Genomic DNA, 101,140 nt, shown 5'->3' with positions numbered 1-101,140 from the left:
AAATTGCAGCCCATGGTGCTCCATATTGTACCAGAAGCTCTTCCAAAAAAAAAAAAAAAACCATCCTCCAACGTGACCAGAGGGCTAGGAAGGGGGAGGGGCGGGGAGAGAATGGGGAGGAGGAGGGGAAAGGGCCGGCCGGGCTGGAGCCGGTCAGGGCGAGCTGGAGAGGGGCCAGCATGCGTGCGCCGACTGCTTGGGACCTGGTCGCCGAGAGAATGCGCCCCGGGGTGCACGCCGGGACCCTGGGGCGAGTGGGCCGCAGCTGTCCCGGACTTGGATTGTCAGACAAACTTTTTTTTCTTTTTCTTTTTTTCTGGTGGTGGTGACTTCCAAAACTGGGAATAATTCTGAAAAAAAGCTTGGCTGTGGAGCTGCTGCTCTGCTCTACCCTCCGCTCTTCGCTCCTCCGTTTCTGCTTTTCTTCCCTTTGGACCTGTTTTTCCCCCCTTGGTTCTAAACAGCTTTCCCCGCCCTGAACTTTAATGCGTTTAATTTGGTCCGCGCTGTGGGGAGCATTTCCTAGGGAGATACATTTAATTTCGGAATTTCTAATCCCCTCCCTCAGAGCCCCGGCCCTGGCTCCCCTTGCCACTCCCCGGGAGGTGGAAGGAGTGGAAGGAGGAAGGCTGGCCCAGGCCACCAAGGAGGGGCTTGGCTGGGATGCTCCCCGGGCCCCCACCAGGCGCCCCCCTCCCCCGCCCCCTCGCGGCCCAGCCGCCTTCCTCAACTGCTCCAGGTCGGGCGCCTGGGGCCCCAGGTCAGGGCCCTGCCTGCAGAGGGTAGGCAGCCAAGCCTCAGCTTTTCCTCGCCAGGGTAGAAAGCACTGGGCCAGGGAATGGGAAAACGGAAAAGGAGCAGAAGGGTCGGGCAGGGAGAGGGTGCAATCGGGGGCACCGGAAAGGGTTTACCGAGCACTTCATGCACAGTCTGCCCAGAAATGCATTTGGGAGCTCAGGGTGCTAGTCGCTCTTGGCTTGGCTTGGGGTGCCTTTGTGTGTGTATACTGTGGGGGAGGAGAGAGAAGCTCAATGGCGACCAAGGCCTCCCGGACACCTACACCCGACAAAGCAGACGGGAGACAACTGGAGAGCCTGGCGGCCGGAGCTCGTCAGAGAGGAAGGAGGCAAGGGCGGGGGTGCCCGGCGCCAGGCAAGCCTGGCAGGGAAGGGAGCGGAGAAGGTGAAGGAGCGGAGATCCACAAGAAAGATTTATTGGGCAGATCAGATGCACAGAGGCGGCTAATGAAGCAAATCCCGAGATGGGTATCAGAGCAACTCCCCAAAAGTTTATTTGCCTTTAAATTTCCGCAGCGAGGCGGGCGCCTTGTTTGAAGTGTAAATGCCCCTAGGTTGGGGGGTGGAAGGGCTGCTTTGAAAACACCAGAGAGAAAAGGTTCATTTAGAGGCAGACGGGAAAAGCAACCAACCCTGACAGGTCGGAGCCCGGGTTGTGTTTGGGGTTGGGTTGTTTTCTTTCTTTCTCTTTCTTTTCCTCTTTCCTCTTTCCTCTTCTTTCTTCTTTCCTTTTTTCCTTTCTGGCTTTTTTCTCCTCTACTAAGACTATAGGAGAAAAAAGGGAAGAACAGGAAAGGGAGCATCAGAGGGAGAGGCCAACACCTCTGGAGAGAAATCTGTAGGCCAGCCCTTCAGCCTGGAGCCCTGGGAGAAGGCTGAGTCTTGGCTAAAAGGGCTTCTAATCATCAGGGAGTATTGCTCTTTGATTTTCTAGACACTTGAACAGGCTGGAGCCAAGGAGGAAGCTGCCAGGGGCTGGCTGTGTGGGAGGGTGGATGTCCAGCTAATGCAGTGCTGAGGAAAGTGTCCCAGGAGCAGGGGGAGTGGGGTTCTGGAATCTCAGGGGCTACCTGGGAATTGGACTATCAATAGAAGTGTCTTCAATCCTCAGGGGGTACATGTGTAGTATAGGTGTGTGAGTGCAACTTCCAGCACACTTTGTGCACTAAGTCCTCTTCTTTACAAAACATGAAAATCCCTCTTGCTTAGTATGTAAAAAACGCCTGTTGTCTGCACCCACACTTCTTCGTAGTATGTGTAACCTAGGGACATGTCTAGCTGATTCTAGAAAAATCTGAGTCTGTGTGTGGAGAGGGGTCCTGCCCACAGTCCAGTTTTTTCAAGAGTTCAGACTCCCTAAGACAACTTCCTAGACCAACATAGGGAGACCTGGGGCAAAGGGCTCTTTCGGTTCTGAGCTCCTCTCAGTAAGGACCCTTCCTCGATGGGGCCCCCTCATCCCAATTCTGGGTTAATTACCTCCCTGAAAGAAGCCCAAGGCTGAACCAGCTAATAACACCTGAGAGCCCTTTGCTTCCAGGCCCAGGAGCCTTTTCCTTTAGGCTGCCCGGAACTGTTTTCCTTTTTCGCTCCCCACACCAAGTTAGTGCGTGTTCGTGGGGTTGTGAGGCCAAAGCAAACCCGGGAGCGCCATCTGCAGGTCTCGAGAGGAAGAGACTGACCTTTGGGGCTGGACCCTGCGCCTTCCACCTCCAGCCCGAGGGAACCAGCTTGGCCGCCCAAAGGAAGTGGGGGTGAGGGCTGGGAGGGAGGGGGCGGGGGGGGAGGGGATTTTTCCTCCCAGAAATTACTTCGCAGGTGGATTAAGCGGATTGGGCTCCGGAGGATCCAGGAAGGAGAGCAAATGACAGGATCCCAGCGGATCCGGCCTCCTAAAGGGTGGGAAGCTCGGAACCCTGTCGGGCTGAACCTGGCCCGAACCCCGCCCGAGGATGAAGGGCGCTCTGAAAACCCAGGTGCAAGAGGCCCTGTAGGAGTTTCCTCCTGCCTGAGTTGGGCGGGTTCCGCCCCCCAACCTAGCTGCCGCCTGGGCGCCGGCCAGAGGGACAGCGGCGGGAGTCCGCGGCGCTTCTGCGGGCGCCAGGGTCGGCAGGCAGGGGCTAGAGTCGCCTCGAGTATTGGCTGCAAGAGCGCAGCGCCGGCTTCCCCGAGCCGCCCTTTCGCAGACCCAGAAAGGGGAGGGGGAGGGAGCGAAGGAGGGAGAGTTAAAACATCAGCTGAAGTGCCAAGATGATTTATGAGACGAGGGAAAATATTTCATAAAGATCTCCCGGATATTCTGTACTTAACCAGTTAGGAGACAAAGGGCTTCTCCTGCCTGGTGCGTGCGAGCGGACCTGAGCGAGCGAGGGAGCGAGTGCGGAGGAGGGCTGCGGAGGCTGGACCAGCGGCTCCGGCAGGAGCGGGTCCTGGCCGAGCGCGCTGCGCCTCCTGCGCTTGCTCTGGATCCGCCGAGCTGGCAGCGGGCGGCGCTCAGCCTCGTTCGCAGCCTCTTCTCCCCAGCCGGGGAGAGCGAGCCGAGCCTCGGTCTCCCGCGTCCTCTGCCGCCAGCGACCAGTCGTTCTGCACTGTCTCCCCAAGCCCCCTCCCCGGCCACCCGAGGGTCCAGGAGCCAAGTCCCCGGGCTCTCGCACCGTCCGTTGGGTCCCACTGAGGCAGGTGGGTCCCCGCTGGAGGTCTCCAGCTCGATTCTAAACCGAGCGTTCTGGGCTGTCCAGACCCCGTTAGGCAAGGGGACGAGGGAAGCCCTGCGCGCAGCCGTGCGTGGGACGAGAGAGGAAAAACTGCCGGACACTTTGCCCCGGAATGAGAATTGGGGGTATGTGGGTGGGGAGTTACCTCAGGAGGGACAGGCGAAAGGGAAGGACCAGAGAGAGGAAGGAAGAACCAGGAGGAACGGAAGGGAACTGAGAGCTGAGAGTAGGGGAGATAGCAGTAGGGTTGCGGACCGAGCTCGGGGCCCCGTGGCTCATGCGGGCACTGGCCAGTGGATGGCAGGGCTGGGTGAGTTGGGACTTCGAGCCGGCTTCCAAGCGTGGCGCGTTCTGCGACCCTCTGTTGTGGCCTGAATATTCATTAGACTGGCCGCTCTTTATCCTTATCTAACGTTTATCTTATCTGCGAGTTTCGTTTCTCAATGTAGTTTTAATCCCAGGCTCCCCTCCCCCCGGCCCGCTCCCCTCCCCTGCCCTCCCCCTGCCTCCCTCCCCTCCCCTCCCCTCCCCTCCCTCTCCCTTCCCCTCCCCCTCCCCCTCCCTCCCCCTCCCCCTCCCTCCCCCTCCCCCTTCACCCGCTCCTCCCTCCCTCCCTCTCTCCCTCCCTCCCGTTTCCCCCTCCCCTGCCCTCCCCTCGCCGGCACCGGAGTGACAGGCGCGGGGCCCTCCTCGCCGAAGCTCGGGGCTCCGGCGCTGGCGAATCACAGAGTGGTGGAATCTATTGCCTTTGTCTGACAAGTCATCCATCTCCCAGCGCGGGGAGAGGGAGGGGGTCTGGAGGGGGCTTTGCAGCTTTTAGAGAGACACACACCGGGAGCCGAGGCTCCAGTCTCCGGCCGAGTCTTCTCGCAAACGCAACCCACCTGGGGCCAGTCCAGTGCTGCCGGCGTCCCTCGGCTCCCTCCCTTCTTCCCTCCCTCCCGGCCCTTCGGCCGCGGCGGAGCGCGCCAGCCTTTTCCGGGGGCGGGGGCCCGGTTCGCGCTCTCCCCTCCCGAAGGCGCCCGCTCGGACATCCCGAGGATTGCTACTTCTTTGCCAACTTCGCCAACTCACCGGCACTTGGAGCGGCCCGGCTCCCCGCCCGGCGCCCTCGGGCCGCCCCTGCTCCACGGCTACTCCGCCTGCCGCCTCTGGATGAACGGGTTCCAGAGGAGCTGAGCGAGCCGTCTCCCCCGCCCAGCCTCAGCCCTGGCCGCAGCTGCCGCGCGCGCCATGCGCCCCCAGGTCCTCCCGGCCCGGCCTGCCGCCCCGGGGCCGTTCTGCTGACCGCCCAGCCCCGCGCCCCGACAGTGGGAAGTTCCGGGCGCTGCGGTTGCAAGCTCCGGCAGGCCCGGGAGGAGTCCCCGCGGGGAGCGCAGCGCGGCGCCCCCCGCCCCCGAGCGCTCCGCCGCAGCCGGGAGCCCGCTCACCCCCCCCCCACCGTCCCTCCTTTTTTTCCTCAAGTCCTGAAGTTGAGTTTGAGAGGCGACACGGCGGCGGCGGCCGCGCTGCTCCCGCTCCTCTGTCTCCCCATGGATATGCACTGCAAAGCAGACCCCTTCTCCGCGATGCACCGTGAGTACCGGGGCCCTGCTCCTGCCCCAGCTCGCGGCACCCCGTCCCACCCTGTCCCATCCTGGCGCGGCCCTGGCTCCCTAGGCGCTCAGGTCCCATCTTGGAGGCCACCCTGGCTTCTCCTGGTCACCTCTTTCGTTCTTCCTCATTTCCCGGTGTTTCTAAAGCCCCCAGTTTCTCTCCCTTCTGCCTTATGTCACTCATACTTCTTCTACCTGCCTTCCTACCTCCCTGGTGCCCATCACCTTCCTTCCTTCCACCTGCTTTTTCTTAGGTAGTGGATCCACAGCCCCTGACCCTGGCTCCAACCACCCTACTCCCTGGCCACCCTCTTGACTGGAGCTGGGGGACTAATGGACAGGCAGTTTTCAGGGTTTTGTGTTGTGTTGTGTTTTCTTTATCTTCTCTCTTTCTCTCTCTCTGCCTCCCCTTCCTCCCTCCCCTCATCTCTACCTTTCTGGAACTTAGAGTGTGGTGGTCCAGGAGGAGACTCCCAGCAAGGGCAGCCTCAGTGTCAGGACAATCAGGCTGAAGAGTGTGGGGGTGGGGTGCCCCCTTCTGACCCTCAGCTCCCAGCACCTCCTGGCCCTGCCAGCCCAGCCAAGGCTTCTTGTGGGCTGGTTTGAAATACTTCCTTCCTCTTCTTTTTTTTTCCTACCTTCCATCCTACTCCTTCCCCTCTTGTCCTGGAGTTGGGAGTCTGAGATTGGCAGGACGTGGTGGTCATCTTTCTCTGCCTCTCCCTGGGAAATGCTCTAAAAACAAAGAGGGATTCCAAGGAGGAATCGAAGTCTGTGAGAGATCACGTAGAAGAGCCTTCCAGGCGATCCCTGGGTAGAGCAAAGCTCAGCTTCTAGTTCTGGAGGCTCCTTGCTGGGCTCCCACTCTGTGGTAAGGATGGGCCAGCCAGTAACCTGGCCAGGGGATAGGAAAAGAGGGAGAAGAGGGGGGAAGAACAAAAGGAAGGCAAATGCCAAAGCTGGGGAGAAAGGAGAGAGAAATCAAAACAAGGGGGAGGAAAGAAGAGCAAGAAAACAGAAAAAAATGTTACAGGAAAAAGGAGAAGGGGAGAAAAAAAATTTAAACTAGGAAAAGAGAATTATTTTAATGAAATTTGAATTTATCTAATTCTTGTCATATGTATTTAGCTTGGAAAACAATTCAGAGGTATTTTTTGTTTGTTTTGTTTCGTTTTGCCAGCTTTTTTTTTTAAAGATAAATAGATTCTAAATAGAAAACTTCCCCTCCTCTGTAGATTAATAATCAAGGATGATTTGTAACTTTTCACAGGGAAACTTTTTAGACCTGGCTTGGATCTGTGCTTCGGACAAGAGAGCCTAGGAGGGAGAGCTGTATTTTTCTCTAAGCATATATTTAGCGCATATATATATAGGGGAGCTTTAAAAAATACTCCTGTGACAAAATACATTTCCCTAAATAATTTCCAAGCACAGGAAATCCGAGCCAGGGGCCACCGGCTGCCGCGGGTTTCTGGGAGCCCAGCCTGAAATCCTGACTCCTTTTCGGAGGGAGTGGAACGGGGTACCACGCTGTCTTCGCCCAGCCCGCCGGCCTCCTGGCCTCGCTGCCTCTCCTCTCTTGCCGATTCCGCGGGGGATCTGCCGAGTCCTGGCCGCCCACTGGGTGCCACTTTGAAACCGAAAGGGTAGCAAGGCGAGCCGAAGGTGGTCGGAGGAAGGGAGAGACCGCGGCGCGGGCGGGCGGGCGGGCTGGCCGGCCAGCAGCGTCAGCCCGAGTCGGCGCCGGCGGCAGTGGCGCATTCCAGGCCCGACTCAGCGCAGGTTCTCGGCCCCAGCCCTGGACTCCCGCCGTGCCCCTTTCCCTTACCCACCCCTTAGATTGGGGTCGAGGGGCCGGGCCCGGAGCCCGGGGAGGCTGAATTATTCATCTTTAATCTGCCCGCAGCTGCCGCCTTTTCATACCGGTAACGCGAGTTCTCCCGGGGCCTAAATTATTGATGGTCGGGTTTGGAGGGAGGGGAGGGGTGAGGAGAGGGGCTAGAGGTAGGGAGCCTAGCATGGATGAGGGGTAGAATAAGAGGCTCCGGCCTCCCCCAGCCTCTAGATCAGAGGCCTCTCCCCAGGGGTTTCGCCGGCCCCTATTCTCGGTCCCCCAGAAGGGAACCGGAGAGAAGCGAGTCGGGTGCAGATGTCCCCGCTTTCTCCGAAAGTCGCCTGAGGCTAGCAGGACAGGGACTGCAGGTTGCTGGCCCGGTCAGGTCGGACTCTGCCGCTAGAACTCTCTGCGGTTGGATTGCTCAGTAACTGCGGCTGCGGGTTGATAGCTTTGGGTGCAGGATTTCTAGACTGCTGTCAGCCAGGGAGAATGGGGCGCCAGGCAGCGTCCTCAGGCCTGGCATCCGGCGACCACCTCGGCTCAGAGGTTGGGAGCCTGCGCTGGAGTCAGGTTGGAGACCCAGCACCCTCCTCTTGCCCAGGAGAGCAAACGCCGTTGCTGCCCGGTTTCCTGAGTGGCTGCGGAGGTCTAAAAGGTCAGATGGACACGAGCTGGCTCGGGCTGGCTGCACACGGTGCCCCGTGCGCCTTCAGCCTGCCTGGGCGACCTGTACCGTGCGTCCTGAGCGAGGCCGTGGGCCAGAAGCCTAGCGCAACGCGGCAGGCGAACGAACCCAAGCAGTCTGCGTTCTGTGGCTGCTACCCCGGCACCTTGCGGCTCTCCACTGCCTCCCCATCTCCGAGCGCAGCAGATTCTGGGCCCCTGCCTCTTCAACCTTCCCTCCTTCACTTGGCTTTCTTTGAACTTTAAGCACCACAGAGGCGAAGGGGAAATATGGCTCCCCAAATATCTAAAGATAGAAAACATAAAGGAAAGAAAAACTCCCCATCAGAAAACAAAACAAAACAAAAACACAGGGAAAGAGGCAGGAAAACTCTAACTCCAATTAAAAATAAATACAAGGAAAGAGGTAGGGAGCAAAAGGGGGGGATGTCAGGGACTTAGGCCCTCTCTGTGCTTGGAGTCCTTATGTACAGAGTCAACCGGACCCAAACACCCCAGAATCATCCGCCTCCAAGCAGGCTCCTACAACTCCCTCTTGCCTGCGGCTCAGGCGGGATTCCGCACAGCTCCGGGTTCCGTCCTCCGCCCGGCCCTTCCTGTCCTGTCTTCCCTACATTCTTTCCTGCTGGCATTAATTCCCACTGTGCTGTTTTTCTCCCCCTCTTCCCTTTTTTTCCCTCTCGCCCCGCTTCCCCATTCCTTCCCTCACTTTCTCCCTGGCGTCGCGCCGGTCTTAGAGCCGCGTTCTTTCCCAGCCCTCCGCCCAGCATCTGCGCTTCCGCGTTTCTGCAGCTCCGCAGATTCCAGTCCCTAATCCTCTGCATTGTGGTCGGCGGCCTTCGTTCTCCCGCGAGTCCGGGAACATGCCCTTCCGCCCTGCCTGCTCCCTTTGCACGTCCTGGGTCGCGGACCCTGACTAATGGCCGGTCCCTGCTGTGTGTGGGGTGTTGTTTTTTTTTCTTGTCTCTCCCCAGCAGGGCACGGGGGTGTGAACCAGCTTGGGGGGGTGTTTGTGAATGGCAGGCCCCTGCCCGACGTGGTGAGGCAGCGCATCGTGGAGCTGGCCCACCAGGGTGTGCGGCCCTGTGACATCTCCCGGCAGCTGCGGGTCAGCCACGGCTGTGTCAGCAAAATCCTGGGCAGGTGAGAGCCTCGGAGCTGCCCCTGGGAGATGCCCTGTCTCCTTCCGCATTTGGATAGCCCTGGGTCTCCAGCCGAGGGCTTGGCTAAAAGTCGAGGTCGCCAGTGGGAGAGGGAGGTCCCTGACTGGGGCTATCTGGAGAGCTGCTCCTTTTGGAGAGGGCACTCAGGTGGTGACTGTGGCCCCAGAAGTGAGGGTGGAGCAGGGCCATCCAGCACCTGCCCTGCTCCTGGGAGATAGCCTGATTCCAGTCTTCAGAAACGGAAGGACAGCTCTTCCCTTTGGAAGGGAGGGTTGGAGGAATAGGGTGGAAGGTAAAAATGGGTCCCCGAGAAGAGAAAAATCAGCTTGAGGAGGTAGAAGTTTGGTCCTGGTTCCCATAGGGTCCCTGTGCTCTGTGGGAAAGGTCTGGAGGCCTCCAAGTGCTGTTCCTCCTGCTCTTCCCAAATGAGGGGCCGGGCTTCCACTCCCAGGGGCATGGATTCCAGCTGTTGTGCGTGCAGCCTTTGGTATGGCCACCTCCAGGGAGGGAGCGTCCCTGGTGTCCCTCCCCTCATCCTCCACTGTGTCCCTGCCCTAGCCAAGTGGACTCTGGAAGCCGGTTCAGACACTCTGGGCCTTTTCCCTCCGTGCCACTGCCTCAGGCAGGAGAGTGGCTCAGCGGCTCCAGCGCCTGCAGCCCCCTGTCCCTGCCACCACCCGCTTCTCGCTGACCCCGCCGGTCTTCCCGGCGCAGGTACTACGAGACCGGCAGCATCAAGCCCGGAGTGATCGGCGGCTCCAAGCCCAAAGTGGCAACACCCAAAGTTGTGGACAAGATTGCTGAATACAAGCGACAGAACCCGACTATGTTCGCCTGGGAGATCCGGGACCGGCTCCTGGCGGAGGGCATCTGTGACAACGACACAGTGCCCAGCGTCTCTTCCATCAACAGGTGAGCAAGCCACGCCGGGCTGCAAGGTGGGGCTCCAGCTCCCAGCTCCTGCCCACCAGGGCTTCCCCCAGCACCGGTCTCCGTTCTTTCTTCGGCCTCTGCCTGCCCTTGCTCCTGCTCCCAGCTCCCAGGTCCTTTGGGCAGGGAGAGGGGACCTGGGAGGCAGAGAGATAGACAGACAGACAAGGCTGTCTCCAGCTCAGGGCTGGGTATTCCCTGCCAGGCTTCTCCCGCTGGCGTCCTGGAAATGAATCCAAGTGTTTGTGGTAATTAAGACTCCAAGATTACGCGCCTCGGTATCTAGAGACAATCACAGCCACAACGGAAGCCTTTAAAATGACCAGTGTGTATTCATCGCCTCCAAACAGACTTCCCTTTCTAAAGGCATGCTCCCTTCGGCAGGGGCAGCCGCCTGTCCTGGCTCCCCCGCCATCCCTGCTGACTCCCACAAAGCTGGCCTCCCGGGAGCCCAGGCCTTGCTAGCCAGCTCCTCACAAATTTCCGGCCTATTACCACCAGTATCCAGGCCTGCAGAGCAAACACCAACCACCAGCCAGCCATTGGCAGGGAGTAGAGGAGCTAGACCAGGAGTGGGATGCCAGGTCAGGAAGGAGAACTCTGGACCCTGAGACTGAACCTTAGGAGATGCCTCCAACCACCTAGAGTACCTGTGTCCAGGCCTAAGCCTGCACTGATGACGGGCTCAGGCACAGGGGGACAACTCAGGCTGGATTCAGCTCGACATATAGTAGCACAAGATAGTCAGTCTCCCAATCTCCGAGCCACTCCAGTGTGCTCTCTGGGACCCGTGCACACTCCATATATGTACCCCCCACCCCCGGCCAGTGTACACATGTGGCAGGTACAGCACATAACAAGAGCACTTGGACATGGGAACCCAAGATGGCTTTCCCATCACAGAACTGTACAACCTGATGTCAGCGGAGACCCTGTGCAAATTCCAGACAGCCTTGGCCAGCTTTTCTACCCCCGCCCCGCGCATTGTAGGGCAACACCCCAAATGAGAAGAAGGCTGAGGGTTTCATACCCTTGTTTTTCTTTACACTCTGCATAGGCTCATTATCAGGACAACTAATAATTCAGCTGGTGCCTTTTTCTGAAACTGGCATTACGTATCAAGGGTTTTTTTTTTTTTAATATTTTGCAAATGAAATGGAATTATCCCAAATCATCCTGAAAACGGCAGGTAAAATTAACTGGTAGAATGTACCTTGGCTAAAGAAGATTCCCTCTGCCACACTCGTGCTGTAACGTACTGCGAGGCGACCCCAGAAATTATCCCAGTGTGTGCCATCTGTATTAAAATGGTTATTCAGTTATGAACAGGGTAACATAATACTGATCAGCTAATTATACACCCTCTGAAAATTCTCCAGCTCCCTGGGCCTGGCTCAGCTAGGTATTGAGAGCATAGCGGTTTGACATTCAGATACCTTCCAAAGGAGCTGGAGAAATTCTCCTGGTGGTTTGGGAGAGGAGTGAGTCTTTTGCATTTAAAAGCCAGAGGAGGAGGCTGGGGAAGCTTTGGGGCTGGGGCAGGAGTGGCGGTGAGGGATGGGAAGGGGACAAAGCATTGTCTCCTCTCAGCCTCTAGGCTGGCTACTGGTCTTGGGAGTGAGTTGGAACTGAGGTCTTGGGAGGAGAGCAGCCCTGCTGAGGAGCAATGTTGCTGGGACTGGGTGCTGGTGTTCTGGAGAACATTTGGTAGAAATCTTGTTGTTGTGATAGGATTTGCAAGCCCGTGGAGGAACCCAAGATATGTTCGGTCAAGGCAATGTGCTTCTCTTGATGTGTGGAGGATTGGAGCAATCAAGGCAGGTGTGGTGGCAGCACCCCTTGCCTAGCACCCTGTCTAGCACCCCTTCTCCCCCCTCTCCCCAACATATACCCATTACTGGCTGAGATGTTTTGGGAAGCTGGCTTATACAAAATTTGGGAATACTCTCATCCTGAAAAGCCACGGAGAGCAGGGGACATGTGACCCCAGGATCAAGCTCCAGAGGCCTTGAGGTGCAATCACCAGAACTGGGAGAAAGTAGAAGAGTGAGCTGCTAGTGGGATGAGAGTGGGAGAAAGAACGGCTTCAGCTTGACAGCTCTGACAGCAGCAGAATTTTCTCAACACGGAGCCCTATCACCTGAGGGGCACGGAGGCTACCTTTGGGTGTGGGAAAATAGCCATCTGTGGACAGGTGTTGCTGGAGATGGCAAGGGTGTGGGAGGAGAAGAACGGGGAAGCCACCGGCAGCATGGGCAGCCAGCCCTGGGTCTGCAGCTAGGCTTCCTGGCTTGCTTTGTCAACAAGGCACAGTCAGGGTATTCTTGATTTTGCTTTGGGACAGAATCCTACCGTGACTCATACTTTGGAAAGAATTCTGGGGGCTTCCCAGTGTGCTGCCGAGTCAGGACTGGAGGGATGCATCTGGGCCCATGCCCTTAGCGTCATCCCTCTAGGTGCTTTGCTCTGAAGGGGAGGGTTTTTCTGAGATGCATTACTTCAACCCTAAAACCTGCTAAAAGCGGGATTTCTGCTGGCGCTGCTGATGCCAGGAACTTTGTGAAAGCTCACTTGCTGTAGGAAGAGCCTACAGATTTTCCTCTGTGTAGAAAGTGTGATGCATTGGGGACCGGGTGGTTCTTGAGTTTAGCGCTTTACTGTTGGTGAGGTGCCCACTTGTGTTGGGTACTTTATAACCCTCATGGTAAGAATGTGCCTGTGCTGGCTGTTGGCAAGAAAGGAAATCCACACATGCTTATCCACCTGAGCCAAATCATGAGGGTTTTCATCTTCTCCTCCCCAAAACAGATGCTGTTGCCACACTTGAAATATACTGTTATGGTTATAAACTAAATTGCTTTTCATGCTCTAAAAATGGTTTGGGCTTTTTCTGATCCTGTCGCGATAAAGGCTTGGACATCCAGCCCCCATTCTCCATTGGCAAATCCTCATAGAAGTACCTCTCTGAGCCAATGGAGTAGGTCAGAGAGGCCTCCCAACCTCACCCTCACCCCCAGAGACCACCGTCAAAAATCCGGAGGGTTGACTAGATTGCTTAGCATGTGGAATTTATTTGAATAACTCTCAATATTGGGTTACTGATCGCTGAGCGTGAAGTTGCCAGCTCTTCAGCTTGTACACCACTGCTGTAGAGGGCGGGTGTTTATAAACAGGTGACTTGAGATTGAAACCTGGTGTGGGAAATGGCCCGGAGGGGGGAGGAGATGGAGGGAGATCCAAGCTGCTGAAAGGGAAACAGCCACCTAGTTACGTTGCTGAGCAATTGGCTGAGCAGGAAGGATTTTCCTGATTATATGCCAGAGTCTTCAGGTTTGGCTGTTGCTCTGAGTAGGGAATATAGCTCCTTTGAAGGCACAGGCGCAAACTCCAGATAGAGTCTAGGGTTACTGAAGATCCCCTGAGGGCACTGTCTTGGACTGAGCTGACAAGGAGGCCCTCGCTCTCTTAACTTTTTCAGCCTGCCCTATACTCTTTGGGATCAAGGCACTCTCAGCTCCTAGATCCTTGGAGTGGACCCTCCCAGAGTCAATTTCCCCCCCCCCCCGATCACCTGCTACCCACACTCTCTCTTAGCCTGTTGGGCTCTAAGTGAGCATATTTACTCTCCTAGCAGTGGCAGCACTGGCTTCAAGAGGGGCCAGCCCCAGGGCTGTTAAACAGTTCCGTCTCGTGTCATCTGCAGATCTTCGTTGGAAATCTGGCACTGGGGTGACAGTGGCCTAGCTGTTCATTCAAAGGCCTTTCCAAGTAAGCTGGGAGCCACTCATCCCAGCCAAGGGAATGCTGAAGACATGTTCAGGGCGGGGGTCTGTGTCTCTTTCTCAGACACAGGTTCTAGAACATTGCACATTTGACTCTTGGACCTGGCTTGGCACAAAGCTGGGCCAGAGAGGCAGCATTGCCTGCCCATCTCCATACCCTTGCAGTTGTTTGGTGGTCAGGGCTGTTGGTCTAGTGGCAAAGAGCCAAGGCAAGTTGTTGGGTTAAGAAGAAGACTTCTCCCCACAGAGGAAAGGGAAAAGTAAGGATAGAGAACTTGCTTTCTGTGGCCCTGGGCCTACTGGATCGGACCACCTATCGTGGACAGACATGCCAGTTTCTGTCTGAAAAGCCTTGCTCACCTGTCCTTCCCCAGAGAGCATCTCCTGCTGCTGAGGCTGCCCATCGTTAGAATAATGTGTGAAATAGTCATGACTGCTGGCCTTCTTATTTCTTAAAATGAGCTGGAGTTGTCCCCCTGAAAAGCCATTTTTGTTCCCTTAGTTATTTTAGACTTCTTGGCCAACAATTGTATTGGTCTGTTTCCCTGCGGGCAGGCTCCGAGTGGGTGGGCAGGCCACAAAATGGCTTTCAGGTGAGAGCAATGGCTGGTTGCCCTGAGTTCTTACCTCCACTGGCAACTCTAGGAAAGAGGAAGGCAGGAGGGGTTGTCCCTAACGAAAGCTCCAGGTGGGTTTTGGAGGGTGTTGCAAAGAGGAAACGAGAGGGGAAAACCCTAAATAAATAAATAGTGTCCAACTATTCTGAGAACTCAATAAAACAATCACATCAAATATGAAGAGGCATAAATCTTGTATCTGCACAGGTAACCTACTCAATTCCTTTTATTATCGCTCAGGCTGCCTCCATTTATTACCGTCCACAGTCTGGGCAAAGGAGGTTGCGTGGAGGGTGGTCTCCAGTGCAATCCTACACCCCGAGAGGTAACAATCAGCCCATACAGCCAGGGATTTCGATGGGAGCTCGGGAAGGGCCCATTTGTCTGCATGAAAACCAATCAATAACTCTGTAACCAGAGCCCTTGTCACAGGGAAATGGACAACACAACAGTTCAATACAGGGGCCACGGGGGGAATTAACCAAGTGGAGATGGGGCCAGGCAGGAGCAGCCCCTAGAGAAGGGAAACGGGGTGCCTGGAGAAGAGAATATTGGGGAGGGGGGGAGATGGGGCAATGGCTTTGTGTACATATTGGCACAAGGTGGGAATTATTGTGCAAAGTAGATCCAGGGGACCAGAGGTACCGTTGGAAGTTGGGGTGGTAGGGAGCAGTTGGGAAGTGGGCTTGTTCCAGTACCCACGGGATAGTGTGGCTGTATATGTGATGGTGTGTGTCGTGGACAAGAATATTATGCTTCCATAGAAAGAATAGCAATAGTAGTAACTGGTGCAGAAGATGAACCAAACCCCCCTACACCAGAGCCTGCACGCTGAAAAGGGGACTCCCTCTGAGCCCACAAAGGAGCGCCTTAAACCAGGGGCTCCATTGTCTGCCCCCAGCTCCCTAGATCTTCAGCTCCAGCTACTCTGCAACTTTGCCTCTTAAAGTTCAGGTCCGTCCTTGGCCCTTCCTTGTTGCTGCCTGGAGTTGGAATTCTTATATTAAGAGGAAACTGTATGCTGGAAAGAATTCCTTTCTCACTTCCTGTTCTTTAAAAGAATGCAGTAAAGGGTGTGAACGTGCGTGGCCTGCCACTTCTCTGAATCTCTGCTGTTTCATCTCAGCCCCCCCACCCTCAGGTCAGATTCTCGCAGGGCAAGTTTCTTGCATTCAGAGTTCAGGTTCAGGCAGGGGAAGCTATGCCCAGTGCTGCTCACCCAGCCATGTGGGTGAGCCTAGAGAAGAGAGAAGGGCCCCTGATAAATCTGAAGAGTGGGAAACAGTGTCTCACAACCAATGCCCTAATAACAAGTAAAATATTAAACGGGTGGAAAATTAAATCGCTGTGGGTTTATCTGTCTACCACTAAACTACTGGGTTGAAATGTTTTTCTCCTGTTGAGCAAGTTATTTGTTTTGGTGCTCTAAAGGTGCAGCTTGAATGTATTCATGATGGTTTGTGGGCACAGAGATTGATATCTTCAGGGTGTGTGGATTTGTGTGTGTTTGTGCCTACCTGTGTCTGCTCTTAGGTAAATGGGCTCTGAGGCCAAGAGGAGGAAAAAGAGGAAGACCTGCAGTCACAGACAAAGGCTGGACACCTTGTCCTTGGGACCATCAGGTCAATCAGTGAGGCAGTCATTGGACCCTTGGACAGCAATAATAGGGCTGGGTTGAAGATTTCTCATTTCATAATTTGGGAAAATTGGGGCCAAATTTTTCTTCAATTTTTATTTGCACTGTAACACTCCATAGTCTAGTTAGGCCCCAATAAGTGGGGCTTTGCTGCAGCGATGCTGCCTTTGTGATAGAGAGCTGTGTGATCCACTGTCCATCTTCAGTTCGACACTTGAGTCCCAGCCCCGTTGGCAGAACTAGTTAGGGACCAACTGCATAAGCAGCCAAGAAGATGCCCTTCCTGGTGCACCCCCTTCCTGCAGAGTTACGGTGCAGTGGCCCACCAAGGGACCTGCGGGTCCCCCAGCAGGAGGCATGTCAACAGCACTGGGACACGGTCATTTTCAGAGCTCTCCCAACGGCCCCAGGCCCAGCCTCCAAATCTTTCCCCAGTAATCCAGGTGCCAGGGAAATAAGGAAGAAGCTGGGTGCAAGGAACACATAACTGGGAACTAGAGAAGGCTTGGACACCAGACCAAGTAGAACATTATGGCGGAGGCAGATGCCTGCGGTCTCCTGGGGAGGGCTGGGCATAGGGGAGCTGTTGAGGGTGTAGGAAACCAGAAGAGGATGACCTGGGACTGCAAAAGAAGAAGCAAGGCCCTGTGTAGACCTGGGAACTCTCAGGTAGGAGGGGAAGTCATGTAGGAGGGAGATGGGAGAGGCCATGGAGCCAGGCTCCTCTTGTAGCTCATCCTCACCAACCACAAAAATAACTGGACTCTTTCTTTCAGTTTTTGAGAGATAATATGATAAGAAGATATTTTGTGTTTTTCATGTGAGAGAGAGAGAGGCAGAGTCGTTGGCATTCTAGAGAGGTTCGGGTTTGTTGTAGGCTGTAGGGGGAGGAAAGTAGTGCCGCAAAGTCCAGACTGGCGAGAATGTGTTAGTGGAGCTGCCGTGTGGCTGCAGGGGTCGTGAGCACAGAGGCCTCTAGGACCCTGGCAGGGAAGGTCAGCAGGAGAACCTACAATGCTGAGACAGAGGTGGTGAGAACTGAACAAACAGGAGCTGGAGTGCGCAGGCCCAGCCTAGAGGCACTGAGATTTCGTTTTTTAAAACTCTGTGCTGGTTAAATAAAACACATCTCCGGGCCTGTTTCAGTTCATGGGCCAGCGGTCTGCAGCCCCTGGTCTGTGTAACTGCCCATAACTTATCTCTCTGCTTCAGACCAGAGCAGTAATCTCAGTGCAGGTACAGGGGATGTGACATTTCCGGAGCCCCTGAGTCCAGAAGCCCCCGAGGAAGGGAAGTGGGGGTGAGGTGTAACTCCCCACAGCTAGAGGAGGGGAGGGGGAGATGCACATGCAAAGGGAAGGACAAAAGTAAGGATGAGGAGGAAGAGTGGGGAAGGAGGTGATGAGGCTGAGAGGTGAAAGGCAGAGGCCTGGGAGCTGGGACGGGCTTGCCTGGGAACGGAGCATGTGAAAAAGTTGCAGGGAGCCAGAGCTCTGGGCGGCTGGTAGAGCAGGCTGGTGGGGCTGCCTCTCGGAAGGTTATTAAGGAGAAAAGGGGAGGCCAGCCAGGGAGGAGAAAGGTGGCAGAGCAAAGGAAGTGGCATGGGAGGTCAAGTCGCAAGACCTGGAGCTCACGGTCACCCGTACCACGCAGCACACCGCAAGGCAGGCCGGCAGTGGATGTGGTGCTGCTGCAGTGCAGTCGCTCAAGCCTGGTGCCTGGCAGAAGGGAGAGTGGGAGAGAGGCCAAGAGGAAGGGAGGGAGGGCCCCGCTTCCTGGGTGTTCCAGGTTAGAGCCCCCTCCACCCAGGAGCCTCTGGCCACTTTGCTCTGGACTTCCTCCTCTGCCTGCCTTCAGCCTGCCATGCACTCCTCTGCAGTGAGCTCCCTCTGCAGCCATCCAGAAACAGAGGAAACCAGAGGACGTGCCGGGTGGCTCCTGGCAGCTCCTGGCAGGAGGAGGAGAAAGGGCTGTGAGGGCAGCAGGCTGCAAGAGGAATTGTAGCCACTTTGTAGACACAGTCAGGTCAGGAAATAGAAGGACTCAGAGGACTTGGAGAGGGCAGGAGGGCGAGAAGGGAGAGCAGCAGGGGCCCTGGAGCTTGAACAAATGGGAGTGAGCACTGGGGCAGCTCCCCCTGGCCCACATGCTCCCTTGTGGCCCCGGGGTATTTGCTGGGCTGGTGAAGGAAGCCAAAGGCAACCAGGAGCCTCGTGGACAGCATCTAGCCTGACAGGCCACAGAGATGGTCAGGGAGGAGGCCCTCATTCTGCCCTTTATCCTGTGACCTTTTGTTCTAATTCTAGAGGACAAGATGGTGCCCGCCCCTCATGTGTGGTACCGAGAGGGGTTGGTGCCTCTGTGTTTGGAGCCTCCGTGTGGCTGTGTTTTGGGAAGAGTGTGTGGGCTCATGGTATCTGGCTGAGCCTGGCATTCAGGCCCTAGGAAGCTGTCTAAATGGCCCTGGCATCACAGGGAGCTCTTAAAAGTTGTCCGTCTTGTCCAGCGAACAACGGCAAACTGGTAGTTTGCCATTCAGAGGGCTGAAGGCATCTTTTGGTCCCAGGATGAAAGCCTCTGCCATCACTGGGATGGCCCGCCTGTTTGGGGTGCTAGCAAATGTTATCTGGAAAGCCTGGGGTTGAATGGATGGTCAGTGTCCCAATGGGTGGATGAGTGGGGGTCCTGTCAGGTGCACAGAGGGTCCCAATTCATTTAGTCTGTGTGCAGGCACGTGTGCACTTGCTCAGCTAGAGGCGAGGGTGTAGAGCTGTGTGCGATGCCGCAGTGGTGCGTGTGTGTGACATGCTACTAGGAAAACTGGCAGCAGCTGCTTGGCTTGTGTCTGCGGAGGTCCTCATAGGGAGTGTGCATTTAGGTAGGGACAAATGTCAAGCTATTTATCTCCTCTTATCATCTGCAGAGTGCATACCTCCCCTCCCTCCCCACATCCCTTATTCTTTCTTTTCTCTCTCTCCTCCTCATCATTACTCAGATTAGCTGGTTTGGGTTAGGAGGCCAATTAAGGAAGAGTGAAGAGAATTTAAGATAAGGAAGGCCATCCTTCCTCTAGGGACCAAAAGAGGTATTGTGTTCCCCCCACTCCGCTCTGCTTCCCTGAGGAGCTGACACCAGGACAGGCGGCCTTCCCACGGGCTGGGACTGGGAGAGCCAGAGAAAAGGAGGTATCTCTAGACTTGGGACTTGGGCTGCTTTCCCTGGTCACCACGGGCCTGAGAAGGAAAGTCTAAGAGAGCCCAGGATGAGGGAGAAAAAAGAGTAGAAAAGAGATGGCCAAAGACAGAAGGTGAGAAGCAAGAACCAGCTGTGGTTGACACCGACCAGCCCCAGCTAAAGCCTGGTTTTTGGCCACAGAAATGGACTGGCTGTGTGTGTTGGGAAGGTGGGGGGAGGGGTGTCTTTTTTTTTTTTCTTTAGGGAAGAGGCTCTGAAGTCTTTCAGCCAGTCTGCTGGGCTCACCACTCAGCTCTTTGCAGAGGGTACAGCCCTCCTAGAAATCGTGTTCACCCTCACTCTCACACCCTCTGACCTCCCATCCCAGCACACATTTGTCTCTTCAAAGCCAAGTTAAAGGGAAGTGAGGGTGGGGGAAGAGGCCCCAGGAAGACAGCTGGGAGGGCAGTGCAGACTCCTCAGGAGATGACCTCCCGGGTTGGGTACAAAAAAAGTTGAGAGAAATTCATTTCATGGCCAGTGGCTGCTTTAAAAAGGCGATTCCAGCATACGAATGTGATAAATGTTAACTGAGCATTAATCGCATTAAAGAGGGCCCTATAAACTTTTCATTTCTAATTAAATTCGTCCAGTGATGCTGCCCAAGCGAGTACTCTGGGCCTTTGTTTATGTGGAAAATTAAAATGCAAATACAATGGGATTTATTTCCAGGAGTGGAGTGATGGGCTGGCCCCCTGGCTACTGGTCTCCAGGCCTGTCAGGCCAGGTAACTGCTTCTTTGGAGGTTCTGTCCCCCTTGGGACACATTCTGGTGTGAAAGGAAAGGCCAGAGTTCAAGGTCAAATAGAGTTAGAAATAGAGGAGAAGGTGTGGAAAGAATTGAAAAGAAGTAGAAGAAGACAATAGATGGCCCAGAAATAGAGAGAGAGACATTGTCCTGGCTTCCTACCCTCCTCCTCCAACTCCCACCTCTAGGAGAAGGGACCCCAGACCTTGCTTGTGAGTAATGTCATCACAAGCCTCCCCTGCAGTTCAGGGAAGAAGGGTGGATGTGGGAGGGAGAGTTTGGAGAAGCAGCCCTGCCAGGCATATGTGGGCTTGCTCCTCAAAGAACCGAATGGTCATCAGCACAGAGGACCCAGGGCCTGGATTTATCTCCAGCAGTTTGAGGGTCGGCTGCTGGCCACATAATGGTTTCACTGGGCTCTTCCTGCCAGTGCCAAGCAGCATTGACACAGGGCAGTGGAGCATAGATGCTCAAACTGAGGACGCTGTGCATGCACGCCTGCACGCACGCAGCCTTCTCGAACGTAGAGAGAGCCGATCGCTCATGAGAATAAACAAATGTCCCTTGCAGGGAGTCCTTTAGTGCCGTGATCCCTCTGATAAAAGTGGTAACTCTAAATGCTATTGAAGGGAACGATCTAAAGTTCCTATTTACCAAAACGTAAATTAAGCTGAGTGGAGAGAAAACCTGGGCAAGAAAAATCATTTGGGTTTATCAGTAGAGACACTGAAAGATCGCTGTGCTGCACTATGGCTAGGGAAGTTGTAAATAGCATTAAAAAGTAGAGAGGGAAAGAAAATGGAGGTAGGAGAGATGATAAAAGGCAGAGCACTAAATCACAAACAGGGGTACATGGACAAAGGCACAAACCAGATTTATGCCAAGCTTTGCAAAATCTACGGCTTGGACTGACAATGCGTAGACATACTACGCACACAGGCGTGAGGCATCCGGAGAGTGGATAAGGCCATGTGGGTATGAAGGTGGATTGACCACAATGTGAGCTGTCTGTGCCGGGTGCTGGGACTGATCCAACAGCTCTGCCACACTGCAATCTGATGGGGTAGCGTTCTGTAGACAGCCAAGGATACAGCCTTATGCGGTTTTTAAAGGTCTTTGAGCACATGAGTCTCTTGTGAGCTGGATCCATGTTCTAATGAATCTCCAAGGCAGCAACCCATTCCCAGAACAGAGTCTGCTTGACTAGTTTTGTCGAATAGCTGCTACCCCTGTCCTCTTTAGTCTGTTTTATTCTGGGTTATTCTTTTCCTCTTTAGTGTTCACTTAGGTCTCTTGGAGATGCATGAGCACTTGCTGACAAACAGGTTAATGACTGTGGCAACTCCCAAACATCTGGATGAAAACCCAAACCTTCAGTCAATCATCTCTAAAGATTATCAATATGATGCCAAATATCTGGGGATTTAGAGATGTCCACATTATTGATTGAATTTCTTAGTTTTTATCCAGGCACAAAACCAACTCCTGTTTTCATTTCATTGGTGTTTCATTTCATTGGGAGACACCCGTTTTCAGAGGGAAATATTCTAGGGAACAAAATATTGTGGTTAGAAAGCATCTTTGATGTATTTGGGTCTCATTTCTGGTTTGAAGGGTGGCTGGGCTTGGCCTGAAAGTCAAGTGGAGAGCTGGTGGTTGGGAGCACTTAGTATCTGAGCAAGCATGGCTGATAGACTCTTTCCCCAGAAAGTTGGTTGGGAGGGCAAATCACTTTGTCCAAAGAAAGCTTAAGCTATCCCATAGGCCTGGCTTCATAAGGGAACCCACTTCGCTATCTTAAGGAAATATCAGTGTTCTTAATAGATATGGTCTGTCCTTCATTTATTCTTTCATTCATCCATTCAGAAAACCTTTGCTGAGCACCTACTATGTGCCAGACATAAACCTGTGTGGCATAGAAAACATAAGAAAGTGGGCTCTGGGAAGTGATTGCCAGAGTTTGAATCTAGCTTCCCCACTCACTGGCTATGTGGTTGTGGGTAAATCTCATATCTTCTCTGGACCTCAGTTTCCTTACTCTAATCTAATATGGGGATAATCATGTAGCTAGAGCTCTGTCATAGGTTCTCATGAAGGTTGAATGAGTTATTCCGCATAAACCTGGCAGATATCAAGTGCTCAATAAATGTTAGTTATTATTATGGCGGTAATAATAATCAAGTTATGTGTCTGCCAGTGTACGTGAGTTCTGGCTTGTGCGTACATAAACACTGAAATCTTTTAAATAAGAAAGCTCGAGGAGCCAAAAGGATACTCTGTGAACAGAACTGTGTATCATGAATGCCAGTGAGAATTATGGTCCACTGTGAGCCCAGCTGGATTTAGGAAGGGTGCCCGCCCTTTGTACTTCCAGAAAAAAAAAAGGAACCTTTATGACTCAGTTATATGACCATTGAACAGAATTAGATAATTGCCCCCTTTGTCCACTTTTTTTGAGAGCCCAGCCTGTGTGTGTGTGTGTGTGTGTGTGCGTGTGTGCGTGTATGCGTTTATACTTCTTATGACCGCACACTCCTTCTCTGGGATAAGGCTATGATTGCTTGAGGAGTTGAAGGTTGGCATTTTCTGGGCTTCATGGCATTTTCATGGGTTGTGGTGCTTTGCATTTTGTAGTTTTTTAAAAGATAAAATGAAATGGTAATGGGAAAAAAATCCTTATTTGATGGGTTTGAAGGGTTCCTCTGATGCTTAAATGTCATAGAGGGGAGAGGACAGGGAGGTAAACAGAAAGAGGAAGGGAAAAGAGGAGAGAAAATGGAGATAGAATAAAGGATGAAGAAAGAGGAGAGGAGGAAGTGAGCAAATATTTGACAGATTCAAACTAAATCTGTCTACTGTGGCCCAGCATATCTGGATATTCCAGGGAAGCATGGGAGATTGATCGTCATTGCAGTTATTCCATTGCTAAAGGATAAAAGATTTTTTAAAAATTCAGGAGAAAAATTCACTTCTTCAGTGTAATGACTCAAAGTAACTGGGCTCTGTGAATTCTCCTATTTAATCTGTGCCCATGAGCAAAGATGAAAATGGACGTTTCCTAAACTGACAATATATTCTGGTTCACCATCTTTATGGGAAAGCCTGTGGAATAAGGCTGAGGCCCCAAGTTCTCCCTGCCCCTTGGGCCTAGTTAGGTAACCAAGTCCAGCCCAATGGACTTCTGTAAGGTCCACACCAAATGCCTTAACATTCACTCCTATTCCTTTCTTATCTCTTCCTCAGTTCTCAATTTAATGCCTAGATTCTGTTACTCCTCATTGACACCTATTAGCTGGTAAAGGTCCTGATTTTTAAAATTAGAAAGTAAATGTTTTTAATGAGTTAAATTTGAATCCTGAGAGCTCAATCATCCTTAAATATTTTTTTTTATAATTGCAAATGTATAAGGGCCACCATCTTTCTTTCTGCCTATTCATTACCACAGTGCTGGGTATAGCCCTCTGTATGGAGATGGGTAGTGGTGGATTCTTATCAACCCCCAACCCCCCCCACACTGTCCACATGGACAGAAGCCCAAGGAGAAAACTAACCCCTGCCTTCATGCTACCTGACTGAAATTTTTGCACTTCTCTGCTTAAATTACACACATACACACACACAACTTGATTTATCTTAGATTTTATTCACATTAACACATGTGGTTATACACACACATAGGCCAATCTTACGGCCACTTTACTTGGTAAGTCCTTATGTTCATAACAATAATAGCTAATAAGTGCTTACTGCAGTAGGAACTGTTATAAGCATGTTAAGTGTATTAATTGATTTAAGCCTCATAAACAACCCCATAGGGCTTTATAGGATTGTTTATAGATAAGGTAACTGGAGTACAGAGAAGTTGAATAACTCATTCAGGTCACAGACTAAGTAGCGCAACTAGTATTTGAACTCCTGCAGTACTGGCTCTAAAACCCATGTGCTTTTCCACTACTCCATACTTCATATCAACTTTGGATCAAAGGAAGCGCAGGCATGTGTGATCTCTTGAGCAACTTTGTATGTTTTGAAGTCTCATGCCAGGGAGTACATGTATTTATACGTGCACTTACAAGCTCAGAACAGAGACACTGCACCTAGTAGAAAGTCATGCCTAGTACGAGTTTCTGTACTCTTCCTGGTGTGTGTGTGTGGCCCTGTGAGTACAAGCCACAGCTGAGCCACATCATCTGGGGATGCTGGGAAGGAAGAAGATGCTGATGGCCAGAGTCACAGAGTAGAGTGAACTGGGGATTCTCAGAACTAGAGTTCATGTTATTCCCATTGGGATTGGGGAGTTTAGTCCCATCCATCCTCCCGTAGTCCCACCAGGGAGCTAGACTTTTGACAGGCACTGGGTTTGGCCCTGGGGCTTAACTCTCCAAATTAGGCAGATGTAGGGAGGGTGGCACCAGAACCTGTGTCACTGTGGTAAGGTCAGATCTGTTCTGTAGAGCAGGGGCAGCTTGCTTCCAAGAACAACAGAACTGTGCGAGTGGTCATCAAGGAGAGATTTGTCCTCCATCTCTAGAATCCTCCTGGAAAGAAGCAGTGCAAACGACCAAGCCAGAGTAAGCTAAAAAAGCTAAAGGATGGGTCTTCTCACACACAGCCACATCAAGAAAGCAATTACCGAATCATACACCACCACCCAGATCCAACATCATTGCTCAACCCACATCACCAAGGAGACACCCATTAACCTAATCTCTGAGACATACATTACGAAAAAAAAAGATGCTGATATGATCAACGAACACAATAATTCAAAGCAGAAACACAGACATTGCCACCAAACAATACTCAAATTCCTCCAACTCAGTGTTACACAAAGTGCAGTCACCTTGATACAATACCACAAAACATCAGGTAACAGACCTTAAGCCAGCTGCCAGAATGTGTTAGCAATACATGGTACCACACAACACAATTCAAGTGCTCCATCCCACAGGCACACCCATGCCCAAAGGCTGAAATCATGTGGCCACCTGAGCGATAGTAAACACTGGTCAGACATCCACAGAGATGGAGCCAGCAGTGCAACACCCAGCCCTCCTGCATACCCAGCAGAAAAGGATCACTGCCACAGCCTCCCCAAACCCAGCACTCTCCTGGTCCCCAGCACAGTGCAGCCTGCCAGAAAGCAGCAGCGCCATCCCATCTCTCCAGCAGGTGGATGTGTCCAGACCATCACCTCCAATAAAGCCTCTGGGCTCTCGTTGCTAGTGAGAGAGTAAACTGTCCCCTGAGCCTGCTTCCTGAGACAGGACAAATCAGCCCTTTCCTGCTTGGGGTTTAGTAAGACTTCACCGTTACTGAAAATGACAGCGCTCCAGGGATAGAGGGCAAGGCGGGGGTGGCCTGGGAGGGGGCTCACCAAGCTGGGTGCAGGAACTCCCCTTCCTCCACCAAGCACTGCCTTCTGTGGCCATTCCAGAGCTGAAGCCCTCTTGCTGGGTGTTCACTGAGTATCGATTCAGTCTGCAAGCAATTTTAATATTTCTTCAGGGACTTTCCAGCAACAGCACAAGTCATTAATTCACCCTCCCAAATTGCTTATTCAATAGCAGGAACATGGCTCCTGAATAAAGTCCCAGAATTTATGTGACTCGCACGAGTCAGGAGGTCAAACAACTGTTATGGAGCGAAGTTAAAAATCCAAATAAAATATTGACACTTTTTTGGGGAGGGGGAGTAAAGGTATTTAAAATAGGTTTTTGTTGCAATGCCCCCAGGATAAAGAATGGAAGGAGACTGAAGACAAGTTGGAGTTTATAAAATCAATGGAATTTATCGCACATCTACTTGGCATTTAATAATTCTCTCATTTCCACAGTCCCCCACCTCCACCCCATCCTGGCCATAGACAGAAAGATACACAGGTATACAAATGCACATTTATGTACATCAGTATTGGTGCACGGACCAATATAGAAATGCAGTTGTGATGTGAACCTCTGAAACACCTTGGGAAGGGAACAGTGATGAGTGTGGAGTCATGTATGACTGTGGCTTACAGATTTGAAAGGCATAACTGGGCAGAAATTCATGAGGGGACTTTTGATAAATATATCCAGTATTATAAATCTTGAATCAATGCATTAGAGCAGACATGAATATAAAGATACACTAATCATATAAATAGTTTCTAGAAACTGAGAAACACGTCTGTATTCAGTATTGCCACACAATCGTGTACACGATTTGGAAAGTAGATAGATAGATAGATATAGAGAATTTAGAAAATCTATCCCCCAAACCTACCAATGTATATAAAATACAGTGAAACCATAGCCACTTAACCTAAAATTGAGGTTAACACAGACATGATGCTTATCAAATACAGCTACGGCACGTGCACAGGAGAGGGTAGGCATGTTTAGAATCACAGCTACGTGCAGTCTCTGTTCATTGTCTACATATACATTTGCACAGTTGTCCAGATCATGGATGTGAAAAGACTGAAAGAAAAAAATTGTTTATGCCCGAATAGTTAATAAACACAAAGAAATATTAATATAGAAATTTCCAGAAGAGGTAACATGGTTCAGCCTACAGACATTGGAGTCACAGACCCAAAGTCTGGCTCCACTGCTATTAAGCACATGACCTTGGACAAGTTGCTTAGCCTCTCTGTTGTCTCCTTAGTAAAATAGAGAACACCCCTATCTGATAGAGTTGTAGTTAGGATCTGGATGAGAAAATGCATTTGTTATAACGCCTGTCATAGAATGAATATGAAATAAATGATAGTTATTACTTTTACTATTTTTACATGCAGCTCTTCTATTCAGACCCAGTTTCTCATAGATTCTACCATCTGTTCTTGTTACGACTGACTTATTCTACCCAGTGGTTAGCAACATGGGTTCTGGAGTCAGGCTCCCAGGTTTAAATCCTGGTTCTGATACTTAACAGCTGTGTGACCTTGGGCAAGTTACTCAACTTCTCTGAGCCTCAGCTTCCACTTCTGTAGAACAGGGATAATAGTCTTCATAAGAAGTTGTGAAAAATAAATAATCCATGTAAAGTACTTTGCAGAGTGCCTTGGCACATAGTGAACATATATTAGTTCACTATGTCCCTTAAGATTGTTATTGTTATTATTAATAGTAATAACATTGATTTGCTATTCAACAATTAGTTTTTAAGTACTTATATTATGCCAGGCACTGTTGCTAGGTGCAGGAAATACAATGGTGAGAAAAATAACCGTGACATGTGCACTTGCAGAGCTCAGAGTCCAGGGGAGGACTCACTGTGAATTGAGTAAGCAAGAAAACAGGTTTCAGCTCTGTGCTGGACCGTAAGTGGAAGAGGGAAACAGAGAGAAATAGATTGGAAAACCAGGGCGGAGCCAGATTGGGAAAGATTCTGAAGGCCAGGCTGAGGAATTTTGAATTTATCCTGTAGGTAATAGGAAGCAATTGTAGGCTTTAGCCACGTCGCATTCTTTCAGGAACAGACACAGAGAGACGGATGGATTGTTTTTGAATACTGAGCAAGAAGGTGGGAGGTGGGAGGGGCCAGAGGCAGGGAGGCCAGGCAGCCGCTAGCAGACCCCAGCTTGGCTGCTGCCGAGGATCCCTTCCCTCCGGGCTCCCTTCTGCTTGCAGAGGGAGATGTGCCTGTGGAGGGAAGGGGAGGATGGACAGGGAGGACTTGTCCCAGCAATGAGTCTATAGCAGCACCCCTTTCCCCATCATATTAGGCAGTCTTCTAGCCTCTGGACCATGGGGTGGACAGCTGGTAGACCCCAGGTCTAGCCCAGAAGCCCTGACAGATGAGGGCAGGGCTGGTGGCGAGAGGAGCTAGTCCGGTCACGCTCTGGGCTTGGCATGCACCGCAGACTGGTTTCCAAATGGTTAGTTAAACACATTGCCCCTTAATTTTTAAACCTATGCATATCTTGAAGTTAAATCAATCCATATGCTTACCATTCATCATATAAACCATCGCTATTGCCCCCTTGGGCCAGCCCCATGGCCCATCTAGCCTGGTAAATTGTATCTGGCCTGGGCTCCCAGGGACACATGGTAGAAGGATTATCATCCTCAGTGCCAGTCTTAGAAGGCTAAATTGATGCAGTAAGTATTCCTGGTATCTAAGGAACCCACTGGAAATCTGTCAGCCTGGAAGGTACCAAAAACTATTTTGAAATTATTTTTATTTGTGGCTTATAGTTTAGTTTCCACAGAGGAACTGAGAGCCTCTTGAATTTTGGTAACTGTGTCAGATGGAGTCAGGATTAGCAGAGGGGGGATGTGGGTTGATAGAATATGAGGAAGGAACCTTCTGTAACTCACTAAGACATTCTCCCAACTCTCTCAAGGATGGTTTTCTTACCCCCTGGCTTAAGCTAGTTTTCTCAAATATTAGAGAGTTTAAGAGTAATCTGTAGAGTTTGCTTAACTACAGATTCCTGGGCCCCACCACCATTAAAAATTCTAATGCAGAAGGTCTGAAGGGGGCTCCAGGGCTTTGCATGTTAGCATGCACCCCAGGGGATTCTAATGCAAGTGGCTCAAGGACAGTAGTTTGAGGACACCTTTCTGTAAGCTTTTAGGTAGGACTGTCATCTCTTAGAGCTCAGTTATGACCTCTGAGAAGCAACAAAAGAGACAGAAACTCTTGACATGTTTGGGGGGAACCCTGGTAACCTCGGAACCCGTGTATTCCAGTTATATCCTGCTGCAGCCAGAATGGAAGGTCCTGCCCATAGCCTCCCCTCATCAGCAGCCATTCTCACGCACAGAACCCTGCCTACCATATGGTCAGTTGTCCAAACTGAAACCCGTGAGTGGGCGTGGGCAAACAACTCTAAACTTTGCACAAAACAGAGCCGGGACCTAGGAAAACAGAGTGCATGTGAATCACTTCCGGGCTGCCAGGGGGGAAGGCTGGGTGGCTGCTGCTTCCTTTTGGTTCCTGTGAGGAGGAGGTGGTAAATTTCAGTTCTTCAGTCCTTGGGATGTACAGAGGGGAGATTTCAGTTCCTTAGAGTTCTCAGGAGTAGGGAGAGGTAGGAACCATTTTGGGAAGAAGGAAAATTTTCCTGAATAATCTATGAGATCTCACTTGAGGTTCTGCCATGAAAAGTCTCCAGCTGTTTTTGTAGCTCTGATTTGCCTCAGGGCAGAGCCAGGGACACGTGCCTGACAAGGCAGCTCTCAAAGGCCTGAGTTAAAGCAATTACCTGCATTCTTGTGTAAAATATCCTTTGCTGAGGCAAATATCATTTTGTCCTCTTGAATGATCCAGCCTATAATACCCAGGCAGCCTGAAGTCACTGGCAGAGGCCCCTCCCACCATCATCTTGTTTAATGGGCAGTGGGGCCAGCTAGTCTGAAACATTCTCCACCTTGGAGTTCCTTTGATTTACTCAATCAAGAAAGACTGTCCTGGACTTCCCCGGTGGTGCAGTGGTTAAGAATCCGCCTGCCAATGCAGGGGACACGGGTTTGAGCCCTGGCCCGGGAAGATCCCACATGCCTCGGAGCAACTAAGCCTGTGCACCACGACTTCCGCAACAAGAAGCCACCGCAATGAGAAGCCCAAGCACCGCAATGAAGAGTAGCCCCCCGCCCCCGCTCGCCTCAACTAGAGAAAGCCCTTGCGCAACAATGAAGACCCAATGCAGCCAAAAGTAAATAAATTTTTTTAAAAAAGTCTTTCCCCATACCAGAGATTAAGTATTTTCTGCAAAAACTCTAGAAGTAGGCAATTTAAACTGATTTATACATGTATACAACACATGTATGTTAATACTTGACTTCTTGCCCCAAAGACTCTTTGAGCAAACCAGTGATATGACTGGGCCTGAGGCCAACCTGCTAGGAAGTAATTCCAAAGTGGAGAAGACAGTCTGTTCTAGGCAGCTGGACAGGATTTCATGGGGACATGCTTGGCGATCCCATGTGGATATCATGCTGTCAGCAGCTGGTTCCAGCAGGTGGTATACTCCCATTTTATAGAGGGGAATGCTGAAGCTCAGGGAGCCTCTTATCCTTTGTTTCTCAGAACACAATAGAGCAAGAGAATAGAACCATAGAATCCTGGAGTTTGGATTCTGGGCTTTTGGGTGTCTCTCTCCTGGAGGCAGTGTGGTTTCCTGGTTAAGGGTATGGGCCCTAGGATTAGTCTGCCTGAATTCAAACCCCAGATTGTCCGTTTCTTAGATGGGTGACTTTAGGCAATTTATCATATGTTTTATCTGTAAAATGTGTCATTGGGAGGATTAAATGAACTATTTGTTTGAAGCACTTAGGACATTGCCTAGCTCATAGTAAGTACTCAGTAGATAATAGTTTGTTATTACTGGAGCCTCCGCTAAGGAAGCACTGCTTCTAGAAATCCTGACCAGCCTAGGTCTGGAAATGCTGCCACCTGACTGCCTCCAAGGTGAGCTGTCTGAGGTCACCTCAGTGCTCATAAGACCTCTTCTTGTCTCCACCTCAGGGGGAGTTTTTGCACACCATTTATTATCATATAATATAATGCAATATAATATCATACATAACATAACATAATATGATGGGTAGGTTAACCTGGAAACCCTGAGGCGGACAGTGGATGGATGGATAGATGAATAGATACATTTGTACTAAGTATACATACATTATATCATTCTATTGATTTGTAAAAAGTTCCCGGTCTGCCTGGCTGTAATGAGATTTTTGAACTTTGCGTGGCGATCAATGAGAGGAATATTATTGGCCTGGAGAATTGATATACCTGCTCTCAGTGGCTTGTTCTGCTCCCAGGCTGCCCCGGCCCCCCAGGTGTACGATTCCAGCAGACACTTAACCTTTTTTACAGTGTCATCAGGCTAAAAGGAATCTAATAGTGACACAGGACTTGTGCTCAGCACTCTGCCACTATTGCTTTCCTGTCACAAATAATTTATAGCCTTCTATTTCTATCCCTGAGCCTGCACCCCAGCCCTGCCTCCCACTTTCCCCCAGCTCCCAGGAATCAATAAGCTCACACAGCCACAGTGGGACTTCAGGGTGCAAAGAGACAGACAGACAGACAAAGGGAAGGGAGACAGAGAGAGGGGCAGAGACAGACAAGAAGGGGAGAGAGAGAATGAAACACAGAGGAAGGATGAGAGGAGGAGGAGGAGGAAGGAGAGGAGGAGGGGGGGAGGAGGTGGGGGAAAACCAGAAGAGGAGTGAAGACTCACCCCAGCGCTTTCTTAGAATTGAGAGTGTCTCAGTTTGTTCATGAGTTTAACAAATTGTTAATAGGAGACTCATTACATGCTTTCATGCTAACTCACAGAGCTGATGAGACTATTTTGATCTCCAGCATGGTGGGGAGTGGAGACCTCCGGGGAATTTAACCAAAGAGGGGGTGACTTCACCTGCCTTGTCATCCTTTACTCTAAAGCTCTGCCACAGCCCCCTGGCATCTCTTGGGTCCTGAGGGAGCTGCTGCTCATACTGTCTATGGATCCTTCCCAGTGCCCCCAGGCAGGGGTCCCCAGTCTGTCTTCCCGAGAGTCTCTGATGCATCTCTTTTGGGGTCAGGTTATGGCACCTGCTGGCTGCTGTTTCCTGTCTTCTCAGTGTTCTTCCCAGGGTCCCTGAAGCAGCTGCATTGACCAGGCTGGGGCATATTGGCCTGAGAGGCCTCCTTGTCTGCACCTGGCTCAGCCCCTCCATAGAATGCAGCCAGTCTTGGGGATCACCCATAGGAATAATAATACTAGTAGTTATTATTATAGCTAGCATTTATTGAGCCAAGCATCATACTAATCATTTTACATGAATTATCCTATTTAATCCTCACAACAGTCCTACAAAGTAGATAGTATTATTATCTTATTTTACAGATGAGGGAATAAGAAACTGCCAGGGATTCCACAGGCAATGAGTATCAGATGAGAAAGAGAAAAACAAATACCGTATGCTAACACATATATATGGAATCTAAAAAAAAAAAAATTTGGTCACGAAGAACCTAGGGGCAAGACGGCAATAAAGACGCAGACCTACTAGAGAATGGACTTGAGGATAGGGGGAGGGGGAAGGGTAAACTGAGACAAAGTGAGAGAGTGGCATGGACAAATATACACTACCAAATGTAAAATAGATAGCTAGTGGGAAGCAGCCACATAGCACAGGGAGATCAGCTCGGTGCTTTGTGACCACCTAGAGGGGTGGGATAGGGAGGGTGGGAGGGAGGGAGACGCAAGAGGGAAGAGATATGGGAACATATGTATATGTATAACTGATTCACTTTGTTATAAAGCAGAAACTAACACACCATTGTAAAGCAATTATACTCCAATAAAGACGTTAAAAAAAAAAAAAATAGGATCAGAGCTGGGACTCAGACTCAGGCAGACTGAGCCCAGAGCCCATCCCCTTCTTCCCTTTGCTCTGCTCATACTCCTGTGAGTGTGAGATGCTAAGTGCCTGCAAGGCAAAGCCTAGGAGGTTCTCTGGAAAGGTGGGGGGGAGAAAGAGCATCCCTGTCAAGGAAAGCATGCTGGAAGGAGAAGTTGGGAGCAAGCACCCTCGCAGGGCAGTCTTTCTGTGGAAATGGGATATGGCACCTCCCAACCCCCGGTAAATGGGCCCAGGGCTCCTGACTGTAGCCCCGCAAGGATGCATGTGCGGGAACTTGACTCTCCAGGCCAAACCTGGCGGGGCCCATGGTGGCCACAGATGTGTCTGGCTGTCTTGTGCGGCCAAGAATGAAAAAGAGTTAGAGAAAGAGGAGGAGGAACAGGGGGCAATAGGATCAGGCAGTCACACAAAGCAACCTCTTTATCCTTTTAACCCTTAGTGATATTCCTATTAGTCATTGGGTTTGTGTATGGGATGCAGGAGGGCAACGGATGACCATAAGTTTTCCACAATCCCGGTTCTTAAATTCCCTGAGATCAGCTTTGGGGACTGGTGAGTGTCCACCTCCTGGGGGGCATGGATGGACACCAAGAGCATTAGTAACTCACAGCAGGCACCCTGCCCAGCTCCTCTCCCATGCACCACCAAGCCGCTGTCAGGGTGTAGTGATTTTCCATCACTTGCTGCCTCAGCTAAAACTGCACCAGCGCCCCAGGGGTCAGAGGCTCTGGGTAACAAAGACAGCAGCTCCACAAGGCCATCCAGTTGTCTGTCTCACCCAGCCTCAGTCTTGGGGTTCCCTCAGTCCAGAGCCCAGAGTCCACCAGCCCTCAAGTCAGAGCCACCCACAGGCCCACTGAGATCCCAGAAGCCTTTTGCTGCAGTGAATTAGGAGCAGCTGCTCTGAGCTGCTCAGCCTCCTTCTAGACTTTTCGTGTAGACCAGTCTACACTGCCCTTAGCGACTGTCGGGTCTTTCCCATTGTAATCATGCTCCAGACCCAGAAGCTTTGGGCCACCTCACCACGTGCCATCTCTTGCTGCCTCGTCCCCATGGCCGCCATTCCGTTCTCCCCTTGTTCTGCCTTGTCTGGCAATCATCCACATTCTCTCAGGCAACTCCAGCCTCTCCCTCTTCACCAGTTCTTTCTCCTCAGCCTACAGACTTATCCAGGTCCTTCCTCCCCTAAACAGCCTTCCCTCCACTTAGCTGCCACTTCCATCCTCAGCTTCCACACTTTTCTCTCCTTTTCTACACACTGCTGAAGCAATAGTCTATGTTCACTGCCTCCCTCTCCTGCTGTCCACTCCCTAACCTCTTTTTATCTGGCTCCTGCCTCAGTTGCTTTGTTGAGGCCGCTCTCCCAAGGTCACTAGTGGTCACCAAAATTCCCAAATCTGTGCCTCTTCTTATTCCCAATTCCCTTTAATCTTTATGTCACCATGGATGCTGTGGATTACGTTCTCCTTCTGGAAATGTTCTTCTCTGTTGACCTAGCTAAAACTGCCTGATCCTGGTTCTGTCATTTCCTGTGTGACCAACTCTGACCCCTGTGTAAGGTCAGGTTCTTTTCCTCAGCCTCTGATAGTAGATGTCCTCCAGGGTCTACTCTTCAGTTCTCTCATCCCAACCAACACTTCCTTCCTTGACAGTCTCCTAAATCCACATCTGCTCTGCCGGCTGGTGCATGGCCATCCACCTGGACACTCACCTACCTCCTCAAATGCTCATGTCGAGGACCAACCAGTCACCTCCCTGCATCCCTCTTCCTGACAGTGGGACAAACCACCAGCCTTCCAGTTACACAGAACTGGGGTTTTAGAGCCGTGGTTGACTCCATTTAGTTGTCAAATCCATCTTACAAATTCTTCCTTCTCTCTTTTTTTTTTTTCTTTTGGCCGCGACGCGAGGCTTGTTGGACGTTAGTTCCCCGAGCAGGGATCAAACCTGGGCCCTTGGTAGTGAAAGCATGGAGTCCTAACCACTGGACTGTCAGGGAATTCCCTTTTTTTTTTCTTCCTTCTCTTTTCTGGGGCCAGCTACTTATGGCCTTGTGCCTGTCTATTGCTTTACCTGCATCGGTTTGTACATGTCTCCTTTAGTTTAAAAATCACTCATGGCTTGAGACTCTGTAAACCTGGTTCCTATATACTGGGGGAAGTCTGACAAAGTAACAAAAAGCACACATTTTAAATACTGAATTCCAACTCTGCCCTAGCTGGCAATGTGATCTTGAGTAAGCTCTGTAACCTCTGTCAGCTTTGGTTTTCAGTCTGCAAAACAAGGATAATAGTATTGCTTTGGAGGTTGTTGTGAGAATTAACAGTAGTATATATACAGTAATATAAATTGCATATAATGTTGGCATATAATAGATGCTTGATAAGTGGAAAATCGCTAGTATCATCATTGCTTCCAAGTTTTCAGCCTTATTTCCTCTTACTCCCTTACACCGTTCCTGGCCTAGGCATTAGCCCCTAACCCAGTGTGACCACTCGGCTCCTGTGCTTTGCTTGTACCCTCCTCCAGCATCTGCTTCTAATGCCCTCCTCTCCACTTCTTTGTTCATCTTAGAATCATATTGGTTTTTTTTTACTGGGGAAAGAGACCTTAGAGATTCTGTAGTCTAACCTCTTTACTTTATAGCTGAAGAAACTGAGGCCCAGAAAAGGAGAACGATGAGGCCAAGGCTATGTGGCCACTTAATGGAAGACTCGGGGCCTCAGCCACGAAGCTCAGTGACTTTTCCACTATCCTCTGTGCCTCTGGCTCCTATACATGTGTGTGTATATATATTCAGCCTTACTCTGCTTTGAGGATCTACATCAAGTTCCACCTCCTCAGTGACTTCTTTCCCATTTCCCACACCTGCAAGGGGCATGACTTCTCCCCCGCATCCTCCTGGCACTTACTGCCTGGCCCCCTCGGGGTTACTTAGCTTTCTCGGGGTGTGTGTCCTCCCTGCCCAACTTCATTCCCGGCCCTGGGAGGCCCCGGGGTGTGTGTCCTCCCTGCCCAACTTCATTCCCGGCCCTGGGAGGCAGGGGCCTTGTTTCGGTTGCCTGCAAGTAAGTGTTCCAGTCCACGCACGGCTTGTGACTCACCTGGCTGGTTGAGATGAACTTGTCTCACACTCCTCTCTGCAGGGAGAGCAGCGCCTTCAGAAAAGTGGCCTCCAAGGGCACCTGACTGACCAGTGGGTGGAGGAGAGTGTCCCTTGGTCCTGGCCCTAGGGTTGGTCTTCTGTGTCGCTGAGCCCTGCGTCCTTGGGTCACCAACAATCCCCAGCCCTGGGATGTTTGATCTGGATTCCCCCCGCCTCCACCCCAACGGAGTGCATAGGGAAGGTACTAGGCTTTTCACCTAGTCTGGTAAAGAAGGTGTGATCCAAGTAAGGCCTCTGAGAAGGAGGCCAGCGGGCCAGCGAGCTGGGCAGGGGCAGGGCTTAGACAGGTTTGAGAGCCCTAAGTGGGCTCAAGGAGCTGCTCAGGGCCTGACACCTGGCAGAGGGACCAGGTACTGTGTTGGAATCCTGGAGATGAAAGGATTACCTGTGTGACCCAGCCCCTTCCCTGGCTACTTCTCTTTAGCTCAGGAAATGGGGAAATCTCACCCCCTCCCTCGACTCTGGAGGACTGTGATACAGTCCCAATAGGAAAGCCAGCTCCCAAATGATCTCCAGACTCCTCTCGGGAGGAGATGTGTGTGGTTGAGGAGGGAAGGATGGACAGCATGTCACCAGGGCAGCCCCCACTCCCAGAAATGGGAAGGATGCTGTGCTCCACTCGCTCTGCTGCCCGATCCTTGCTACCAAACATCACGCTGCAATTCACGAAGCACACAACAGGACAGAATGCAGACTGTCTCTGCCCAGGGCTGTGCTAGGCTGGATCGCAGAGCCAACAGGAGGGCAAGCTCCTGCCTTGCAGCAGTCAGAGAGGGCAGGGGTGCAGAGAGCAGATGGGTGAGGAGGGCGCTGAGGAGCTTGGGGGAGTGCCTCTGCAGGACTGGGCTGCAGGTGACCAGGGCAGGAGAGGGCATGTGATGTGCGATGCTGTTGTGATGCTGTTGCAGGATCATCCGGACCAAAGTTCAGCAGCCTTTCCACCCAACAACGGATGGAGCCGGGACCGGAGTGACTGCCCCTGGCCACACCATCGGTAAGAGGGCTCAGGGAAGGGGGGAAGCTGAGCCCCCTGAGAGCTGGGAAAAGCAGCTCTGCCCGTGGGAAATGCCCACCTGTCTGAGGTCCAAGGCCCGTGCTCTCCCTGGGCTCCTAGAGGCTCAGGATCTTCCTGGGAGACTAGCTCACGAGGACTGCTCTCTGCCTCCTGTGAGCATCTCCTCAGAGCTGCCTTGCCTTTATCAGTCTGTGTGTCTGTCTTTCTCCCTCTATTCCCTCTAACTTTCCTTCTCTTTCCCATCCTCCTTCTTCTCCATCTTTTGTTCCCTGTTCCTCTGTCATATCTACTTGCTTACTCCATTTTTTGTTTTTTTAATTTTTAAGATTCTCCTCCTCTCTTCTCCCCTCCTCTGCCTTCTTCTCTCCTCTTCCTTCCTCTGCTCTCTGTCCATATGGCCCTGGACCTGTTCCTCTGTCTCTCTCCCTCCCTCCTCATGGCTTCTCTCCTCTTGACCTGTCTCTCTTGATCTGTTTGTCTCTCTCATCCGCTCAGTAACTGTCTGCCCCTCTCCAACCTCCTCATTTATTGACCCTCGCTCACAGCCTCACAGAGACCTGACCCAGGTCCACCAGAACACCTGCTAACAGCCCCCATCCCCGCCCCCCACACTATCTTCCCTTTGGCCCAAGGGCGCTTGGTGCTGCTGAAGCCATAGATGAGGTCTGGGGCTTTAGGGGCTGGGATGTGGTTAAACTTCTCCTGCTGCCCCTCTTGGCAGCTGTCCCCTCTCTCTTGACCAGCAGGAAGTAGAAAGCGCTGGTCCCAGCCCCCCTGGAGTTGGCAGGAGTGCTGTTTACTAGGCCTGTGTTACAGCATGTGCTGGGAGGGAGGGTTGGGCCAGGCTGTACCTGAGCTGATCACCGCGGAGTGAATGTGTTCACTACTCTGTGCCCTGAAGGGGAAATTAGGAACTTCTCAAGTGATTTCAAGACCAGAAGCAACTGAGGGAGAGGAGCTTCACACTCTCGGGGAATATCAGGACCATTCTTGTGTCTCTAGACCTTAGAAAGCCACACTCTAAATCAGGACTGGGAAAGACTCCGCCCAGGAGACTAGAAACAATGGGCTGGGGTTTGTTTAGAAGGATTTGTCGGCAGGGGATCAGATAGGATGAGCTGTGCAAGGAGGCATCCTAGGAGCTGTGCTCTCTGCACGACCGCTGAGTCGCTTTCTAGGTTGAGTCAGCTTTTGCTGTTTGCTGAACCCACGTTCTCAGGGAGTGGGTTCAATCTATAGTGAGTGAAAACTCTAGGTCTGCAGAGAAGGCCTGGGGTTGACTGGTCCCCACTCAACCCGGGGGGACAGCAGTGAATAGCCTAAATTTTATGTAGCAATGCGTTCCCCCTTAAACCTCAGAGGAAGGAGGGGACTATGGGCTCCCCATCCCTTCTCATTTCCTCTGCTTCTCTCTGCCCCCAGCCTTGGGGCTTTGGCCTGCGATCACAACTGCTATCCTGACGGCATTTCCTCCTTACTCTCATCCAGTTCCCAGTACGGCCTCCCCTCCTGTTTCCAGCACCTCCAATGATCCAGTGGGATCCTACTCCATCAATGGGATCCTGGGGATCCCTCGCTCCAATGGCGAGAAGAGGAAACGTGATGAAGGTAGGGAGGAGGGAAGAGGCTTGGCTTCCCCTGTGCATGCTTTGTCCTTGGACTCAGAGCTCCGGTTTCGGCCTAGCCTTGCAGCTGCTCTGCTGTGAGATCAGTTTTAGTAGCAAAGCCCGGGTCCCCCCACTACCCTGCTGGCTCCTGGAGAGAGGGAGGCAGGCTGCTGGTGGGGCCATCAGCTTCACCATCTGCTCAGCAGCCCCGACTGCCTCACCTTCCGCTGGGATTCATCCCGAACATCCCGGTGGGATGCCAGGAGGGAAAGCATGAGCCATGGACCATGGGAAGGTTTTGGAGGTTGGGGGACAGCTGGTCTCTGACCTGCGGATGAAAAGCCAACCTGACTTGTCCTCCTCTGATCTCAACCCATCAGGAGATGGGGGTGTGATGTCATGCGCAGCTGACCCTGGTGTCCTTTCTCTGTAACACGTGGACCCTGCGCCCATTCAGACCACTTGGGGAGCTGGGCATGGGCCCTCTCTGCTCTTCTCTATGGGAGGAGACACCCCCCACGCTCCTCTCTGGCCCTTCCCCTCATTCCCTGTAATTCCTCAGGTGCAGCTAGCTATTAGGCAGGGAGTTAAAGGGTGAGGAGATGAAGAGGAGGAGCAGGGAAAGGAAATCAGAAGAGAGAGTGGTGGAGATGAACTTGGAAGAAGGTGTTTTTCAAATATTGTGACATTAAGGGTCCCTTGGTGACCATCTGGTTCTCTTTTGATGCATGAGGCCAGGGCGCAGGGCTGGCAGGCCCAGACAAAGGGAGACACCAGTGTCTGGAGCCTGCTTCCTGCCTTGATCTTATGGTCCCTGCTGGGGAGGCAGTAACTTCCTGGTCTAGGAAGGGCATATGATTTTAAGGGTATCTCCCATGAAATAGACAGAACCCTCTAAATATGAACATAGACGGGTGACCATATATCCCATTAGTCCAGACAGTCCCAATTTATGCCTTTGTCTCTGCATCTTGGCCAGTCAGCATCTCCTTTTTCTCTCAAAAATGTCCTGTTTGGACAGTAAATCATGTGGTCATCCCAAGCGCAGACAAGCCCTTGATTGGGGCAGCTCTAGAGGGTAAGGAACAGAGAAAAGAGACAAAGCTGAGATTCCCTAGACCCAGGCTGAGGGAAAAGAGAGTGTGAGAGCCCCGGCCTCCAGCAGAAAGGACAACATGTAGGAGAGGCCTGGGCCTGGCAAGACAGTGATGACCTGGGGCTGGCCTCCTTCCAGAAGCCCTAATGGCCTCGTTTCACAGGAAAACAGCTTGTCTGGCTCTATTTCTCCTTCTTCCAAAACATCCAAACCCATTTGGCTGCCACGGCCTTTGCCACTCACTAAATTTCACTGTGGTTGTTTTGGCGGCAGCCACTGATAGGCAGGGGGGTGGCTGCATGAAGGGCCTAAGTCTCAGTTCTCTCTGGGGGTTTCCCACACTCAGGCCTTCTCCAAGCTCCCTGGCACTCTGAGTGATCTGGAAGATTCTGCCTCAGAACCTGAGGATTTCTCCTTTAACCACCAGCACCTGTGAGATGACCAGGGGGCCGGGAGAGGCCACAGGACCCCCTTTGTCCTCTCCCCTATTGGTCTGCGGTTGGGGCCAAGCGTGTCCCCTGCTTCCTGGGCTCCTACGGGCCACGAAAGGAGCTGGGGTTAGAGAGGCACTGGCCTGGGGCTGCGGCCACTGCAGGTCGGGCCCGGCTGGCCCAGAACAGAGTGCTCTCCTCTCTGAGCAATTGATCACATTCATTGTTTCAAGTCAATTCAATTCAGTCAACCTTTCTTGGGCATCCGTCGCAAGAAAGGCTTGGTGCTGTAGGATCCCAGAGCAGAACAAGATATGATTCTTGTCCTTAAGATGCTTACAGTCTAGTGGGGCGTGTAAAACATGTGAGCCCAGAGAGCAGAAAGGCCCATCAGAGATCTAGATATGTATGTTGTGAAGGAGGTCTGGGCTGCAGGCCATGGGAACTCAAAGTGGGGAGGGAGTGAACCTCCAGGAAGGGCTGCTTTTTGAGGAGGGGCCTGAGGGATGGACAAGGGGCATGGTTCAAAGACAACGGTAGTTGAAATTCTATCGGACAGACTGAACCTTGTGACCAGAAGACACTGTGCTGAAAACACAGGGGTGCTTTGGCTGGGATGAAAGGGCCTGAGGGGAAGTCGTGGCAGTAAGGCTGAGCGGAGGGGTTAGGGTCACAGGAGAGCAGGCCAAGACGGGACCCTATAAGGAGTTTGGACTTTTTTCCTGCAGACATGAGAAGCCACTGCAAGTGTCTGGGCAGGAAGGGACAAGAGCAGGGCTGGGCTGGGGAAGACCCTCCTCCAGGAGGGTGGTGGTGATGGCAGTGGGGAGACATCTCAGGAAGCAGTTGAATTCTGGGTGAGGGATAATGGTAGCCTCTAAGTTTACTCTTGCTGCTTAAATACTTACCCACAGGCCTAGCCAGTTGGCAAGAAGGATCAGAGACCCTGCTTCTTTTTTTTGGGAGGGGGTTCTTTTGCCTTGACTCACCCCTCCTGACCAACCCCAGGCCAGATGGAGCTGTCCTTCCCCTGGTGGAGGCCAGAGCCTATTAGGGAGGCCAGTATTCCCTGACCACCCCCCTACCCCAAACACACACACCACCACACACACACTTGATCCATCGGACCCAGGTGGAAAGGGAGGGGAAAGGAAAGGCTAGAGCAAAGGCAGACCTTTCACAGCCCATTCCCCCCTTCCCCCACTCTGGGTGCCTCCAAGCAGCCAGGCCCAGTTTGCATTAGGGAGCAGCTCAGATGATTAAGAATAGGGGAGATAATTATGTGTCAAGATGATGTAGCCCGACTCTGCAGTCAGGCCAAGGTAGCACAGCAGCTGGCAGGCCGGTGGCAGGAGGCAGCCTTGGGCATGGGCTGCACAGACACCCAGGTGTATCCTTCAGCTACTGGGCCAGCACCACAGGCAAAAGAGAGAGCTGACTCGGGCAATGAGGGACGCTGGGATGGGAATGGGGATACATGTCAAGGGACTAGACCTCGAGGGAGTTGAGGGGCAGGTCTCTTTCCAGGTGGACCCTGTACCCCTGCCAGGCTGGCTTGATTTCGGCCCCACCCACTGGGGCATCTCCCTAGAAGTGTCATAGCCCAGCCGTGAGCTGTGAGCCTCTCTGTCCTCAAGGAAGCCACTCCCGCTCCTGCCTGTGGGTACAGTTCGGCCTATTCTTCAGCACTAACAATGTAACGGTGGTGGGCATTAGCGAGGACAATCACTGCAGCATGTGCTGGCATTATTGGAGACAATCTCAGCAGTAGTTACTGGTGTTCACGGTGATAATACCCAGAGCATTATTGGCATTGGTACTCAGAATATGGACAGCGTTATTAGTATCTGCAGCAATCAGATCTGTGGGGACATTAGTGAAGGGCCGATCAGCTGTGACTCTGGGGAAAAAGGAAACTGACAGTGACTGTGAGCCTGCTTGAGACGCCCTCTCATGCTTTGGCCTTTGGAAGAATGGAAAAATCCCCAGACTTGCCTTTAAGAAATATGCTAGTCAAGAAGCTTTGACCTCCCCTCCCCCCAAGAGTCCAGGAGGTCCCAGAATGAGACAGGTAGACAGACCAGGGATAGATAAGGAAGTTATGTCACAAAGCACCCGGCAGACAGGCTGTCCATCCGTCTGAGAAGGTAGATCCCCATTCAGTACCCTGCTAAAATCTTTCCCTCTTCTTGGGTACAGTTATGGCTGGGTATATTAGGGTCCTTTGAAGGAACACTGCTTCCCCGAATGTTGCATGCCCTGACTTATGTGGCTGCAGGATAGGGACTCTGGTATTTTTTTAGGCTGAAAGACCTAAGTCCTTTACCTTCACCCAGTTGCTTTTGGCTGTGGCCTAAAGCATTGCCGTCCACCAGTGTTGTTGAAGGCCAGAGCAATTACATAACTTGTCCAAAAATCTGAATGAAGTCATATGTATGAGTCTTTTGATCTGTGTGAGGGGAGGTGTGTTGGTATCATCCTTTGATGTGTGGGGTTGCGGGGGGCCGTGATTCTGCCTTCCATTAATTAGGTGCACAATGAATTGTGCAGTCGAGTGGTGCCAGGCCGGTGCAGTTGTACGTTTGCTGGCAGGGCAGCCTGCATGGCTGCAAACAGCCGAGACCTGTCACTGCCTTTAATAGCTCCCTTCTGCTTTGGATGAAGCCGTAACTTCAAGAAGTGGTTTATTTCCTTAGTTGGTTTCCCCCCAAAAGTCCCCCAGTGTGTTGCTCAGGTTTGACTTGGAGCAAATGAGGGGATTAGGCTGTGGGAAGGAGCAGCATCTGCTCTGTCTGGGAGCCTGGGCTTCAGGCAAGAGAAGGCTGCAAAGACCCCCACGCAGAAGAAGGATTCGGGGTGGAGGCCAGCAGGCAGTCCCGGGAGCGCAGCAGGGATGGGCAGTGTGGCTCAGTGGGGAAGGGGTCTGGAGGGAGGCGCAGCCGGGTTTGAGTCCTAGTGCCTTGGGCAAGTCACGTAACCTTCATCAGCTCAGTCTTCTTCTCTGTGAAATAGAGATGGTGACGGTACTTACTTCACAGGGACGTGGGGAGCACTACGCGAGATCATGGATATGGAGTTGAGCCGACTCCATCTCGGAAGATGGCTCGCTGTGTGTCTGGGGAGGAAGGCATAATTGGCAGGTTTATGTTTCAAGGGGAAATGAAGTTGTGTCAGAAAGAAACTTTTTTGGGTACAGGCTCTCTCATCTTGGTGCAGCTCCTTTTAAGTAGGGCAGCCTAGGGAAGCTGATGCTGGGATAAACCGACCTAGATGGGACCAGGGCAGTGGGGGAAAGATATGAGCCTCCCCTGTGTGACTGGGAGGACCTCTGTCCATCTCTGCTTGCTCATCTGCTCTGCGGTTATCCACTTGGGCCGCATGTCATCTCTTATTAGCCTCCACAGGCATTTTAGATGTGGGTAAATAAATACGGGACCCCTTCTTCTCTAACATGGAGGCATCCCTCCCTCTATCCATTGCTGTGTATTTCTGCTCCCACATACAAATTTATTTATTTACCTTGGGAAATGTATGTTTGTTTTGTGGACACATGTGCTTTTTTACATGGGTTATGCAAATGTGGGTATTGTGTGTTCTCTACCTTTCTGAGGTCATTGGGTGAAAGGGGATGCAGAACTGCATTGGGCAGGCATGCAGTTTTCTGGGTAGTGTATGCACTCGAAGAGTTGATCAAATGTGAGCAGGTGCATGTCCATGTCCCTGTCAGCAGCGCCAGGGAGCTGGGAGAGCTCTAAGCCAGGCCTGGGTGTGCTAAGGTTGCATGGTCTTGAGGCATAGATTCGCGTATGGAATTTTGCCCAAAGGACCCTGTAGACATCACCCTGCATTCTGTTGGCAAAAGGATGGGCTGTCCTGATCCTGCCTCCAGGGGTGGACTGGCCCCCAAGGCAAGGGAGACTGAGACTGGGAACCCTTACAGAGGAACCTGGTCTCCCAACCTCAGGGTTTCCACCCCCCACCCCCCACCCCGGTCTTCGACCTGCCTGTCTTTCGCGATCTCTCAGTGTCTGTCTCTTATTTGCTCTAGTCGAGGTATACACTGATCCTGCCCACATTAGAGGAGGTGGAGGTTTGCATCTGGTCTGGACTTTAAGAGGTATGGGGGCCAGAGGGAACATGGTGCGGGGACCAGGGGAAAGAGCCAGGGGTGGCCGTTAGAGAGTCTTCAGAGAGTGGGTTCCTAAGGGCCAGAGAGCAGAATAGGAGGAGGTGGCCCAGGATTCCACTGGGAAACCAAGAGGCTAACAGAGTCTCAGGGCCTGGCTCACTTCCGCCTTGGGCTACTGCTGGGTTTGGGGGCTGAGGCCCCGTGGCCTGGAGGGTCAGGCCCTCAGTGGATGGGGGACACTTTTTCCAGCCCTTGGAAAAACAAAGAGCAGATCGGGTAGTAAAACAAAAGCAAAGGAGACCTGGAAACACCTGACAGCCCTAATTCATCACGGCCCAAGTTTTTTCCTGTGTTCCCATTATATTTGTTTGTAAAAGTGGAAATCAATTTTGAAGGTAATTTTCTGGAAAGAATGGAAGGGAGGTGGGAGGGCCGGATAAGGCAGAGATGGTAAAAGGAAAAATTTAGGCCAGGCACAGCCCAGGGGCAGCTCTTGGCAAGGTGAAAGAAAATTGCATATTCAATCTCCATCCATGAATCTCCCTCACTGCTGCCCGCCTCCTGCTTGAAAACAATGAAGGCTTTTTCCCAACGCTGGGCAGGGCCTCGGTATCAGCCTCACTTTAACTTCAGGGTCATTAATTCCCTGATTATTGAAGGAGAAGAGAGGGTTGCAGCATCAGTTCCAAAGGCACCCCCCCATGTGATCAGGCCCTGGTTGGGGTGGGGTGGGGGGCAGCCAGGGTGAGGTGAGGTGTTGCTTCAGAAGAGCAGAGGGGTGGGAGGGAGGAAGTGGGGAGCCAACTGGACTGGGGGGAAGGAAGCCAGGAGGAGGGGAGAAGAAGGCAGTCATTACTGCATGCCTCTGTTGTGTTGTTATTGCAAATTAAAAGTAGCATGTTCCACTCCGCAGCTATCTTTGGGGAGGGAGGGGCACCGAGGGAGGTGGGGGATCTTATCATTGCTTCTTCAGCAGACCAGCCGTGGTGTCACCGTGTGAGGTGACATTTGAATTTACAATTCCGCTGAGAAAAGCCATTAATTCACAAATTAACATTTCTCCCTCTCCCTCTCTCTTTAACACTCTCTCCCTCTCTCACATGGATGTGCAAGCAATTGAAAAGACAAAGGAAATAGCCTTAAGGAAGAGACTTTACTGCTAGTCTGTCTGTGCTGAGATTGCTCCCCCTGCTTCCAGATAGATAAACCAATTACCTGAGCAGCTCTGCTCCTGGCCGCCCGCGATCACCTCCTTTTGTAGGCTGCCTCCATGGCTGGATTACACTCGGTGTATCTCATTAATGTAAACCAGGCATGCCCTGGTCACCGGGCTCTCTTCCCTGCTCTCCTTCTGGAGGGGCAGCGAGAGGAGTGCTGGTGTCAGAAAAGGCAGGCAAGGAGGACCCTGGGAAAGAGGAGAGGCCGCCGCTGGCCAGCTGCCAGGCACTGGGACTCTGGGTGCTCGAGGCCCGGGCCTTCGGTCCTGGAGGAGGCTGCTGGGGGGGAGTCTGCAGGTGAGCGCTCCTTGGCAGGTTTGCATGGGTGGACATTTAGAGGCAGAGGCAGGAGCCAGAGCCTGACTCTCTGGGGCCCACAGCGCCTGTTCTCTGTGGCCTTTTGGTCCAGGAGCCGGGGCTGGCAGAAGCAGAGAGGGATATGAGCGCTCCCTGCATGGGAAGAGCTTAGGGAAGTTTCGCTGAGTCCACATCATTTTAGTGGGACAGGATGCAGCCTGAAGGAGCTGGGAGGGGTGCAGAGCAGGGCCCAGAAGGCAAGGTGAGGTTGCACTATGTTGGGTAAACAAAAGGAGGTTGCACTGATTCCTTAACCTAAACCCAGCACTTGGGCACAGTTATGTCTGTTTGCCACTCAGTTCCTACACACACACTCCCAGCCATCCAACTCCTTTCTTAGAGAAGACCCATCCAGGAGCGTGGGCCCGGGGTGCTGTGCTCTCAGACCTCTGGAGTGAGCTTACATCGTGGGCAGGATGTTGCAGAGCCTTTTTTGCTTTTACTCTCCTCCAGGCCCCGGCCAGGCACTGCATGAAGACAGTATATTGGCAGAGGGAAGCCAAGCAGAGTTTGAGTTTCTGTAAGGAAAGTACCTCTGTGGGTTATTGCTAGAATTATATGATTTCACACACACTACATACTACCAAGCACAGGTCACAGACTCTGAACCTAAGGAGGCAGGTTCTGTGAAAGTCCAGAAAAAAAATCTGCATGGAGGTAGTCATCTGTCTAGACAAGCACCCAACTTTAACTGTATTAACAAAGCTCAACCTATGTTCATTTTCCGACAAATATTCAAACCCTGGCTACTGTCCGCTCCAGCCCAAGAGTGAACTAAGGTTCAAAGGTCAGCATTTGCTAAGACACACACACCCCCAAAATCCACTGCTGAACACACATTCGTTGTTATGAGTATATCTTCCTAGTAACATGGGAAATTAGACCGTTCATAGCTGAGGGGGGAATTTTTCTATCTTAGTTGGATTGCATACTTGAGCCTGACTCTCAGGGTGATGTTGGCTACGAGCCTGTTGGACACCAACCACGTCATTATACAGAGTGAGGTTTAAAGGTTTTATTGAGACCTTTACCTTACGCCCTGTGCACACTCGGACTTACTTTTTTCTGTAGAGAGATAGCAGGGTTTAGCCATGGCTGTGTGTAGCTGACATAGGTGTGTGAATTTGTACCTAAATCCCTGCGTTTATATCAGAGACTGCAGCCAAGTCATTAACCACCTTAGTTTCCCAGCCAGTTCATGCTGTTGTGGATAAAGAGTTATACTTGGTTGTCTGAGGAAGGATGTTGAGATTTAGCACAAAAGAGTATATTTTTTTCGAAAAGTGCCAAAAAGTCAGAATGGATGGGTTGACCCCGCTCCCCAGGAGAGGAGGTACAGACTTGCAGTGGAGGGGCTGTGTGTGACCCTCCACCACTGGAAATCGGGGTGGGAATAGCAATAACTTTCTCAACAGAGGCCTCGGGTCCTCCCCACCCCCACATCTGTCCGCTCCTGTGCACGTGTATGCACACCCACCGTGTCAGAATACATCTTCAACCCCTTGTCTTCCACTTGGCAACTACCTTCCAGCCCTGCAGGTAGGTATCGTCCTCCTTCCCCCACAGGCAAGGGCACCAAGAGAGAAATCCGGGCAGGGGCCTGGAGGACCCCTCAGAAAAAGGGTCGGGGAGAAGGTAAGCTGGGGAGACCCAGGAGTGCCGCCTGCCAGAGGAATGGGTCCCAGCAGCCTCCCGACCATTGCCGGCTGCACAAGAGGAGCCCCGGAGTCCAGGGAAGGGCCCCTCCCTTGCTTGCCTTCCTCAGGGCCTCGGTGGCCAGTAGGGCTCTCCGGGACCCTCCCCATTCTCCCCCGTGGGGGTGGAAAGGCCAGGAGGGTTGGGGGAGGGCTGGGAGACGGATCACGAGCCTCAGAGCCAAGTAGTTGCAGCACAGCCAGTAATTCAAACCATCCTGACCCTTCGGTGAACTCAAACCTGCTGACCTTGACAGCACCAGACAAGGGAGGCCTCACAGACCTCAACCTGCATGGAGGCCTCGCCTTCTCTCCCTCCCTGCCTTGGAGCCCGTATCCCAGCCTCCAGGTGGCTCCTCATTTGGCCATCCGAGCGAAATGTCAGCATCCCTCCCTCCCTGAGGTGCCCACCGGCCTGCCTCAAAGCACCCTTTGTGCTCATCTCCGCTGGAGACAAGCGTGTGGACATCTCACGGGGGTCTTTCCAGGGCTGGGCTGAGGCTTCCTCCTTCAGACAGAGCTTTTACACCTTGCCCACCCGTCCTCCTCCTGCCCAGGCTTCATCTTTTTCAAGAGCTATAGTGTGTGTGTGTGTGTGTGTGTGTGTGTGTGTGTGTGTGTGTGTGTTTGTGGTGTCCGGGTGCACACAAGGGCAGGGATAAAATGTGATCCAGACAGAGCATACAAGGGGAGGGAAGAAAAACAGGAGGAAAGCAGCCCCAGGAACCTGCATTAAAGTAAATGCAGTTTATGAAGTTTGTGGTCTCCTCCTGGGGAGAGCTGGAGTACATCCAACAGCCTCTCCGAGCCTGCCTGACAGCTCCCGAAGCAGAAAGTGCAGGCAGGAGTGCGAGCAAGCTGGTGGCAGAGGGAGAGATGCGCGCGCGTGCGCGCGCGCACACACACACACACACACACACACACACACACACAGTCTCTCTGTCTCTCTGTCTTTCTCTCTCTGTCACTGGCTCACACAGATCTCCCTAGGCCCCAACAGACTGCAAAGCCTGGGATGGAGGGATGCAGATGAGTGTTTGGTAGAAGGGACCCTGGGAGCTTCCCTTCCCTCTTACCTCCCCACCCCCATCTCCATCTCCTTTGCAGTGTGGACCACTGGGGCAACCAGCTTGTGGAAGCTGCTCTGGGAAAAGGGCAGTGCAGGTGGTCTTGAGGTCTAGGAAGGAAAAGGGACCAGAATGTGGTCTCCCAAGAACCTGCCTTTTTTCTGATGCTGGGGATCCATTTTTCTCTGGCACCTTGGTCTAGACCAATCAGGTACCCCACAGCTACTGAAGACAGCCCTTAAGAAGAAACTTAAGGAGTCTCTTAAGGAAAAACAATCAGAGACAGTATTTTTTCTGGGAATTCAGAGGAAATAATTAGTTAACCAGGTTAGGATATGGGAGCTCTCAGAAGGACTTATAAGCAAGGTGGAGTAACTGCCTTTCTAGACTCTTCTGCATGTGCACAAGCACATGGGTTCATGTGTGTGTTCACTAATAATATGTAAGTGGGCCAGAATCCTTGACTTCAGACAAAAGGAGAGTGTGAAGAAAGATGACTGGAAAGGGGAGTATGTAGCAAAGCCTTCTCTCTGCCCAGGGCAAGGTGGCAACATCCAGTCTCCTGCCCCGGTGCTTCCATGACACGCCTGAGCTGGGGACGGGCAGTGAGGAGAAGCCTACCTCCCACCTTTTCCTGAGAACTCCATGTCCCTATTCAGGTTCTTCCAGGAGCTGGGACAGAGGAGGAAAACAGAGGTAGAGTCATCTGAAGGCAGAGAGTCAAGCAGGAGAGGGTGCAAGGGAAGGGGAAGGATGGCTGGAAATTGATTGTGGAGGATGCTCTGGGAAGCCAGGAGACACAAGGCATGGAGGGAGGCAGAAACTGCCCAGGGATGGCTTTTGCCCTTTCCTCTTTTCTCTCTTCCTCCCTCCCTCCTTCCCTCCCTCCCCCTCCTCATCCCTCCCCTCTTCCCTCCACACATCTTTATTGGTTCCAGTAATAGTGTTGATTTGCATGTCAGGCAAAGCTTTGCTACACACACAAAAAGAAAACCCCAGCCGTGGCGGTGTGGCAGTGTCAGCTCTCGCTGTTGTTCGACAGTGTAAAATTAAATTAATAAAGCCCCCAACACAGGAAAACATAACAGGAAATTAATGGCCTTTACTGTCGCTCTGATGCAGTCATTTGCAACCCTGCTTTCCGCACCAAAGACTTCATAAATGCAAGCAGTTTCTCTAAACAAGCATACTTAGAGCGGCCTGGTATGTAATTTTTCGCCTTGCTTATGTCCTTTGAGCTAACAAAGGCCCCTTCCCTTCTGGCTCCAGAGAGGTTTCTAACTCGTTCTGGCCCCAGCTGGAGCCCGGCCCCAGGCAGAAGGCCCCAGCCCCTCCTGAGAGCCCAGACAGGGCTGAAGGAGGACTCAGGTCCCATTCAGACAGACCCTCAGCCAGCCCTCCTTCCCCGCCGTCGGCCAGTGCGCCCAGAGCCCCAGCCTCTGCCTGCAGGCCAGCAGGAAGGCTCAGCGTATGCTCTCAGCCGGGAAGGTTGATCACCCTGGGGAATTCACCCAAACCCACCCAATGCTCACCCCTCCCCTTCCTCTGTGCGGTGGTCCTCTCTCTCCCACTACCTGTTTGTTCTCCTTCCCCCATCTGTCCCTGCTCACCGTCCTTCTACTTCTTCACATAGGGGTCACAGCCACCACGCTGGCAGCATGTTGGCAGTGGGTGCCCATGACCCACTTTTCTACAGGTAACTGGGGGCTAACTTATTCAAAACGGGTGTAGTGACAGTATGGATATAATTCTCTGGGGTTCTAGGTCTCCCCCATATATCCCTCTTCTCCCCTGTTTGGTTAGAAAATACGAGGGCCCTAAATGGTCATTCAGGCCATCTCTCTGTCCTTGGGCTGATTTCCCATAAACTATTTCAGAGAGCTGAGAGTCTGTGGTTTTGCTTCAGTGTGTAAACAGGTGGGATACTGAGAAAACTTACACTGACCTCTCTGGGGATCTTTGTGGGCCCAAGTTCCCCCTGTGTTAGGATGTGTAAGAGGAGCAAATAACCAGGTTGTGGATCTCACGGAACTTACAGTCTATGGAGAGGCAGGGCTGTCCCAAATCAGACAATAAGCTTTTAATTGAATGCTGAACCAGGTGGCTGAGTGTTCAGTAGGAATCCAGGGAAGTGGCTCGACGAGCAGGCAGGAAATGGGACTTGAAGCTGGAAATGGCTGAGATTTGGAGAGGCTGTCTCCAGGGCTATCTCCCCTATGGAGGGAGGCCAGTGGCTGGGCTAAGAGTGGTGACAAGACAGAGTCAGATTCTTAAAGGTCATCTGGTTTTATCTGCCACTTACATGGAACTCTCCCCTCTAGCAGTTCTGTTTGACAGGTCACAGCCCCTGCCTGGACATAGGACATAGATGGACAGTTGTCATTGTTAGCAGCACTGCCTTTATACTGAGTCAGTGTGGTGTTGAGGGAAGAGGATGGGACTTGGAATCCCGATGTCTGGATTGGGCTCCATCTCCTCTCCTTGCTTGCTCTGGGACCTTTGGCTGATTACATAATCTCTCCGAATCTGTTTCCTCATCTTTAAAATAAGATAACAATATTTGCCACATAGAGTGGTGGTAAAGATCTCCACGCAACAGCCCCTCTTTTCTCCCTCCCTCCCTCCCTTCCATTCATTCCACCTGATTTACTGAGCACCTAACACCGGGCTGAGCCCTGGGTGGATTTCAGTTTCTCACATGGTGTGATCCCTATGCTAGTGGAAGGCCCTTCACCATCCTGGTTACCCATCTCTGAATTCATTCTTGACAGTTAAAGTCCTTCTTAAATGAACACTGAACTCTAGAGACAGTCTAGCCAAAGCCAAGGACAGTAGAACGCTAGCCATTCTCCACTGGAGATTCTACATCCATAATGTAGCCTAAGATTACATTCAATTTTTTAGCAGCTGTGTCAGACTCAAACTCATATTAAGTTCGTGGTCAACTAAAACCTTGAGATCTTTTTCACATCAATTGCTATCAAGCCAGGTCTACCCCATTCTGCACTTGTGTAATTGATTTTTTTTAAACCTAAACATAGGGCATTCCATTTATCCCTGTTGAATTTCATCTTGTTGGTTTGGGCTCTTAATTCCACCCAATTAAGATCATAAGGATGTCTTCTATGTCATCATCCAAGTAGTTTTTTTTTCTTGTTTGTCCGACATCTCCTACTCGTTTTTTAAAACTTACTTTTATTTATTTTACTTTATTTTTTATTTTATTTTTTTAAATTTTTGGCTGCATCGGGTCTTAGTTGCAGCACGCAGGATCTTCGTTGCTGCGTGGGGGATCTTTCATTTCCATGCGCGGGATCTTCGTTGCGGTGCGTGGGCTTCTCTCTAGTGGCACACAGACTCCAGAGCACGTGGGCTCTGTAGTTGAGGCACACGGGCTCAGTAGTTGGGGCCCGCGGGCTTAGTTGCCCTGCGGCATGAGGGATCTTAGCTCCCCGACTAGAGATCGAACCCATGTCCCCTGCATTGGAAGGCGGATTCTTTACCACCAGACCACCAGGGAAGTCCCCCAAGTAGTTTTTTTAAAGAGTTATTTTCCTTTAAAATAAAGGAAAGCCACATGGCCCACCAGTGGAGACGTCCCTCCTGGGTACGTTAGGGACCATTGAGCCCAACAGCCATCAGCCATTTCACTGTTCTTCATCTTGTCCATGAAGTTAGGAAGACTCTCTTTGAAATTCTTTGTTACCATTCACTATACCCACAGTGTTTCCTTAATCAATTTAAAAAATCCAATATAAGTTGATGAGAAAATTGAATGTCTGCTATGGATAAAGCATAGCAGGACTGATTTACAAAGGTAAATAGGAAGGACACAGTCCTTGACCTCAAGAAGCTTCTAATCTAGTAGGGAGATAAATGTGCACACACATTACACAAGCAGAATGTGATAGATCTATGATCAAGGTATAAAGTGCTATGATAAATGTAAAGAAGGGGGGGCAGTTGCTTCCCATGAGGGCAATTGAGGAAGTCTTTGTAGGGATGGCATTTGATCTAAGCACTGATAACTAGTTAATGTGCTACCACTTATTCTTGGGGAGTGCGTGCAGACTCCACAGTATTACCATTTTCTTTTCTAATGCCCACAAATTAACTGCATGATAATTTCTTCTAAAAGATTTCCAGACCCTAATATTAAATGTATTAGACTGTTGTTTGCATAAGCTTACCTTTCTCCGCTTTTCACGATGGCACTGGTTTTGTCACTGTGTTGCCCTTTCATTGTGACCACTCAAGGATTATCAACAAAAACTTTAGGATGCTATCTACCTCCCCCCAACCACCACCCCGCCTCACCTGAGTTCTGATATACGAATTATCTGGGCCTGGGAGAGGTAACTCAATTGAAATGGTTAAGAGTTACCTGCCTGGCCTCCTCCTGACCTGGGCAACTCCTCCTGGTCCCATTTTGAAGATTCTTTTCTTTGATGGAGAAGACCAAGTCAAGCCAGGGGTTGAGAAGTTCTGCCTTCTCTCTCAGTATTGCATCCTTTCCTGAGCACTGAGCTTAAGCTTGCTTTCCTTTTTGTTCTTTCTCCAGACGTAGCTACTAAGGCCCTTTTTTGTTGTTTCAGCTTGTTCTGAGCTTTTGTCTTCCTAACAGGCTCCTGCTACTCTCATATCCATCCCTGGTTATGGTCCCCTCCTTCCATCTGTTGTGTGTGTCCTTTATAAGAGGAAAAAAAATAACTTTTGTCTGATAATAAGTGTAATGTATGCTCATTGTAAAAATATTTGGAAGATACAGTAAATTTTTTAAAAAATCACCCATAATCTCATCACCAAGAGAATTTTGGTGATGAGATTTAGAATTTTGGCATATTCTTTACAGTCTTTTTTTTCCCCTGTGTATACATAATTATATATATATATATATATAATTTTTATCAAAATTGGAATGATACTGTATATACAGCTTGTGTCTCGCTTTTTTCACTTAACATTATATAGGACCGTTTTCACATATCATTAAATATTCTTTGAAAACATGATTTTTTAATGGCTGCATAATCTTCCACTGTTCCATGTACATGTCCTTTTAAAATCTAGGCTCATCATATTTTAAAGCTTATTCATGTGCAACAACAATGATTTCCCTTAAATGCCCTCTCTTTCCACCCTTCCCACTCCACTCCCACTCCCTTTACTTTGTCAGGTTGATTATTTGAGCTTGTAGCAGCAGAATTTCATTTTTAGAGCATCCTGTCCTCATGGAATTATATTCCCTTCTAGAATCTCTTGCCATGGGATCACACAACCATTCTTTCCCTCAACACATAGCAGTTTGCTTTTCTCAAGTCAGATTCTGTGCAATGCCCCCTTCTTTTGCTACTGTCACTTCTAGACATGGGTGCTTTCTCCCCAGATCCCCAACACTTCCCTTTTATCAGTTTTTTCTTTCTTGGTCAGAATTAAGTAGCCTGGAGTAGCGGAAAAGGGCACGAGTCTGAGAGCCTCTGTTTGTATCCTAACGATGACTAGCTGTGTGACATGGGAAAATTACTCAACCTTTCTGAGCCTCTTTTTTCTTTTTAAATCTCTAAGAGAGAACGGATTAAATTATCTCCATGATACTTTCTAGCTATAAAATGTGATAACACTGAATCCAGAGTGGCAATGTCCTATACTGCTTCTTTTTCCTTCTAAAAGGTAAACTGCAAGGCAAGTAAAGAATGGATCAATCTTTGCTTTTGGAATTCTATGCAACAAATCAGCCAACAGTTTTTACCACCTACTATGTGTCAGGCCCTGGGCTAAGTTTACATAAATGAAAAAGATGGGTCCCTGCCTTTAAAATAGTCACAGTTGAGTGAAGAAAACAAACATTAAAAAATAACGACATGGGAATTCCCTGGCGGTCCAGTGGTTAGGACCCTGTGCTCTCACAAGCCGCACCATGTGGCCAAAAAAATAATGATAATAATAGCTACGATACAAATAGATTCTAAACTTGGCTTTGCCACTTACTGGCTGGAATAAGTACTTTGGGGCGAGTTACCTAGCCTGTCTAGCCCTTGGTTTCTCCAGATTATGAGCTCAACTTCCCGAGGCATATTGCCTGGGTTTGCGTCTGACCGCTCCATCACGTGTTAGCTCTGTAACCTCAGGAAAGTTCCTGAACCTCTTCACTTCCATTTCCTCGCCTACAAAATGGGGATAATAATAGGAGCTTCCTGCTTAAGTTCTGGTGAAAATTAAACGAGTTAATATATGTAAAATTCTTAGATGAGTGCCCAATATATAGTAAGCACTTAATGTTAGCTGCTGTTATTGTAAGGATTGAATCAGTGGATTATGTTAGGCATAGTGTCTGGTACCATAATAGGAGCTGGATCGATTTTAGTTATTATTATTATTTCTACAATAGCAGTTTGGATAGATGTCTGCTGGAACACAGAGAAAAGAGAAGTGAATACTGCTGAGGTAGGAGCTAGCAACCCTCTGGTGTTCATCTGAGGAAAGTCAGTCCAGAAAAGCTCGAGGGACTTGGCCAAGGTCACATAGCAAGTGAGGGACAAAACTAGGATTTCAATCCAGCAGGTGACACTCCTAGTTCAGTATTACATTAGGGCCACTAATGTAGTTAGTGTCCCCAGAGGCACATGGGTGTAAATGGGCCCAGTAAGACTGAGGTCAGGCAGGCAGGTAGCCACGCCCCTGCCTTCCACCCTATCGTGAACTCATAGAGTGTTTAGAAGCAGGGCTTGGTCAAGGTTAGCAGGTTCTCCAGGGCTGGAAGGCTGGGCAGAAGCTGGTCTTGCTCAGAGCCAAAGCTTTGGGGCAGGTTTCCAAGGACTTCTTCATGCCCTCCTCTTGAGCGTGCCTTGGGGTGACTGGCCAGGGCAGTCCCACGGATTGTCCGGTATAAGGACAGGAGACCATGGGGAATGTCATCCCACCTCCTTAGACAGACAGTGTTTGCATCAGCTTCTTCCCAGCTCATGGCTCCCCCATTTCCGCCTCTCTCCTCCTTCTCCTGTCTCCTGCCCTTCTCTCCTCACCCCCTCATGCTCCTTCCTTTTCCTTTCTCCTTCCCACTCCCCTCTGCCCCCTCCCCTCCCCGTTTTGTTAATCCTCGCTCTTCTCCCAGCCTGGAAAGCAGCCCCATTCCTCAGCATCCCTACCTCTCTCCCCGTTCTCAATCAGATGGGAGGCCAGGGTGGCAGCCCAGACCTCTCGGTCCTGCGCCACTGTGGGGGTGGGGCTGGAGCGACACAGGCGGGCTGCCCTGAATGACAAGCGGGGATATTGATCGCATTCTGAACTCAGCCCAGCCGATAGAAGGTAATTAATGACTCCATTTGCCTCAGCACCAAGGAGAACAATTGAGTTTGAAACTGCAACAACTGGCAGCTGGGGAGACTGGGGGCAGCCTGGGAGTGAACCCCTCAGAGGAGGAAGGTGGCGTTAGAGGAGCTAAGACAGGGAGAGGGGGCAGAGGCCACTGGTCAGACTGGGATGCAGCAAAGAGCTCCCACCCGAATCAGCGCCCCGACCCCTCCTGCTCCCTGAAGCCCCCTAGAGGCTGAGGTCCATCACCTACTGTCCCCACTTCCTCCACACATTTCTCTTTTCTTCCTGTATCACTTTTCCAGGTCATTTTTGGTCTACAGGTGAAATGAGACTGACTTTCCCTGAGATTGCTTCTTGTTAGCTGTGTGAAGCACGCACATGTTTTTCACTCTCCCTCAGCTTGTTTCTTCGTTTGTAACATTGGATTAATGGTAGCTCTTCTGCAAGTGTTATGTGGGAATTAGAGATAATGTGTAATAAAGCACCTGGAGCCTGCCTAGTACATAGTTAGTGCTCAGTACATGACAGTGATGATGATCTTTGACAGGGAAGGCAAATTTGATAGAGTGGAGAGGGCTTTGGAGTCAGACATTCCTGAGTTCAAATCCAGCCTTTGGCTACTTTCTAGTTGGATGATGTTCAACAAATAATTTTGCCTCTCATCTGAAAGATAAGAATGATAGTAAATACCTCGTAAAAGTGAATGGATTTAATGAGTGTATGTGGAAGCCCTAATATTGTCAGTTTCCCCATAGATGGGTAGATGTGTGTATTTGGGCTTGGAAAACTGAAGTTAATATAGTTCTTTGCTATACTTTAAAAGAATTCCTCTCAAATGCCTAATTCCTACTTCTTGGGGTTTTGTGGGCAGCCCCTATTCCTTCCACTTTGATTTTGATGAGCCTTGGTGCTTTCTGACCAAGGAAATGGCACTATTTCATTCTCTCTATTACCATCACCCCCACCTTCCTTTTGGTCAGCACACAAGAATTTCTCTTGTCCCTTGCAGGGACTGCTTTGGAGATTCAGGTACAGTGTCAACACACAAGGAAGACAGAACACTTCTGTTTTGTCCCTTGTCTCTAGCCCTCATCCCTAATACGTGGTGTTCAGTGCCTGTTCCCCTCCCCAAGCTGCTGAGACCTCACCGGCCAGCCCTATTCATGATTGGCTGGCAAGAGGGTTCTGGCCTGGGGTCAGAGGGGTGGGAGGTAGGGCTCTACTCCAGGGTGGCCCAGGAATGGATGGGGAGTGACAAGGTTAAGTGAATGAGGAAATCACATCTTTTTGTTGAGGAGTAAAAGCCATTTTTATTAATGATTCTAGAAGTGGTATGTGCTTCTTGTACAAAGCCTGGATCATATAGAAAAACTTAGATGAGAAGAAAAGAATTTGCTCATGATCAGGGAGTAATCACTGTTACCCTGTGGGTGGCTCTCCTTCCAGTCAAGGTGATCTTTGGTTTTACAATTCTCTTCTTTTGCACGGAGATCAGGGCCCCACTGCTGGATCCCAGGCTCTGCACTTGGGCTGGGCAGGCAGCTGCGGCTCCTCATTGCTGCTCAGGCCACAACTGTCCACGGGCATCTTCCCTGTGCCAGGCTCCCTGGTAGATATGCCCTTGACCTAGCCACTTACCCTCATTTATGCTGCACTTCATTTACTCTGAGCCTCAGTTTCCTCACCAGTAAAAAGGGGATTATAATCCCTACCTACCTTGGAGAGTAGTTAGGAAGCCCAAATAACATAAGGTCTATGAAAGCTTTTGTTAACTGTAAGCAAATATGAAGTGGTCAGAGGAGAAGACAATATGAACCTTTGTTCCCTTTGAAAGAATAATCTACGTCAAAGTTTTAACTCAGCAGTTTGTTTAATTTAATTAATGTATTTATATCCTGCTTCATTCTGAAAAGGACTTATGGTAGCTCACTCTCCTTCAGAGACGCTACGGCTCATGCCTTAGTGGACAAAGCACCTGGAATGGGCTCCAGTTCTGAGGGTCCTACCACTCAGTTGTGTGACCTTGGACTGGTCACCTCCCCTCCCCCACCTCACCACCCACCCTGCTAGTTTTCATTACCTTAAAATGAGGAGTTTGGACCAGGTGTCCCCTCATCGTTCTGGGCAGTCTGGGCTCAGCCAGCTCAGGGGCCATAGGCGGTAGCCTCAGTGTAGGGAGGGTGCAAAGTAGAAAAGGGGGGATGCTGGGAGGGATGCAGTGTCCTGGATGGGGCCAAGTGGCCCTCAACTGGGTCCCCTGGGTTTGGCACTGGGGCAGCAGAGTGAAATGATGTGGAGAGCAGGCTCTGGAGTCACACAGACCTGAATTCAAATCCCGACTGTCATTTACCAGCTGCATGGCCTTGGATAAGCTGCTTAACCTCTCTTTGCCTCAGTTTCCTTATCTTTAAAATAGGTATCACAGCACCTACCTCGCAGGGTTGTTGGGAGGATTAAATGGCATGTAACAAGCTCACAGTACTGTGAGCTGCTAATGGATGGTGGCTGGGCAGGGGACAGCAGAACAGGACTGAATCCTCCACATATGGGACCAACGAGCACAGGGTATCTTCCTTGCTCTGGGAGGTCTTACTAAACCTTCACAACCACATTTTCCAACCTCAATCTGAAAATGTGGCCTGAGAGTGGGAAAGAATATTGGAAATCAGAACTGCTCGGGAAAGTCCAGGACGTGCGGCATCATACTCCAGCCCTCCTCTTGGAGCCCTGACAAGGGATGGGCTGGTTTTCCCGTCAAGGTGAAGGCTGAGGGCCTGCTCCGTCATTTAGGAAAGGCCTTCCCTGGGACCAAAAATGAGCAGATAGACCCACTTTATCCTACTCTTTGCGACCAGGGCCGTGGTGTGGTGAGTCCAACATAGGAGCCATCTCTGGGCCCAGTTCTCAAGCAGCCTCTGCCAGCTGCCTTGGATGGCAGTTCTGCAGCTCCAAGGTTGTTTCACTCTTAACTGGGAACACGGTGTGCTCTGTCCTTGGGTAGAAGTACCATAGGTGGGCAGGAAGGTGTTAGTGAGAGTGGGAAGGGCCTCTGTGGACCAGAGTCAATGCTGTTGGAAGCTAACAAGCAGCGGGGCAGGTGAAGAAGGGGCATGAGTCTACCCAGGGGCCTTTCGTGGGTCTTCCCATATCCTCTGACAGCTAAGGATGTGTGGGACTTGCCTGACAAGTAACTGGGTGTCCTGGGATGCTAAGCCAGCCAGGTGGCTGGTCCAGAGGCCTTCTGCCAGGGGTCTGGCTTTGAATGCTACCCAGGAGAGCCTCGTTCATTCATTCATTCATTCACTCATTCATCCATTGAGTATCAACTCTGTGCCCAGCTCCATGCCTGGCACTGGATCTACAGAGATGCACCGGTCATGGTTCCTGCCCACAGGGAACTCCCAGCCTGGCTCCTTGGCACAAGGGGGTGGGTGCTATCTCATTACTTTCCTTGCTGTTCACTCTGCAGCCCAGATCAGGACTTGCTTCTGCCTCTTCCTCCATGTTAGCCCAGCTCTGCCAGAGAGCCCTTCAGTGCCTGGGCCTGGCAGTGTCTCATAGCCCAGCTCCATCCCTCTCCCTTGCTGCACCTCTGAGACTCTACCTTAGGAAGCCCCACCCGAGCCCTCTCTCTCCATATCCTGAGGAGGTCCCTGCAAGTGGGTGGTACTGACAACAGCTTTGTTTTCTCTTCCTTTTCAATTCTCTTCTTTTTTCAATGTTCTTTTTTCTTTTCTGCTCTTCCTCTACTCTCTTCTCCTTTCCTCCTCCACCCTCTACCCTCCAACCCCACCCCCATCCACGCCCCGGGCTACCCTCCTCACTGGATACACAGGCTTCCAGGAAAGCAGAACCAGCTGGGTTATTCCTGTAGCAAGGGCTCTCAGCCCAGCCTGTGCTTCCTGAGGCGTCTGGTGTAGGAAGCTTCTTCCCTTTCTTCCTCTCTCTCTTTCTGCCCTGCCTCTGCCTCTGGGCTTCCTTCTTCCCTGAGCTTCTCCTCCTTGGACCTCTGAGCCCAGGCTTCTCCCGGCCTCCTTCCCTCACTCCCTTCCCGCCCTTCCTCCTTGCCTTCACTCCTCCCTTCCTTCTCTAGCTGAGGGAAGGGCACCACCCTGGCCTCCGGGGAGAGCCTGGGAGAGCCTGTGGGCCCTCTGGCTGATTTGGGGGACACTGCCTCCCTGTCCCCCACCAGTAATGCCACTGCCCTCTCCCTGCCCCTGTGGCTGTCCTCCCTGTTCCCCAGAACTTTCTTTGTGCTCCTTTGCCATTCATCATGACTGCTGCCTTTCCCACCTCCCTATCACCTTCCTTCTCCTTTGAGGAGTTTCCTCAAGCCTCCTGCAGCCTCCCTTGGCAGTTCTCTCCTGCTTGCATCAGACTAGTTTGCTTTTCTGCTCCTCTAGCACCTTCTGTCTCTTCCTTGCCGCACCCCCTTCCCTCTCCTCTTCCTCCCTTTCCCCAGACCCTCAGCCACTTCTTCCAGTAGCAGCCATCCTTTTGCCTTTCCTTCCTCCCTCCCCCTTTCCATCGCTGCCTCTGTAACCTGTTTTATCACCAGGGCCTGAGTATACAAAAAATAAATAAATAAATAAAAAGGTCAGTGAGTGGAGGGAGCAGCAATAACCCCTAAAACAGTACTATCAGTGGAACATGATTGATCAATTGAATTCCATAGCGGCTGAAAAATGTGGGATTAAGTAGTGTATTATACGCACAATGAGTTGAGGCATGATGTTCATTTCAAGTTCATTTCACCGGCCTCTGCCACCAGATCAGGCAATCAATAGGGGCAGCAGATATCATATATCACCTCTCTGCGGGCTGGGGAGAGAGCACCATAATCTCTCGCAAATTTAGAGTGACAGATTTGTCAAGATCTGAAGGGCCCCTGAATAAATGAAGGAAAAGAGACTCCTCCAGCCAGTGACCTGAGGACAAAGCTTCAGTTCAGCCCCTACACACACACACACACACACACACACACACACACACACACACACGGGCTGGGCCAAGCCACACACAGGCATATACACAAATTTACACAGAGGCATAGTATGAGTCTCACCACACATATGCACACACCCATGCACATAACATGTGAGCCCATGTTCACAGACAAATGCACTTTACTTCCCAGGACTCATTGGTGACACAGCAGTAACCACACACAAAGACACTTGCTGTCTCCCTCTGCTCTGACAGAAGTGCTTCCCAAAAAGGTAGGAGGACTCCAGCAAGAGAGAATTAGACACAATAAAACATGCAAATAGCTCCAAGGGGTAGCATTAAGATCATGGCACATCCTTGAAAGAGAAGCAGGCACAGAAGAAACATGGGGGGACGTGGGCTCACACTCCCCATGCAGTCACACACGTACACATGCACCTTTTCAGAAAGGTTCTTGGACTGTCACTTACACATACCCAGACGCTTATTTATCTGGATGTTTATTCGTGTAGAAATGCATGTATACAGAAAATACACAAAAGGGAAAAATAAATATGTCACACCCTAACTCATATAGAGAGATGCATACACTGCCTCTAAGACAGAAAATCATTCCAGAATCTTACACAGAAAAAAACACAACAACCAAGTTTTGTGGCCTTAGGAACATAGGGAACATAGAAATATCATCAAGGCTGTCCTTGTGTCTGTCTGTCCACCTCAGACATGATCCTGGTCTCCATTCTCTCTCTCTCTCTCTCTCTCTCTCTCTCTCTCTCTCTCTCACACACACACACACACACACACACACACACACCCTTTCTTTGCTCTCCCACCCCCTCCAGGATCGAGTGAAGACAGGAAGTCCCATTAGGAAAGCAGACCCCCTTGCTCCATCTGGGAGGCCAGCAAGAGAGGATGGCTGCAGGTTGAGGTTAATCAATACGTAATATTTTCTATGCTCTCCTGAATGATACTGTACGATGTTACTGTATATAATGCAATATTGATTATATCATATCGTATAATCACCTATAAACTGATATATATAACAGTCCCAGAGGAACACCCTGGGGCCTACAGCATGGGCTGGCCCCAGGCCCAAGGCTCCCCAGCTGGTCTTGGGCTAGGGAAGCCAAGGAGTGGCCAAGCTGTGGCTGGGAGGACCCAGCTTTGGGTCCGGGGAGTTGCAGGGTGGGGGGTCAGGGAGTGTGGGCACAGAAGGTACTTGGCCCGCTGTGAACTCTGAAAACCCCCAGTGGACCGGGATAGAGGGCAGGTCCAGGGAGGGTGGGGTAGCAGAGTGGTGGGAGGCCTGGGGAGAGCAGTACACAGACAGGACTGGATTGCAGCCCCAGGGAGCGGGCACTTTGTGGCACCACCGTGGCTTTTCATACATGGGGCAAGTCTCAGCTCCCTGTAGAGACTGCAGGAGGAACCAGGCGGCCAAGGAGCTGGCCTCTGGCGGAGCCTAGCCAGAGTCCAGGTCAGGGACGAGCTGAGGAGGGTGTCCCGGACACAGCAGCATCTACAGGGACCCTGTCTTCAGTCTCTGCCCAAGTTGCATTTCATGACTCACGTGCCACCTGCTGTCCTCCTGCTCCAGTCTCAGGCCTGGCCCAACGCAAGCAGAGTGCCTTAGCTGAGTCCCTCCGCCCTCGGTGGTGAAGTTAATTACTTCACCCAGTCTCCATGTTACACTCAGCCTCGGAGATTTGATGATTTTCCACCCTTGGAGTCAGTGGAACTGAAATTCATCTCAGAGCCGAGTTCAATTCTCCACAGGCTCGGTAATGCTGGCCCGAGACACCCAGCTCCTCCCCCAGGCCGATCCGGGCAGGGGGACAGAAGGGGTTCAGGGGAGACATGCCCTGGGGAGATGGCCCCTGGGAATCCCTCTGGCTCCACCACCTCTGCCTAGTCCTTCCCACGCCCCCGAGTTGTGACAGCTTCCCTTTCTCTTCCCAGGACATTCAGGGGCTCTGGCTCTCTCAGCCGGGTCTCTGAGGCATGGCCAGCCCCTGGGCCAGCCCCTCCAGCCTAAAAACTGGGAGTAAGGGGTCCCAGCAGGGGTGCAAAGCCCTGGGGGCCGAGCCAGGTGCCCATCCCCTTTGCCCACTGTGTGCCTCTGTTGGCCTGTACTCACGCCCCGAGTGTCCCTGTGTCCTCCAGATGTGTCTGAGGGCTCAGTCCCCAATGGAGATTCCCAGAGTGGTGTGGACAGTTTGCGGAAGCACTTGCGAGCCGACACCTTCACCCAGCAGCAGCTGGAAGCTTTGGATCGGGTCTTTGAGCGTCCTTCCTACCCTGACGTCTTCCAGGCATCAGAGCACATCAAATCAGAGCAGGTGAGGAAGGAGCTTTCTGCTTGCAGAAGTGGAAAGGGACTGGGCAGAGCAAGGCCTCTGGAGGACGTGCACACGTGGGTCAGCCACACGCACACCCAGCATCATGTGTGCTGCCTTTGGGTGCACGTGTGAACACGGTCACACAGGGACATTATAGCAGAGCTAAGAAAATTGTGGTAGTATATGGTAGTTAGAAAGGGTGAGTTCTGGGAGCGAGTATGGCCGTAGGTAAATCCCTTTCAGTTTCAGTTCTATCCTGTTTCCCCGTCTGTAGAATGAAGGGCTTGGACAGATGATCTGACAGGTCGTTTCCAGCCCTGCCATTCTGTGCTTCTGGCATAGAGTACTCAGGAACGTCCCTTGCCTAAATGCCCCTAGGGTCCTACAGACAGTCTGAGTAAGCCTGGGGTGTCAGGAGGTGAGCCCGCTGTGCCTGCCTCCTGACAGCCTACCCCTCAGACCCAATACTTCCCACAGATGAAGAGCAACCCGGAACACACAGCGTGGGATGCAGCCCACAACACACCAGCACATTACACAGCGTAGAAACACATCTCCTAACTGCTCGCATTCACCTGTGTACACGTGTTCACAGACCACCGCCACCCACCTGCTTGCTGTCCACCCGCCGCCCAGCCCACAGGACTCATAGCACAGCCCATCAGCCAGTAGGTGTGCACGCCCCACAGACCACCATCTCAATGCACTTCCACGCCCGCCTCCACCCACACACCAGGACAGCCCACTGTGCACACACCCATTCCCCTCCCACTACAGCCCAGGCCAGGCCCACGGCCTCAGCACAGCACAGCCTGCCATGTGTGCACACTCGGGCACACACCCGCACGCACACGCACCAGCGCAGCCGCACAGACAGCACAGCGCAGTTCCACTCTAGGACTGCAACAGCTCCCAGCCGTTCGCCTTTCTCCCCGCCCGTCCTTTTATCCCGTAAGCTGTTTGTCTTCATAAAACAAAAATCAAAAGTCTTTTTAAGGTGCCCTGAGCCATAAACCAACAAAGGAGGAGCCGGCCGAGGCGGGCGGCTTGGTGCACCCTCCCCGAGTCCCCGGCTGTATTACAATGAATAACCTTTATTTACTTTCATTAGACTATTAAACACCAGCAGAGTCATTTTTCCCCCTGAAACTCGGAGCAGGGCCCATAAAGCAAATCCGAAGCCTAATTGAGTTCATTTTAATTTCTCTCCGATCACAGCGAATTACTCTGGTGATAAATCAGGGGGCAGCTTCACCCCCAGTAGAAGGCCTAATTTGCAGCTAATTACAAAACTGATTTCTACAGGAAGATCAATACGAGAAAGAATTGGAAATGACGAGGCAATCCTGTCCAGCCAGGGAGGGGAGGGGGCCCTCTGGGGGGGCCAGGAAGCGGAAGGGAAAAAAAACGGACCCGAAAGAGCAGAAAATCAGTTTTAATTTAACGTAATATTAATCAGAGCAACTTTTCCTGCTTCGTGCGGGCTCCTGGTCAGCCCAGCTCTGGGGTCTGGCTTGGCGGTGGCTGCAATAAAAAGGCAATTACCCGAGTGTTTCAGGCAGGACACCCTTTCAGAGTCAATGACTGGCCCCCTCCCACCCTTCTGTTAGCCATGTGGACTCTCCCCCTCCCCAATTTCATACCCCAGTGCACAGGCAGAGAGCGAGGGGCCCGTGAGGCAGTCTTTGTTTGTTTTTTAAAAAGGGGCGCCAGCACCCGGTCAGCCAGCCCAGCAGTGCCAGGCTCGAGGCCCCACTAGGCCCTTCCCCCAGCTACTGCCTCTGCCATCATGTCAGGGTTCGCCTCTCCTCCCCAAGATTCCCTACCCCGGGGGACCTTAAAACACCGCTTGCCTCTCAGCAGGGGGATTCCCACTGCTAAACCCCGCCCTTGGGGCTTCTTAGACAAGAGAGATGCTACAGAGATGTAAAGGGTGCTGGGATACCGGCCGAGAATGTACAGGCTGCACCTCAGCTTGCCAGAGTCAGGTCTGCCCCCACCCACACACAACTCTCCATCATCCATCGAGCCCGCCCCTCCCACACTCCCCGCCCTCTGCCTGGCCATCTCCTTCCACCCCATCTGGGAGGGCTCCCCGTTCCTCCTCCCCATCTGCACACCAAGCCCTCTCTCTGCATGTGTAGTCAATAGTGAGCTGTCTCTTTTCTCTCTGCTCCCAGGGGAACGAGTACTCCCTCCCAGCCCTGACCCCTGGGCTTGATGAAGTCAAGTCGAGTCTATCTGCATCCACCAACCCGGAGCTGGGCAGCAACGTGTCGGGCACGCAGACATACCCCGTTGTGACCGGTAAGGGGGCTTCCAGGAGGGTGGGAAACGGCTTTCAGTGGGGGGCGCCTCAGCCCATGCCATCTGGGGCCCAGCGTGACAAGTGGGCTCCCTGCCATGATCTCTGTAGAGAGAGTGAGTCTCCAAAAACCACGGTGCTTCCTGAACAGATGTGTGCAGATGTGGGAGAAAAAACCGTGGTCAGGGTCTCTGTACGCTTCAGCCTGGAAAGGTCAAAGCCAGGAGGGGCTAGGGCTGGTTCTTTCTGCCCATCCTGTTGCCTCTTTCTTTGCCTTTTTTCTTGCCTCCACCAAGGTGGCCGGAATTATGAGCTTCTTGTTAGGATGTGTGCAGGAGAATGAGGGCAAATAGGCCGGGCTGGCAAGAGTGGAGCATGAGTGCCCAGTGTCGAGTCTCCACACTCCTGTGTCCCCAAGGCTCCTGGGGGACCTGCTTTCCTCTCCTCTGGGCAGCCTGGTGTGCCAAAGCTGTGGCTTTGGGCTTCAGAGCGTGGCATCTGGCTATGTGGTTATAGGTAAGCTCAATTATTTCAGCCCTTCTCCAGCTTCCCAGAGAAATCACTAAGACCAAGGCTTGATTTCAAGGCCAGGCAGGGTCCGGCCCGTCCCTCAGTCAAAATGCAGGGGGAGGGGGCACCCAATCCAGGTGCTGGCATGGATGAGGGAGGAGCAGCAGAGGCAGCTAGAGGGGAAGAAGGCTGAGGTGCAGCGCAGTGTAGAGCCCAGCTGATGAAGCTCCAGGCCGCAGAGCTGAGGGCTGTGGAAGGTGCCTGGCACTGCAGAAGGGTTTCCGGGCCAGGAAAGTGCCCAAGTAGGAGAGACACACATTGAAGTGTTATTAAAATTCACCTAATTATTCTGGAGACACTAAAGCCAATGTGCCGTTTGTTCCTTGGGAGACAGAATGATGAATGATTGAGAAGGGTCTTGGTGGCGATTGGGAGACACTGAGGCGTTACCTGCCGACAAGGCGAGCGGAGGCGGCCTGGGGACCTGGCAGCAGCCAGCGTCACCAAAGACAGGGAGCGGGCATGGCCCCACTGGAGGACAGCGCACTGGTTCTGACTTGGAGCTGTTCTGAGCACGGCTCAGGTCTGAGATGGGCTGCGAGTGGCCACCTAGCCTCCACCTGGGGGGCTTGGGAGAGCCCTGTTGTTAGCTTTCCCAGATTCTCCCTAAGGGGTGTCCTGGTACAGCTGTTTCCGGCCTGGACAGAGTCAAGCTCTTTGGCTGGGCAATCAGAGGTTGAGTTCTGGAAGTATCAGAGACCTAGATGGGCTTTTGGGAGTGACAACATAAGCTGGGTCAGGATACAGCCTATGATCAACTGGCCCTCGGCAAGAACCCTCCATAGCCCAGTTCAGAAGCTCTCTGAGCTGTGGGTATTCTGACCCAAGAAAGAGTGATGGTCCAGCCCAGGCCATGTTTCTCCTGATCTGCTGAGAGTTACAGTGGTCACTTCCCAAAAGTGGCCCACCCCAGGCAGCAGCAAAACAGAGCCCAGGAGACTTTTCTCTAACCCCAGCTGTGCTTCCCTGGGCCCAGGGCCACAGTCTAGAAGGCAGAGGCTTCCTGGGGTGGAGAGAAGGATCTTTGGGGTAGGGTTCCTGCAGCAGGAGAACTCAGGCTGGTGCAGAAAAGTGCCTCCACCTTGAGCATCCCCCGCCCGCCTCCCCCCCATGGCCCTGGAACGGTCCCAGCTCAGCCTGGGAACATCTCCGGCTGATCCATCTGGATCCAAGTGTGAGAAAAGTTCATTTCAGACCCAGCTTGACATTCCCAGGTGGCAAGTTAGCACTAACATCTCAATCTGTATGCGACATTTCAATCAAGCCAGGAGTAACAAAAGCAGAACCATTAACATTCGGAGCTGTTCACCAGTGGTAATGACAGGGAAACTCGCTCAGAAACTGGAAATTACCAAAAAGAGAGAAGTGTGTGGAGTAGTGGGGGAGGGGTGGTGGCAGTGGGGAGGGGGCAGGGAATGATTTTTCTACACTTAGGCCAAGATCCAATGTTTGGATTAATGGTGCCATTACCCGAGAAAGGGCTACAGATTATGCTCATTCTTAAAATGTTTTTGCTGGCAATTAAATGGCTGCAGTTATTGATCTTTGTTGATTTTATGTCCTCCTAATTTGCATAATCTATTAAAGATGAATGATTCATCATGTGTTTATTATGGGGATGAATTTGCTGGAGGTACTGTCAAGGTGAGAAACAGGGCAGTGCCCAGAGGCTTCATGGATCATCTCAGGAATGGGTCCAGCATGTTAGCCTTCGGGCCAGGAGTTTGCGGGTAGCGGTGAGCAGTGATGTAGAGAGCAGACCAGAGAGGTGGATTTCGGGTGAGATTTTCTAGAAAGATGTTGGCATCTAGAACTGGGCTCCAAGAATAGCTGGGATGTGGGAGGGGCTTTTGGTGTATTTGTAAAAATTCCCCTCCAAGATTCTTTAAGAGCTTATTTGGTTGGAGAGTATGAAGGGCTTTGGTGGAGGAGGAAAAGGGGAGGCATTTTCCAGCAGGTGATTCTGGCCAGGTATGTGCTACAGGTGAGAGAGCAGGAGGGCATCCTGTGGCCACAGCCTGGCTTGAGTGTGCCAAGATGTTCAAGGAGCCCTCTTCATCCCCCACATCCTAAACCCCCAGCTCATCTTCTTCCCCAGGGACAGGCAGCTGAGGCTGCAAACCTTTGGGAATGAGTCCTGAGGAAACCAGCCCAGGAAGCCCTAGCCCAACCTGAAGAGCCGACCTTATTGATATTCCTGCCACCTCCTGGCACTGGAGGCTGATTTCAAACTTCACCAGCCACTTGATGCAGCTGTTCCACAAGGTCAAGACTGAGAGGAGAGAGGAGCCTGGACTATTGTGTAGAGGGGAGGGTGGGGCCCAGTGGGCCAGGACACAGCTAATCACTTTGCAGGCAAGGGTGGCTGCCAGAGGCCGGGGCTTGGCCCCAAAGCCTCCCCTCCCCACCTCCTCTCATGGAACCAAGGAGAGAGACTGATTTTTCTGAGTAGTGTTTGCAAGTTGTGCCGAGATTTTAATTTCACTGCATCACAACTCAGCAAGCTGCCAAGTCAAGCTGGTTATTTAAATTTATCACCCACTTTCCCTTCTGCCGCTGGGCTGCTCTAGCTCAGCAGCATCTCTTCTCTCCAGCCCACTGCTCTAGGCTGCTGGTCTGGAACGGAGCCGAGTCTCTCCTAAGTGATAAGGAAAAAGGGACCAACTAGATGAGAGAGCGGGTGGGGGGCATTCTGGCCCCAGTCTTCCTCAGGTTATCCGGCTGTGGCTGGCACCTTCTGTCTCCTTCTTACCCTTCCAAAGGACCCCACAGTGGGCTGCCATCAACCCCTCAGTGGTCCCGCAGGCTTCTGGGTCAGGGCCTCTTCACTGAGGACTCTGACTCCAACTGTGTGCTGGTGCCTTCAAGTCGCCTGTCACTGGTAGAAAAGAGCCCCCCTTCCTCATAGCCTCCTCACCTTGACTCCTCCCTTCCTGTGCCTGGCCAGCTCTGCAGCCATAGAGGGGACCTTGGCAGTGATGTTGATCTGGGAGAATAAGATGAATACTAGTTTCAGGAGGCCCAAAGTCACTTGGAGATGCTTCTGAGAATTCTGAGAGTCCCTTCGCCTGGCGAAAATCCACCCTGATAATGAGAGCGGGTTCCCTGCCCTGGAGCCCAAATGGAACGAGACAGTGCTGGAGGAAGTCGGGAATCGTACAGCGGTTCTCCATGCTCACTCTAGAAGCCGAGGGATGCACCAGGCCCCAGAGCTGCTGCACCAAGTGAGCAGGCTTCACTGGCCTCTGGTGAGGCTCACCGCCGAGCACTGGGAGAGCTTTATGCAAGCGTAGTCCTCGCCATCCTCATTTTAGTCCCAGAGGGGTTATAGAGGAATGAGATTGATATCTAGAAACAAGGCAGGCTAAACTCACCAAAACACAGCTGGATAAATATAACAATGAGAATTGCTACCACACAACCAAACCTCACCCTCTGGTGCAAGAAATAGAGGGAGACCCAAAGCCAGAGCAGCGTGAGAGGCTGCTGGCATCACACTGGAGGCAGACCCTAATTGGGGGAGGCAGGGGTTGTAACACACCAGACAGAAAAGATGACCTTGGGCCCCAAAGAAGCAGGAAACTAGAAGTCAGCATTCCCCTGAGTAAAGCCAGGGACGGAGCAGGACAACGCTATCTATGCACGGGAAACACACAAACTCATCCCAGGGGCTCAGGAAAGCAAGGGAGGGAAAATAACGTCTCCATGAGAAATGGAGACCCCAAGCCTGACCCTGAGTCCAAATCTATACCACGAGGATGTGGCAGGAACCCCCAGCTAAGAACTTACATAAAAATTTGTCTAGGATAGTAACCCACTCGGAAACCCCAGCAGGAACAAGGGCAAACCTTCCTTGCAGAGACATTCTACAATCCAGGGCACATGGGACTCCCACAGGAAAAAAAAAAAAATCCATCACTAAAGATGAGCTCACTATAAAAAATTACACACCTCATATGAATACAAACTATCATGAGGGAGAGTTAGCAGAAGCAATATACAGGACAGTTAATACCCCGAAGAACTAGAGATAATAGAACAATCCAAAAACAACTATAATGTAAGCATGTTTAACATTCTAAAAAAGATAAAAAAGAAGTATGTTTTGTGTTAATCACAGATCTTGATCCCACATCCCCTTCCCCACCACTGCTCAGCAAATTGTCAGATAATGGAGATCTTAAAGGGCAAAGAAGGCACCTATAGCGCATCGTTTTGGGACTCGGAGGCATGGAAAGAGAGGAGCCCCAGGCAGCCCTGAAAGTAGAGACTGTCCCCTGCTTATCCAGGTTCCCGGACTGCTAAGTCTCAGCAGAGAGTCTTCCCTTTTCTTTGGAAAAATGTCTGAACACTGGAGCACTGTAACAGGGACAGTCCATTCCTTCCTCATGGGGGAAAAAAAAAAGCCTTGTCAACTTCCCCATCCTGGTGCGGAGAAGGTGGTTTTATTCAAGAGCTTGGGAGAAACTTCTCTTGATGCCCGGAGACTGCAGCTCTGCTGGAATCTGTAGCTAAGATCCGGGAGGAGATGTGGATGCGTCCTAAGAGGGAAGTACCCACGGTGGGGAGAGGGAGCAGAAGATGGGGGTCTCCTGGAAGCTGGCAAATTTGAGCAGAGGTGGAGGAGGCCAGTAAGGCAAAGTTCAAAGAAAAGCAGGGGCTGGCCCCCGGGGCCTAGAGAGAGTAGTATGGGCTCGGCTTCTGAGAAAGGGTTGCAGACTCTTAGAAGTTCAGACTCCTTACCCACATCTAGGATGGTTAGTGAAGTGGCCTTTTAGCAGATAGAGGTGTGGACCCTGGGAAACCCTCCTCCTGCTCCAGGAGTCCTGAGGACCTCTAGGAAGTGCCTCTTTCCTGTAGTTAACAACCCCCTTCCAATGCGACTGCATTTCCCTCCATAAAACAAACAGCTTAGCCCTTGGCCAGCCCCTTGGGGGAGGAGAGGGCAATAAAGGCTGAGAAATGTTTCTGAAGGAGGCTGGGAGTCTCCTAGCCTTGTCTGTCAGCTCAAAGCCCCTGATTAGCTGAGGAATTTAGGGCACAGACATCAGAGTTCCTCGCCAACCTTGAAAGGAGAGGGCTAGGGCAACTTCAGACACAGGCAAGTCGGAGAGCCTGTCGCTGTGGAGGCAAAACCAAGCCAGAGGGCTTCTCCTCAGCTGAGAAGGCCCACTGGGAAGAGGCTAACCTCCTCCAAACATCCCTGAGGCCTCCAGCCACATCCCCAAGGACCTCCAGCCCCCAGACCTCAGCTCTGATTTAATTACAGGGGCATTTCCATAGCAATGAGACATTGACAGATAATGTGGGTGCCCTGGGTCTGCAGCCTAGGGAGTCACTGGATCAGGGCTCTTTCCCTTCCTTCTTTATCCAGTCCACCCCTAGAGGGAAAAGATATTGCAAAGAAAAGACATTAATTTACTCTAGGACTGGGAGAGTCAGGTCAAATTTGAACAGAATAAAAGCTGTGCCACCACAATCTCCAGCCCCAGTTCCACACCCATGTCTGTGCCCACCAGCCATCCCAGCAGTGACGGGCTTCCCTCCCCAGCAGGGTGCCTTGGGCAGAAGCACGTGAGGCTGCTAATGGAGCTACAGAGGGAAGGAGAGGCATGAGGAGCAGGAGGAAGGTATGAAGGGTTCCCGGGCATCTTAGCAAAGATGTAGTTCTATGGTCTTCTAAGCTGAGCTCAGCTTTGGCCCATTACCTTGGGCCTTACTTCTTGACTCCTTCCTTCATCTCCTCCCTCTGTCCACAAGACCCAAAGGCTGAGCACGCCAAATGGACTGTGCTTGACCCCCCACGGCATGGTCTCACTAATTCATTTAGAGATCAAGGAGAGAGGACAGTTTGAATTTGAATCAAAATATTTTTGAGAAATCAACAAGCTTTATTTCAAATGCATGTAGTAGCCAACTACAAAAAAGTGTTGCCTAGTAGAAAACACTGGGCACTGTTTTCATGGATAGCTGGGTTATAGGGAACCTTTCTGCTGCTGTAGATATTTAGAGATGCTTGGGGTGTCCCAAAGGAGAGTTCTCCAAAGGGGGGGATCCCCCAGTACTAAGCCTGTTTACTCCATTATTCGGCACTTTCTAAGAAGAAAAGGTTGGCTTAGCAGATAGAGGTGTGGACCCTGAGAAACCCTCCTCCTAGGAGGGATCATAAAGTGATCATAATTGGTGTAGTAAATGTAAATGTACAGTATATTTAGGCAGTAATTACAAATTACTAAGTAAAAGTGAAGTCAGCCAACCTAACCTTTTCTGGATGACCAGAAACCCTAAAGAGGGGTGTCCCAGTGAATGTTACAGGTATGTATTGGGACCAAGGGCTCAGAAATGCCCTGGTGGCCTCAGAGTCACCTAGGTAAGACCTAAAAGCCTGTTTCCCCCGGAGAGCCAGCCATCCGCAAGGTGACAGGAAGACCTCGCACCCTCCTCAGGGTGATCAGAATCCTTCCTTCCCCTGCTCAGGACAAACAAGCCAGCACTTTTTCAACCCTGAGCTTTGGGAGGCAAGCCCTGCTGCTATTGTTACTTCAGAGAGGGCTTTGCACGCCTTCAGCCTGGAATGCTCCCCTCTCCTTCTCGGGGGTGGCTGGGCTGGCGGGCAGGGCGGAGGAAATCCTGCGGCAGGCTCGGAGAGCAGCCTGATGCTCCGGCAGCTTAAGTGGCTGTTTTCCTTGGGATTAGGGTTTCACTTACACAGAGCGCCTGAAAAACGCTGCACTTTCGGAAGGATTAGAGCTGACAATTCAGTGCTCTCAGAGAACAAAATAAAGCCGGAGAGGAACTGGGAGACCTGGAGTATCGGGAGACTGTGCAAACAGGCTTAACCTCTGCCCACCCAGCACGAGGGGCTCTGAGCCCATCAGTGAGCCTGGGCCCAGCCTCCAGAGTGCCAGCACCTGCCCAACTCCAGTCTTCCTCTGCCACTTTCTAGTGGAGCCAGAGAGGGTAGCCTGGGGAAGTGAACCATGGAGAGGGCTGGGATGTCTTCCTCTCTCTCTGAGCCTGTTTCCTCCTCTGTAAAATGAGGGAGTAGACTAGAGGATAGTCAAATTCCCTTTCAGCCCTGAGAATGTGATTCTCTCCAACACTCCCTATCCTTATCCCACGATCCTGAGGCTGCAGCTCCATCCATGGTCCAGCTGAGTTAGAAGGAGCGCCTCTTGTGGGGCCCTAGGCCAGCAGGCTACCATGGCCCATGAAGGGCTGCGTGCTGGGAGAGGGGGTAGGAACAGCATGACTGGTTGTGTCCAGTTGGTTGGCTGTCGAGATGTAGACCTTACTGAGCCCACATAGATCTGGGCAGCATCCCTGCCTAGGATACACCGGGGACTAAAGGTCCAGCTGTGGGTGGGAAGTGAGATCGGCTGGGAGTGCAGCCGCCCTGAGCTGCAAGCACAGCCCTGTCTGCCGGAGCCCAGGGCAGGCCAGCCTTGGGATGCAGAGCTATGGGGCCAAGACAGAGCCTGGGGCTGGGGACCCTCATACAGGCACCTCTGCCCCCCAGGAGAAAACTTCCAGAGAATTTGGAAACCCGGGAAATAAGGAATAAAATGAAATATGTAGAAAGCTCTTCCCCTCTCCTTTTAAAGCATCTTTTACAGATTTAAAGTTTGTTACTTTGGTGTATTCTGTATAACTTGGATTGGTCATAAAGTGATCATAATTGGTGTAGTAAATGTAAATGTACAGTATATTTAGGCAGTAATTACAAATTTAATAATTGTATTCTTGGAAGTATTATAAATGCTTGTGTCAAATGCAGGCACAAACTGCCAACCTTGAAGCAATCTAATGTCTTCATTTTCACGACCTTATGAGAAGCAGACCCAACTTGAGGTTAGGATAGTAAAACAAGAGTTATGTTTTTTGGCCTTAGGGTCCTCCATAGTGTCAAGTGGATAGCAAAAGTGCTCATTTTCAGAGAAAGATACTGAGGGAAAGCATCTCTAAACTGATTGAATATAACTTTTACTGTATAAATCTGTGTCTAATAAGTCTGTTGTCTTGCCATCACTGAGCTAAAGCATCTCTGCTGCTTTGGCAGCTTCCTTTTTATTATTTCCTTGGTCTTCTGGATGCTGACATTTGCCTTACTTGAGATAAGCCTCCCTACTCCTTCACATGTTATTTTACTATTCTTTGTATGATCTGGTTTATTGGTCCAATTCAAATAGTTTCAAACAAATCAGTGTCTTTCTTACACCAAAAAACAAAGGTTCTTTGGTCTTTTATAAACACTGCTTATTAATCTTTGAGTCATGAATACTTTTGAGAACATGATAAAAGCCATCTAGATATTACATATATGTATCTGTAACATCATATGTATAGCTTTATATGGACTCCCTGAAGCACATCCATGACATCCTACAAGATTGGTGAACCCCAGTTTAAAACCCTTGCTGTAGAAAATGGAAGAACCTGAAACATGCAAGAAACAAGAAGCGACAAGATGTTCTGTTATAGGAAGGATTCGCTTAGCATAATCCCAGGTTACTTTCCTGGGCCAAATACCTATTTTCTGGGTCCACATTATTTGAGAATGTCATTCTAGAATCCATTCCCAAGTATACGGCTTGTTCTGTAGTCCAGGTCCTGTCATCTACTGGCTGTGAAATCTTGGATATAATACTTAACCCCTCTGAGTTTCAGTTTCTCATCTATAAAATGGGGATTAAAAACAGATCAGCATCATAGGTTGATATGGGGATTAAGTGAGATAATATATAGAAAATATTTAGGACAGTGCCTAGCATGATAGTAGGTGCTCAGTGAATGCTAGCTAGTCTAGGTGCAAGTAGAAACACAACTCTGCCCTTGGATCTTAAGACCTGACAAAATAGCATAAATTATCCGGTGACTGAAATTTTCTTAATGAAGTCTTTCACTTTGCTTTTCTCTGTACTTGTCAGAGGAACTGCACTTAGATTCTCCAAAACAGTTGATTTGATCTGGCCCATTTGGTAAGGAATGTCTGACAAAAGTGCACTCTCTGATTCAGATGTAGTGATTGCTGTAGAAATTGGCTTTAGAATCTTCAGGGACTTCTGCAGTTGAACTGAGAAGACATCCTCATCAAATACAGTGCTTCTAACACTTCTGGGTGCTTTAGATTCTCAACTACTCCTGTTTCTTGAAGAGCCTCTTTGTTTTTCAGAAAATTCTCCAAGGAGATTGATACTCCACCCCATGGGGTTTTACTACAGACTTTCAGTGTCAATATTTTATCCTTTGTGTCCTGTTTTTCTTGCCTCATCCTAATGACAGCAGTGACAATATGAGATTTTGCTTGTCAGATGACTTCTTTTTCCTTTTCTTTGGCTCTTTTGGGGAGTATCTGAGTTCATGTTATCATTAAAAGGTAGTGTGGTACAGACCTAGCTTCACACTTTGGCTCTGTCAGTTACTAGCTCTGTAGCCCTAGGAAAGTCACGATGCCTCTCTGTGCCCCCATTTTCTCAACTTTAAAACAAGGAAGTGAGACTGATCATCTCGAAGGCTCTTCCATCTTTAAAACTTTGTAATCTTAGGAAGCAATTATCCAACATGAAATGCCCATCCTCTTGTAGTATGTGGGTTTTTATCCATGTGTAATTCTTGGTGCTGCTTTCATGTTACTGGCATTGCCAGTGAGCAAAGCAAATGCTTTACTGCTTCCTATCGTCTGTCGGATGACACATATTTTATAACTGATGTATTCTGCTCTGAAGCTATTTTCTCCTCTTTCTGCACTTTTGCCTGTTTGCTTGAAGGAGGTGGCTGTGCTGTCATACAGTTTTAGAGTCTGTCTCCGCTCCCCTTTGTCCACCCATGGGCAGTATGCAAGGCCCAGTACTCTGTCGATTCTTCCTTGCACAGATTCCATTACCCATTCATATTCACTCACTAAAAGAAGTTTGCTCGCACAATGCTGCTGGGCAAATTGTATGACAGTCTTAGTAATTTGAAAACTTCCTGCAGTGTGTGTTTTCCATTATTGACAATGGTGTTCCAGAAGAATATATGGCTCTGGCAAGAGTTTGGTCAATTTGTTCCTGTTCTTCAGGTGTCACCTGTGTGCTAATGAAGCCATTGAGGGTGCTTTGTATGCAGTGGCTTATACCTTTGTTGGCTCAGGGGTCCTGAACGGGCACCTCTTGGTAGTGATGCTGTACTGATGTTACAGAATCCAGTGATACTGTAATGATGTTACAGAATCCACAGCAGCAGAATCACAGCCGTATGCTTGCATGCTTTTTCCTCATCATGGGTCTCTTCTCTCACACTTAAAAAAATGCTTGAATAGCACTTCCCAGATTCAGTTTTTAAAATAGAATTTGGAAATGTGTCTCTCAATCAACAGTTCTGTGGCTGACTTTCAGCAGGCCAGAGTTTCTATATGCTGGAAGTTGGACCATTTGCAAGAGAAAGATCCAGTGGAAATAAACACTGCAGTAGGGGTGCCTCCAGGTAGCTGGAAACACCTTTCTAGTCATCCCACATTTCCTCTTCTCTCATGAAGCTAAGTAAGGGATTGTGTGACACAACCTTAGAGTACAAGGAATTTGTGTGTGAAAAGCTGAGGGAACTATGCAGCTGAAAATCAGAATTCAGATGCATTTAAATTCCTGTTTATTGAGAAAGAAGCGTCCTTCTCTTCCTGACTGCTTTGTGGACATTAGGATCACAAGACCAAGAATTGGATTTCTGTATTTTTCTAATTCAAAACCTCTACATCCTCACTAACTCTCCTCTGTCTTAGGCCTTTTTTGACAATGAAATGCCATATTATTAATCTCTCTAGGAATTGATAGATGTTGCTGACTTGTCCACTTGAAGTCCTCTCCACTGAGAGATGGTCAGGAGGATTGTACATTTAGTTGACAATAGAAGTCAATGAAAGAAAACCCACACAGAGCAAACACAGATTCTCTCTGCTATCTCTCTGGGAGTTCAAAATGATCTCTTGTTTGACAGTTCTACTCTGTTCTCTGTTCTTGAGTTTTAAAATGTAAGATATTAGCTATATTAGATAAGTAGAGAGAAAATAATTCTATTGCATGATAAAGCTGAGTCACATTGTATGAGTCCCTCACTTTCATCATCCTGTATAAATCTTTCATCATCTTATAAAAATTCATGATCCATTGTTCAAATTATTTGTAGAAAAAAAGCAGATTCAAACATTTACATTTTGCCCAGCTTTTACCTCTTCAAAGGACACCAACATATATGAAACAGAAAACAATATAACCCACCTAGAATTGGCTATTAAGTCCAATAGAGTGATAGAGAATTAATCAATAAGTTTTTATTGAGCATCTACCATATTCTCAACTGTATGACAGAGCAGAAGACAGGGCCTGCCCGCCGTTTGATTATGATCTGTTTGAGGAAGAAAACAACAGGGCTGATGTTTCATGAACTGTAGTGACGTGGTAAACCATGGAGCACAGACACTATAGAAGTTTAAAAGAGAGAAACTTCTCCGATGGGTAGAATAGTAGGGGTTTTAAGCCTTGAGCTTATAAGGGAAGGAAAGGGAAACTATAGCAAGAAGAAGAAAATGAGGTGGCAAAAGCAGAGATTTCACAGCATCCAAGCCAGTGAAAACAGTCACACTAAACCAGAAGGGGTGAGAATCAGAGCTGAGAAAACTGGGTGGGGAAGAGTACCTGGGAGGCTTTGAAAGCCTGGCGGAGTGTAGACTGCCAGAGAGACACCCAAACTGTAGACTACAGAGAATCCATGATGGCTCTTACAAGGGAAGTGATGTGATGGAAGCAGCGCTTCATGAGGGCTAGCCAAGCAGCCATGTGAGGGATAGACTGAAGGAGAAGAATGTGGAGGCAGGGAATACAAGCAAAAAAACTGTTGTGGCAGACCAAGGGCAGGTGCTTAGGCACTGAGCTGTGGAGGTGGTGGAGGAAATGAAGGTGGGACAGATGTAATAGATATTGCTAAGGAGAATTGACAACACCCAGCGACTGACTTCAAAGCTGGGCGTGCTATGTCAAGAACGACTCCAGAGGTTTTGGTCTGATGGTCTTCAAGTAGGTCAGTAGAACTGACTGGGGGGAAGGTGATCTCTTTTATTCCTGTCAGGGTTGAGGTGACAGTGGGACAGCTAATGAAAAGGTTCACAGGCAGCTGGGAATGCAAAAGCCTGAGCTGCATCTCTGTCTACTTAGGGAAGGATGGATCATTCAGATGTGTTAAGGTAGCAGTGAGGAAACTCACACGTTTCAGGAAAGTTGGAGGTGAGGTCGACTTTAAGGGGAGAGTGGCAAGGAGAGAGAGAAACGCTTTGGAATAGCCATCGGGAGGATGAGGTCTAGGGCAACTGATGAAAAGAAAGTGGGTCAGAGATGCCTAGTTCTGTGCCTTCCTCCAGCCACACCTCTTCCCAGGGTTGGACAGAGGCACTAGAGTGGGAGAGTGGCACTGGCTGAAGAGGAGTATAAAGGAAATATGGAGAGGAGAAAGGGGACCCAGGACCCAGGAGAGGATGAAGTAGTCTCTAGGGCATGGAAGTATGGGAGAGGACAGATTTATTGTCATTAGAGATTGGAGCATGCTAAATTGCAAAGAAGGCGGTGACCGCTTCCTGGCGATGGAGGGGGCAGGCAAGGAAGGGGGGCCGTTCAGGTACGGCTGTGTTCCAGAGATATCTGTGGACCATGGGTATCTCCCTAAGATTGGCTCGCTTTGCCTTCACTCCAGGACACTAGGAAAGCCCTTCCTCCCACTCTCCAGACTCTAGCTAATAGACACCTCCAGGAACAGAAGTCTAGCAGCTAGTGGGGAGAGCAGACTTTGCTCATTAGAACTTGATCTGATCCATTTGCACTGTTAGCTCAAAGCTCCTGATTTGCTTCAGGGATGGTTTTCTATCATTTAAATGCCATGAACACTGACAGCAAAATAGCCCACTGGCTGGCTCCCCACTCTTCACACCTGCCAGGCCCAGCACCTGCAGCTTCACTTGGAGAGGACAAGGAATACCCATCAGCTCCTGTACAGGTGCTGGTGGGGTGTCCTCCAAGCCTGAAGGAAAGATGGGGTGTTAAAGAGGGGAGAGGTGAGCAAGATGATAGAGGTCCATTTGGCTACTGGATAGACCACAGCTGAATATCTCACTGGGAAGGAGGAGTAAAACCAGGTCATCTCCCTCCCTTCTCCATCTGGGTTTGGGCTACAAAGAGACACAAGCAAAGGCAAACACACATACACACACGCACAGAGAGACACACAAAGAGCTACACAGAGCAGAGGTGCATACACACAGCTGATCATAGGACATGTAGGTAACAAGCTTAGATACATGTAAGGGCACACCTGGACCTTCTCATTCAGGTGTGCCCCTACATGTCTGCACGCAGCGCTTTCTTTTCCATGGAGTACCCTTGTGTGAGCAGAGGCAGGCCCCTCTCTTCCAGGCCTCACCCCTTCCCCTTTGTGTTTTTCCAGGTCGTGACATGGCGAGCACCACTCTGCCTGGTTACCCCCCTCACGTGCCCCCCACTGGCCAGGGAAGCTACCCCACCTCCACCCTGGCAGGAATGGTGCCTGGTAGGTGACAATGCTGCAGCTGCCTAATTTAGGTGGGAGTAGCTAAACTGTGGGTGAGCTGCTGAGTGGTCTGTAATCTGAGGCTGGGGCTGGGGGAGACCCAACATCTCCTCCCCTGCAAACCACTGCTGTTCTATCCCTCTCTCTCCCTAGAGGCTGCAGCCGGGGTCCCTCATCCTCCGTCATGAGTAATCTGGGGAGGGAAATTGCAGAAGTGCTTGCAGTAGTGTGTGCACCCTTCTGTACGTCCTGGCCCCTCCGCAGTGCCCACCCACCCCAGCCTGTGCCCGGGAGCACGCAGCCTCAGCTCCACACTCAGTGCCCCCGCCTACCCCCAGCCAGCTGACACTGCTTGGAAGGGTCTGCCCTGGTTTCCATGGAAACTTGGAGCCAAGAACCATTTCCAGGGGCATGTCTGTCACTCAGACAAAGCCACCCTGGTCCACACCAACCCACAGGGAAGACCAGTGTCGAGAGCCGACCCCACCCCAGGGAGAGAAGGGAGTTATTCCCTAAGGAAAGAGGAACAGAAGACAGACTGTAGCAGGAACCAGAGAGACTGGCTTCAGAGAGAGACAAGCTGGAGCACCTCCACATCTCCTGAGAGGAGCCCTGGGCCCTCATTGCTCCTGGGGGCTCTGACCCGTCCCCATCTGAGAGGAGCTGGGTGTGGGCTGTGTGCATCAGAGAGACAGAGGCCATATTTGGGGCCTGGTGACTGCAGCTGGAGGTTGTGCTCTCCCCAACCCCTCACCCCAGATTGGGAGCTGGGCTTGAAGCCAAAGAGAGTTGAAGTTCCTATTCACAGAAGCACCAAAAAAACTCTTGTCTTAAAGAGGATGAGACTCACTGGGCCTGCTTCCTGTCCTGCTGGCTGCCCTCCGTGTGCCCCTTCCCTGAAGCTCAGCTCTCATGGGGGGGGAGGATAGAGTAGGGTGACTGGCCCCATTCCTGGACCGTTCATTCAGGGACAGCCCTGGGTAAGCAGAGGTGGATGTAGGGGGCTGGCCAAGAGGGAGATTGCTGCTGGGTGTTGTAGAATAGGGGCTGAAGGGAGTTGGAGGAACTGGGTAAGGAGAGCTGCTGGTGTGTGTGAGGGTATCCCTGCCCAGATTTGGGGTAGGGCGAATGGAAGTGTTAGGTACCAGGAGATTCTTCAGGGAAGGTTCCGGCAGTGAGCAGGTGGAGGCTGGAGGAGGTCTTAGAGAGGCGGGGGTGAGGGAGGGGGGAGTCTGCAAGGGGATGGGGATGAGGGGAGCCTCAGAGAGCTCATGGTGGCAAGGGGGGAGTCGTTAAACAGAATCTAGTGCTGATGAGGAAATTACACTTGTTTCATTAGCGATGGGGAAGGAGATAGCTCAGTTCCTCTTGGTCACAGTTGAGCTCAGAAGCTCATTATCCTGCTGCACGCATGCTTTCCCTCCTCGTCAATAAACAGGCTTTCCAGTGGCTGCATCCCCCACCCCCACCCCAGCTCCCTCTCCGAGAGGGGCCCCTTCTCCTCTACTTAACCCGCGGTTAGGGATCACTGTAAACAGTCTGGGGTCATCACACAGGAGAAAGGGCGAGGGGGAAACCCGGAGGCCTGGCCTTTCTACCGCGAAGGGAGGGAAGCAGCTTCCGACGGCTCCCAGCCCACGGGGCCCTCGGCTCACCGCTTGAGAACCGGCGGGCCGTCTACCTGCCTCCCGCCGCCTCCTTCACCTGCTGCGTGGCCCACCTATCAAATCTCTAGAGGGAAAGGAGGGAGGGGGGTGTTTCCCAGCAGAGCCCCCAACCCTAGTACTGGCACCGTGCTGAGATGCCATTCTCAGGACTTTCTGGGACAAAGTGTCCCGAGGGCCTGTCTTCGCCACCCTCCCCCGCTTCCACCCTGTGGGGCTGTGGCTCCTAGAACCAGAGTTTCCACTAAAGAGGCCCTGGCCCCCAACGCAGCGGCGTAGGCGCTCCTGGACCCGGAACAAACCCTTCCTGGGTGGCCCGGAGCGCCTCCGCGGGGGGAGCCCCAGGCGGGCACCGCCCCGCAGTTACCTCCACGCCGGTGTGCGAGGCGGGTCGGTGCTTTTGCGCGCGCGCGCGCGCGCACACACACACACACACACACACACACACACACACCATGGGCTCCCCCCATTTGGACCAGGTGGATTGTTCCGCCTCCACCCTGCGGTCTGCCCGCAGTGGGCATTACCCTGCCCGCTGCACCTGAACCTCGAGCCGGGGGAGGCCGCTGGCCGTGCACGTCGGGTCCGCCCTGGCGTTGCGCGTGTCTGATCCCCACTCCCTCGCCCTCCCGCAGGGAGCGAGTTCTCCGGCAACCCGTACAGCCATCCCCAGTACACGGCCTACAACGAGGCTTGGAGATTCAGCAACCCCGCCTTACTAAGTGAGTACGCCACCTGGCTGGCCGGCGGCTCAGCGCTTCCGTCCGCCCGCCGGCCAGCTCGGCAGTGCTGCTTCCGGACGCGGGTCCGACTCCCCGCGACCCGCCCTTTGGGTTCCCAGCCGGGCAGGCTCGTTAGCATAGCACTGAGGCCCCGGGATCCCTAGAGGACGCCCGCGCCTCCCACCCCTTCCTAACTCTCCCCTCCGCACCCTTCCCCGTCGCTGGAAGGCTCTGCGCCGCCCCCACCCTCGGGCCCCCTGAAGGTCCGCAGTCGGGCGGCGGCGGTCACCGATCGGGTCCCTCTCCCACCCGGTGAATGCAGCTCTCCTGGGGGCAACCAGCCCCGCAGCCCAGCCAATGCCTCCCTGCCCGGATCCTGCTAGACCCCAGCCCGGGGAGGTCTTTGCTTTGCTTTTCTTTCCTTTTTTGTTCTCCTGTTTGTCCTCTCACCCAGCCCATTCTTCTCCTGTGTTAACTTCCAGGTTCCCCTTATTATTATAGTGCCGCCCCCCGGGGCTCCGCCCCTGCCGCTGCTGCCGCTGCCTATGACCGCCACTAGTTACCGCGGGGACCACATCAAGCTTCAGGCCGACAGCTTTGGCCTCCACATCGTCCCCGTCTGACCGCCCACCCCGGAGGGAGGGAGGATCGACGCGACAAGAAGCCTCCCGGCCACCGCCCCAGACCCACCCCATCCCAGGACCCCTACAGCCCTTCACTTCACCCCGTCGAAGGCCGGACAGGACGGGTGGAGCCGCGGGCGGGACCCTCAGGCCCGGGCCCGCCGCCCCCAATCCCGCCCGCCGCCCCTCCCCGCCTGCCTGGACTGCGCGGCGTCGCGAGGAGGGCCCGACCCAGCTCATCCCCGCCTCGCCCGAGCCGACCCGGGAGCGGACCAGCCACACCGCCGGACTCTGGCCGGGCCCGCCGCTGCGCGGGGGACACGTTTCTGTGACACACAATCAGCGCGGACTGCAGCGCGGCCCAGCCCCGGAGCAGCCCGCCTCGGACGCTCCGGCGCCGGGAGGCTTCGCTGGGCAAAGGAAATTAAGAACAAAACGATGTTCTGCAGAAGGGGGAAGAGCCTCCTGCCAAGCCCTCGGGAAAGAGTCCGCACCCCGGGGCCAACCGGACTGCCCCCACCTGTGCCCTGCCCAGAAGGTGGAATGGAATGGGGGCGTGAGGGCCGGCTCTAGGGACAGGGGCGGGGGGGAGGTGGGGTTGTCAGGTGTTTCCAAGGTTGTGACCCAAGGCACGCAGGCCCCAGCAGCCCGCACCCACGGAGCCCGACTCTTGGCTCTCCCCTACTCCACCTGAACTGCCCAGTTCCCCAGGGCCCAGGCATCTCCTACTAGTGACCAGACTCTCAGCCCCGCCTTGCCCCTACCTCAGCGTCTCTTCCATCTGCCGACCTCGCACTTCCCCTCCTGCCCGTCCTTTTCCCAGCCCACGACGCTCTGCATCTCTCCTCCCTAACTCGCTGTCCCGCCGGAGGCTCTTCCGTGCCTGCCTCAGGACCAGTTTCCGCAGGCCGCGGCACTGGTCTTCCCCGAGCGGTTGCTTGATGCTCCCCCACTCCCCCGACACAGACTCTCAATCTGCAGGTGGTGGGAGCAGGGTCTGAGCTGGCGTGTGAGCTGCGCGGGGTGGAAGGTGGGGGGCTGCCCACTCCACCCCCTCCCACCCACCTCCAGCCTCCTCCTCTGGCAGAAAATGAACAGGGCCGCAAAAAGTCTACATTTATTTAATATGATGATCTTTGCAAAAGAGGAAAACGAAAACAAAAACCCAACAGGCTGCTGCTTTGTAGAAAGACGGTGTGTGTCGTGTGAAGGCGAACCCCTGTGTATATAACCCCGCCCCGTCCCGCCCCGCCGGGTAGAGTCCCAGTTGCCCGCCCGTCCTGCCTGTAGATACGCCCCGCTGTCTGTGCTGTGAGAGTCGCCGCTCGCTGGGGGGGAGGGGGGGACACAGCTGCACGCCCACTAAAGCACAGCACGTCCTGGGGGAGGGGGGCTTGTTTTTTCTGTTACAAAAAATTACGAAAGAAAAGAAATCTCTATGCAAAATGACGAACATGGTCCTGTGGACTCCTCTCGCCTCCGTTTTGTTGGCTATTTCTCTGTAATTCCCTGTTTTCGCTCTCTCCTCCTCATCTCTCTCCTCTGCATCTCTCCACTCTCCATCTCTCTTCTCTGCTTCTCTCTCCCTGTCTCTGTCTCTCTCAGTCTTCGTCTCTCTTGTCTCTCTCCCTCGGCCTCTCTCCCCAGCCCTGCCCTGGCTGCCTTGCCCCCTGAGACTAGATCAGAGGTGGCAGCTCCAGCCCCCAGGCTCGCCCCTCGCGGCTGTGCCCCGCGCGCCCTGGGGCGCCGGCGGCCGGGCCGCCCTGCCCCGTAGTTTCTCTCTCGGTAGCGGCGATGCGCCCTGCATGTCTCCTCACCCGTGGATCGTGACGACTCGAAATAACAGAAACAAAGTCAATAAAAGTGAAAAAATAATAAATAAATAAAAATCCTTGAACAAATCCGAAAAGGCTTGGAGTCCTCGCCCAGATCTCTCTCCCCTTCGAGCCTTTTTATTTGAAAAGGAAAACGAGAGAAGAGAATAGTTAAGGGAACTGCCGGTGCCCAGCCAGGCTCCAGTGGCCCGAGCTGGGCAGCGAGGGAGCCGAGGTTCAAACTCCGAGGCCCGTCCCATTCCAGTCCCTGTGGGGCTGGCGCGACAGGGGACCCAGACCCAGGACCCAGCCGAACCCTCGAAAGATCCCCCGATGGCTCTGGTCTACTTGGCCACTTTCAGCGCGTCGGTTCGTTTTGATTCTTTTCCTTTTTTTTTTTTTTTTTTTTTTTGCACATGACAAATAAATAATAATAATAAATAATAATAATAATAAAATTTTGTATGTCACTCCCCATGGCTCCAGGTTTGTCTCTACCTGTCTCTGGGACAGGCCTTCCCTCACACTGGTCGATCTCAAATAAACCCTCAATAATCCTCCCAAGGGCACTTCCATTGCGACCCCCCTGCCACCCCTTTGCTGGGACCCTCCTCCCACCCCTTTGCTGGGACCCTCCTCCCACCCCTTCGCTGGGACCCTCCTCCCACCCCTTCGCTGGGACCCTCCTCCCACCCCTTTGCGGACCCTCTCGTCGGCAGCCGGCAGCCGAAAGCCGGCAATGGCCCAGACGAGTGTGCCTGCCCCCCCCACCCCGCCCTCGGGGCGAGTTTTCGCTTCGCAAAACTTGAGACTACCTTCGAGTGAGTGATTTGGTCGCCCTACCTCTCCACCCACACCCAAACTTAGGGTGCAGGCTCTCAGAACGCGACGTCGGAGGCCCTCTCCGCATGGGTGGGGGGTTGTCTGCTGTCCTGTCTCCTTCCTCCGCGCCTCAATTTTTATCCCCCAGGCCGCACAGATACCACAGACGATTGCCACCAGTTTCCTCGCTGCTCATTTATTTCCGGGCCGGGACAGCGTCCAGCCCCGCAGAGACCGGGGAAGAACCAGAGGGCTCAAGCGACCTCGCGCACTCCCTGTTTCTGGCGGAGTCCAGGCCTGGGCGACCAACCGCTGGGATTGGTGCGGTCTGGGTGTATCTTGAGGGCGCACAGGCACCTATATTGTGGGTCGGTTGGTCGGTCGCCGGCTCCCATTTCTGTTGGTCTGCGTGGGTCTACATGTCCCTGTGTGAGTCTGGGGGTGGGGAAGTGGGAGAACTGTTGGTTTTTTCAGGCACCCTTACTGTTCTTGTGCCCGGGTGTCCAGTGAAGGATGATTGTCTGTCCCTGGGTCTTTCTGTTCCTGTTTGGGGGAGAAATAGAGTGATTGTCCAGGATTGTCCAGGCTGCTTCTGAGATACTTGGAAGGGGTTTGCTCTCTGTCCCTTCAGCAACCTCCCAGTTCCAGCCGTCCCACAAAGGCCACGGCCTCCACCTGTTCTCCGCCCTTGGATACTTTCCTTCGCTGCCCCTGGGAAACCTTCCCAGCTCAGCTTCCATCTCTGTCTCCTCCCACTTGAAAGCCTTTTGAAGTTCTGAGCTGCCAGGGGTGGCTGGGCAGCTGCAAGCAGAGCCTAGAGGCAGACCTAGGAGTGACCTTTCCCACTGGCTGTGGGCAGTGTCTCCCAGGCACCTCCTTTCCACCACGATTCCAACAGGCCTGTCTTTCCCCAACCCTATTTGCCCAGCCTACCCACATCATGACACTGCAGAACCCCCAACAAATCAGCAAGCCCCTAATCAAGTCCATCCCCTTCCTTCTCCCTCCCCACTTGTGTCTCCTCCCTGTTCCCATCTTAGCAAATGACAGTCCCACCTTCCATCCCGCCCAGTGCTGCTCCTTTTAATCACCAGTCTCTTAGAAGAGTGGTCTTCAAACTTCTTTGATCATACACCCTATCAGTAAAAAGAAGTCAATGTGTACTTGCAATATAAGTATATTTACTTGTTTACAAATTCCATAAATGTACTACTAGACTAACATATTATGAATCTTATAAGACATAAAATAGAAAAAGGATGAGATTGGAATACATAGAAATTCCAGTGTTCTCTTCTCATGCATAAATAATCTTGCTCCCCCTGGAAGATGTGCACCCCACTTCAGAGAGCCTGCTCAGAACCCATGAAAATCCAGCATGGCAGAACTCCTGATTATTGCCTGGTGCCCAGCGAGTGAATTCCTGGAGGTTGTCAGGGCACTGGGTTGGCCCAGTCAATGCTGCGCTCATCACGTAGAGCAGGCTATCTGGCCCCCACTGCCTGGCTTTGCCTCCAGGTGCCCCCAGAATGGGAGCCCTGGCCTGCTCATCAGATTGGGAGCCAGGGCCTCTTACCGGGGTCCCACCAGAACTTCTTACCTTCTGTTCTATTTCTGGTCTCCTTCATACCACATTGGACAGTGAGGATCCACTGTCAACAGTAACCACCACGGCCCGGCTTTCATGCTGTGTCACTCCTGGGGTGCTGATTTCTGCTTGGAATCAGCCTGAGGGCCCCCAAAACATGTTCTACAATCTTTGACCAGTTGCCTGTTCTAACTGCAGTCCCATTTACCCACCCCAAACACAAACAGGGCCTATTCTCCAGCTTCGTTTTTCCTCAGAACTCACCTAATTCTGACTCTGCTAGCCCTGTCCCCCCACCCTACTCCCATAGAGTTCCCAGCTGAGGTTCACCAAGTATGACAGTTAGAAACTGTCCCGGGTTGAGGGAACAGCAGGAGCAAAGACATGGAGGCATGGAAATATACCAGACAAAATGTGGCTGGAGTATCACCTGCCTGGAGAAAGACAGAGGGGGTTGGGAGAGGTGACAGGAGATGAAGCTTAAAGGTAGTTGAGAGCCAGGACACTAGAAATGTCCAAATGGTATCCATCACTTGACAGCTACTTTAAGGAAGCTGCCCCACTCACACCCCTTCCTGCCCATGTATCCACCAATAACTCTGTTACTAGAATTGGACTCATGCACAAATCCAAGCTAAGCCAATTAGTCCCCCCTCTCTCAGGACACAGAACTAGGAAGTACAGAGAGAAAGAGGCCATTTACCATGAAAGTCAAAGCCCAATGGAGGCCCTGAGGGGACTCCCCAGTCTTCTTCATCTCAGTCAAGGACAACTCCATTCTACCAGTCACTCAAGCCAAAGCCCCAAATCTTCCCTGACTCCTTCTGTCTCTCCCATCACAAATCTGATCCACCAGCAAAACCAGACAGTTCTACCTTTAAAAGATCCAGAATTTGACCACTTCTGATGATCTGCACTCTACCATCCCAGTTCAAGCCAGTATAATCCTTCACCTCGATTTGCAAAAAAAGTTCTAATTGGCCTTCCTGTTTCCGTCTTTGCCCCACCTACCCCAGCCTACTCTCTCCCCATCAGCAGAGTGATCCTCCAAAATGTAAAGCAGAGCATGCTCCTCTGCTCAGAGCCCCCCAGAGGCTCCCCTTCTCCCTCAGAGTCAAAGTCAGAATTCTAAAACTGATCTATAAGGTCCTGTATGTTCTGTGTCCACCCTGTCGCCCCACCTCCACCCCTACAACCACCCCCAGCTCACTGTGCTCTGAGCCTGTTGCCCTCTGTGCCGCGCTTCGCCTACACCAAGCATGAGCCTTCTCAAGACATCAAGACATTTGCCTTTTTTTTTTTTTTTGGCTGCACCATGTGGCATGCGGGATCTTAGTTCTCTGACCAGGGATCAAACCCGTGCCCCCTGCAGTGGGAGCGCGGAGTCCCAACCACTGGACCACCAAGGAATTCTCAAGACATTTGCTCTTTTTTTTTTGAGGTTTTTTTTTTTTTTTAATTTATTTGGTTGCGCCGGCTCCTTAGTTGTGGCATGCGAACTCTTAGTTGCAGCACGCATATGGGATCTAGTTCCCTGACCAGGGATTGAACCCGGACCCCTTGCGTTGGGAGCGCGGAGTCTTAACCACTGCACCACCAGGGAAGTCCCAAGACATTTGCTCTTTTTTTTTTTTTTTAAGGAAGAGCATCCAGGGGGCTTCCCTGGTGGCGCAGTGGTTGAGAATCTGCCTGCTAATGCAGGGGACACGGGTTCGAGCCCTAGTCTGGGAAGACCCCACATGCCGCGGAGCAACTAGGCCCGTGAGCCACAACTACTGAGCCTGCGCGTCTGGAGCCCGTGCTCCGCAACAAGAGAGGCCGCGATAGTGAGAGGCCCGCGCGCCGCGATGAAGAGTGGCCCCAACTTGCCACAACTAGAGAAAGCCCTCGCACAGAAACGAAGACCCAATACAGCCAAAAATTAATTAATTAATTAATTAATTAATTTTAAAAAGTAACAAATGTTCAAGTACAATTGGTGTCTTTAAAAAAAAAAAAAGAAAGAGCATCCAATATTTTTATTTTTTTAATAAATTTATTTTATTTATTTATTTTTGGCTGCGTTGGGTCTTCATTGCTGTGCGCGGGCTTTCTCTACTTGTGGAGAGCAGGGGCTACTCTTCATTGTGGTGCACGGGCTTCTCATTGCAGTGGCTTCTCTTGTTGCGCAGCATGGGCTCTAGGCACGTGGGCTTCAGTAGCTGTGGTGCGCGGGCTCAGTAGTCGTGGCGCACGGGCTTAGCTGCTCCGCGGCATGTAGGATCTTCCTGGACCAGGGCTCAAACACGTGTCCCCTGCATTGGCAGGCGGATTCTTAACAACTGCACCACCAGGGATGCCCAAGACATTTGCTCTTGATGTGCCTTTTCCCCCTAGCAGCCCCATGACTGGCTCCCCAACTTCCGTAAGATCTCTGCACACCCCTTCCACTTGAAACTGTCCCTCCCCCATCCTGTGTAGTTCTTATGGGACTGTCAATCAGAACGCCCCATCAGCTCCTGACCATAGATGTGGGCCTGAGACCTATGTCTGGCCAATGGGGACCCCATATCCCAGTTCAAAGCACATAGATTTCAAGCTAGGAAGAGTCCTCTTAGAAGGCTTTTTATTGGGGACTGGAAGAGAGAGGGTCTCTTCTTCCTTTGGATTGTGAGCTGCAACAATGAGGGCTTTGGACCCCTAGGGACAGCTCCCCACCATGTGGAGAGTCTCTGCCTGAGAGCTCAGTGCAGTCACATTCAGAGTCAAGCAGGGACATGCAGAGCGGAGAGGGAGACAGAAGGAGAGCTCTGGCGGTATCATTCAAGACTTGGAGCCAGCTAGGCCTAAAGCAAGGCCACTTTGGGACTTCCAGGGTCGTAAGCCAGTACCTCCTCCTTTTTTTTCACTTAAGCAAATGTGTTGGGTGTCTACCAATTGTAACCCAAAAGTTCTGACTTAAACAGTTCTGGGGGGCATGGATGCCCTGTTAAGAACTTTGAATTTTTTTCTATAGGCAAGGAGAGTCATGGAAAGTTTTTGACCAAGAGAGAGTGGCGTAATAGACCAGCATTTCTGGAGGAGCTCTCTGTCCGTAATGTGAGGAGTGGGATGCGAAGAGAGACAGTGGGTATGGGGAGACCTGTACGAGCCCACGACAATGGTCCAGGCAAGAGATGATGGGGTCCATGCTAAGGATTAGCTCAGGGAGGACACTGACTTAGAGACACAACAAGGTTAGAATTTTAAGTAAAAGAAAAAAAGTACAGAACAGTGGACACATTGTGTGAGAAAGAGGGAAAATAAGGATTTTAACACATTGGCTTATATATACATAAACATTGAAAAGATTAATAATCTAATAAAAAATGGTTTTCTCTGAACAGGGAACAGTGTGGATGGGGACTAGGTAAGGGTGAGATTTCTGTGAGTACACTTTTCTTAATGTAGTTTTGAGTTTAAAAAAGTTTAAATTAAAAAAAAAGTAAAGAGACAACCAGCTCCTTGACACATATAAGCATGATTGTTTGATGAATAAGCTAGATTTTGCTTTTTTTGTTGCATGACTGAGGGAAAGACCATTGGATTTGGTGAATAGGGGCCACCCGGTGACCAGAAACCTAGTGCTTTCTGAAGGTGGAGGGAGAGCTGCTGGGGGAGGGGTGGCTGAGAACTGGGGAAGTAGATGGAGGCAGAGTGTAAACAATTCTTTAGAAAAGTTTGGAAGGGAAGGGAACACAAGAAGGGTCAGGAGATGCTGCAGTCAGTGAGCTCAAGGGAGGGTCCTTTCAGGCTAAGGGCTATGTGCCCGGGCCTGCGGGCTGAGCAGAGGGTGGAGACTGGGGGGGGGGAAGAGGGGCTGTTCAGAGATGGACTGAGGGGCTTATGGAAAGAGGCCTGAAAGAATGGGGTGGAGGCATAGGGGTGAGGGGTGGGGAGGAACCGAGAATTCTGCGGGGAGAGGCAGATCATGAGGGGTTAGGAGCTCCTATCGCTGCTCAGAGAGAGTGCAGGAGACACAATTGCTATCTGCTGAGAGTGGGGGGAGCAGGGCTGGGCCCTGCCTTGTGGAGGGTAAAGAGTTGTGGAAGAATCTTTCTGGGAGATTTAGAAGGTAGTCTGTGAGAGCAAAAGGAGTACTTTGCCAGGCTGCAGCAGGGAGAGCACACATGGGTGGTAGATCCTTGCCTTGATCCAGGGCTCCCCTTGCCCTGGCTGGCTCCATCTCTCAGGACTCAGGGTTCAGGGCCCGAGATTACACTGCTCTCCCCTCTCCCATCCCGCTCCTCCATGTGGCCTCCCTACTTGATTGAACCCCAGCAGCACCTTGGGCCCATTCCCACGGTCTGATCTTTGTGACTGTCCATCCCCCAGTGCCCAGGCTCAGCCTCAATTTCCTGGTAGAAGAGGTCTGTAGAAGAGCCACCCCCTCCCTAAGGAATTCTCAGCCCCCAGATGCAACCTAGAAGCAGGGCAAAAAGCATGTGTGTATGGAGGCATCTCCAAGCCGAAAGCAGAAGGGACCCAGAAGTTGGCTCACAAGATCACTGTGTGACCTTCAACAAGCCCCTCCCTCTATCCATGCCTCAGTTTCCTCGTGTGTAAAACCAGATGGTGTATAAAACCAGCCTCTAGGACTCCTTCCCACTTTGACATTCTAAGCTTCTGCAGTTGTATATGGTAGGTGGCCTGGCAATCTCTGTGGCCAGGAGAAGTTCAAGAAAGCTCTGTGGAAGTGGGGTGGATACATTCAGATGGGGAAGGGGACGGGGGACTTTTTAAGCTAGAAAAGGAGGCATGGATTTATTAATTTGTTGCCATCTCTCCCACCTGGGAGTCAGTACTTCCTTTTGCTATCTCTCTTCCCAGTATCTGCCCAGAGATCTCTAGGAGAATGGTGGGGACCATTGAGGGTGCAGGGTAGGGGACTATGGGAGGGAGACAAAGGAAGCAGCTATTTGGGGTCAACTACATTTCCTGCCTCCTCCCAACACCCCCGCCTGCCCAAACCATTCCAATACTCTAATTAGCCAGTCCCTTAGGCCCCTGTTAGCCAGGCCGGCTGAGCGCCCAACTCCCTGGGGACCAGCCCCCTTACCCCCCAGACTAATCAGTCCCTTTGCTCCTTGAGTGCACGAGCATGCACACACATGCATACGTACACACACACACACACACACACACACTCCCTTATTCTCTCCCAGAGCCCCAGGCCCCATTCCAGCCTTCAGAGGGTTAATGTAGGGTGGTGCTGAATTCCCCCAATGAAGATACCCTATTTGAGATGATTGAAGGGTCGGGAAGAAGTCGGACAAAGTTTGGAGGGTCCTCTCCAATTTAGTGTTTTCTCTCAAACTTGTGGGATCAAGGATGTGTATCAAAGCATGCAGCCATGATTGGGGGTGCTCTATGGCACCCCAAACCCTTGGGCTGGCACTTCTCAGGTCCCTATCTATGGTCAATACTCACCCCAACCCAGACCCCCTCCTCCCCTTCATCTCAGCCCCCCCATTCATCTCTCCACCCCCCTACCCCCCGACACCCGCACTGTCAGCCCAAACACATGATAAATTGCCCTGTCAACAGAATTCATTCAGGGACCAATTAATTCCACAGAAATGAACCAGGAGCCATCAGTTGCTGAAAAACTCAGTGCAGGGAGCAGAGGGAGGGGGTGCAGGCGGGGGGTGGGCGGCAGAGGAGGGGACGGGGAGGCTGGGGAAGTTAGTCTGACAGAAATTGGTCATTTAATGCTTAAGTGCACGCTAGACAGCCCTGTCATCGCCCGCGGCCCCCGTGCGGGATTAATTATCGGAGGAGGAGAGGGCAGCCCAGCCCAGCCCAGCCGTCTGTCACCAACCAAGGCTAGAGTCACCTAGGACTTGGCCACTCTACATCCACTTCCAAGTCTCCAGGCGTCCTGCTCCCTCAGCTTCCAGGTGCCCCCAGATCCCAACCCTAGGCCCAACCTCATGTCTTAGACCCTCAGCCGCATTTAGTCAAGGCCTTGCCATCAGCTGTCTTAATCAGGAAGGCTTCTTTGGCCCCTTGACTGTGTTAGGCCCCATAACTCCCTGTGCCCCCCATCATTACCCTCAACCATCTTGGGTGACTCTTTGTGCAGAGTCCAAGGTATGATTGTCCCAACCGTTGATCCTAATCTGAGGGAATGGCACCATTTCCCACTCAACTACTTAAGTCAGAATCCTACAAGTCGTCCTTGACCCCTCATCCCACTCAGCCCCTCATCCCACTCAGCCAATCAGAATCCAAGTCCTGTCAGTTCAACCTCCCGGAAACATAGCAAATCTGGGCCACCTGCTTCTAGCTCCCCCTCAACACCATCAGCAACTCTGCCTGCTCTCCTGATTTAGGCTCTTTCTTGTAGCTAGTGTTATCTTTTAAAATGCAAATAATATCCTGATGTACCCCACCACACTCATACGCATACACACTAACTTCCAGTTTAACACTCTTTGATGGACCCCCACGGGCCTGCAGGGGGTCAAGTCCAAACTCCTGATTCACAAGCCACAAAGCCCCGAACTCTGCCACTAGCCCAGCCTTGCCTCCAGCACGCTTCCCCTGCTCTCTCTGTTCCAGTCCCACTGAGCTTCCCCTCCTGCCTTTTCACACGCTGTTCTTCTCGCAGCCTGAAAAATTCTACCCTGCCACCCCCACCACTCACTTGACTAACTCCTATTCATCCTTAAGATTTCAGATTAAATGTCACTCCCTTCAGGAAGCCTTCCCTGAACCCATGAGGTGCTTTTACAGCTCCCAAACTTCCCCATTCATCAACATGTCACCCTACTTGTGCATTGTCTCTCTTTCCACCAAATGTTAAGTTTCACAAGAATGGAGTCTGTGTCTTTATCCTTCGAGTCTGGCACTTAATGGATACCAGAAAATACTTGGTGAATAAATAAATGAATGAATAAAGGCCTAATCTTGTCTTGGCTCTATCCCTGGCCTGACTCTGGGGCCAAGATCCCCAGAGTCAGATCTCTCCTGGCAGCCCAAGACATGCTGGGGTGGTTGGGAAGATAAGAAACCCTCAGAGAACACTCAGTCAACCTGTGAGCCCATGAGACTGACTTAAACCAGCTGTGCTGGGTGGGTTCAGATGAGGCTGCAGACAGTTGGAGGTTAGAATGGTAGAGAGAATGACCGGAAGGACTTGCTAGAAGAGCAAAGCCCAGGATCTGGAAGAAGCATGCTCTGTGCAGCGAGTTGGGTGCATGCGAAACATGGGGCTGATCAGTGGAGGAGAGGGAGAAATGGTTGGAAAACGAACTTTCCAAAACTGATTTTGATATATTTACCTAAGTTTGAACTGACAGGACGAGGATACTGATTGGATGAAAAGGATGAAGGAAAGGGAGACCAGTTTGTGAAGGGCAATGAATGCCAGGCTAAGTTTGGCCTTTCTCCTGCCCTTGATGAGGAAGGGGGTCACTGGCTGCTTCTTAAGATGGCCAGATGCAAAGTTTTGTTTGCAAAGGTAATTCTGGATGCCAGACAGAGTGGTTGAAGGGAAAGGTTAAGGCAAGGAGAACTTTAGGAGGCTGGTGCAGTTATGAGAAATGAGGGAGAGAGACTGACCTATGGAAGGAAGGTTTGTGATGGAGAAGTCTCCCATGAGGGACAGAGGGGGATGAGGTGAACTGAGTGGGCTCCATCAAGCAGCCCAAGAAGGTCTAATGACAGCCTCACTGGGATGGCATATCTGGACCTGGCTGCCAGTTGGATCTAAAGGTGAGGAAGGGAGATAGGGCAAAGATGACTGCTTCCAAGAAGCTGGGTGGCTGATTGGGCTATCAGCAGAGGTAAGAAGAGAGGCCACTTTGGGACTAGAAACAATGAGCATGACTTTGTATGCTGAGTGTACACGTCTGAGCAACATACGTGTGCATGATGTCCAATAGACAGAATTATAGGGAGCGAATCGGCTTTGGGATGTAAAATTGGGAGATATACTTTCCTGCTCCCACTCTCCTATCCTCCAAATTTGTATTTTAGTTTGGATGAGCCAATGTAATTTTGTGACAAAGTAATAGTATAATACTGAAACAAAGTGGTTCTACAATAATATAATGCAGTAAAGATGTGTCACCAGGTATAAGTGATAGGGTAGGGCTGTAATGGTGTAATCCAGAAACAGGATAACCATACAGTAATTTACTAATATCAACCAGGAAATGATGGGTTGATTTACTGGTTAACAAATGGGGCTATATTGTGGTAATGCGGTAACCCTGTAATCAGGGACACCGTAGGGCTGAAATGACTGTGAAAACCATGCAACCAAGCAACGAAACAACAAACTTACAGTGTAATCATGTTAACTCAGTAACAGTGTACTAATATAGTGACGTCAGAATGGTGATGATGTCACACAATAATAAAGCCTCAAGGACAGTGGAAGGGAAGAGGATGGAACACTTAGCCTGAGCCCAAGGCCCTGAGAATGGAGGGAGAGAGCTCTTTCTAAGTTTGAAAAGAAGCTTCCTCAGGAAACAGCAGAGGTCTGGAAGCAGTTTCTGCAGGGATGATGCAGCCTGGGACAAGAAAGAGCTGAGTCAAGAAGGGAAGTTGGGGAAGCAAGAAATAGTGGCCCCTGTCGGGTGTTGCAGGCCAGGACACAGCTCTCTGAGGCTGGCCAGAATGCAGGGGCCCAGGCTGGGGTCCGAAGGAGGCAGCCCCTGACTGCAGAGTAGTATCTGAGCAGCCCTGACAGCATTCAGTGCTCTGAGTACTCACGTGGCCCAAGTGGTATCTGCTTCTTCTGGAGCTAAAGGGATGGTAAATCACATTCAGTAATTGTAAGATTCTTGGAATCATCAAGTTGACAAAAATACGAAAGAAAACTCAGAGCTAATAATAGCATGATTGAAAACAACTCACATTTATCCAACCTTTAGTATGGACTAGGCACTGAGCTCAGTGTCCTTCCTGCATTATCCACAATAACCCTATTAAGAAGGTTTTATTATTTCTATTTTACAGATAAAGATAATGAGACCAAGACATATTAACATATTTGCCCAAAGTCACACAGCAAGTAACAAGTAGAGGTGGAATTCAAACCCAGGTCCATTTCCCTTTTAAAGTACATCCATGCCTTGACATTGGGTATCTGCTTTAAGAAGTGCATGCCCCTAGGTAAGAAGCAAAACAGGGAGCAGGCTGAGTCACAACATAAACATGTAACATATTCCTAGACATGTTTTATTAAAAGACCAATACTAAGGTGGATAAAAATGTGTATAATAGGCAAACATTTATCTAAGAAAGGAGGAATATGAATGCATATACTTTTTAACTTACATTTACAAAACGGAAAGATAAACAAAAAAGTTTTTTTTTTTAAGTTCATCTATTGAAGAAGGGAGGAAACAAAATGGAGAGGACAGGGTAGAAGGTTGACATCACTGATATCTCATATTGCAGATTTGACTTTAGAACCATGTAAATACTTTACATAGTGTCACAACAAAATTAGGTAAATAAATAAGCAATCCCCAAAGAAGCAAAAGCAAAATAAAAACAAATGAACCTAACTCTCTATTGAGCTGGTATCATAACCACATAGAAAGAAATTATTCCAAGTAATTTAAAACCTAGTAGTTGACTATATATACATTGCCTAGTGGGGCATACACCGATAAAGCAAATAAGTAATGATATTTATATTCTTGGAGTTTTTTTGGTGTGGGAGAAACAAACAAAACCAGATGGAAGATCAAGGAAGAGAAGTAAAATCCCTATAGTCCTGAATTTAATTGGATGTATTCGTAGTAGCTCTTGATGCATTTTACCTTTTAAAAAATGCATTTCCTGGCTCTGTGCACTGAAAAGGACAAGAAACTGACCAACTCGGTAGCAGTAAGCACCACTAGTTCCCAGACTGTGGTCTTTAAATACCACTTTGCACTAAAAGGAACCAGGACTCTTTGGGGAAATGGAAGATGTCAAGTCTGAAACAGGAAATGTACAAGATGATCCTGGAAATCTTGTCATAACAGAAAGCAAGGACTCTATTAAAGACGACAAGGGTCACGTCAAAAGGCCCTAGGTGCCAATTAGAGGCTCCCACTGACCAATGATGAGATAATTGAGCATCAATGAGAACAATAGCTGCAACTGGTTGAAAATCATCAAATATATCTAAATCATTAGTACATAATTATATTTAAAAGAAAAACCTTTTCGGTCTTCTTTAGAGGAGGGAGGGAACTAACTCATTATTTGGAAAACAGATAAATAAAAAGAATCAAGCATTTCTACTGCCTTTCTTATAAGAACTGTACCTCAGGAAAATCAAATAGTGGGTGAAGGGACATTTCTCTTTATAGAAGTCTTCCAACTAATAAATGAATAAGGAATGGGTAGAATTAGAATATCACCATTTTGCAACACCTAATGGAATAATAGATCTGGGCAATGATCATCAATGGCTGTTAATTTCACGAAAAGAGTAACGACAGACAACTATGTGCCTCTTGATGAAAATACAAAGAAACAAAAAACAAAACCAAAAATCCTTAAAAGTAGTATTTCCAAAAAAAATCAAACCTGAATCTGATCAAGGCTTTAGATGTAACTACCATTTTACAGAAAATACTATAAACAAAGAAACCACAAGGATGCAATCTGATCCAAGCTCTTGCTTGTATAGTTTCCATAGGTTGTGAGAAACTTTAGTGCAAATAATCAGCTTCTTCAATGAAGAAATTGCAAAGGGGAAAAATGGATAGACTAAAAGAGACTTAAGAAACATATCAACTAACTGCAATATAATTGAATCCTGCAAGTAGTTAAAAAGAAGAGGAGGAGCAGGAAGAGGAGAAGTTATGAGGTAACCAAGGAAATGTAAATACCACACTAATTGCACATTATGAAGTCTTTTAGCTGTGCTAGTGATATTACGATCATTTTAAAAAGTGATTTTATTTTAGAAATGTGAACTTAAATATTTATAGATTATATGATATGATGTCTGGGATTTGCTATAAAATAATCTGGGGGTTGGAGTGGTTGGGAACTATATAAAATAAGACTGGCTATTAACTGATAATTGTTAGAGTTGGGTTTGTTATAGTAGCCTATTTTTATATATGTTTGAAATTTTCAACAATAAAAATTTTAAACCATTGTTATATTAAAATGAACTAGTTAAATTTGGGGATCGCCATCACCCCCACCTTGACTTTCAGAAATTCAATTGCTTAGCTGTCCAGGATGGAGACAGTGACCAGCCCAAAAGAAAATACCTCTAGATTCTGGCAGTTGGGTCTTCCACAAAAGTCTGGGTCCCCACCTTACCACTTTTCAGTGATATCTACTAATCAACAGATCCCAAACATGCACTCAGAGTTTCCAGTCTTTTACTGCTTTACTTTTGTGTGTTGATGGACTGGAAAGGATACTAATGGTTTAAAATAAGCTTCTAACATGAAAAATAAAGGACAGAATTAACTACCACAAGAAAAAAAACTTGAAAGAATCAAAGCCAATTCAGGGAAGAGAAGAAAACTAAAAACAATCCCGCCCCAAAAAACCTATAATTAATAGCCTCAGATAGGAAAAGAAACTCATATCTATGAAACAAAAATGGTGTATTTTTAAGGTACATTCAGAGAATAATAATAATTTTTAAACTCCTAGAAACTAATACATATGTATATGTGCATATATGAATATGTGTATATGTATTGATATAAATATGACATCAAAAGTAAAAATATTTAATAGAAGGTTTTCAAGGTAAAGTTGAGAAAATATCCAGAAAGTAGAATGAATAATAGCCTCAGAGGTAAAATTAGAAAAGAAAAAAATAAGAAAAATAAGAGGATAGATACAGAAAGTATAAACATCTGACTAATGGAAGTCTCAGAAAAAGAGGACAAAGAAAATGAAGGTGGTCCAGCAGTTAGGACTCTGCGATTCCACTGCCAAGGGCTCAGGTTCAATCCCTCGTCAGGGAACTAAGATCCCACAAGCTGGGTGACGTGACCAGAAAAAAAAAGAAAAGAAAAGGAAGGTGAGAAAATTATTTTAAAAATAATTCCATAAATTTTCCCAAATTGAAGGGCATGAATTTCTAGATTGAAATGGACTATCAAATATCCAGCACAAAGGATTTACAAATTCCCACATCAAAACACATAATCATAAAATTTTAGAACACCAAAGGATAAAGAGAAGTTTCCAGAATGAGAGAAAGAGGGGAAATACAACAATTTGGAAATAACATTGGCAGCAAACTTCTCAACAGCAACAATGGACCTATTAAAGGAGCAATACTTTCACAATTCTTAGGAAAAAAATGATTTCAAGTTTAGAATTCTATACTCAGCCAAAATATCAATCAACTCTGAGATTAAAATAAAGTATTTTTCAAACTTTCAAATATCCCCAAAATTCCCACGCATTCTTCCTTTAAAAATTACTGGATAATGTCCTTCGTCAAAAATGAATGACTAAACCAAGAAGGAAGAATACTCGGGCCTCGGTAAACAAAAGATCTAACACAGGAGAAGAGTGAGGGGAATTCCCAAAATGATGGAGAAGGAAAAATCTGTAATGATAGGTGTACAACATATCCGTGGAGTAACCAGTACAGATAGGAACTAGAACAGGTATACCACATACAGTTGTGTAAATTGTTCACTGACAAAAGATGTCTCATTTGGGGGCCATAAATGAGAACCAAAGTCCATCTTGCACTCTGCTTGCCAAGCCACATCCGTGATGAAGGGCTGCATCAAACCTAGAGGAAGAACACACTCTCACTAATTGATCTTCACAAAGATAACACTATTCTGTAATTTGTCATCCCAGGAAGCTCCTTTTTACAATCCATCTGTCTAGAGGGGGTGCCTTTTTAAAAAATTTACTTGAAAGGGACATTTGTGTTAGTGATGGCTCTGAATGGAAAAACTGTAGGTCCAAAAAGGATGCCACCAATAAAAATGTTATCAATAGATTACAAAATATGCTTGACAAAAATAAAATGTTTTATATTTCTGCTGGGAATTTGGACATGAATTAGGAATAAGTAACTAGGAAACTTAGCAAACAACTGGTGGGGGCGGGAGGGATGACCTGAGGCTATTATTAACTCCAGAAAAAACAAAAAGTTATGCAAGAAATAAAATGTAATGAAAGTCACAACATGACTCAGCTGTTTAAAAAAAAGAAAGAAAAGAAATATTTACACATTTATATGCATAAACACAAAATATTGATTTTACTCCAAATTGTGATGTAAGTATATAGAGAGAATGAACAAAGATAAAATGAATATAGATGGTGGTATAAGAGAGCCCAATTCTCATCTTCCATAATAGACTGTTAATAAAAGTATCTAAAAAATGAAAAGTCAAAAAAGCAAGATAAACATGATATTTTCATAGAAATAGGGAAGCAAATATCAGAAGATGTAGCTAAACAATTTTAAAATGGTAGCCTATGGGGAGCTAATAGGGGAAAGCTATAACCTTGCATTAGTTTAATTTTTGAGTTACATAAATAACTATCTTTAATGGAAATTTCAAAGATACATGAAAATAGAATAGTACAATGAATTCCCATATTCTAATCACTCAGAGCTAGCCAATATCAAGATTTTGCTACACTTGCTTCATGTAAGCATATTAGTTTAAATTTTTTAAATTAACAAATGTTTAGAATACACACAACAAATTAATAATATGGCTATCTCTGAGGCACATGACTGACATAGGGGATGGAAGGTAATGGGAAAAGGGAGAACTTCTTTTTATTTTAAACAGTTATATTTTTAATTTTATCTTATAAATTCTTATGCCATGCACTGTTCATTTAATCCTCATAACAGTCTGAGGTGGACACTAGTATTGTCCCCATTTGACAGAAAAGAGTTGGCTATCATTTGAATTTTTTTCAATGAGAAGATATTCCCTTTTAAATAATAATTTTAAAAAATAATAGGCCATAGAAATCTAGTCCCCTTCTCATACGACAACGATTTGGCTATTAGTATTCTTTTTTTTTTTCCTTTCTAGTACAAAAAGTCCCAGTTCTTCCAATGATGCCTCAAAAGTAGAATTATTATACATTGCAGTTGTTAATAACACTTTCTTTTTTTTTTTTTTATATTTATTTATTTGGTTGCGCCCGGTCTTAGTTGTGGCACTCGGGCTCCTTAGTTGTGGCATGTAAACTCTTAGTTGCAGCATGTGAACTCTTAGTTGTGGCATGTGAACCCAGTTGTGGCATGTGAACTCTTAGTTGTGGCATGCATGTGGGATCTAGTTCCCTGACCAGGGATCGAACCCGGGCCCCCTGCATTGGGAGCGTGAAGTCTTAACCACTGCGCCACCAGGGAAGTCCCAATGACAATTTCTTTTACTCTCAAATGTATCCCAGTTTAGGTATTATTTTATGGTCACTCTACTCATAGCTGTCACATAAACTCTGTCTTTTTCAAGTGATTCATTTCTAAACCAGGGCTCCCAGCCCTATATTTGTGCCTCTGATCTTTTTAACCTGCCTGTAGGACTCCACATCCACCCTCCTCCAAATGTCATTTGTTCATGTAGGATCCTTGTTCCAACCTGTCAAGATCATTTCTAATCACAATTCTGTCATCCAGTCTATTAGTGATCCTGCTCCTCTTTGTGTCGTCTGCAAGTGTGATGAGCTGGACGCCTACATCTTCATTTGAGCCACTGATAGAAACATCACATGACCAGGGCTGAGTCACAGATTCAAAGACCTCCTACTGGGAAGATATAAACCCTACCCTCATCACACCTCTTTGGGTACAGTGAGTCACCAGTTATGAATCCTCCAAGCAGGGTCATCATCAGCCCACATTTCTTCATTGTATCCACAAGGATAATATGACAAACTGCTTCGTGCCCTGTTGAAAGCAAAAAAACAGTATCTTCAGCATTCCCCTAAACTCCTCATTCAGTGTCCTTATCAACAAAAGAAGCATGATATTCTGCTCTTTAG

General features: G+C 50.5%; 1 protein-coding gene across 7 annotated transcripts; it reads left to right on the top strand.

The window, feature by feature from the left end:
• The first annotated feature begins 4,175 nt into the window (after nt 1-4,175).
• Nucleotides 4,176-81,932, top strand: PAX2 (paired box 2). Of its 7 annotated transcripts, none has more exons than XM_061205957.1 (11): nt 4,179-5,086; nt 8,602-8,770; nt 9,505-9,702; nt 36,168-36,253; nt 37,763-37,882; nt 43,457-43,525; nt 62,306-62,481; nt 64,662-64,788; nt 78,821-78,922; nt 81,222-81,308; nt 81,810-81,932. In XM_061205957.1, the coding sequence occupies exons 1-11, from the start codon at nt 5,044-5,046 to the stop codon at nt 81,929-81,931; spliced, it is 1,299 nt and encodes a 432-aa protein (XP_061061940.1). In that variant the 5' UTR covers nt 4,179-5,043; the 3' UTR covers nt 81,932. The 7 variants fall into 7 exon arrangements, with proteins under 7 accessions (XP_061062159.1, XP_061062321.1, XP_061062405.1 ...); XM_061206023.1 differs by having other exon boundaries at nt 81,791-81,932; XM_061206176.1 differs by lacking the exon at nt 78,821-78,922 and having other exon boundaries at nt 4,176-5,086.
• The last annotated feature ends 19,208 nt before the right edge of the window (nt 81,933-101,140 follow it).

This window comes from Eubalaena glacialis, chromosome 1 (genome assembly GCF_028564815.1).
Source record: "Eubalaena glacialis isolate mEubGla1 chromosome 1, mEubGla1.1.hap2.+ XY, whole genome shotgun sequence".
In the NCBI taxonomy this organism is placed as follows: domain Eukaryota; kingdom Metazoa; phylum Chordata; class Mammalia; order Artiodactyla; family Balaenidae; genus Eubalaena; species Eubalaena glacialis.
The sequence above is the reverse complement of the archived record's forward strand: the minus strand, read 5'-3'. Positions and strand labels throughout refer to the sequence as shown.

Coding starts and splice junctions, on each gene's coding strand:
- PAX2 (XM_061205957.1), top strand. CDS start 5,044: ATGGATATGCACTGCAAAGCAGACCCCTTCTCCGCGATGCACC. Junction 9,703..36,167: donor AGCGTCTCTTCCATCAACAG/GTGAGCAAGCCA, acceptor ATGCTGTTGCAG/GATCATCCGGACCAAAGTTC. Junction 78,923..81,221: donor CCTGGCAGGAATGGTGCCTG/GTAGGTGACAAT, acceptor GCCCTCCCGCAG/GGAGCGAGTTCTCCGGCAAC.